This window comes from Serinus canaria, chromosome 2, assembly GCF_022539315.1.
Source record: "Serinus canaria isolate serCan28SL12 chromosome 2, serCan2020, whole genome shotgun sequence".
Classification (NCBI taxonomy): domain Eukaryota; kingdom Metazoa; phylum Chordata; class Aves; order Passeriformes; family Fringillidae; genus Serinus; species Serinus canaria.
The window spans coordinates 31,483,028-31,624,031 of NC_066315.1; the positions used below are offsets into that span (position 1 = coordinate 31,483,028).

Here is a 141,004-nt window from a genome sequence, read left to right on the forward strand (position 1 = left end):
AACCTTCCCTGGTGCAACTTGATGCCTTTTCTTCATGTCCTGTCTCAGATAAGTTGGGAAAAGAGGCAGAACTCCACCTGGCTACAGCCTCCTCTCAGGCAGCTGTAGAGAGCAGTAAGGTTCCTCCTGAGCCTCGCTTTCTCCAGGATAAACAACCACAGCTCCCAAACAGGACACGCACTCCAGACCCTTCCCCAGCTCCATTGCCCTTCTTGGACACTCTCCAGCACCCCCGTGTCTTTCTTGTAGTGAGGGGCCCAAAACTGAACACAGGGTTCCAGGTGTGGCCTCACCAGTGCCAAGTACAAGGGGACAATCACTGCCCTGGTCCTGCTGGCCACAGCACAACCTGAACCAAGGACCACCAAGAAACAAACACTTTATGCAGGCCCCTCCCTGGACTGTCCTAGCAGGGACCCAGTGTCCACGTGGAAAAGACATCATGACAAGGTGCTGCAAGAAAGCAACTCTCTAGATCCCCTTACAGATCAAGCAAAGGTGCTGCCTAGGAGTGGGATACATCATTCCATACAGGAGAAAAGCATTGTCAAGTTATGCAGGATTTACTACATAATGTTTAGGGGAGGATCCAGAGGCAGGAAAAGGGAGAGGTTTAGGTGATTTGGGGAGGAGCAAGAGTGGAAAAATTGAGGGGTAAGGGGATAAACACGGCCAGTTGTGTGTAAATACAGTATATTTCAATATTTCTATGTCTTACTACCTCTATTCTTCTTTTGTTCATGTTTTAATTATTTTTGCCACTGACTTATTTCAAAGAAGCAATTTGGCAACCAGTAATTTACTATAATGTAGTTCAGATAGAGAAAATTAGTAAGTATCTAACTAACTTCTTCTAATAAGCTTTAGCAATATTAGATAAGTCTCTTAAAGCTACAAAGAATTAATAAAGTAGTTATACCACTTTCATTCTGAAAAGTTATTTTATTTTCTGTCTTGCAAATTTTGTCTTTTTAAGTGTTTAAATAATTTTTCCCTTTTGAAGCAAGTGTCAAATATTAATATCGAGATCAGAGACACAATTTTTATGTTCACACTGTATCTAAATATTTAGTTCAGATATTTTCTGTGAAGTGGTCCTAGAATTAAAACATTTATAACACTGCATTGCCATCACTGCTTTCAAGAATTCTTGAACAACAGGTAGCCTGAATAGGGGAGAATAAAATATCATCTTCAGAAAGGAAAAATCAGCAGTCAACATCATTTCAACATCAAGAACAATAATATAATAAATTATTAAATTGACACTTTTTAAGCACCTGGAGGGTCAGTGAAAAACAAACAGGCAGGAAAGATTTGTTGCAAAAAAAATGTTTGATAAATTGCTGTGTTTTCTTCTTTTAACAGATTATCTGCCTCATAGCAAAAAAGGCAGTAGAAGAGATGTGTATTGACTTATGGGAATCTTTGGGCACTACCTTACTTGACATTCTCATTAACAGGGTACAAAACATTTTGTTCTGGGCTAACTTGCTGCGCACAATATGTGCATAATTGCTTGCAGAAGATACTCCTAGACTTATTCATATTTTTTTTTTTTTCAAATAGAAAGGATATATAATATAGAATTCTGCTAGGGTCTGGCCAAAATCTGATCCAACACAAAATTTTCACTTAAGACCTGGTTGACGGAATGGAGAGCACACTCAAATATTGCCAAAGAAAAGGGGTGCAAGGAAGCCAAAAGATTGGAATTCAAAACAACTTTGAAAAATGGGAGAAGTGGTCTGTAATCAATAAGATGAAACACAATAATTACAAGGTACTATACTGAAGCTAGAAGAAAATCAAATGCATAAATACAAAATTGAGAATACTAACAGCTCTGTAGAAAGAGACCTGGCTGTTACAATAAACCACATATTGCATAGAATCAATGTTACCACATTGATGGAAAAATAGAAAAACTCATCCTGGGACATTCTAATAGATATGTCATATGTAAGGCAGAATTAGTAATTGTTTTTCTTAACTCACCTTTCAGAAGACTCTGTTCGGAGTAGTCTAATACAATAGTACATAAAGAAGAGTACTTTAAAAATGGTTTAAAATATGGGAAGTTATTGAAAAAGGGAGAGGTAATATTTGCTCTAGAAAATAAAGGCTGATGGCAGGTATGGAGGTGATATCTCCACATTCCAATATCTAGAAAATTCTGAAAATCAGGGATCCCTCTTCATGGTTGTGCTTCATGACACTGAAGGCATGGCAGAACCTTGCTGGCTTTAATCACAGCTGGAAAGGTTTAGGATAAAGCAGGAAGACCTTCTGACTCTATGGATAGCTGCAGACAGAAATAGGTCACCAAAAAGCTGAGGTATAATCTCCACCATTCAACTTTCTAAGAAGAGGTTAGAAAAATACTACTCATAGTTTCTCCATTCTTTTGAGGAAGAGGCAAACAAGTGGATCCTGCTGGATTTTCATTCTTGCTACTTTTATTACAGTCTCAAACAGAAAGTTGTAACTTAAATTAGCAATTTTTTTTAGTACTAAATATTTTCATGACAGTTCTGCCAGTGACTTGCCTTTCAGAAATTCATGCCCTGGTGGTCTGCTAGTTTTAAATGGCAACATCTGCAGAGGTTAGATCTCTTGCTGACTTAGATTCAGTCTCTCAAGACAGCTTAATGCATCTCTTGATGCCTGCAGGTCTTTGATTCCAAATATTTATCCTCTTTCTGATCACTTGAATTTTACATTTCCTCACAGAACTTCTCTGACACATCTATCAGCTACAGAATTAAGATGACACTGTTCTTGATGCTTCGCCCTGACATCATGGGGGCTGCTTTTAACTCTTTATACGCTTATTTATTACTTAAATAAACTATATAATGCAGTATGTTTGTTCTTTCAATCATTATGCTATAGTGTAGTTAAATATTTACCAGGTTGATTTTAAGGATTTTATTTTCTAAAATACTTTGCCTTTGATTTCATGGTTTTATGCCTGTGGACACCCATTTTACAGTCAAGATTACTACACTAATCTTCACTATCTTGCAGCTACTGTGACAGATAGAGTCTGCTATAATTACTTCTTAAATCAGATCTCATTTGTTACTTAGGACTAAATCTCTTGCACACCAGCAAAGCCACCTACTGCTTAAAGCAGTCCCCTGTGGTAACAAGAATTTGCTACTCTTCGCTATATCCTTCAGTAGTATTTGAGCCATTAATCCTGGGTACTTGAAATTATCTATTAATACAAGTTTACTTCTGTCTGTACCCTTGTCAGTGCAATTCTTTTGCAAGGTTTATTCTTCTACAGGGTTATTGCAAGGGTTATTCTTCTAAAATGCACTGAGACTTGGAGCTAAGCAAAAAATTGAGTCTATGGTTTATGTTCTCCATTCCCTCTCCTCAGAAATTTCATGAAAATAAAACTGTATCCTATTGAAGAGTCAAGGTTAGAAAATATATTTAAGACTATGGAATGTGCTTGTTTCATCTGTATTCTTTTTTATTAGAATTCAATGAGGAAAAAATCTTCCATTTCCCCCTCCATCTGCTGTACCTGCAGACTTGAAATTCCAGGTACGTTCATTGATTTTTTCAAACAAGAACCGACACATGCCCCTCATGCAGCTTTCATCTACATTTATTAGTACAAGACCTGTGCAGAACTGGGTCACAGGTACCCCATTCAAAATTTGGATTAAAAACTGCAAATAACACAGAACATAGGATATCCTGTTTATGTTTACATTTATTACAGGCATGTTAACTAGTATCCTGGTTGAACTTCAGCCCACTTTCCCATCCTCTGGTATTTTGTAAACTGCCAGCCTGGTTTCACTGCTAGAAATAGGTAAGAGAGGTCATGAGTCCATGAGTTGGACTCAATGACCCTGATGGGTCCCTTCTAATGCAGCATATTCTGTGATTCTGTCTTTGAACTGTTTAAGCTGAACAACTTTAAACAACTAATATAAAATGCCCTGGACGTATCACCACACCTGCCATCACAGTGTCTCCATTTTTGGAAGATGAACTGAGCAAAAAACATGTATGTGGGCAGAGCAGCAGCGCTTTCGGTGGCAGCACAGATGCAGGCAGACTTCCTGAGCCAGAAGAGTTTCCTGCACACAATGGGCCACATAAAATGAGACTGCAAAGTTGGTTACATCAGACACAACTTTCTCTGTTGTCATATATTGTCAATGATGACAAAGACAGGATCCTTTTGAGCAGCACATCTGGCTCTATGAGAAGAGTTTTGCAAATGCAAGAGGGTAAATCAGCAGCAAAAAGAGATTTCTAGAATGAGAAGTACAATATTAATGAAAATAAGTTCAACCCTTTTTTGGCGAGAAGACTAGTGTGTAAGCATGTTGTTGAGCAAGTAGAGGAAATAACTAGTCATGAAGAGACCCAAAGTAGAGTTCCCCCATCTCAGTGGCAGCATTTTGGGACTGGAAAAGGAAATTAAAACAACCATTTTGATAGGAAGTGGTAGTAGACTTGGATACATCCTCAGCTGCATCTGATGGGGTCACTGATGGGGAAAACGTTCTCTCTGCTATCCTGGCTGCTGCTGAGATTTTATTTTTTCCTCGTAGGTGGTACAATACTGTAGGGTTTGCATTTAGTACAAGAATAATGTTGATAACACATTGATGTTTTAAGTGCTGCTGAGGAATAATTACTCTAAATCAAGGACTTTCCAGTTTCCCAAGCTTTGCTAGTGAACAGGTACACAAGCAGCCAGAAAGGATCATAGCCAGGACAGCTGACCCAAACTAGACACAGCTATATTCCATACCACAGAATACCATGCCCAGTACATAAATGGGTGGAGTTGACAGGAGGAGGCAATTGCTGCTCAGGCTTAAACTGGATGTTGGTCAACAGGTGATGAGCAATTGCATTGTGCATCATTTATCTTTCTTGGGTTTATTTTCATTTCTCTCTCTCTTTGTGGCCAATCTTTTTATTATTACTATTACTATTATTTTATGTTTGATGTTTAGTGTTTTATTTTACTTATTAAACTGTTTTTATCTAAACCCAGATGTTTCTCCTCCCCATCCCACCAGAGCCGGGAGGCAGTGAGAGAGTTGCTGCGTGTTACTTGCTGGCTGGGGTTAAACCACCACATCCAAGAAGTCAGATCTCCAGGCTCTAGATCAAAAGGAAGGAGTCACTGTGTTGCAAGCTTTTGTAACAACCATGGAAGACAACGCTAGGGTTAGGTGATACATGGAGGTGTGTGGTATCTGCACCTCCCGTGGCTCTCTCCTGCCCACGCTGACACAAGAGGACTATGATCCCTCAAGCTCCCAGCACACTGAGATCAACAGACTGACCCATCAAGGCCACCGGGGAATGTGCCTGCACCCTGGCAGTCAAGCTCATGAGCTCATCCATTGGTAATCTTCACTAAAGCCTTTTCAGTCACTGATTTAATACTTTCAAGTGGACACTGGCTATGTGTACTTGTCTATCTCAAAGAAAATTCTTGATTTTCTGTCAGACTTTATTCTACACGTAGCTTTCCCACATTTTATTTTTTTTACATATTTAAGAGTATCTATCTCCTCATCAGAAGGAACTACATCTCAAGGTTTTTCTTTCCCTACTTAATCTAGGATTGATGGTGGTAAGGTATGTCATACGCTTAGCCAACAGGGGCTCTCTGGCTTGAGAGAAAGGAGAAGGCAAGATGTCTGCAGAGACTTACACTAGACAGAAGCTTGGGACAGGAGGAGAGAAGCCAAAAATACTTCATAGCAATGACAAGTAGAATCAAGTAACTCCCTGAGTTCAAACATACTTCAAGCAAGACTTGATTTTAGTTTTCAAACTTGTGATAGGTTGGGCATAGAAAAGAATACAGAAGACAATTATCACTCCCTTAAGGTATACAGATAATCTCTGTGCTGGATGACATGATCCTGGGTGTTGGAAAAACACATTTTTGACCTGGTAGGGGAAGATTCTCAGTGAATGTCCTGAAGTCAATTTCCACACTGGGTCCTTGGATATGCTGAAGTCCTGGATTGCAGCTGTCACCTGTTACTGTGACAAGAAACAAAGTCTGATGTCTTGAGTAATGTCAGATAGATTTCACTTTCCCTTTCTAAGCTAAAAGCTCACTTTAGCAGTGTCTGATACAATGTCATCCAATAGTCAGAGCTGATACAGTAGCAGGGTGCAGAGCGCATGGGCCCTGTCTAGAACCACATAAATCCTGTCCAGAATAAGTGTTTGATTCAGTGCCTGAGACATACCTGCTTTCTCACAGAAACTGCAACACAGTAAAGACATCAGAAAATCTTAGGAGTACATCAGGTGAGTAAGAAGCAGATACAATTGAATGCAGTACAAGGAAGGGAAGCTTTGTGTTTCAGACCTGGAGGAGTTACGGCCATGGCATTCAGAACTGAAGCATAAATTTTTGCTACTTGTCCTCCTGAAGGCAGGATTCCTAATCCAGTCCTTTGCTGTCTAAGGTTCCCCAGGTTGATGCATTTGCAATGAGAGGATGCTACAAAAGAAATCATTGCTCAAGTTCCCCTGGTGTTGTCAATAAATATTTTCCACAGAATCCAAGTAGGTCAAATACCTCTTGCTTGGTTCACTTGGGATCACGTGGAACAATGCCGAAGGGGCTTGCTTGCCAAGTACACGATTTCCACTGTGGCACTGGTCCAGGCTCTGTCTGATCAGGAATGCTACGCCATCACCAAATTCTTCAAAGATGCTGTTGATGGAGTTGAGACAGTTTACAACAAAACCACCAGAAGCATAAGAGTAAATAGGCACTCAAACCTGCATATATTTCTTGGGAAACATTTGAGTTCCATGGCAAAGCAGCACCAAGAGCACAAAGGGAACATGAAAGAACTGGCAAAAGAGCCTTTGGGCTGGCAAATAAGCTTCACTCAGAAATATGGTTATCTGATAGTTGGTCTCACACAATCCTGGCAGACAAAAATTACTCCTTCATATGTTTATATTCATATTCTCACCACCACCCCCAGCTTCAGTCAAACAGTATGGTCTTATAGTAGTTCAGCACCTTGTGTCTAAGGGCTACAGCATTTTAATACAAGCTCCCCTGCAACTGGACTTGAAGTTTTGTGAAGCCACCATGTCATTACTGTCTCTGCTGTTTGCAGCTGCCAGCCTCTCATGTCTCTCTCTCCAAACACAACCTATGTAAGGGCTGGCAGAGAATAGAGAGGGGAACCAATGAAACTGGAGCACGCAGACAGCTGTCTTTCCCTCCCCCTTCACGCCCCCTCTTTTTTTTTTCCCCTTTGTAAAGATATTTGATGTTGTTCTGTTCAGTATTACAAGCCCCACCGTGCTCTAGAGAGTCATGCCTAAATAGGTTCAAAAATATCAGTCAGTGTGTTGGATGAAAAATCAATGAATGCTAAAGTCAGCCTAAACAGCAATCCAGAAGTGATAAAGAAGAGAGTTTGAGAGTTTAAAAAGAGGGGGGGGGGGGGGAAGAAAAAAAAAAAGAATGCAACATACAGGTGGGGATTTGGGGTGAGAGAATATTTTTGAGGTGGAGAAATGGGTGGCTATTAGAACAAGGAAAGAAAGTAGCAAAAAATAATGGGAAAAGCAAGACACAGAATTTAATTCACACAGGAAAAAAAAAGTTGGAGAAAATAAAGAAAATGAAAATATTAAGTAAAAACACAGAAGAACTGACAATCAAGAGAGACAGAAAACTGCACATATGGATAGAGGGAAAGGATAATTAAAGTATCAAAACCAAGGAGCTAAGCTCTTTGTAGTTAAAATATATACACACTGTGAGAAACACAAAGCAATAAAGATTCAGCATTAAGTGGATTTTCTTTGTTTGGGCTGTTGTGCAAACCAGCCACCCTCATGTGATACTATGCCTGAGCTACATCTTGCCAGGAACCTCATATTTCAGTGGGTCTCTGCTCACCCACACATTTCCATGTTATGCTCTTTTCCTGGGTGACAACACACTTCTAAAGTTCTGAGCCTGAAAGAAAGCAGTAATGAAAGTCTTTTGCTTAATTTTTTTCCTGTTTCTGATGTTTTAATTTCAGAGATCCCCATTAGCAGTTGGAAATCCTGTGCCAACAGATATACATCCTCAGACCTGATCTTTCTTTCATATAACTCAACAGGTGACTACTGCTGACTTCAATCAAAGCCCACAGAGAACAAACATGTCAGGGTGCAAAGGGAAGGTGCTGGTTCATGTGGGAACAATGCTGAATGGGGCAGACTCAGAAAGCTTAAGCTGGCAGAAAGAATTTGAGCAAGAGTGACATTTGGAATTTGGGAAAGAGTAGGTGGTATAGGAGTAACTATGGAAGGTAAAAATAAAAAATGAAAATCGTGGTGCCCCTACTGAAACCACCTACACCACCACCACCACCACCATCTTTTATCTGTCACTTCAATCACTTGCTGAGTTGAGAGAGATTTTACTCTTTGCACCCTAGAGCAATTTTTTCAAAAGCACTGTACCTACAGTTTCAGATGGAAATCCAGTGAAAGTTTAGTAGATTACATAGGACTTAAAACCTCCCTTTCTCACAAAAAAAAAAAAAAAAAAGAGTGACCTTGATAGCACATTTGCCTGTTCTTCATATATCCCTTCCTTCAGGAGGTGCCCCATACTCTGCTTCCTAGAGCTGAGTGCACGGGAAAGCTCTGATGCTCTGAACAGCCTGACCATAAATTCCCACACACTGTCCAGGGGCTGGAGCTCTCAGGGAGCTCAGCCCTGGCCCTGTGCTGGAGGTGGCCCAGTCTCCTGCTCCTCTGATGACCACTGGATCACCAGCAGGTCCTGTCACTACCTCAAAGCTGCTTGGATGTGAAGGGTGGTGCCCTGACCAGGAGGTACTGCCCTGCCTTGGCAGTGGACTCTTTAAGGAGGAAGCCCTAGTCTTGCTGCTCCCTGGTACTGACTAGGAGGCACTGGGATTTGGCTGAGCTGTAAACTGTGATCTACTACCACTTGCTTGTCTGAACACAAATAATTCAGCATTTGTAGGGTCATGATCCCTTCCCAACTTTTGTTACTGTGAAACAAAAAGAAAAATTGTCACGAAGATAGAGCAGGAATTAAAGCAGTTTTGGGAAATTTATAGATGAAAGAAGAAAGTTTTAATTATGTTCTTTGAAAGCACAATAGTGGGATGTCCTTAGAATCCCAGTTCACAATAACTGGGCTGGACAGTTTGGGGGAGCGAGAAGTGAAAATACATTTTCACTGTAGAAAATTTTCTGAGCTCCAGAAGAAGCAATCTTAACTAGTTATATGTCATACCTTTGTGGTGCACTTTTCTTTGGTACATTGTTAGGAAATGGGTCAATTTCAGGAACATAGCTTTTAATTTTCACTACTACAGTGGGTAAGCCTTTCAAAAGTATGGAGCAATGCTCTGGGGATAAAACCACACCACAGTGACTGACATGCAAGAAAATTGTCTCTTTAGAAAATAGAAACCTATGGGGTTCGGCTGTCCATCTCTGCTCCCACACACGCGTAGGATCTTTGCACACTGGGCTTCAAAGGACAAGTCTGGACTCCAGCTTTTTGGTTCTTCAGAATTGTTTATTGTTTCTTATCTACAAAGTTCCTTCTCTGCCCGACCGGGATCCAACCAGCAAGGCAGCCAAAGGCACTCTGACCGCCCACGAGGCGGTCGTGTCTTTTTATAGTAAAAACTACGAACATCATATTTACCTTTCCTTCCCAATACCTATCACCCTTATTACCAAGTGCACCTTCACCACAGACCAATCCACAAGTGCCAACATCACCACAGAAGATGGATGACAAGAAGAAGAAAGAACCTTGTGAAACGCCCTGATTCCTCCATCTTGTCTCCATAACCCCCCTGTACCAAAACCCCAAAATCTGTGCTTCATGCTATAATTATGTCTTCCCTTCACCATTCACACCCGAGTGATTCTCACAGGTTTCATCTCCTCATACACCAGTGGCACATCCCTAGATGGATCAAAATCAAGCCACCAAGTGTTCTGGTAACATTCCAAGACCTCCGAGCCCCCTCAAGGGTTCTCTCGGTAGCTCTGGACATCAGGAGTGATGTGCTGAGTTCCCACAGAAACCTTTAGAACTACAGAATTGTGATGGAGTTCAGAAAATTACTCTGTCTAGCCCTGCACTGAGGTGGAATCAAATACTCCCAGAGCAGCCTGGTATATGCACATCCTAGCTTCCCACAAACTGCCTGTGAAGGAAGTTCCTTTGGCCCAATAGTTGGTCTATTCTGGTGTCTCACTACTACAATACAACCTAACAGAGCAGAGATTCAGAGCATAGCTATGTTATGTTCATATTAGGGACAAACTTCATTCATTCACTGCTATGACAATGTAACACTTGAGTTGGATTTGATGATCCTTGTGGGTCCCTCCAACCCAGACTATTCTGTCCTGTGATCTTCTACTTTTGATCTGTTTTTTCTGTCTGTACAATGTCTGGAGACAGCCTGTATCATGCTTATGTCTATCACTTTCTTACTCTAAAATGGTAATTCTACATTTCCTCTCTTCCAAAGGGTTTTTTGGAGGCCTGGAGTAGGGATTGAATGGAGGGTGACCTCTTCCCTTTGAAGGATGAAATTGTTGAACAGCTGGTACTGCTTTGGTACCTTCATCTTTGACTTATCCTAGAATCATAGAATGGCCTGCATAGGGAGGGAACTTAAAGATCATCTAGTTCCAACCCTTCTGCCATGTGAGACTCATTCCACTAGGCCAAGTTGCTCAGAACTCCATCCAGCCTAGCCTTGAACACTTCCAGGGATGGAGCATCCACAACTCCTCTGGGAAACTGGTTGCAGTGTCCCACACGCTCCATAGTAAAGAATTTTTTCCTGGTATCTAATCTAAACCTACTCTCAGACTGAAACCATAACCTGTTGTCCTACAAATAGTTCTTGCAAATAGTCTCTCTGCATCTTTCTTGTAGCCTGTCTTTAGGTACTGGAAGGTTGCAAAAATGTTAACCCTTAAGCCTCTTCCTTTCCAGGCTGAAAAAACCCAAATCTCTCAGCTTTCCCCTGTAGGAGAGGTGCTCCATGCCACTAATCATTATGGAGGTTGGTGATTTTGCACTTGCCAAACAACTTGGGCATATAGTACAGAAAATTTTAACGGACAAAATTTGCACCGGTGCAAATTCTTTCCAAATCTGAGTAAGGCTAACAGGCTTTACCATGGAGATGGTTATTGTAGATCTACCATAGCTGCTACGACCAGCTTCGGCTTGCCCAGCTGTGACTCCAAATCAGCCAGGCTGAGGGGGGCCGAAGCAGCAGGGAACAGCGGCACAAGCATCGGGGGAAAACAACAGCACCACGGTAATTCATCTGGTTTTAATCCAGCAACAACCAGCCTAGTCCAGCACAGCGCGCCAGGGAGTGCCTCCCGCTTTGTGAATCCGCAGCGAGGCTGAGCACTGACGCCTCAGGGCTGACCCGCCCCGAGCCGCGCCTGAGGCACCTGCCGCCCACCGCCGCCACGCATGCGCGCTCGTCGCTGCCGCCAGCCCAGAACTACATATCCCGGCGTTCCGCGTGAGCCCACCGCTGCGGCCGAACCAATGGCGAGGGAGAAAGCAGTTCCCGCCTCCACACAGCAGGTGTGGACGCAACCCCCGAGCCGCCCTTCCCCCGCCCGCAGGCAGAGGGCTGGCGCGGGAGGCTGTTACAAAGGAGCACAGAGGCGGCCGAGCGAACAGGCCCTGGCTGCCGTGTGGAAGCCGCAGGGGCGTCTCCTCCCCGCTCCCTGCGCAGCCGGAGAAGTGGGCGCGGGGGCCGCGCCTCAGGGCAAGCGGCGGCTCGGGGGCTTCCCGCGCGCTGTCAGTTACAAGAGGGCCAGGAGGGCGGGCGCCACCGGGTTGGCCGGCGGCCGCGCGCGGCCCCGCCCGCCCCGTCGCCGGATTCGCTGGCGACCGGGGCGCGCGCCCCGTCCATCATCGGCCCGAGCCGCGGCGGGACCCGGGGCTGAGGACTCGGCCGGGACCCGCCCCGCCCCGCCCGAGGCTCCGCCCCCTGCCCGCCCCTCCGCCCGGCGCTGTCAAGCGAGCGGCGCGAGCGCGGAAGCCGGGGCCTCCCGCACGCCCCCGCGGAGCGCGCGCGCCTCAGCGGCCACGCCCCCTCCGCGCCGCGCGGACGGGCAGAGGGCCGGGAGGAGGCGGAGGCCGAGGGCCCTGGGCCGTGGCCCGCCTCCGGCCCGCCCCCTGTGCCTGCGGCGTGGGGAGCCGGGCTGAGGCGGAGCGGGGCGACCAAGGGGCCGGCGGCTGGGCTCGGTTTCCTGCTCAGTGGGCGTCGTTGGGGCCCGGGCGGGCCCCGCCCCCGCGCCTCCCACCCCGGGCCCCAGCTGTCACTCAAGGCGGCGGGCTGAGGCCGGCGGCAGCGGCGGGCGGAGAGAGAGGCAGCTACGCCACAGCCCAGCGGCGGCCATTCGTGGAAAAATAGGCCGTCCCGCTCCTCCCAGCTCCGGCTGCGACCGGCCTTCTCCCCGCTACCCCCACCCCACCCTCCGCCTCCTCCTCCTCCTTCTCCTCCCCCCTAGAGCGGCGCCTCAGCGGGGCATTAATGCGGGATGAGCGGTATGTAACCCCCTCCCTCTCTCCCTCCTGTGCACACCCCTCCCTCCCACTGCTCCTCCCTCCACCCTTCATCCCCCCTCTATCCCGCCCTCCCGGGTTCCCCCTTTTCTTCCCTCTGTTCTCCCCCTTCTTACCCCGGTCTTCTCTCGCTGCCCCTCCGCCCATCCGTGCTGCTTCCTCTTATGCCCCCTTTCTTCTCCTCCTCTCCTGCCTGCCCCTCCGGCTTGCCTCCTCCGTACCTCCCTCCTCCATTCCCCCTTTCTTCGCTAACCCTCCCTCCTGTGCACATCCTTCCCTCCTTCATTCCTCTTTTCCTCCCTCTTTCCCTCCCATGCACAACCCTCCTCCTGCCCCCTAAAGCATCGGCGGCCACTCAGTGGCCGTCGATGCTTTAGGGGGCAGGAGGAGGAGGAGGGTTGTGGGTGGTTTTTTTCCTGCTGTCTCTGGGAGAGGAAACCAAACCTCCCCTTTCTGGGTGTTAACTCTCCAGCCCCCATGGGTTGGGTTTCAAACCACGTTTCTTAGGACTCGTTCTTTTGTAATAATGATTTGTACTGTTGTTTTTATGAAGAGGCAAAAGCGGCAAGCTGGGAACCGAAAAGGATATGCTCGTAGGTTTTGTTATTGTATAAGTGAAGGTGAATAATTAACCTGTTACACTTGATATTTTTGCAGATCAAAAGAAGGAGGAAACTATGCCCACAGAGGGAGAGAAATCTCCCGAGGCTGAGAATAACAACAATAATAATAAAAAAGGGAAAACTGGAGGCTCACAGGTAAAGAACACACACCCAAATAGGGAAGTGCCCAAACTATTAGCATTTAAAATGAAATGTTCAGCTAACAGCATTTCCTGCTCAGGGCATCTTTCTTTGGGTTGGATGAAGCAAACTTGGTTGGGTGCAGTGTTTTTACTGCCTGGACATGTTTGTTTGGTTGCTTTTTGCAGTGATCAGCTTGTTTCCATGTAATATAAGTATTTTTAATTTTTTTTCATTATTTTGAGGGGGGGAAAAAGACTGAATTGATGATGCAGTTGAGGTCTTGGCTGTCACACAATCGTTGATAATTAAAGACTTTTAAGAGCACTATGTTTAAAGATTATTTACAGCAATTCATACTTCCTTATTCAGAGCTGTATCATTGGTCTCTGTGCAGAAGCACCTTGTTGGTTTTTTTTTTTTGGCTTCCTGTGCAAACCTTAATGCTGACTTTTGATGCTTCACTTTCACTCTTGTCCTGAATCTCCTTTCTGTTTTCTCTTTTTATGGATAGGATTCTCAGCCTTCGCCTCTTGCTTTGCTAGCAGCCACTTGCAGCAAAATAGGAACTCCTGGTGAGAATCAAGGAACTGGACAGCAGCAGATTATTATAGACCCAAATCAAGGTTTGGTGCAGCTTCAGAATCAGCCACAGCAGTTGGAATTGGTAACAACTCAGCTAGCTGGAAATGCTTGGCAGCTTGTTGCCGCTGCTCCTTCTGCTTCAAAAGAAAATAATGTTGCTCAGCAAGGATCTTCTGTTGCCTCAAGTGCAGCGAGTCCCTCCAGCAGTAACAATGGAAGTACATCTCCTTCAAAAACCAAATCAGGCAATTCTTCTACAACGACCCCTGGACAATTCCAAGTCATTCAAGTACAGAATCCAAGCGGTAGTGTCCAGTACCAAGTGATTCCACAGATTCAGACAACAGAAGGTCAAATCAATCCATCCAACACTACTGGTCTACAAGACATACAGGGTCAAATTCAGCTTATTCCTGCAGGAAATAATCAAGCTATCCTCACAACTGCAAACAGGACAGCTTCAGGAAATGTTATTGCTCAAAACCTAGCAAATCAGACCGTTCCAGTCCAAATTAGGCCCGGTGTTTCCATACCACTGCAACTGCAAACTATTCCTGGTACTCAGGCACAAGTTGTAACAACGCTGCCTATAAACATTGGTGGGGTAACTCTGGCTTTGCCTGTGATTAACAACGTTGCCACTGGAGGAAGTTCGGGCCAAGTTGGCCAGTCTACTGAGAGTGGAGTTTCCAATGGAAATCAGCTGGCGTCTACCCCTGTCACTTCTGCCTCTGGTAGTACCATGCCAGAGTCTCCTTCCTCATCTTCCACTGCTACAACCACTGCCTCAACATCTCTGACTAGCAGTGACACACTGGTAAGCTCTGCAGAAACAGGCCAATATACAAGCACAGCTGGCAGCAGTTCAGAGCAGGCGACTGAAGAACCTCAAACAACTGCTACAGACTCCGAAGCCCAGAGCTCCAGTCAGCTTCAGTCCAATGGACTACAGAACGTCCAGGATCAGTCAGGTTCCCTTCAACAGGTCCAGATTGTAGGTCAGCCTATTCTGCAGCAAATACAGATCCAGCAGCCTCAACAGCAGATTATTCAGGCCATTCCTCCACAGTCATTTCAGCTCCAGTCAGGGCAGACTATACAGACCATCCAGCAGCAGCCTTTGCAGAATGTTCAGCTGCAGGCAGTGAGCCCAACTCAGGTGCTCATCAGGGCTCCAACTTTAACACCATCAGGACAGATCAGCTGGCAAACTGTGCAGGTTCAGAATCTGCAAAGCCTTTCAAATCTGCAAGTTCAAAACGCTGGGTTACCCCAACAACTAACCATTACTCCTGTGTCTTCAAGTGGTGGCACCACCATTGCCCAGATTGCTCCGGTGGCTGTTGCTGGTACCCCCATCACTCTGAATGCTGCCCAGCTTGCTTCAGTACCTAATCTTCAAACAGTAAGTGTTGCCAACCTGAGTGCTGCAGGTGTTCAAGTTCAAGGAGTTCCTGTTACCATTACCAGCGTTGCGGGTGAGTGGTCTGACAAAGTTTTGGAGTTTTGCTTGTTTGTATGATTGTTTTGTTTTGTTTGTGGTGGTTGTTTGTGACTTTGATTTGTTGTTTTTTTGGGTTTTTTTTTACTATTACAAGAATACTAGATGATTTTAGATACGCACTCTTTCTTCAGAATTTTCTGTAATGAACACTAAATCCTTAACTGTGAGGAAATATCTCACACTTATCACTAAAATTCAGATTTAAAATAGCTGACATTTTTGCTAAACATTGAATTAATATTAACAGTAATGTCAGTTGAAATGGAACTGTTTGTATTTGATAAACTATACTTAAATATTTCTGTCCGCTGTCTTACTAAAGACTTGTGGGCTCCAGAAGTGAACATGAGACTTTACTGATAGAGCTTTGGTATGTTTAAAAGCCAGCACAAAAAAGCTTTTTCCAACCAGGTAGTATTCCTAATCTTCTTTTGGGGATGTAGAATGAGAAGTGACAATATGTGAGCTGGGATACCTTGTGTCCTGGCATGCATTCAGATGGAACTACTCCTTGCATTCTGCACTAGCTCATAAAGTTGTTCCCTAAAAGTTTGAGTTCTGCAAAGAGATTAAGTGGAATATGGTGTGCTTGCACATAGTTTCTGTGGCTTGCTTTAAAATCAAAAGATAAAGCAAGCTGATGACTGTAGTTCAGTACTTGCTGTTGAACTTTTGATATGTGCTATGAAATGTCTGTTTGGTTATGCTGGTCTAATAGCTGGAAAAGGAGCTATTAAGGTTCTAGGCTGGATAACTGAACTTAGTTTTACAGTAAACTCTGTGCAATGTCTCTGCAGTGTCCTCCAAGGACACCTCTTTATGTAAAATTTGCTGATTTTTAATGTTTTAGATAAAACTTGATTTAGGCAGGAGTTATCTTTGTCAGCTTGATAACTACTTATCTAAACTTGGGTTTATGTCATAGAAGTAAAAGTCTTCTATTGTAGTAGTTACAATAAACTCTTCCCAACAACAGCCTGACTATAGCCACAGTTTTTACTATAAAATTGTTAGAAAAAACACATCATGTTTAACTGCTGTCAAGTCTGCATAAGCAAATATTAGTATCATATTGACTCTTAAATGGTTTTTTTTTTCTAATCATATGCTAAGATGAAAAAGTGTTTAACTGGGCAAAAAATTGTTCTTTTTGATTGAAATGTTTTTGAGGAGACATAACTACTAACATAGTTTAGTAGTAAGAAATTTGCTGTTGGGAGAATTTTGTCTGCTATGGTGCTTCTCAGCATGGAATGGCATGTTGAAGTACTAAGAGCTGAGTTAGATGGCACTAAACCTGGCTTGTTTAAGGAGTGTCACACAATCATTATTCTGGGTAATTAGAATTAAAATCTTGACCTTGTGTTTAGCTCTAATGGTTCAAAGAGAAGTTTGGTTAGCTGCAGCTGAGCACCTGCAGTCCTATTTACCTTGGAACACTTTTTTCTTGATAGGAAGGTGCTGGTTGATGGTTTTCTTAGACAGAAGTCTCTACTTTGGTAGGGGACTCCATAGGAAGCCTGCTTTGGGAACAGCCTAGATTTGGGGGTGCTGGAAAAACCTTTCTGCATGTAGGTTTTTTCTCTGCTTACTAATGGTGTACTACTATTCAGTACACACTAGCAGGTATTAGAGCAAGAGATTCTGAATATCATCTTTGTTGGTTATATTGACCCTACCTATGCTTGCATATGAAGTCTTTTGGAAAGTAAAGGGATTGAGATTGGTAATTTGAGGATGGAAAAAGGGCAATGAATCACAAGTACGGTCCTGGACAAGCCAAGCTTTAGTCATACAGCGTTTGTATGCTAACTAGACTGCATTTTGTGACCATTGAATTCCTCTTCAGTGTGCCCACTCTCTCACGCCCTGCTCCCAGTAGGTCTTACATCTGTTTCCATAATTTTTTGGCTGCAGTGAATCATGGTAACATAGAATAGTTTGGATTGAAAGGGACCTTTAAAGGTCATGTAGTTCAATCCCTCTGCAATGATCAGGGACATCTTCAACTAGATCAGGTTGCTCAGAGCTCCATCAAACTTGGCTTTGAATGTTTCCAGGGATGTGGCATCTACCACCTCCCTAAGCAATCTGTTCCAGTATTTTGCCACCCTCACTGTAAAGAAACTCTTTTTCTTATGTCCAATCTACACTTAGCTTCTTTCATATTAAGGCCATTCCCCATTGTCCTGTCACTACCTGCCCTTGTAGAAAGTTCCTCTTCAAGTCTCTAGCCCCTTTAGGTATTGGAAGGTGCTGTAAGGTCTCCCCAGAGCCTTCTTTTCTTCAGACTGAACAACCCCATTTCTGTCAGCCTTTCTATAGAAAATGTGCTCCACCCCTATAAGTATTCTGACATTTTTTCCTTTCCTTTGACAATAAGGTACTATTTCTCCCCCAGGACTTGATGTTATGAAGGAAGAACAAGGTTTTTGAATGCAAGAGATTAGTTGTAATTTCCTTCTCTTGCTTATCTCTGCTTCTGACCTATGAAACTTCCTGATTCTACACTCTGGGAATGGGAGACATAGTAAAATGGAAAGGGAAGGGAAGAACATGATGTGCAGTCCTTAATGCTAATCTATTAAGATTCCAAGGAAGGAATGGTTATGAAATAGAAAATTACAAACATGCCAAGATCTAAAGTTTGCTTGCTGCCTAAATAGAATAAGCTGACTTGATCAGAGCTGTTAACTTCCTTGGGTTTGCTGATTTTTATTTGAAATGTTGTTGTTTTGTTTTTTTGTTGTTTTTCTTTTTTTTTTGTTATTCCCAGGCATCATTACAGGAAACCTTTTGAAAAACAAACAGCTCAGCTACCTCAATATCTGCAGACTGCTATTTCTTTTCTGCAGTACCTGAGCTTGCCAGTGTGAAGTGTCTTGAAAATAAGCTGAACTCTCCACAAGTAGTTCATTTGTCACAAATGAGTGGTAGAAGTAGGTGTTAGAAATGAGCTGTGTGGAGGATGTCCAGAAAATTTTAAGGAGAAGGCTGAGTGAAGAACTCATCCCATGCATTGATTCAGGTGCTCTGACTCGGTTAGGGAAAAGAAGTTACATTGTCCTTCAATCAAACACCTTCAATCAAGCCAGTTGAGTTTCTAGGAAAAAACCTTTTAAAATCACAATAAAAAAATCACAATAAATAACTGCTTTTGTATTTGTGTCATATTTCTGTTCCATGAACAGTGTTTTCCTAGTTATTTCCACAGTGAGATATTTAAGCACTTTTTTCTTTAGTATTTCAGTAGTAAATGAAATAATAAAGCAGGAAAATACCTAACTTAAAATTATAACAGAATTGTCGATTTATAGAAAATTATGAGAAATGGGGGAAGTTGTGTCTTTTGTGGGGGTTTTTTGGGGTTTTTTTTTTCTGTTGTTGTTGTTTTGTCAAATAGATTCTAAATTCCAAAAGAGAAAAATTCCAAAAGAGAAAAATTTCACATTGGAAGAAAAACCTTAAGATCTTCTGGTAAATACTATATTTTGGTCTACCTTTCATAATTTTGTTACTGAAAATCTACAGTAAACCTAGCAAGATGTATAAGTGTGTTTGGGATTTCTTGTTGTGTTTTTTCAGTTGAAAGTTCAAAAACTGATCCTGGTAAGTACCATACTTAGGGTTATTTGTTGCATGTGTTCAAAAACTCAGGGGAAAGCAGAGAAGTTCTCACAGTCTTTCGCTTTCTGGCCTGAGAAAAAACTTCAATGTCAGTGATGAAATTATTTTTTTTTACTGTGAGAGCTGCTGAGTACTGACACAGGTTGCTCAGAGAAGTTGCAGACTTTCCATCTTCAGAGATATTCAGAAACTGTCTCTACATGGTCCTGGACAGCTTTCTGTAGGTGGCCCTGCCTGAGCAGGGTGATGGAACCAGATGCTCTCCAGAGGTCCCTCAAAGTCTGCGCCAATCTGTGATTCCATAAAATTTTATTAAGGTGTACAAAGTGTCAGTCAAAGGCATAATTAAATGTACAGATAAGTTTTATTCTCATCCAGTTAAGTTTCTGAGTGTTAAAACCAGATCTTTAATCAGTTGTTAAGGAGGAAGACAACAGGCTATGTAAAAAACATTGTGGTTGCTTGAACATTCAGGGATCTACTAATACCTGCCTTGCTGTGAGATCAGTACCTGTCTTAGCCTTTTACCAAACTACTTCTGCACTAAGAATTTCTTCTCTGCTGTCAGTTGTTGTTTTGCACGTGGTTCCCTGTGGAGGGGAATAGCCTGAAGTGTTATAGGTGGCAGCATCCTAAATTTAGCCCCTACAGTCTTGGGGGAAAGTAGATACTGCAGAATACCCTTGCCTTTTTTCAAGACTTCTGCTGTGAGAGTTGCAGATGCAAGTTCAAAGGATTCCTGCCCCCAGCCGCTATTTAAATTAAGGTAGATTTGTCTGGATAAGTTGATTGACAGTGTAAGATTAGACTATGTGAAAGGCACTGCTTTTAGTACTAAGATTCTAAGGAAAAGATACAATTTGTAAAATAGTTTCCTTGTGGTAGGCGGAGTTATTTTGTTTGGTTGGTTCATTTTGATGTTTCTCTCTTGCTCTTGGAGGGGTTTTTTGGTGTTTTTTTTGTGGGGTTTTCTGGTTGGGGTTTTTGGTTTTTTCTTGTCCTTCAGAAAAATTCCCTCTTTCTTTTTAAGAAAAAAAAGTAATAGATCAAACTTATATCAACCGTAATGGTACTTCTTAAGAGTACTTTTGTTACATGATGGTGGAGGTGTTTGCCTCGTACAAAAGTGAATTAGATGATTTTGTTTTAAAATAGTGAAAAATATTACTTGTATTTTATGTATACTTGTTCCAAAATAATTTTTTTTTAAGCAAAAGTAATCAGATTCCATCACCTTACAACACAAGTTCAAGCCTTTTTCTTGAACATGAGTGGTGACATGGTCTGAATTATGGGGAATTTGGAGTTCATCCACCCAAAATAACCTGGGGCGATGACTTCTGTTCAGTGGAACAGGCTGTTGCCTGGCAATAATAAAGCTGGAGAGTTTTAAGTCTTTTGTAGAGGTGTGCGATGGGCTCCAAAATAGTTCTTAATGACAATGAAATCCAATGTCAAGTGTTCTTGTTAGGATACTTAAAAATATATAGTGACCCTTGCCATTCTGTTTCATACTCTGTAGTAATGTGAGCTACTAAGGCATTTCTCTCTTTGCCCAGATACTTTCACATCACTGTGACTAGTAGTTATGCAATTTGTCAGTACCTTGAGGTCTCCTGATTTCTTTTGCTGTCTGCATCCAGCTTCAGCATTTCTTCAAGGCTTTCTCTTCCCTTTCCCTCTTTATTAAGTCGTCTTGTGTGACAGTCATTAGTTTTAGGACTTGCAGTTCAAAGACTCACTATATTGTTTAGACGTGACTGTCATTCTGGGTCAAAGTTTGATGAGGACTTTGAAGCACTCTACCCAATTCTTTAAACAGGAAAAAAATGATAGATTAACTGTATGTCACTCAGTGACTGGAAAGAGGGAAATATCACACCAATTTTTAAAAAGGTAATAATTAGGCCCCTGAGAACTACTAGGCAGTCAACCTAATCTCTGTGTCTGGTACAATCATGGAACACACCTGCTGTCAGCTATGTCCAGGCATATAGGTACAGAGGTGGTTAGAGACAGCCAACATTTTGTCCCAAATGTACTCTAAACATGGCTTTGCAGAGGGTAAATCATGCCTGACTAATCCAGTGGCCTTCTGTGCTGGACTGACTGTATCAGTAGGTAAAGGAAGAGTTGCTGACAATATCTGTTTCATCTGCTGTGACTTTTTGTAAGGGTTTTTGACATAGTCCCTCGCAGTAACCTTGGAGAGATACAGATTTTATGGACGATAGGGAAGTGGCTGGATGGCTGCATTCAGAGTTGCCATCAATGATTCAATCTCCAAATGTAGGTCAGTAATCAATGATGTCCCTCACAGGTCTGTGCTGGGACTAGTACTGTCAGTATCTTCACTAATGATGTTGTGGGATTCTGCGCACCCTTGGCAAATTCGCAGATGGCGCCAAAATGAGCGGTGCAGTTGATGCGCTTGAGGGAAAGGATGGCATCTAAAGGGGTCTTTGCAGGCTGGAGAAGTGGGCCAATGTGAACCTCACTGTACTTCAGCAAGGCCAAATGAAATGTCCCCCACCTGTGATGATGGAGAAATCCCAGTAAGTAATGGATTGAGAGCAGCTCTGTGGAGAAAGACTTGGGGATATTAGCAGATGAAAAATGGGATATGCACTGGCAATGTACACTTGCAGGAAGCCTATGGTATCCTGGGCTACATAAAAACAAACAAGGCAAGCAGTTCAAGAGATGTGATTCTCTCTCTTTTCCACTGTTGTGAGACCTCATACACAGTAGTGTTCTGGGATCCCACTAGAAGACAGACATGGATCTGTTAAAGCTGGTCCAGAGGAGAGCCATGAAGATGATCAGAGAGCTGAAAGACATCTTGTATGAAGATGGGCTGCAAGAGTTGGGGTTATTCAAACTGGTGAAGAGAAAGCTCTGGGAGCCTTCCAGATATACAACAGGATCTTGTCAGAAAGACTTTATATCAAGACTTGACAGCAGTAACAGTGCAAGGGGCAGCAGTTTTAAGCTGAAAAAGGGTAGGTTTAGATGGGACATGAGGAAGAAATGCTTTACTCTGAGTGTGGTGAGACACTGGAACAGGTTTTCCAGAGAGGTTGTAGAAGCTCCATTCCTGGAAGCGTTCAAGGTGAGGTTGGGTAGGTCTTTGAGCAATGTGATCTAGCTGACGCTGCTCATCGCAGGGGGATCAGAGCTATGTGGTCCTTAAAGGTGCCTTGTGACCCAAAACATTGTATGATTCTGTGAATATAAGATTCAGAAGTGTTTCTGACCCTGTCTCATGCTGACTGCGGGTGATGCATACAAAGACCAGTGCTCAGATTCTCTTCTCTCATTCCTGCATATTCCTGAGCCAAAAGTGGGATTTTTTTTTTAAACAAGTTTAATAGTTCTCAATGGATTTTTTTTCTCTGAATTTGTCTTTTCTGAGTCTGCTTTTTTTTTATGCATTCAATATTTGTCTGCAATATATTGTGTTTTAATTGTTGCATAAGACATGTTTTTATTTAAAGTTCTTAAGTTCCTCTATTATGAAAACTTAAAATACCTGATTCATCTTCATACTATTCACAGTCTTCTATTACTCTCTATTACATATGCTAGATTTTGAGCGAGGGGAAGGTGTTTAGTCTGAAGTCCTAGAATATTACCCTTACATTGTTGAACAAATGAAAATGCATTTTTGTGACAGCATATCCTGTGGGGGTCCTCTCATGTTAATGTAATAGTATGTCTAGAAACAGAACTCAGTGAGTGGTATAGCTAAGCAAGAAGGGATTCCTGTAGATGGTTAGAAGTTGAAAGGGGTTTAAAATAGCCACATTACACACAAGAAAACTGGCAAGTATAAACACCAAAGGTGGAAGTCAAAGGAGCTGAAGGATAGGAATTTTTTTTTTTAAGTAACATGCAGTGTTTTCCTGGATGTTCATTGACAAGCAAGATGCAGCAAATATCTTGAAAGAAACAAGCTGCAAGCTGTGGAATCTGTAGTAAAAAGATAAGTACAAAGCATTGAGCTGTATTAAAAAAACCCAAGCAAGTTAAAAAAGGAGTCTGTCTTGGTGTTTTACTTCATAGTATGTGACTTGGCATTCTGAGAGTGTAGATGGGAGGAGTATAGAAATGTAGCATACTTTTTCCAAAGTCATGAAAGGTCACAACTGTTCTCAGGCTGCCTTGAGCTGAGAATTGTTGCAGAACCACAGTGTTCTAAATATTATAGCGCTGTCATCCTTTTCAAATATTTCAAAGTAATTACAGGAGAAGTATTTATTCTCCTAATGACAAAATTGCTTTGGTTATGGGATTTTCTTAAACTGAAATTCAATACAGTGGCAGAAACAGTTTGACAACAAACTGCAGTTGAAAACAAACATTAGCCATGGTGATGTTAGCATAAAAGTGTCAATATAGTGGTTCTGAACTTGATGCCTAAGAAATGTGCAATCTGCCTGTTCAGATAAATTGCCAGTGGAGAATAACCTGGTAAATATGCCTCAGTAAAACTAGTCTTTTCTGCCTGACCTAGGAGTAGCAAGGCATGAATTCATCATTACTTCTAAAATAAAGTGGGAAGGGGAAGCATTTCAAGTACCAACTTTGCTCATAATTGCAATGAGCAATTTTTATGCTATAAACTTCAAGAACAAAATGTAAGCCCTGTCTTGAGAGTATTGGGTTTTGCTATCCCCTCTCTCAATCCCTGCTGTCAGAAATTGGAGCATATAGAACAGGAAAAGAATTGGCTGGCTTTCTTGTTCATAAAATGCCAAGCAAGTGAATTGAGTAATAAGGCACATCTTCAACAGCTTTTTAGTATTTTTTTCTTCATTAAAGCATACTTAGATCTGCACTAAGCCAACCTTCTTGTTCTTCCATTACCACCTGGTGCGAGGGAAAGACAAGAAGCATATTCAAAATTTCATTTCAACAGCTTCCTCACTGTAACTTAAATTTTGAAGTTCTAAGTCTCATATGATTTTGGAGCTGGTAGATGAAATAAATAATTTCTTACTGTTTTTATATATTTAAAAATATTTTGATAGCGGTGGTGATTATTGAAAAAAGCTAACTGTATATGGAATGGGATGTTGTATTCTAAGAGTATTAATTTCAAGTGAAACAATGTTATTATTGGGGGTTGCCCTGTGAAGAGCCAGGAGTTGGACTTGATGATGCTTGTGGGTCCCTCCCAACTCAAGATGTTCTATGATTATTGAAAAACAACTCATTTTTTTTAGTGGTCAATGATTTTTAATGGATAATTTATTTAATAAAAGTATCTTGATTTATATGCTATAGCATAGTAGCTTCGGAAGTAGTCAGGACTGCATAATGATGTGTAATTTTTTAAATTAATATTTTACTCTGGTTATGACACATACCAAAACAGTAGTTCTGGACATCTGTAGTCTCTTGAGAAGTGTAGTATCAGAGCACATGCTTAGTTTAGTTTGGGGTATGGTTATGCAGTTATATTGATCTCTGTATGCATCTGTACCTAAGAGTGGAGTCTCCAGTGGTGTTTAATGCTGCTGAGGTTGATAACAGTCATACACCTTGATCAGTTGGTCATTGGAAAAACTGTATCACCCCAACATGCATATATAATCTTCATAGACTGGAAGTCTAGTATTATTTTGTTGTAAAGAGAGAATTATCAGTTAATATCTTCCTGCAGAAAAAACCCTTGGGATACGCGTTAAGTACAAGCCTGAGTTTCCTTAATTATAGTTTCAAGTGATGATGTGACCGCTTTTCCCTGGAGAAAAATACTGAAGTTTAAGAAAAATGGGCCTTGATTTTCTTGTTTCTCCGATCATCAGAAAGAACAGACAAAAGCAATGAAGTCTTCAGTTTGTTCCAATCCAAAAAACCAAGGCTAGGTAAACAGTTTTGTAGGGTTAACAGTGTTACAGAAAATGTCAGGACTTTCATGGGTTTGGATCTTACTTATGTGGCCCTTCTTTGGTAATTCTATAATATGTTGTTTTGTTGGTCCTTGCCTGATAAAGCATACAACAAAGTTTCAGGTTTTGCATCTTTAATAAACAAGTTAGTTTTAATATTGGTCAGCCTATTCATCCGTAGGCTGTTAATAAAACCAAAGCTTGATGCTCATGTTTAGTTTTGCTGTAGAAGATCTTTTAAAATGTTTTATGAATCTTGGGGTTTTTTTTCCTGATAATGTCCTTTAAATTCCTTTTACTTTCTTTGCCTTTTTTTTTTCTGCATATTTACTTTTAACTTGATCAACATAATATTTCATACAGCCAAATATTTACTTCAAGGAAATTCATGAGCCTTCTAGTCAAGTGCAAAATAGGTAAGCCAGCTAAAGCATAGTCAAAATCCCATAATACCCACACAGAAAAGCTCCCAGCCTACCTCCCAAAATCCAAATAGAGTACTGGAACCTTAGCTTATATATTTTCATATTAGCCTACTTCTGTTCTTTCAAGATTCAGTTATTACTACTTCATGGCAATACCCATAAATTGAATGGAGATGCAGAAAATGACACTTCCTCAGTGTGTGTTTTTGTTACCATATGGCAGAGGTGTGTAAGATAGCATTTAATTTTTGGTTTGATTTGGGATTTTTGGCTTTTTGGAGATTGTCAGTTATTGACCTCCTCTAGTCAGACTGCGGAGACAGACAGTCCACAGGCTTCTTTCTAGTCCTACCCCTGTTTAAGAGTTAGGGGGAAGAGTTGAAGGAAAGAACTGGGCCACATGCATCTGTGGCTATAAGCTGTAGAATAATCTGAGAATTGGGGCAGGGGGATGGGGGAGAGTGAGATGTTCCATAAAAGTAAATCTAAGAATCTCAATTTCTTGCATCTGCTGCTAGTTTCTGTGCAATGTGTCTGGTATTTTGCAACACAGCTGGTGCTTGGGTTTTCAGCTGTTGCTCTAAGTTTCAGCATGCAGGAAACTACTTGTGTTCATCTGCAGAGATTCTTGGACACTCACTCTAAATATACTTTTTGACTATTTATTCAATAATTATGAAAATCAATTTTTTTTGAAGGCTCTCTATTCATTAGTATAACAAGTTACTTTTCTGATTCCATTTTCTTCTTTAGAATACTTAATAAATTGATATTTTCTTTTCATTTGAAGTCACAGTATCCAAAACAACCAGAAACATTGCCTTGCTTTAACTGAAACCCCCAATTGGTTGTTCAAGACTAAATTTTAAAATTGTATCTCTCTGTTGATTTTTATATTGGTTTTGTATGTGTCTTTCTGTGTTGTATTTGTGGTAGCTCTTTCCTATGTTTAATAAAGTAATAAAAAGTAAACTTGCTTTCAGTTTAATGAAAGGTCTTACCAGCTGGGAAAACTTACTTTCTGGCTCAAAGTACTGAAGTGCCCTCAGGTTGTCCTGAAGCACTTGGGTAAAGCCTTACATTTTTAAAAATCAATAAAGTAACTTGGTGAAACTTTTGGGTTTGATTTTGTTTTGGTTACCAATATGATTCTTACACAAAAGTAAAAAAACTCCATCTTTTTAAAGATACTTAAACCCCTCTAACTTTATTGCCTTAAACTTCACTCTTGAAGTGGAACTTTCAGTAGAAGTTAAGTGTAGTTATTATACGGTTCAGTAATTTTCCAACACCCTGAGACTTAAAAATCTCTTGAAAAAGAGTATAGCAAGTTCTTACAAATCCTGACAAAGTTAGCCATGGACAAGAGATGGAAACTTGCTGCAGTGCCCCTGAAGGAGGTAGAAAAGACAGATGTCTATTTGATGCTACAGTTTGCACTGGAAACTTTCTGCTTCTAGTAGCATCTGGACACAATGCTGTGATTTGTGATGACCCTTGTAGTAGCTGGGTGAATCCAGTTCCCCTTCTTACTTCAAACTGATCTCTACAGAATGTGCGGGTCCCTTGTATCAGTGCTTGCGATATCTGTTCTGGGAATTCTCTTTTGTTACTTATTGTTTCTTCATCAATCTTTATTAACCACTGCTTAGAAAAGAGAGCAGAATTGTCAGCACACTGTATCATCATCTTTGCAAATATTTAAATTCAGTGTTGTCTTTAAATATATGTAATTTTAAAATGTGATTTGTGCTTCTTTTTTCAGCATGAAACCTCCTTCATAGTAGATTTTTTTTTCAATTGAGGATCTCTAACTATATTGACACATAAACAATATTTAAAACTTGGCTCTACCTTAATCAAAGCATTATGCCAAATAGACATGGTATTATAAGTATATTGCATTATAAATAAATATATAAAGTATATAGATATTATCTTAGTGTAAATTATCTTTATGTCTTTGTGGAAAAAGAATATTAAAGGATATTTTCAAGCTTACAGTATCTGGTGTATGCAGGGCAAGAGAAGATGAGAAATTTTTCCCATTGCTTTCTATCAGTGAGTTGTTAATGGGTGAGTTGCTGCATCAGCTCTGATGCCTGTAGAGTTTTCGAACTTTGCAGGCTGTCTTGTAGTAATATGCATTAAATTTTGGATTCTAACTGCAGCCTTTTCTTTGATTTTTAGAATATACAGTTGAACAAATTTTCTTCTTTGCAGCATTAGCCACTGTAGCTCTAGGTAGACTTTGCCAAGTTTTTTTTTCAGATTTTGCTGTAAGGTGCACCCTACTGACATAACTCTGTCATTGATGCTCTCATCTTTTGGCTGCTAAATGTTGCCTGCACAGTATCAACAGGAAATATATACATTTCTTTTCTGATGAACTATGTACCAGAACTTAGAAGAATCCTTTTCTTAGTCTTAAATTTCTCTTCTTTCCAAGATCCAGTTTTCTAATGCTTTACTCTCGTGATTTCTGTAGATCAATAAAGTTAAGTCCTTTTCTTTCCCTTCTGCTCTATTTGCCTCAGAGAGTCATCTGAGTTTTGTGCCTGCTACTTCAGGTGAACAAGATTACAAAAGCAGGTGTAGCGTGTGGTAAAAGAAAGCTTGGTTTGACTCATAATGGATGGTCAAGCCTAATAACCAGTGATCAATTACTCTAGGAGCAACTTAGGTACCATGCATCAGCTTTCTTAAATCATTCAAGTGCTGTTGTGGTTTTATGAATTAAATTCTAACTGAAAATGTGATTGGTGTGTGTGTGTGTATTATTTGGTTTCGTAGTAATTACTTATAGTTGTTAAATTTTCTTGCATGAATGTGTTACAAACTCATGTATAAGAAAGTATATGTGAGTTTTACCTGCTAAGATGCAATTTTACTGCAGAATTGGAAAGCTGAGCAAGTGATGCTGAAGAATAAAGGATGTGCAATCATTTATCTTGATAATCCTGTACCTCATGTTAATAAATAATGCAGTAACTTAATGGCTTAAATGAGAAAGATTAGTGACTAAACCCCATGATAAAAGATCATGCAGGTTCTTTTGTTTGAGAAGCTTAAAAAATTTTATTCAGTCATTCATAATCAAATTTGTAATATTGCAATAAGTGAGACGTCTGTTGCACTTGATTTGTAACTAAATACTATAACAGGTTTCCTTACTGTAGTCATTTTGTCTTAAGGTCAAATAAACAGTTACTATTCAATAGCAAGAGAGAAGGTAGGCCTAAAAGGAAATGAAATACAGTTTAGTATCAATGTTATTTTGGTATCAATGTTATTTTGTAGCATTTGGTTGTAACTTACCTTTCTATCCTGACAGTATGTACAATAAAGCTCAGACGTATGCACGTTCAGCAATAATTTTTTTAATCAAGATATTTCACAATTTCAGAAAGCATTATTAAAGAAATCATGGGAACTTGAAAAGACTTTCTCTATTCCAAAAGCAGGTGTGAGTGTGCAATGACTGCTTTCACAGCTCATACAGAGTAACATACAGGAACTGAAGTGTAACTTTCCCTCACATAGTGACTTGTTTATGACTCTTTCTGAAATGTGTGCTGAAACATGAGAGCTGTTACTGGAGAGTTTGATTATGAATGGTGAAGTGTAGTGATATCAGGTCTTGTGGTTTGGAGTATGTCAGGAAGAAGCAATTTCAAGTGATCTCCTGATTGTAGCAGCATTTCTGGAAGGCTTTAAATAGCATTTAATCATTCTAGTAGGACTTTGAAAGGAATATTTTTAATAAGCCTTCTTTTCTCCATCTAGATAGTGTCAAGAGATCATTCTCTTCCTGTGTGGATAACATTATCTCAACCACCTGTTTTTAGAGTAAGCAGGTTTGTTTGTTGGGTTTGTTGGTTTTTTTTTTTTCTCCAAATAAGAAGCCAGTTTAGACCTAGATCCTCTCAACTGAAAAATCCTCTCTGTTTTGAACTTCTAGAAGTTGTCCTCATTTAATTTAGTAAGCTGCTGACAAACTCATATCAACATTAAGTTTTCTCAGTATCTTTTCTTTGGCAGAGGTGATTTAAGAAATAATTAAATTCTCTTGTCTTCCCTTTATGTTCCCTTTGTTTTTCTTCCTCTTTAATAAGTGCTAGTGATGTTAAAGCTCCTAGTGATCCACAGAATTCTAGTACATAGTTAACAAAAAAATCCCATACAACTCAAGACCATAGCAGACTCACTTTGAGATTTTGGGCATGTTCTGTCAGTGTTTTGTGAAAAATTTCTGATTTTTCTTCAGGAGAAAAGATATTTCAACTGGTCTAAAATACACTCCTGTTATTCTCAAAGAACAAAGATTTTTATGTTTAACAGCTTTAAAATGAGAATAGATACATTTCTACTCTGTGCATTACTAGTGTGCTAGCTTGTTGGGGTGCTCTCTCGGGAGTTCAAAACAAAAATTAAGTCCAGTAATTACATAACTGAACTTCCCTCTGTTTTTTCATAGCTGTGTGAAGCTCTTACAAAGAATATTTATAGTGTATGCTTTCTTCATTTACTCTTTTACCTCAAAAAACTAGATTTGCTTATTGAATATTGTGGCTTGGTTCTTCAAATAAGCCAATTTGCATGATATTTTGAGAGCTTCAGAACCTTCTGTTCTGAATTTAGTAAGTGGAATTCAAGGGAAGGGAGTTTAAAATAGTGACTCCATGAGATTATTTTAAAGAAGAAAAATCAATATGCATATTAGAAAATGTTGTAACTAGTTAATGTTAGCTAAAGAGCAGTCAACTTATTACTGCTTAATTAAAACCATGTGGGGAGTGTAATTGTGTGCCTGAGCAACCTTACTTGGCATTGTCCCCTTTGTATTTTTATTGTCATTTTTCTGGTTATTGTGAATAATTTCTACTCAAATATGTCACTGTATTATGTTTAATAAATAGATTAAGGTTGTAGCTCAGCAATGTGTATCCTGTATTCCAAGATATGTTCTTACATGAGAGAAGGAAAGTTCAGAAAGGTAAAGTGTGTGTCAACAGAGGTATTTGATATTCTGAAGAAGTGTCAGAATACCCTTGTGTAGTTGGTCGTCTCATTACTTGGACAGTGAAAGTTGATTCATATGGAATCAGCAAAATATATTGGATTTTTAGAAATGCTGAACAGGCTTCTCTATAAATGTCGATTTGTCATATCCTAGAATTATATCTTGAATATTAACCAGTAATTGTGGGATGAGAAAAGGAGTCATCCTCCTCAGGGTTCAAGTGTCTCAATTCGCATCTTACTTGAAAAGCCTTGCTTTGGTAGCTGTCTTGGTTTAGGGTAAATTTAGGGAGGAAACTTTTGAAGGGGTCTCTTTAGAAAGCAGATTTAAGCGATCCCTCCCCCAACCAGTTTGGGAGGTAAATTTTCATTGAGAGAAGTAGAAAAAACTGTTTATTTAATGAGCAAAATACTCACAAACGTAAAAAAAAGGATAATATTAAACAATAAAATTTCTCTGTGCGCTGAAGAGATGGTAGATTTAGAGATTCAGAGTCTAAATTTTTTTTGTAGGCATGGCTTTTTTCAGGTTAGGAGATGGCAAGGCAGCGCCCAAGGTGGGGATGATGTGGCAGTGTTGGTCTTCTGGACAGGAGCAGCAGAGTTGAGCAGCTCCTCTAAAGAAGCCACAGTCTAGAGAAAAACCTTTTGTCTGGGCTAATGAACTGGAAGCTAGTTTAAAAATAAAAAAAGACCCTCCATTTTCTCTTTCCAGCTACATGACTGTGAACTCCAAGAGCACTCTGAGAGCTTTACCTTTCTCTTGCTGTCTGTGCTAAACAGTGCAGTCAGTAAGAAAAGGAATTTCAGGGGAGTAAGAATGAAGTTTGTGAAGATAAATGGTGCACATCTTCTCCCTCTCCTTTGTTCCCTCTGTCTCTCTGGGCCTAGTTTTGAGCTACAGGGCCCATTTCTGAGCAAAAATAGACTATGAGGATACCACATCATAAAGTCACCTCAGGACAGCACAGAGAAAGGTTGCATCAAAACTTTAATATCAATTCAAGAAAATCAGAGAGAAAGAGATAAATATCCTCTTCAGCTGAGTTCTGACCACAGACTGATTAGGTCTCAGGACTTAGTTACTCCAGTAGGACTTTTTGGCATAAATGGAGTCATCCTTCTAACAGACCGTAATAAAACAGTGTAATTCTTAACATGCTCAAAAATGTCACTGATAATGAAAATAGAATAGGAGGCTGCAATAGGTCACAATATCTGTTATATCTTTAACTTTTATAGTGACCATTCACAGATGCTTCATTTGTAGTGGTGCTCTGTGGACTGCACATTGAGCAAATTCTTCCTTTTCATTTACCTTTGGCTCACCAGAAAGTTAAACTGGCTTTTTATCACAAGCAATTGCATTATCATATTAATATTGTCATATTAAGATAAGCATTAGATATTAAAAAAAATTTAGCCTTTTTTTACTCTGGCTGTTTATAGCACTCAGTGTTCCAACAGCTTATCAGTCTGACAAGGAGTTGCCCCAGGACTAGCACTTTCTTTAGAAGCTCTAGTATCCTCTTCAACCACTGTTAGACCAAAGTACTTGATATTACTATTTGCATTAATATTATGATGTTCTTCTTACCCTATCATATTCTCCCTCAAGGATTATCATGAGTGCTTTTCTTTCCTGTTAAAGTATGGGAAATAAATATGTTTCCAGTACATTGCTATTCTGAAAATAAGGACTTGCTTCTAATCTAAACATATGGGGGCTGTACATTCAAGGTTAAGCCTGTAATTATTTTTCCTTTGCTGCTGATACCAGAATCCTAGATTTGTTTGTTTGTTTGTTTGTTTTATCTGTCCAATAGCAAGTGGGGTTCAAACACTATCTCTTATGGGCTTGTCCTTGTTCTTTTCAGAGAACTGAAAACACTCAGTGTCTGTCAGTATTTGTGGCCTTCTTAAGAAGACAAGGAATTCATGTTTTTTCATATCTAGGCAGATCAGATGCGACTTCCAGTCATAAACTAAGGGAAGTAACTGGGAAGATTTGATCAGTGCTGCAGGTGAAAATAACCTGCTACTGACCTAGTCAGAAACCAGATTTATTCCATTTCCTGTAGTCAGCAGTGGCCTGTAGATGACAAATCAAGTCACTTTGGGAGGTTCTCTGTATGTCATGTTCTTCAGTACTAACCTATATGCTTCTATGTGGTCGTGTTAGGTGGTGTGTGTTAGATTTCATCTCTGGCTGTTACACAAGATAGTCTGTGCAAGCATCTGATGCCCCTCAGCAACCACATGAATGAAACAGTCATTGTCCCATGCTGGGCTGTGTGTCAGCTCACTCAGTAGCTAGTCAGTTTAGGCTTCAGAGAGAGTGTTCTTCTTATCCTCTTTGGTAGTGCCTGTTATGGATGCTACAGAAGTCATTAAAACCCATTCCTGAATCATGTTAGTCCTGAGGAATTGCTACATTTTAAATGGATGTTTCAATTCTGAGGACTTTCATGTCTTAAATATTGTATTTTGCTCTAAAGAATTCCAGTTGCCCTTTTACATTCTCTAAATAAGGAGATAGTATTTCCTTTAATTTCACAGTTGTATGAAAGCAGTGAATTTTTGAAAAGAGCAGTATCTAATTATATTTTGTCCCATTCCTGTTACTAAGAGGGCTGGCATTCAGTCATATTGTCATATTGTGCTTGGAAGTCATCTCTGTGTCAGATTTAGTTTATTATATTTTCTAAGTCTGTATGGTACTAACTTTTGAAACAAACATAATATTACTTTGTTGTTCAAGAAACTACACTTCTTACCTATATTGGAATAGTTTTTGTTTTTTTTTTGCTTTAGTATCAAGCCAGTAATCCAGATTTCCTTAGATCAAGAAAGCCAATGAGATAATAGACTTACGCAATGAAGCTGAATTCTTTGTTCATTGAGTCAGTCTTGGAATTATATTTGATCCCTTCCTTGGGGAGGCTGTTCTGGTGATTGACCACCCTCTCAGTGAAGAGTGTTTTTCTTAATGTCCCACCTGAACTTTCCCTGGTGCAGATTCATGCCATTCCCTCATGTCCTGTCACCAGAAAGAGAAGAGAAGAGATCAGCACCTCTCCCTCCACTGCCTCCCTTGAGGAAGGTGTAGACTTTGTGGAGGCCACCCCTCAGCCTTCTCTTGTCCCAGCTGAACAAACCAAGTGACCTCAGCCGCTCCTTGTAAATCTTGCCCTTTCATCATCTTGGTCCCCTCCTCTGGACACAGTCTAACAGTTTGATGTGCTTCTTCCACTAAGGCACCCAAACCAGCTCAGAGTGCTCGAGGTGAGGCTGCACCAGTGCAGAGCAGAGCAGGACAGTCACTTCCCAGTAACTTACCTCACTTGGCTCTGCTGGATGCACCCCAGGGTATAGCTGGCCCTTTGGCTGCCAGGGCACACTGTTGACTCATCTTCAGCTTGCCATCAACCCAAACACCAGATCTCTTTCCCCTGGGCTGCTCTTGCTTCTTTTCCCCACATTTATACATCTAACCAGGGTTACCCCATCCTGAGTAGAGAATCCTGCAAAGCAACAGTCTCAAAACAGCATTGGTTTGTTACCTTGTTCAAGTCTAGTCCTAAGTTTCTTTTTCATTCAGATGTTCCTTTCTGGCTTGATGTTGATTCAAGACAGATTGTAAGAGAAGTAACAATTCTTTAAGTGCTATAAAGCAACTTCTTAATTAGCTAATTGTAGTTTTCTGAATGCAGGTATAGTTCAAAGGTTATTAGGTAGACATTAATTGGCAATTGACTGAACTATATTTCTGTGTAAGATTTTGCCTATCTCAGCTTTTAAGAAAAAAATACATTTGTTAAACTAGCTAATTTTTTCTTAGTATCAGTAATTTGCAGTCTTGTGCTGTTTTAATAACAAATTACTTTAAACTAGCAGGTAGGTAATACTTCAGGAAAATGGCTGGATTTAATATTTTGTTTGTTGCTTCTCTTAACATTAGGTGTATTTTTGTCCACCTAATGTACATGTGTAAAGTTTATTTGTGCATTTCACTTATTGGAGTGACTAATAAAAGGTACAAACAATTTTTGTTTTACAGGTCAACAGCAAGGACAGGATGGAGTAAAAGTACAGCAAGCCACAATAGCTCCTGTAACTGTAGCAGTAGGTGGCATTGCTAATGCAGCAATTGGCGCTGTTAGTCCCGATCAGATAACACAAGTGCAGCTTCAACAAGCTCAACAAGCTTCTGACCAGGAAGTGCAGCCTGGCAAGAGACTGAGAAGAGTTGCCTGCTCATGTCCTAATTGCAGAGAGGGAGAAGGAAGGTAGTGTAACTTTTATCAGTATCTATTTAAGCATCTTATCACAGCTTGCCTCATTTGGGAATGAGAATGTTCTATATTGCCTAGATTTTGAATGCTTTTTATTAGAAAGTACATTTGTGTGGGCTTTTTTAGACAGGCATTAAAATTGCCTCTCTTAGCATGAAATGTTTCTCCTAATAGCTAGTAATGTTTTAGAATATAACTCCTTAGCTGTTTAAATATGATCTTTTTAGAGGCAGCAATGAGCCAGGAAAAAAGAAACAGCATATCTGCCATATTGAAGGTTGTGGAAAAGTTTATGGCAAGACATCTCATCTTCGGGCACATCTGCGCTGGCATACCGGTGAAAGACCGTTTGTGTGCAACTGGATTTTTTGTGGCAAGCGATTCACAAGGAGTGATGAGTTACAAAGGCATAGAAGAACCCACACAGGTTGGTCATCCCTCTCTGTAGCCATAGTACAGCAAGTCTGAATTACAGTGGCCATAGTTAAACAATGGTATCAAGGTTCTCACTTACTAAGTTAGCTGAAAATTACCCTTAAATGTGAGTAAAGTAACTTTAAAATAAGGAAGTGGTAGATTCCAGCTTTCATTAATTTAGGCTGACTTTGAAATCATATAAATAAAAAGGGGTCTATTCCAACTGTTCTTTTATATGTAGGCTAGAAAGAGATGACCATTTCATCTTAGATAGTTCATGTACATTAGCTAGTGCCTGATATAAATGTAACAAATTTACGTCAGGCACGTAGGATTGGCCATGGACCAGGGTTATTGTTTCCTCAGTTGGATTAGCTCAGTCCTTAAGAAATTTATTAACCTAGTCCATACATTAGATTTGGTCTTCTTGGGAAATTTCTAGTTTCAAGTGGGAACTGATAAAGCAAAGTCTCTTAACAGTTCAGAATGGAAGAGTTGGTCTTTTAAAAGCTGAAAAAATTTATCACCCTTCATATTTTTAGCCCCAGGAGAGTACCTCCCCCTCCCTGTCCATTCTCCCCCAACTTAGAGCACTGATGTCTAAGCACTAATTACATCTGAACAGTAACAGGATCTTTTGGTAAATTGAATTTGTCTCTCTTGCTGTAGATTTCATACATCTTCATGGAGCACTGGAATTCATGTTTCTGAATTTATTTCCCATAACTGTAATCTAAATTTAAAAAGCATTCTTAAATAATGCTACCAAGTTGTTCTTTGCGTGCTTTTACCTCCCTCGCTCTGGTAGGTTTATGGAAGTTTATGAAAATTCTCTGCTGTCCTAAAATTCAAACTTCTCGTCAGATGATCACAACATAGCAAATACTTGTTGAGAGCATTTTGGTAGTGAAGAGTAGGTAACCAAAAGCATGCGACTGAACAGAACACACCTGGAAATGAGACAGATGGAAAAGGTGTCCTTTTAAAGACACTTTGAGTGTTGAATAGGCTAGGATAGATTCAGATGATCAAGCAGTGTTCAGTGCTCTCTTTCAGTAACATTTTGGTTTTCTTCTTCTTTTTAAAAAGGTGAAAAGAGATTTGAATGCCCGGAATGTTCTAAAAGGTTTATGCGAAGTGACCATCTCTCGAAACATGTCAAAACTCATCAAAACAAGAAGGGAGGTGGAACAGCCCTTGCTATTGTTACCTCAGGAGAACTGGACTCTTCAGTTACTGAGGTTCTTGGTTCTCCAAGAATTGTCACTGTTGCTGCCATTTCTCAAGATTCAAACCCAGCAACCCCTAACGTTTCAACAAACATGGAAGAATTCTGAAAGGATCATTTATATGGACACCTAGTGCTGCACTTAAGTTTACATACCTTTCAGGATATGGAAGTGGGCTGGTAAAGTGGATTACAGAGCAGGAAATCTTTTTTTCAGTCATGACTTCTCTAAGTGTTCCAGGTTGGAGGGTCAGCATGGGAAGTGTACACCGGTGCAACAAGACAAAAATTTCAAAAATACAAACAGCGCAAATTGATGACTGGATAAACAGATAGAGGAATAATATTTCCATACTGTACTTTTTTAGTTATATATCTGTATATTCTGTAATGATTTTAAGTGAACTTTACCCCCTCCTATTTTAGCACTGTATGTTAATGTGTTTATGAAATTTGATAGTATCAATGTAAAACCGGGTGGACCTTGACTAGGATTAATACCATTTGATGAAGGCACTTTGTTTTTAACATAAATTTGTAATATTTTAATGAGAGAATCCTTTTCCCATAAGGCGCAGCAAAACAGAACACAGGATGAACAAGAGTGGACATATTTTGGGGTTTTGCTCAGTCCATACAACACATCAGTTAATTTTGGCCATCTTTTCTCAAATTTTGGAATTACTCAAATAGCAGCTGGATGATGTATGCTGCAAAATGGTTCTGAGGTGGGCCTCAGATTAATTTTGACTACTACATTATGGTAGTGTGTATAAATGACAATCAGTGAGTTCTAATTCCTCTCTTCGTGTGGAGAGCTAGGCTATGTAGAATTAGTGTAAACAGTAGGAAAGATAAAACCATAGAAAGATATTAACATACGATTTACAAAAGTTATGGTGTCTTTATGTAGAATGAAAAAAAAATTGTGTCAATTTTTGGTAATTCATTTTATTTTGTATTTCCCCGCCCATGGCAAGGAGGTTGGAACTAGCTGATCTTTAAGGTCCGTTCCAACCCAAACCGTTCTGTAGTTCTGTGATTCTGTATTTTAAAACATCTTTGGCCCATTTCTAACTCATAGATAACTTGAATCTTAAAAACTCGACCTTAGGTGTTTGATCATTTTAATTTTGTTAGAATTCATGGAAATCAATCTGACAACTGAGTGTTGCCCAGTATCTCCTCTCTGTAAATACTAGTTTATTATGTTGTGGTTAATGTGCCGAGTTCTTTGTGCTTTGACTTAATAGCCAAAGAAAAGAAAAATATCCCATTTTAATAAGGAATGAAGTAAGTAAACATTTGCTCTTTCCCCTTAAATATTACCATCTCTTTTCTCTTCAAGGATTATATGTAGGCTGGTAATAAATGTCTGTTACCTATCAAGTCTTATTGACCCTCTAACCAGAAAACAAACTGGGAAAAGAGAAATATTATCATTATTCATTTTAGGACATGACTTTGGGTTTCAAAGGTTTGGTTAAATTTTCAGATGTGACAGTGAATATAGAGGAAATGTAAAAAGAAAAAAAAAAGGAAAAAAGAAAAAACAACAACAAAAATTGCATTTTCTATGTGAAAATTAGAAGTAGGTACGAGGAGGAAAGATGGCCAAATATTTCATACTCAGGATTTTTAATTACTTCCCCTAGGCATAAATACAACATTTTACATCTACAGTCACTTGTTAATAAATTCCCATGACCAGTTTTTAAGGAGATTTATACACTGAAATATTTTAATGTAATTGACGGAAGTACAGTGCAAGAAGAATAAGATTTTTTCTTTCCCCTACAAATCATGAAAGGAAGAATGTGTGTGGTAGCTGTTGGTTTGCAAGACGTAACAGGTACCCTGTGCATTCCCTAAAGATCATATACTTCTCATCTGAACAATTTATCAATCTTGTGGTGTTTTCTGTATTTTTGAAGCAAAAGAAATGCCATTGTTTACACTGTGTACACTTTAGGCCAGCCCTTTGTAGCAAAATACTAAGCTGAGGGTATTTTATACTTTCAGTTAACATAAAAAGCTTTGAGATTAAAGAAAAACAATTTTACACTGTGGTTATAAATTTCAAGTTTCTTAAAGCTTTTTTAGACTTGTAACAGAGTCTTTAAATTTTAGTTGGGTTTTGTACATTATTTTGTATATTTTATTTAAAGTACTCTTAACTGATGTATCTGGATTTAAAATGTCAGAAACAATTAGGTGTTACATTTAATACAGATGAACATTAGGTAGTATTAACGGTTAATTTTATTATAAAGGAAATGAAACGTCAAAGATATATTTTATCATTATGCTTCACAATCAGTGCTCTACATTACTTTATGCAAAGAAGAACTTTCCTAATGTTAATATCATATTTCCTAAAAGTTAACAGTTTTGTAAACTGAAGTTACAAGCATTCTGCACAACCATTTCATATGTAATTTTTTCATGCATACTTATGTATGCAGATAGGAAACTGAAGTAATTTTTAATCTGCAATGAATCCCTATTATAAATGTATCCAAATCTAAATCTGGTTGGCTTCATAGCATCTCAAGTACATTAACTTGTGTTAGCAGGTGCACATTTTACCGCTGGAATTAGAAACATTCTGCCAGTCTGTTCTGCATACCATTCTGAATCCACTTTTCTGTCTTAAAAGGATCGTAAATTTCAATGTCCTTTATTTGACTCAGTGGGATATAGCTGTTGTAAGTAATAGGGCACAGATGTGCAGTAGTATCTTGTTTAATGGCATTTCACTGTTCATTCCCTTTGCCACCATTAAAAATTTTGCTTTATTGTAATTATCAGTGCAAAGTGTATTTACCATGGTAGAACTCCAGTGTTAGAATAGTTTTTTTCTTACAATATACTTTCTTTGGTTAGGTTTGTGTATGTGTTGCCGATTACATTAGCAATTGGTGTTAAGTCATTATTTATCACATTCTTTCACGAGAGCAGTAATAAAAGTGTGTAATCTAGGAGAAAAAGTTAATTTGTCAAAGTTAAGTAAGCATGATGTTTAGGTCCTATTTTTCAATTTTATAACTGTTTTATTGCAACAATATTTGTATTTAAGTCTTCATTTTAATGCCTTGTGGTGTTTTTTTATGCATGTCACTGAATTGTCATCCCGCAAGAATTGATGTGCAGCATAGGGTATTAAATCTACATAATGATTTTGAAACAGAAAAATAGTTGATGGTAAAAATGTAAATGTTTTGCAAAAATTCCTTATAAAAAAAAAGTTTTGTAGTAATATTTCACTTGTAAATTTTTCTAAAAAAAAAAAAAGGAAAAGGAAAAAAATGAGAGTACCGTTTCCCCACATCTAGAATTTAGAAATTAATTCTGCCAGCAAAGCCTGTAAGGCATTAATCTGACACTTTTACAATGCTGATTTGTATAATTTTTTGGTGGGTTTGGAACTAAAATCATGTACAAGTTGTTGCCTGCAATAACATTTTGCAAGTAACCTATTAAAATTCCCTTGAGTTTAAAAGGTTTCTTCATTTAATTGCTTACAATATAAAGCAGCAATAAATAATGTTTGTATGATAATCTGTTCATCAAGAAGAACACTAGAAAACAAATGCTTCTCAATGGGGAAAGGTTGGCAGCAGCTTCTGGATTTGTGTAATTAAGACCTGTACTTGCTGGTCAGCGTTTCCCAACTGGCAGACTCCCAGCAGGGAATTAAACCAGCAGATTCTAGCTCAGCATGAATTCTGTGGGGTTTGTTCAGCTCTTGCGAATGGAAGCTACGGTTGTTCCTGAACACACCAAAGGAATAACCAAAGGGAAAAAATGTCTAAGGTAAGGAATATGTGCATACACACACACACAGAGATAAAATACAAATTTAGAAAATGGAAGATAATTCAGTTTGATAGAGATAAATAATTGAAGTGTCACTGTGTTGCACACAGGGAATGAATATAACAAATAGATGGAAACCTGAAAATACTGACGTAGAAAATATATTAAGCTTTTCTTAGTGAAATGTCGACAGGCTCCTGCATTGTGTTATACTAAAATAACTTTCACAGTATGCCAAATGATAATGATAATATTATACTAATTTTTTTTAATGCTAAAAATTTTTATGGTAGACTTTACTTCTGCAGTGAATAAGTAATGCTGTTTCACAAAGGAAGAAATACATAGAGAATCACGGGATCATTTAGGTTGGAAAAGACCTTTAACATCGTTGAGCTCACTGAAAAGCTAACACTGCAAATCCCACCACTAAAACATGTCCCTAACCACCACATACACACAAAAGAAGGACACTTCCTTCCCTTTTCCAAAAGATGAATTTATAATTTGAGACTTCTAGCCTTGTACTGCAAAACAAAATCATCCTTCCTAACTGAGATATAAAATATATTATCTTTATAATATGTTTGATTAAATACCTGTTAAAGTCTCAGTAATCTCTATTTGAATGTCAAACTTCTGAAGTCTATGTTGTAATTCAAAGTAAATGGACATCTGACCAACTAATATGTCTTTATTGACCAATTTTTTAATATGGTGGCAGCTGTATGTTTTAATGCAAATTCTACATTACTGGTGAGAGACTAGTCCTCTGCTTACACCATTTCAAATATACAATATCAGAAAATAACAAATTCTTACATAAGGACACAAGGATGAATGTGCATGTTACATTTTACCCTTTTAGTCCTTCAAATGTGATCATTCTGCTCTGGGAATCACGAAGTGTGACACCAAACAGTATTTCTGTCCACAACTGTAAATTCAGTACCATTGCTAAAATTATCTAAAGTTCCTTTTTATATTTATTTCATTAGCTTTATTTTCTGTCTGGCTAGGTAGCGAATATCAGGATTAATTCATATTGAACTTCCTAATGCCTTCCATACCCCTGTTTCCTATTCCTTTTCCTTTCCCCAAAGCTACTTGCATCATTTCCTGATATCCTGAGATTTGACAATGAAAATGGAAGTGCTGTGGGGACCTAGAGCTGGCATGTGCTATCTTTGCTTGCTAGAATACCTTCCATGGAGAGAGCAGTGAGATACCTTTTCTAGAACAGCCTCACCAAAAATGACCAGAGATTATCCCAAGCAGGTGGATTGGTGCTTTGCCCAACTACTGTTGATATAGTGATGGGCGTTTTTCTGTTCAGTTTAATGTGGTTTGTTGGATGGATTTCATAGCAAGTACCAAAAATTGCCTACTTCTAAATTGCCAGGTTGAGGAACATAGGCATTTCTGTGACTTACTGAGCAGCAATGTGCAATATAAGATTCATAATCTGCACATTCAAAATTATATCTATAATTTCTACTTCTGTGTATGGAAAATGCCTAGCCTTGATCATTTAATAATTTCTTGTAACAATATTTTAGCACAACCCTTTAAAAAATAAAAAAATGTTTCAACCTGTATAGTTTGTCCTAGTAAGGAGAAACTTCTTAACTGAAGTGTGTTGGAGACCGAATAAATATTCAGAGATTTCTTTACCAGGTACATGTTTTACAGCATTTCTGGATTTTTCACTTTCTCTCTTGCATCTGTTCCCTCATGCATCTGTGCTGTATTCTAGCCTAGGTTGCCATTAAGACCTCACATATTGCATTTTCAAATGCTATAGATTTTATTTGAATAATCTTTTGCTTCTTGCTAAACACATTGCAGAAACACATAGACTAGGCAAAAGAAGTACTCTCTCCTAAATATTTGTATTGGAAAACTCCTTTGGAAATTATTTCAGTTGAATGAGATCTCTGTTCCATCCCGACGTATTATGGAAGCTTAGTCCAAGCTACAGTTTAAAATAAGTTTGCAGGGCAGAATGTTTTATCAAAACATGTTTGTGCTGCTGATCTAAAATTCTGTCAAGCATTTATTTTTATGTTGTTTTTAGCTGAATGCATAGCTTTGTGTCACTTGTATGTATTTTAAAGGAAAGTCTTGGATCAAATTCGAGGAAGAACCCAATCTCAAAGCTGGCTGACCTTTTGGTGTTGACACATTTGTCAAAGTTCTGAAAGATTCTTAAAACTACTGAAAGCAAGTAGCAAGAGAAGGATTCTCTGCATAGACCTAGACACATCCAGATTTTTTTTAAAAGTAAGTGAATTAACAAGGTATTGATTTACTTTCACAGCTCAGTTTCTTATCTGAAATTGATGCTGGTATGTGTGTCTGCTAAGTGGACATTTACCTCTTTCAGGACTTAAAGGTTCTTAAGTTTGTACATCAACAAGTATATAAAACACTATCCACTTGCTATCTCCTTTTTGTCAGCTCTACTTCAATCTTGCAAATATAGACTGTCTGTTTGCAGTTTTAAAAATCTAAGGGATTATTATGCAAAATTAAACAGGTGAGTGGAAAAAAGCCAAGAAAGTGAAAGCCAAACCTAGTGAAGTAATTTTTTCCAGTCACACATTTTACTTTTGTACAGCAAATTATTTTGCAATTTTTGCTTGGGTATGCCATTTTTTTCATCATTTTATGTCAATTCCTTCCATAACTAGATGTGGAAGAAGTGTTTACTTAAAGGAGAAAAAAGGTAGCTAGAGCATAAGCAGGATGCTGGTTTGGTGTACCTTTTCCCCCTAAAGTCTTCCGTTTTTATTGACAGCAGCCCCTAAAGTTTATTGTTGCTCATAAAGGGAAAAGAAGTCAAGATAATTGAGGCAGGCAAGCATTACCTGACAGTGGGATGAGAAGGGTGATAAAATACTTAATTAGGGAAAAAAAAAAGAGTACATGACAAAATAGGAGACCGAAGTACTGAAAGAAACCTGAATGGAGTCTAAAATGATTGTACATGAACAGGAAAAGCAGCAGTTACCATTAGCAGTTACCATGTGGAGCTAGAAGGAGGTGGAGAATAGGTAGGATATTCCTTTTGTAAATATACTTTAACTTATATACTTGCAAATATTAAAAAAATATAATGCAAATATACTTGCAAATACACAAAATTATTTTTTTTATGCTTTTGACTTTTGGCACAACACTGGTCTTGCACATGGTGCTGGCAGCTTGTTTCTATCTTGAGCAGGATTCACAGTGTACTCAGTAGACTCACTATTGAAAGGTCTTTGAAAGTGGAAATTCTTGATAGTGTTGATTTTTCTAACTGCTGGACTTGCAGACAGAGTAGAATATGGTTAAAAGTAGATTCCTCTGGGACCTGTGCATGGACATGGTAAATGTCAATCATCCTGGATGTTACCATCTGTTTACATTAAGAGAAGCAATCAATTTTACAGATTGTCATAAACCAGAGAGATTTTTCTACTTACATAGAAAAAAATTTTTTCTATGTAAGTAGAAAAATCTCTTCTGGTTTTTTTTTTCAGCTTTTTTTCTCTACCTCTTTTATAGCAGCATAAAACTACACAGAAATAAAGTTGGTAACCTTAATGGAATAAAAGTACTCTGGTTTAAGTGGTAAGAGCTTAAGATGTGAAATAATCATACATTTAAGCTCCTGCTCTTATATATGAACAGAACAAATTTCACTGGCATCCAACATCAATTTACTGGAAACATTCAAGCGTAATTCAAATGTGTTGTAGTAAATGTGACTTTTGCATTAAACACAATCCACACTTCTACACTGGCATCTCTAAGTTTCACTTTTGTTGAAATAAGAGCCTGAAGACTTATCTGAAACTAAGATTGAAACCTTTGGGTAGTCTTCTATTTTTGCACTTGTAGATTTCAAAATTAGTTTGGCATTGAGGATCACCTTGCTGCTTATTATTGCTCTTTAGCCAATAATAATTAGTGATTGCACCCTTGTTCCTCCTTTAGTTGTGACTCTTCAATGGCTTCTAGGTTCTGCTTGTTTTAGCACAGTAGTCTGTTACCATGCTGTCAGAATAAAATTTCTCGCTCTTAAGAGCTCTAGTCTATATTAGATTGTTATCTAATTAATTGGTGGTAGCTGACATGGTAATATGCATGTGAAGAGAGAGAACAATGGAGTATGTAACAAGCCAATACGTAAAGAGGCATTACCCACAAAAATGATAAATTTAATCCTGTCTCTATTTGATCTCTTCCATTCTTTCAAGTTCTGCTCGTGCCCTGCAGAAAAAAAAAAAAAGAAAATCTTCATCTGTGGTCTTGAGGAGATATCTAGCAAACACACAGGAACACATGCAGTGAAAAGAGACAAATATTTATTGTAACAAACCCCTACCAGCTGTGCAGTAATGACACATGGAGGAAAGTCAAAAGCGGAAGTTATTGTGGAAGACGATAGCAGATTTCAAACTTATCACAGATTCAGAAAAAGAATTTGGAGAATACCTTCTTGTCATATTGAAGAAATAAAAATACATGTACCACAATAATCTGTATATGCCCATTCATTTGAATGACTTGACAGACTGTACCATGTGATCCCTCAACTGAACTAAACAAAGTTTTCCACAAAAATTCTATAGGCAGTTTTTAATAAGGATCAGAAAATTACTTTCTGAGGGTGACAACCTTTTTCATTTCAGAGAACAAAAGCATCTATTATACTACTTAGCTGAGATCTTAGAGATCAATTATCTTTTTCACTTATATCTAGTCAACTGTCACCTTATATCCCTCAAAATGTATTATTCTGATCTCAAATTACTGTTGAATTTGTCTGTTAACAATCTGTTAATTGTCCATCTGACTGGCCAACTAAGAAATTCAAATATCTACTCTTTATATTGGGTTGAATATATGTATTCATTGTGCTAAAGCAGCAGTAGCTAACTAGAAAATTTGCATCAAAGCTTTTACCCATACTCTTGCTGAAGTGCACTCCTAGAAGATTTTCTGTGGAATATTTGAGATAAGATATAAAGAAACAAAAGGATGATCAGAAAAGAATAAGGCAAGTAAATCTTGAGGACAAATTATGAACACAGTGACTGAGGTTACAGAAGTCAGGAAGAGACTTTGGGTCAACTTTTAGGATTTTTTCGTCCTTGTTCAATTAGAGATCTTTTAAATTTTCTTTAAAGCATGTTTTATTTTATTTTATCACAGGAAATGGGGAAATTACTTGCCATCGATAGATAGACAGACATAGATAGATAGATAGATAGATAGATAGATAGATAGATAGATAGATAGATAGATAGATAGATAGATAGATAGATAAAATTTTTTCATCCGTGCCCATTTAAGTTTGTAGACTCCTCTGGCTGTGACCTAAGAGGCAGGTTCGTCTGGGGAAGCCTGGAAAAACCCCTGCACTTACAACAAGAAAGGTGTTTTCTCTGCCACTCTGTGATTCCAGAAAAGAGATGCAGCTCAAATTTAGCTGTGAGGAGTATTATCACACGGATCGATGTCTCCAAAGAGCAAGAGAAGTCAAAAAAAAAAAAAAAATCTCTTTCTGTTTCCTTGAGAAAGGTGGAAAGTGCTCTGAAAGTTGGTTACATGCTGAATGTTGACCAAGTGAAGCATGAAAAGCAAATGGATGGCACTGGTGAGAGAGCCAGGCTCCAAGCCCTAGCAACACTGCTGAATTCTGGCTGACCCCTGCAGAGGGGAAAGTAATCGCCTTCTCTTAGAACATAAGAACAAAGGTACTCACAGAAAAGAAACCAGGGGAAGAAATGTAATGTCCTGTGTGCTGCAAAATAAGGAGAGTAAAATTCAACAAGCAGCACTACTAGTTCTCTGCACAAAGGAAGCAAGCCAGCTCCAGAGGTCTGTGGGGCAGCAGCCTGGCACAAGGTGGGTTGCTGGGCATTGCCTCACTATTAGTGCTCAGCTCCTGAGAGAGCTCCCATGCAGCAGCCCAGGGCTCTGTGCACTCAACAGTACCAGGCTCTAAGGTACATTCGTAGTAGACTCAACTCACAATTCCATCCCAGATGTTTTCTTGAAAACAACACCATGATCACAGAGGTCTCTAGATGGCCATGCCAAGAGCAGGCACATATTTTAAAAGGGTGTTTTTGCATTAGTCACATGAGAGAAATCAACTTTTTCTGGGATGAGTGGCTGTCTACAGAGATGCTTTACAGCTTGGCAGACCACCAAGAGCTGGTAGAGACATGAGCAGCCTCTAAGTGCCAAACCAAAAAAACCTCAGAGGGAAACTTGTCACACACCAAGTGAAGCTGGCTTTCCTTGCAGCTGACATAATAGGTGTTTTTCTCAGACATCCACAGATGTTTTGCTTTCACTGGGTTGAAAACACGTATTATGAAAATATCTGTGTTTTGTTTGTGCTTAGTCAGATACAGTTAGGCAGCTTTAGCAGCTGTGAAGGCAAACACTAAGGACCTGGGGTTTTTTTCTGCAAAAAGCAAGCTGAAGAGCACTTTTAAATCCCGGTAGGAAATGTTTGTTGCACAGTGAGTGTAACTTCAGAAAGCAGCGGTCCTCTCACCTCCGTGGAAGAGGCGGTTGCTACTCTCATGGCCTAAAGTTTAACTAAGAGCTGCCCAAAAAAAGCCGCTGTCAGCGCATCGCTTCTTCCTGAGCCCCTTGTCCTTGTGTCCCCGCAGCAGCGGGAGCGGGATCAGTGGGGACCTGTCCCAGTGGTTGTTCTGGATTCTCGAGTGGGAGCCGGACATTTGTGGTCCGGTTTGTGTCTAACAACTTCCACCGGACGCGCTGTCCTGACATCCCCACGGCGCGCCGGGGAGCAGGTACGGGCCGGCAACAAACAGTTAAATTTTGTCACTTTTCTAGACATTTGCGGAGAGAGATGCTGAGACGGGGATTCGTACTTCACACGTTCCCGGCTGCGCGGGGGAGGATACACCAGCGCTGCTCCGTAGGGAATCGACGCTGCGAAGGGTCCAGAATTCCCTCAAACCCCGCAGCTCTGCCGTGCCCTCCGCCCCGGCCCCTCCCGCACGGGCTCCGCCGCCCGCCCCGGGGCCGTCCAGACGGAGAGACCGGGCCGCCTCCGCTCCGCCGGCCGAGGGAGCAGCGCCGTGCCCCGGCTGCGGCAGCGGGAAGGGCCCGGGGAAGCCATCCCCAGGGAGACGGGAACGCGGTGAGCCGGGGGACGGGATGGGGCGGCGAGGGGTGTGTGCGTAGGCCAGTAAATGTTTGAGCCGGCGGCAGCGGAGCCGCGTCCCGTACCCCCAGCGCGGCTCCCGAGGCGGCCCGGGCAGCGGCAGGTGAGCGGGGCCGGCCCCGAGCCCCCTTTTCCCGGCCCATCCCCCTTTTCCCGGCCGAGCCCCCTTTCCCCTGCCGAGCCCCCTTTCCCTAGTCGAGCCCCCTTTTCCCGGCCGAGCCCCCTTCTGTCCCTGAAAGAGGCCGAGCCCCCTTTCCCTGCGCCGCGGTCCCGCCGGAGACAGCGGCCGGGCAGCGCCGGCGGCCGCCGCGGGTGCCTCCTGCCGGCCCATCGGGGGCTTTTCGCAGGGGATTTCAGAGGGTGTTCTTCCCCCCACCCCTCCCCGGGTGGGTAGTGGGGAAATGCAGCGGGTTTGTGCTTCCTATTTTCAGTTCCGAAGGGCTTGTTATTTTGAAAACCTGAAGAGCGACCAGCAACCAAGGTAATGAGAGAGTCGTCTCTCGATGTAATTTCGTGTGAGTCTGAAACAAAAAAGTTGATTGATTTTTTTTTAGGGAACGAGGGTTGGACAAAACCTCAAACTGATTCCACAGTCTTGGTTTTACCAGCAGAGCAGGTTCAAAAATTAATTCTTGGTGAATCTTTTCTTTGCATCACCGTGAGGCTCCACTTATATTTCTTATCCAGTAAGCTGGATAAGCATTTTAAGAAGAGTTTAACTCTGATAGAACCCAGGAGGCAGAAATATTGATGCTTTACAGTGTCAGTCTTCTTCCTGACCTCTTCTCCCTTGACTGTGAAGGGTTTTGAAGATCTTCTGTGCCATTTACTCTGACAAAGGTCATTGATTTCTCTGCTGTACTAGGTCTGTGACATCTTTGTTGAGAACTAGAACTACAAGAACTGTATAAAACTTGGTCCCAGTTAAAATATTTGTAGCAAATGAGTTGTTTTCATGACTGCAGTGTCCAACAGGAAAGTCTGTGAACACTCCAGCAGTGCAAAGCACAGCTCCCTTTCTCCCTCCCATCCTTCTACCGATGGAGTCATACTTATGCTATGGCAGGCATTCCTGCTCTTTCTTACCTACAGTTGCTGACCTATGCCACAAGTAGGCTGACCTTCTCTAAGGGATTCCTCCTCTGCTGGGGAGCTGTCTCTGTCCCTCTTAGCCCTCTGCCCCACACCATTCAGTGGGCTACCACCTCATTTTATGAGTCACTTAATGCTGTATATGCTTGTTGATGTCACAGAATTAACCAATTTCTTGTTGGTATCATCCCAGGCAGCACTCAGTTTAGCCTGTACTCAGTAATGGCTGTTAACTCTTTCAGGTATGCTAAATTAATTTTGATTCAATGGAAATTTCAGTTCTGTATTTCTGGGCGAGCAGAGAAATTCACAATAACTTGCAGAGCTGCCAACCCATGAAATACAGAACCCTGGCAAAGAAGATTCTGAAGAGTTAGTTTATTTTTGGTCGTGAAGACACAATTTATGATCAAAATTATGCCGCCAGAAATATTTTTCTAGCTCCCACTAACTTAAGAAATCAAGTATATACAGTTGAACAGCATTAGGTCTGTGAGAATCTTGTCTCATCTCCTAAATGTAACTTGCTGGTATCTGGAAGGAGGACCCTGATTCTATATCTGTTACCTACCAATATGGCTCTCTGGAATATACGGATTTATGGATTTTTGGCAGGGCAGAGATAACTAAATTCAATTATGTATTTTAAAATGTGGCACTGATGAAAGGTGTTATGGCATATCTAGGGATGGTTTTCAAAAGATGGTGGTTCATATTTCCAAGCCCAGAGGCTTTGGAAAGGTCAGTGAATACCCATAGGGAAGCTGGAAAAGCAGGTTTAGGAGGAAGGACAAGGAATATGTATGTTTGTGTAGTATAGGTGTTCTGGAAAACATTTTCTGGATTTGAAACTTTCCTATTTACATATCATGTTTTCTTCACTCTGTCCAAAAAAACGTGCTGAGGTTCTGGCTTCTATTGTGCATCAGTTGTTGGAGAGCTCTGATGGGCAGCTTAAACCCTTTTCATATTTTGTCTGTCTGAGGAGAAATGTGGCAGTGGTGTTGCAAATAACCTGCCTCTCACTTGATTCGGGTGCCACATGAGGTGGTGCAGAAAGCTGTCTGTGCTATGAGGAACACCACAGAGTGCCTTAGGGTGGAGAACAGCAGAAAAGACCTTCAGTTTGGGGAGCTGGCTCAAACACTTCTCCAGCACACAGTGGCTTTCATAGAAGAGGTTTTTATATCTGAATATTTGTGATAAAGTAGAAAAAAAAAAAAAAAAAAAAGAGAATGATATTTTAACTGGCACCAGAGAAAATTGATGCAAAATAGCTCTAACAAAAGTGCCTCTTTTAAAAAAGTAGCTATCCCACTTCTAATATAATCATCAGAAGTGACTTGTTGCTGGAGGCTTAGTTCTGTGTAGCATGTCACTCTTCCTTTCTGTTGCCTTTTGTTTAATGGATGTGACTGCTGTCATCTGAATTGTTTACTGCATGAAAGATATATTCTTCCTTGTGCTCAAGTCTCCAGAGCCATCCCCAGCAGAGTGCAAGGTGAGGTACTTCATGTCCAGTGCATGTCATGGTGTGAGATGAGGCATGAGTCACTTCCCTGGTGGGCAGTGATGACTAATTGCCTCTCCTGCGTGTGGAGCTGCCACACCAGAGCTGGGCACACAAGGAATCATCACCTCCAATCAGCTCTCTGATGACGACATGATGTAAAAGCAGTTTATTAAGCTGCAAGATGAAAGACTTTTACAGCTCATAAAGGAGGAAAGCTCAAAAGAAGGTAATAAGAGAAGGAATGTTTAATTTTGCATGAGTCTTCCTAGAATTGTGCTTCTTCTGAAGTGTAAATCGGGAGAGATTTGTATACAAGATTCCACAATGTGTCATGTAGGAGTTATTAGGATTAAACTATAAAAACAAATACTTGGATAAGATTTTCTTAAAGAAAAGCACCTTCTTTTCGTGTACATGTCATAAAGCTCTTTAGAAATCTCTTGCTTTTCTAACATTATGTAGAAGACACTTAAAATTAGGACTAGGTAAAAAAATGTTCAAGGTTTTTTTTGTGTTGTAAATGTTCTGGGACTAACATGAAGTATTTAGTTTTCAACTTTTCAACTGAGTCTATATGAACACTTTGAAGAAAAAGATGAGAGAGACACTGCAAACCAGACCAGACTCCTACCTTTGCAATAAAATTTCACTTAAAATGGCTTTGGAAACTCTGCCTTATAGCAACAGTGGATTTACCCTCAGTACAAAAAGGCAACATCATGGATTAAAGGTTCTGTAATGTTCTTTCTTGCCCCCTAGTCATGCCTCTGGTCCTGATCTTGATATTTTGGGATTCTTTTCCAACATTTTGAGAAGGTTTGGCTCATCAAAATAACATGCTTTTAAATGTAAATACTCCAGCCCTGTGGAAAATTTTCTGATGTACAGATGCAGGTCCAAATTTTGGCTGGAGGGAGAAGAGTGTAGTGATTCGTGTCCATAGCTCAGACTTGGAGAAACCCAAATTTAAGATCAGGGAAGCCAAGCAGTTTTCACAGAACAGTTCTTAAATTATTACTCCTGCATTTTTATGGAAGAAAATGAAGTTTCAAAGAGGGAATAAATGTGTGCCATTTATGCTGCAGTATTACAGATATTTTGTATAAGTACCAATGGCAATGAAAGGAAGATGAAAAATATTCTCTTTGTCCGCTAGCACTTTGTTAGCAGTGTTCAGATTTCAGGCTGGTCATTATCTTTTCAGTTTGATCTTGAGAGGCAGCAGTTATGAATAGGGGCAAGGACAGAACCACAACTCCCCCGCCGTGACGGAAATCTCCTCCCGACTGAAGCCCATGACAAAACTCCCATCAACATCAAAGCAGAAAGATTCCAAGCACAGCAACCTGAATGCATCTGAAATCCACTGTTGGGCAGCTTGGAAAGGTCAAGGTTTTTTCCAAAGATTAGCAGGGAAAAGAAAAAGACCCAGAGCAAATAATGACAAGCATGCAGAGACGAGGAAGTTGACGTCTAAGTTCACAGTTCATTGCTAAATCTGTGTTTATTAATGGAGGTAATTTTTGTGAAAACTGATACAGGCATTCAGCTGGCTTAGGTGTTTCTGCTTCAAATGAGAATGGGATTACTTTTTTCCTTGGTTTGATGTTAGGGAAACGAATATACAAGATTTGGGTGCCACAAGTGGTATCCGTAGCACTATTGTGGCTGTTTACTTTAACATACTCTGCAAAGGGAATACAGAATTTCCCAGATTACCTGCTAAAGTTTCTATCTAATGTATCTTGTGACTTTCAATTTCCATGTGTTTGTGTTACTTAAAAAAACAAACCAAAACAACAAGATATTTGTAATCACAAAGTGCTTAAAATTTTATTTGAAAATATTTTACAACCTTTTGCAAAGGAGAAACTGAAAGAGAAGTAAAAGGTTTTGACATGAATTTACTGCTCGCTCAGTATATACAAAAGGAGTTTAATTCATAACTTTGGTATTTAAATCCAGTAGTTACATGTCATAACATGGCTTTAGTGTTCAAAAACAGAAAAACAACGCCTCCCAATGACATTTTTGCTCCTTTTTTCCATACTGGAGCAAATCCAAACTCTATCAGATTTATGAAGGCCGTGAAGGTTAAGGAGTTTATTGTGTTAAGGAAGCATAAATTACTTCATAAAGCCACAAACGAACTCATTAAATTAATGTCTGCCTTATGAGTCTCCAGGGAGCACACAAGCAGGGTAAGGCATGCCCTCCTCAGGGATGAGATGGGAACTGACCAGCGTGACAGATGTCAGAAGGTTTTAGGAGGGGAGGATGGGCTCTGGGAGAGCAGACTTCTGCTGCCCTGGAGCAGCTGCTGGTGCTCAGGGGCAGGCTAGGATGGAGCCTGAGCTTCAAGGTGCTGGAGAAGCTGCTTGTTATGGTATTAGGCGCTAATAAATTAGATTTTGGGAGAAGGATGATGGTTAAAACAGACAATTAGAAGTGCTGTGGTTTTCATCCTAGCTTCTCCAGGTTTTTTACCAACTTGCTTTGCAATTGTTACTCATTTATGCTGAAGTTGCTCTTGTGCTGTTCATGTCTTCACTGTCAAAACAAGCTAAACTGCACCATGAGTTTGTAACTATTTGTGCAAAAGCAGACATGCACCACTATTTTCCTTATTGTTTCCTTTTGTGTTATTTTCCAGTTTCTTCTTTGTAAGCCACTGTCGCAGAAAGGAATCAGTGGGACTATGGATGTAGCATCCATAATCCACATCTTTAGCTGCACAGGGCCCTAAAGCTGAGCTCATAGCAAGAGTTCATTGCCCTGAGTTCTGTGACTCAAAGGTTGCTTATCAATTTCGATGTTTGGCACTGAAAAATGTTTTAAATGTTTTTGCTGCAATTAGTGTTTTTTAAAGTGTAATTATTTTGTCATATTGAAATATGAATTTTCAGGAATTTATGTTTTGGGATTATTAATTTTAAAGGTAACACTTAAGCATTCTGTAGAGTCACCTGAATTTGGAATCAGTTGAAGCTACTCTTCCAAGGTACAAAATAGGGTTATTCTCTTGAATTACCTTTTAAATGTGTTTTCCATAGATTGCCCTTCTCTGTTGCCTTCAACATTTAATGTGAACTAAACTCATATCATAAAAGGCATCTTATTGTTTTTTATGAGACTAACACTAATATCAAAGGATGGCATCAAAAAGGAGAGTGTCACTAATTATTCAGATGTGCCTCTCTTACCTGTAGAGACAGCAATAATACGAGCTGTGTTCCAGAGAGCTCACAGCTTAAACAAAACTAAGTCTTGATTTCAGTTTGGGAGTGACTGTGCACAGAGATGATTGATAATAAGTTGTTGGATAAATGAGTTTTATAATCCTGTCACAGTAGAAAATGATCTGAAGGCTTTGGCCAGGGTCAGCTTCCTGCTCTATGTCATGGCAGTGAAGCAGGTGTGCCAGGCACAGGAGTGTAAGTACTAAAAACTCAGGTAAAACTGAGGCAGAACTGATGAACTGGCTTAAGTGAAAGGGATAAAAGTAATGTGTGGAACAGAATGTAAGCTTTAATGCTCCATAAATATTTTATTAAAATGCTTTGCTGTGTATTATTAGTTTATTTGTAAACACTCTAAAAGGGTAATAAAATATAGTAAATAAGATCAATTTAATATTTTATGTTTATGTTAACTCTCATGTTTATTCTGAAAAACAAATTACCACATAACATTAAGAAATTAAATAGTAAAATGCAGGTTTTTTCACTTCTGGAGTAACTGCAAGGAATCATTCAAAGGATCTTCAGCCAATAATTTTTGAGAGGGTGTTTGGGCATGATGTTGTTTAATAAATACAGCTGAAATATGATCTGTGTCTTTATAAACACACTTTTATCTCTGTCTTCAGGAGTTTTTTTTAATCTTATTCTAATCAGAACTAAATTCTGAATTTCAGTGGTGTTCATCCTTAGAGTGTATGTAGGAATGGGGGGGTGAAGGGCTCTGTACTGTCATAAGGTGGTATTTGCTTTGAAATTCAGGGGCTGTTTTTGTATTTTGCAGACAAGGTTCTAATTCCAGGACACTGCTGCATGCAGTTGAATCAATGGTGGTCACAGCAGATTCCTGACACCGTGGGAAGGGATTCTGCTCTTCTTCTTCTTCTTCTGCATGGTCGTCACACAGACCTCCAAACTGAGCTGAACTTCTGGAAAGCAAGAAAATACAACAGTTTATTTAAAAATAAACAAGTAAGAGATTTCAGGTATTTCTGCAAACATCAAGGAGAGCTTTCTTTTGGATTGCCTTTCTCGATGCATTTTGAAAAATGAGGCACCAAAACAACTTTATGTTGTTTTGTTTTTGCAAATAGTTTATAGTGGTTTCTCAACGTAATCTGGGTTTGCATAAATTACAAAAGAAAAATTGAGTTAAATATAAGAGGAAGTTAATGTTAAGAGGTTAAATAGCTGTAAGGGATTCTGTTGTTCTTGTCCATCTCTTATAAATTTCTTCCCATGACATTTCTCACACTCTGGAGAAAATGAGCTTGAGAACAAAGTTTATATTCAGGAAATTATTGCCAAATTTGGCCATGAATCAGGCAATGTTGATTAATGATGACAGTCATAGGATGTTACAAGCAAAATAGCTATTTTTAATTGAAATATATGGGCAAGGTTACTTACTTTCCAAATTGTTGGGAGCTGTGTTTAATCCTCTTCTTTTTCCATGCTTGTTATTCACAGTGTTTTGGTGCCATGATGCCAGGTGAGTGAGAATTGTGAAGAATCCAGTTCATTCCCCACTTTTTTGACCTTTCTAAGGATTTCAGCCAGCATTTATCAGTCTTTATTTGCAAGTAGGCTTGGGACATATTTATTAATCAATTCTCTGAGTGTACTTGTAAGCTGCATATTTTTGACAGGCAACCATGATCTTCAACTGTTTTCTTTCTCATTTGTAAAATTATAGTTTCAGTGTTGTCTGGATTAAAAAAAAAATTGTTAATATCTTAAAAGCCAAAGAAAGCAGCTATTACCCAGCTTTTCAGGATGTTCTCAAGGAAATATAAGATGGTAAGGGCTGAGTGAGTGAGATGTATACTTTGTGTTTATGTGTGTCGTAAGTCACAACCTACTTGTTGCTCAGGTAGCTTCAAGTAAGGGTTGTAAACCACCTAAGTACCTAATAAATAAATGTTACTTGGTACACAGGACACTATTTAAAAAGACATGGGCTTAATCTGTCTTTTAGCTGCATAATGAACACTAAAATTACGTTACAGGTACTTTCAACTGGTTTTAGATTATTAAATTTGAAGATGAGATGAATAAATAGTTGTCAGAGAGTCATCAGACATACAGGCACTGTGTACTTAAGAACAAAATATGCTTCCTGTCTAGAAACAAGTTCTCTAGAAGCCATATAACTTTTCCAGGATAGGTTGCTGCTCCTTACCCTCCTTTGTTGGTATAAGTTTGCTGCCTCTTTTCTTACCACATATCTTAGTAGGTATTTGTGTTTGTGAATTTCAAAATGCTGGTAAGAGCTACACAAGCCAAGAAAATATGGGCTCTGCAAACAAGCTGTGAGCGACCTGCCTTGAGGCATTTTTTTGGTCAATAATCTTTCCCCATGCTTCCACTGAAACCAAGCAGATTTCTGGGGGCATGAGCACTTTTAAATGTTGGCAAGCAAAGACATTCTGTAGAGTTCACTGTTCTGGAGTATTTTCTTGGTCAGGAAGTAGGAAAGTTACACATTACATATGCATGCGTGCTAGGTTTGATTCTGGGGTTGGGGAAACCCTCTTCTGCAAGTTTACTAAGTGATAAAATCTTAGAGAACTCATATTGCCATTTCTGTATTTGTTGGCACAATACAGGAGAATTAGTACCCAAAAGCTATGGCAGTGTTATGTCAAGCAGGTGAATAAATTTTCAATATCACTTTTACTGAGAGGAAGGAACCCCTTTTACTGTGTTATTGTCTTAATATTCACTGTACAGAAGGTGACACCTATGAGTAGGTCTAGCAGGTTGAGGATGCTCTGAGAGCACCTCAAAAGTGAGCATTGCATTATGAGATAATTATAAAACTAGAATCATTAGAGATAAAAATTGAAAAGTAGCTTTATGACTGATGTCATGACTACATTTTGAAAATTAACTTTTAATTTTTTTTTTCCTGTGGTTCATTTATTTACATTCTAGTCTAGATTGCATCTTTCACCAAAAATCTTTTCAAAGAAGAAACCGAAGATGCATTAGAGCATGTGAAAACAGCTAAAACTACCTTAAAAAGATTTAGGGATTTATTCTTTAATCACAGAAACATGTTGGAGAGTTACTTTGCCTGTGCCAAGGAATTTAAACCATGGGATTTCACATCTGAAGTGTTGTTTTCCAGATTTGATATCTTCCTTAAAAGTTCACTGAAGATTGAGGTATTGCTAATTATCTATGCTGTTGGGTAAATCCAGTGTCTGAGAAATATGGGTTATTCTCAGTCATGCAGACAGCAAGGCTCAGGTTTCTAATACCAGAACACAAAATCACAGTGCACAGAGGAGAGTTAAGAGTGTTGAACAGGATGAGAATGTCACATGCTGTGCAAGGAGCAGACTAGTAATAGCATTATGAGGAATTTCAAGGGTGATTCCTAAATCCACTGCTTCTTAGGGTTTTGGAAGCTGTTTTAGTAAAGTGCTGGTGTCCTGCCTCTAAGCATGACACCTGCCTCTAAGAACTAAGGACTCATCTATTTATAGCTATAAAAAATGTAGTGTTCTAGGCTAGTCCTTGGATGAGACAGAACCCCCTTCATCTTCCTTTTTAAATCTCTGCCTTTAAGTAAGGGAAAATGAAAAATCTGAGGTCAGGAAAGAAGTGCAGAATATTTGTCTATTATTGTGGTTAGTCAGCTGTGTAGGATGGGAGCAGCCATAGTTTTTGGTTCCTGCTCCTGGGACTTTTTTATTGTTCTTTACTGAAACTGGAAGCAGTTATAGTAGGAGACAGGACTGGCAGCTGATTAGAATTACAGAATCATAGAATAGTTTGAGTTTGAATGGAACCTTGAAGGTCACCTAGTCCAATTCTCCCGTGATGAGCAGGGACATCTTCAACTAGAACAGGTTGCTCAGAGCCCCATGCAACCTGGCCTTGAGTGTTTCCAGGGATGGGGCATCCCCAACTTCTTTGGGCAATCTGTTACAGTGTCTTACCACCCTTATACTAAAAAAACCTTCTTCCTAATACTCAGTCCAAGTCTACTCTCTTTTAGTGTAAAACTATTATCCCTTGTCCTGTAGCAACAAGCCCTGCTAAAAAGTTTGTTCACTCTTTCTTGTAAGTCCCCATTAAGTACTGAAAAGCTCTGATAATGTGTCCTCAGAGCCTTCTCTTCTCCAGCCTGAACAGTCCCAATTCTCACAACTCTTCTCAGAGGAGAGGTGCTCTATCCCTCTAGGCATCTTTGTGGCCCTCCTCTGGACCCATGCCTTTCCAGGAAATGGGAGGCTCATGTTTGGGATCTGAGCTGGAAAATTATGTACTTCAGCTCTGCAATTATTGAGACAGTGTGCTACTCCATCCCACCCCTTAGAATATATCCGAGAGCAAGAAATCCAATCTTACAGTGTCTGACAGTGCTCACCAGCAGGATCTGTGAAAGGGATTTGGGGTGAATGTGTTGGATCTTGGCTGACTGTCATGAGAAAGACAGGTTGAGGTGCTTTGATGGAGGGGGGGAGCTGTGGATGCTTGGGAAGAGCATCCTGTGCCAGCAGTTTTACAAGGGTGGCAGCTTGTGCCCATCAGAGACATCGTGCACAGCCATTGCACGTGAAGGAGCTCTTGCTGGCAGCCTTGGTTCCTCACAGTCTGGTGGGTCACAGAGAGCCCTGCCCTGTGCCAGGGGTGAGGGGAGTCTATAGATGAGAGTGGTGAGACAAGGGGTCTGCAGCAACCTGGGGTCTGCCTGGGGAACCTATGACTGGTTTGCTCCTAGGGAGAATAGCTACTCTGATTTCTAAACATACAAGGGAAAAATTATTTTCATCCCTTTGGGGCATAAAACAATTACTTCATTCGAGTGAAATCAGAGACCATAGAAATTAATTTGGCACACGTTACTAAAGAGGCTAAAGTGTGTTCAGTTTTATTCCTCTGGGAAAGATTTAAGTTTAATTTTCATAGCAACACTTTCTGTTACTATAATAAACCATGTGTTTATACATGAAAGTACGTGTTTAGGAGTGCTTGCTCTTTTGCATCTAGGTCTTTTTTAACTCAATCTGCTGAATTTGAAATGAAGTTAAATGTGTATGCTCCATGGGAAAATTCATTTCCACTTGTGTTTTAATCCTGGAAGTGAATTAACCAGGATGAAGCTGGAAATATCTGTTGCTCCATCACCTTTTCCTTCATAGAAATTATTTAAGATAGCACAGGCTTAACTGCTCATTCTGCCAAAGCAGAAGGGAAAGGATCAAATTGCAAAGACTATCTCAAGCATATGTTTGTTACTGACTTTTTTGTAGAGGTTAAATAATTTTTGTTAATTTGATTGAGGAAATTTCCATCATTATGTTGCAATTTCAAAAGGTGAAAAAACTGGTTTTTGGTGGACTCAAGGGGAATAGTTAAAGTGAGCAGAATTACTGAATAGTTTCTGGAAAGCTCTTCAGAAAGAGAATATACAATCCTTTAGCTTTTGGTAGTATGTTAACATTGTTAATGCTGCAAGGAAATAATATTAACCTGTACATAGGGTATTATTATTTCCTTTTTTATTCAAAAGTATCTGTAAACTTGGAGTTGTGACTCGGGGAATGTTGTAGTGCTGAATTGAACTAGAGAGGCATGAGGAAGGCTTCCAACACAGCTGGGTACAATGTCTACCATTTGGATAACGTGAAACAAAATACCCCAGCAACATTGCCCAAAATTAAAAAAAAAAAAAAGAAAAGAAAAAAGGTCAATTTTTTACATATAATATTCAGAACTGTCAGTTCTGTAAGCTTTTTTTCCTGAGTGTTATGATGCAATTTACATGCAGTTCTGGTACAGATACAAAATCAGTCGATTCTGCTCAAAAAGATGGAGAATGTTTATAAAATGTTGGTTTACAGAAGAATCTTGCTAAAATAATTTCAATTAAATAAATTATTTTAGCTAAAAAGCTATAATAATTCCTAACACCAGCAGTCTTGGCATGTCTTTAAAATAAAACAGAATATTTATTAGTGTACTTTTTTAGATACCTTTTCTTGTAATTTTCAAAATTCTAATGTTAGTTCATTGTTATAAATGTCCATGAACTTGTAAAATTAGGTTTTTGGAAGGATTTAATCCCCTTCTAACATAAATTCAAATAAAGAAGAACACTCTCATATTATGTAGTTGGCTTTACTGCCTGCTGGCTAGAGCACTTAGCTGGCAGGAGGGCAGCCAAATTCTGTCTCCTTCATTTTTACCCTGCAGCTTTGTGGAGCAGGGAGATATTGATTAAATTCCCCTTGAAGTGGGGGAGCTGGTGAAGCCCAGGTGTGTCCAGCTCCAGGTGCAGATGTAATTGGTGCCCTGGGATGGTTCTCTTCTTCACTAGCCTGATCCAGAAGGGGATTCTCCTGGCTGTGTCCCTGCCATTTCCCTGTGCTCCTGGCACCTTGTACCCACAAGGCTGCTGGGTTTGCCCAGATGCAGACCATTAGAAGGTGGGCTGTGAGCTTTGCTGGTCTCCAGGAGCTTGGATCTGCTGTGTGGCAATTTTGGCAGTGTGTTAAGGAGAGAGATTGCTGCATGTGTGAGGAATACATTTTTGTGGTAAGGTATTATTTAAACAGGCAAAATTTGGGAGCAGACACAAATACTAAAGTTGTTAAAATGATAAATAGCAAATAAAAATTTGATAAAATATATAATAATGATACTTATAAATAAATAATTAGCAGAATATGGAGATTTACTTTTCCATTAAATGGGGTAGGAAGTATGTTCTCTGTGTGCATACACTGATTTTTCTTGCAAGTATATATCACAATCTAGGTTATAAAAACCCAGAGGAATGGTTATAAACCAGATCTAAACTAAATGAATGGCACTTAGTTCATGCAGAAGCCTTGTAAAGTTCTTAATGCCTTTGGACAAAAAATCCTGAAACTGCTTTCAAATCCATGGCAAAGCTTTCCATGTCTCAGGGTCAGGACTCGCTCTACTGTACTTCTGAATTTCATTGCTCCTGATAAAATCCCTTATGGTTCACAGTAAATTCCTGCTGATCCCTGCACAAAGCTGCCTCAGAAAGGAGAAGTGAATGGCAGCAGTGACCTCCTGCTGCCTTTTTTCTTCCCTCTGAAGCACCAGGAAGCTCTGAACCAGCCTTGTCTGTGGCAAATGTGGATTCAAGGCTCCCCTTCTGAGGTCTGTGTGTAACTTACCCAGTCTTGCCTTTACCTCTGGAGGATTCCCTGCATGCTCACTATATAAACATAAATTTGGTGACATGCTTGAAAATCAGTTTAAAGCTATTAGGTAGAGTACAGCAATCTGGCTAGATGTAGACTGCAAGAAGTTTTGAATTTGATCAATTTTTGAGGTGATGAGTGCTTCCTAAGTGACTTGACTTACTCAGGACAAAAGCAGCCTTGTAGCACAGTTCTGAATGAGCATTCTGCATTGTAAATTTGCTGACTGTCCAGATTATTGCCAGGTAAAGCACAGTCAATGAATATTAGTTTTCAAGTTTGAGCCATTCTTTCCTCATGCATGCAGTCTTAGTGTTGACAGAAGAGGTACAGGTGAAATACCAAGCACCAATTACTGCACTGGTTTTACTGTCACCACTAAAATATTTATTTTCCAGGTTCTTCAGAAACTATTTGCCTTTGGGTTTTACAATCCTAATCCAGATCTTTATCAGACAATAGCTGTCATCTTACAGTTAATTTATTTGTCAGAAACTTCAAGGTTCATGCTGTTAAGTGTATGATATATGAATAGTGTCCACATATTTCCAGGAACAAGCCTTACATGCTTCTGGATAGGCAGGAATGTATTCAGCTAAAATGTGAATGGAAGTGCCTGAAAACCTGAACAGAGGAATGATCTGGTTTGTGGTGTGACTGGGGTGGGTCTGATCCCAAAGAGGATCAAAGGATGCTTAGGTTTCAGGGCACAAATGTGATCTTCTCAGACTTTCTCTCTTAGATGGATTTTTGGTGAGTTAAATATGTGTATCCTTAAAAGAGAATATATACTAATTTAACCACAGAACTATTTCTAAATTCCTTTATTTGCCTTGGAGAAGTGCAGTAGTTCATCCTGTCATGGGATTTGTGTATATACGAGTGGGCTTGTATTGTGTATTTAAAAAAAACCCCTCAAATCAACAAAATCTAGGTTAGTTGAGGGATGGATAGAGTTAGAAAGGAAGAAGATTCTTAAGTAAACAAGTTAATTTGATATGCCTATTTAAAGGTGCTGGGTTTTTATTTAAATGTTCACCTTGGCTACTGATACTTCTATTTGTTTAATTTATTTTTCAAGTGGCTTGCAACAGAAAAGAGATGCAGACAAGCTGCAAAGAAAAAAAATTCTCAGAGATTATTAATGTTTAACATATTTAGCAAAGTAACAAGTGTAGCTTTACATGTACATGTTGCATGTTGCTGTTTGTGTTTGTTGCTAATAAAAAAAGAAGAGAAGGTGCTGGAGCTCTCCCTTTAGAGCCAACATGAGCTTGCATTAAAATGCACCTCTGTTTTCTGCCCTGCTATTATTTTTCCAAAAGTCCTTATCTGTGAACATGGTTAATTACCCTGAGTATTACTAGAGTACATCTGTGCTGTAGAAAATGACTTGTTCTGTTGCCTGATACATGTGGCAGCCATGGATTAAGATTCCCTAATTAAATGTAACAATGATTCAGAGTCAAAGGATGCTGTTTACTTAGTGAGTTGACTTCAAGTATTTGAGTAGCTGAAGTCTGATGTGCACAATAACCTTCTTAATCATACTACATAGGCATAATTTGGTCTCGTAAAAACCTGCTGAGAAGATCTTTATTTAACAGGAGGGTTAAAAGGGTGAAACAGTATAAAAGTAAGGGGCAATATAGATGGCTATCCCTATTACTATGCTTCCTAAGCAAAGGTGTCCCTAGTACACACATGCATTGATTTTGCAGTGGTACACTTGCATTATATCTTAAACTGTTATTCAAAATCACTCTGTATTTCTCAGAAAATGCTTCAGTTGCTAACTCAGTTTCTGTTAAAAAAAAAAAAAAACAACTAACACTGTTAATAGTATCAATCATTGCTTGCTGGTTAAAACAGCACTGAAAAATCTCAAAGTGTGTTCAGTGGCAGAGGTGAGCTATGTGCTTAACACTACCATATGCCATCCATCAGATTTTTCTGCCATTGAAAAAACATGCATTTCATACTTTTTTTTCTCCTTTTTTTTAACATTAAAGGAGTTTGAAGCTGATTATACTGATTTTAAAGCCAAAACATTGGATCTTGACAGATGTGTTGCCTCAGTTTTGTGCAGGATTTCATGACTGTTCTGGTTTAGAATCTGTGTTAAAAGCCAGTACCCATATACATGAAACTGTTTTTTTAATATTAGGAAGATAGTTTTGTGCATTGCTTAAATTACAGCTTTAGTTAAGCTATTTGTGATTTGAATGCCTTGAAATACTGACATATATATTGCAGCTGGGAATCAAACTGTGTTCTATGGTTCTGTTCTTGCCTTAGTGATGTTCTGACTGCAGGTTCCTTCCAGAAGTTAACCCATCACTAAAGCCAGATTTAAAATGCAATTCAAAGAAACAGAGAGATGTTCAGCTCACTAACATACAGTATTTTGCATTTGTCTGCATGAGGCCCAGGGAATCCATGGATGGCAGGTGTGTCCAGGCTCTCCATCCAGTGTAGCACATAGGTAACCTGGGCTGTTGGAGCATGTGTTCTTCATACACAGGAATAATGAAAACATAAGACAGGAAAGAATTGATTAGAAACAGTTCTTTAATATGATTTAGGCATTGTTGTATGTTGAACATGAGTAAGTGAAGTCATGTTATTAAGAAAGTGGTAAGTATGTAAATGTTCAAATGAGTGATTGTCCTGAAAGACACAAGGATGTGAAATCTCACATTTCAATCAGCATCTTCGAAAAAAGAGATACTCCACTAGAGGCTTTGATGAAGCCTTTAGTGGAGTATTGTATCAGGCATTACACTTCAGGGAAAAGGATCTGTTGATAGTCATTGAGGCTGAAGAAGAAGAGAGAGAACAGGCATAAATCTTCAAACACAGTAGAGATTTCTGCATACAGGAAGGAAATAGTCTATTCTCTACACCCAGAACACACTGAACTTAATTTAAAGTGTATAAGGTTCAAGTATGATGACTGAGAAAACCACTTTATGCCAAGCATAATGAATTGCTAGAACAGATTGCCAGAGGAGGTGACAGCCTCTTCATTACTGAAAAATCTTCCAGGGAGAGCTAGAAAAACCTTTTTGCAAATTGCATAGGTATAGCAGACCTCTTCTTGGAGCATGAACATGGTCTAATTCCTCTTGAAGTCACTTTTAGATGTACATTTCTATGTAATACATTTGTATTACACTCAAACTGTGGCAGAGTATTGAAAATTAGTTGTGGGTATAAGGCAGTAATAATGAATATTTAGCTACTAATTTTGAATAAATGAATTTTCCCTAGGTAAGCACTTCTGGCATTGTTAGCAATTAAATGAGTGTTTTGCATTTAATGTTTACCCAGTTTCTTTCCAAACTTGTTTTCTTACTGATTTCAGATAATGCATACATTGTTACATCTACTCTTTCAAAAGGCTGATAACTTGTCTTAACTTTACACATACCCATGAGAATGGGAGGCCACTTAAAGCAATCACTTCTGCTTGCCACTTGTTTGGTAAGCTTTTACAAGAGTAGGCTTTTTTTTTTTTTCTCTAGAAAATATTAGCTTACATGTAAGATTTGGAATTTTTATGAGACTCAGGAGGAAGAGCCTAGTGACTTATGCGAGAGAATATATCTGAGGGAAAATAAGGGGAGAAAACAAGTGAGAAAAGTACAGGATAGAATTTCACTTAGGAGGTGGACTTGATCCTTGTGTCCCTTTTAACTCAGAATATTCTGTGATTTAGAAGTATCAAGAGTGTGGGGTATATGTCAAGATCTGGAAAACCTAGCTCCATACTTTTAAGGATCTGAGCTAATCTGTAATTCTTTAGCATTCTAGAATTCATCTGTTGGGGACAATTTAAGAGTATATTTAGAAATATGTGTTTTGTTGGTAAGCACAGGACACATACCAACAGTATAGCTTGGTTCAGTGCCAGTCTCTGCACTTTAGAAATATTTTGAATGAGATTTCATGTTGAGATTATAACAGAAAGAGAACTCTACTGCCTTATCTGCTGTTTGGGTTTTTTCTCTTTTTATTTTCATGTCAAGCTTTCAACCATGTTGGAAGCTTTCTAAAAAAACCCATGTCTGAGGAGATAATTATCCCAAATTGCAATATTTCATTGCAATTGTTTAGTGAAGAACTACATAACTGCAAACGAACATGATGAACACATTAAAAAGGTATTGAACAATGCAAAAATAAAACTGCATTTTCCTGCTGGTTCATAATAACTTAATTTATATTCTAATAAGTGGGGGGATGAAGAGGAGGTTATAATTAAATCATTAACAAAAATATGCTGGTTACTTTGGGAAAGCTTTAATGTTCTAAAGAACTGAAGGAACAAGTACAGACATTTTTGTCCTACTTGTCATTGGAGTCCATAAAGAGTTTTATTCTTGTATGGGGACAAGACTTTCAAAGGTACTTATGGGGGACATGGACATCCAAGTTATTTGAAAATTGTGCTCTGCTCCTTCCTCTTGTCCTTATCCTAAGCAAACATGCTTTCAGGCAGGAGCAGAGAGGATGGAAGCTCCTGTGAGAGCTTTAGATGCACATGACTTAAATTATTGTGTAATACCAAGTCCAACATTGGAAACTGACATAGCTAACAGCATGCAAGGAGGGGGAAATGAAAACTTTCCACCAGCATTTGTTCATGAGGTACTATCAGTAAAAGGAAAAAAACCTGATTAGGTGTGGGTTTTTGTCTTGCAGATTCTTAAAAAGCCCAGAAAATACTTTTATTTCTCAGAAATATATGGAGAAGTTGAAATCTCTTGAGCAGTATGCAAATCAGATCTACAGTAAGTGGAATGTTCAGGTGGATTAAATTTGTCAGTTTAATTTAAACCAAACTAATTAGGTGTAATCCTCAAAACTGACTCCTGATGGTGAATTTTGATCCAAAGTGGTGTTCCTAGAACTGTAACTAAATATGTTACTGATGTTTGTCTTTGATTTCATAGTCAAAAAAATGACAGTAATCTTCCAGTGTATGAATGAATCTTAGAATCTTAAGCCTCACATATTTTTATAGAACAATGCAATCATTCAGGTTGAAAAAGACCCCTAACATCATCAAATACAACCTTAAACCCAGATCTTCCAAGTCCACCACTAACTTCCACATCTACATGCCTTTTAAATATTCCAGGGATGGTGACTCTACCACTTCCCTGGACAGCCTGTTCTGATGCTTGACAGCCCTTTCAGTGAAGAAATTTTTTCCTAATATCCTTCCTTGACTTTCATACCATAGGCAGCAGTAGTTTGGGACTGTTCAAATATGCTTTCAAAAGGTAGAATTTGATGGCTTTTAGGTGGTGCTGTCTTGCAGACAACCTCAGCCACCTTTTCCTCTATATATTCTGCTCCATACCCCTCCCAGTTATAATTTTTGTGAGTGGAAAGTGGAATTTTTCTGAATTTAAAAAATCTGGTGAGAGGAATAGATGGGAAAACACTGCAGCTGTAGTGTTTCCTACTGACACTAAAAGAAGAACTTATTAATCCATTGTTTTAAGAGCAGCATCCTCATATGAGAAATAAGAAACCTTTATCTGGTCTGTTTTGGGATATGCACTGCCAGTCCATGGTGACATTTCTATTTCTGTGCCCATCTGGTCTAATATTTTTGGCAGGATTTTTGGCGTGTACCTTTAGCTGGTTTTCTACTTACTCTGAAATGATTCAGATTCGACCTTCCCTTATTTCCTACTTTTGATACAGACAAAAACCACATGTCAAGGTATTTTTTTTAACCTGATGGAATTTTTTTCACATGATTTGCTGAATGTTTTTTTTGGGGGGGAGATCTGTGGAATGAGAAAGCTACTTCCAGGCCATCTTTGCATATTTGAAAGTGGGCATAGCAACAGGAGTAGAACTCTCTGCTTTATTGTGTGGAAGATTTCCAGCATAATTAAAATGAAGCTTTATGTGTTTATACATAAAATAACTGAGTTTATTAAGTTCAAATAGTTTGTAATTACCAGTGATCCATAAAATGAATTCTAAAACATTGTAGTAAAAGCTATGACATAGGGTATAGTTTTGGTTCAATAATTCATCCACTGTAATTTCTTATTTATGAGTTGATGCAGGAATATTCCCACTGTTAATATACTGAGCTTACCGGTGTATTTCTACCAAGTGTGATTTTTTTTTTTGCTTAAAGAAAATGTTACTCTGTTAAATAGGAATTGCCCAAAGAATAGAATGCCATTAAGAATAGAGCTCTGTCAGTATAGCACAAAGTGATTCCTCTTCAGGCATCTGACATTGCAGTTAATCAGATGAAAATGCACTTTACTTGACATATGTTGAATTCTGGGATCAGCCCTTTTTGTCTCTGTTTTTCTTAATAAGAATGAGCACAATCAGTCACAAATGTCACTACCTGTTCTTCGTGGGTAAGCAGATGGGATTCAGAGAAAGATTTAAAATGGAAGCTCCCTTTCCATTTGGCGTAGAAAATCCATATGTTCATCTCAATAAGATGATGAAGATTCTCAGAAAAACAGATTTGCTTGTAATATTTCAGTACAAAAGTTAATGATATTTCAATGTACACATTAAAATATTTGTGAGTTGGAACATTTGGGTTTTTGTTTGGAGGTTTTTTTGAGGGGTTGTTTTGGAGGGTTTTTTGTTTTAATGGTGTTTTGGGAAGTTTTGATTGTTGGTTTGGGGATATTTTCTTTTGAAGATGCTGTTACAATTCTAGTGCCACCAAATTCAAGTTTCTTGTTTCCCTTCCAGCGTTGCATATGCTTACAAAAAAAAAAAAAATTAAAAATTCTGAATACTTCCTCATGTTCCTTTACACAGCATAACATGCTCTTGAGTAGAATAGCCTAAAGACCATTAAGTGGCTCTTTTTTAAAACACCATAAGGGGACTTTGTTAACATTATACAACTTTAAGAAGTGGTTTAATAAGTCAAAGTAAGAATATAAATTAACTTCTTTATATGCAGCTTTTCTTGTGTGGTTTCAGTGCAGAATTATTTATATGCTTTTGGGTGCTTTCAGAAGCAATGCAAATGCACCTTTGTAGCCTCCTTGCCATAATTCTCTCAGCTTTTCTTGTCTTGAATCATATATGCAGGATCCATAGATTTCACTGACAGGTTAAGTAAGCTCAGTATACCCTACTACTGTACTTTGAGTGCTCCTTCCCTCTTCCAGCGAATCAAGAGCTTGAGATGCTGGAAAAAGAAATTTTTCTAATTTAAAATTAAATCTATCTACAGAACTATTTGAAGGATCTATCTACAGAACTATTTGAAGGATCTATTCCAGGCTACAAGCACATGAAACAATGTTGAAAAGTGCAATTGCTCAAGAAAGTGTGGGATATTCATGTTTATATTGATGTGAGATTTTTCTTTAAATTACTTTCTAATTACTCATAAATTTAGACTATATTTGAATGTTATATTTTTAATTTGATCTTAGAATTGCTATAGTTTTGATTTTAAAAAGTTAAATACATGAGATTTTACTATTCTTTTTGCTTTTGAAATAATAGTTGCTATGTTTTAGGATACCCAGAGCAAAAATATCTCTGTTCCCAAGTCAACCAATTTCAAGATAATCCCAAAGCAAAACAAACTTTGTAGTTTCCTTTAGGGCTTTCTTAATACCCAGAACTTGCTTGATTAGTTTAAGTAACTGACTAAAAATTAAGAAATCCATAAAATCCAATTCAGAACTCAGAACTGTACATTAGAAAGCTTTACAAATCTAGAAGCAAGAGTCCAGAAAAGTCAGTGTACAAATCTGTGTGGAGAATCAGTCTTGCAAAGTTCTGTTTCCCTCAAGATGCTGCCTTTGACAGGCAAGGTTAAAAATCCATGTACTAGATCCTCTTTCTGTAATTTTGTTGGTAGCACCCCCAGGAGGAGTTGCAGGGCATCTTCCCAGAATCTCCCAGGTGCACTTGTATGTTACCTGTGTGTATAGGTGTGTGCCTGATAGCACAAGAAAGTTGTGCAGGTATGTTTTTATCAGATACTGAAACATGAAACTGTTAAAATGCTTTCTTTGAGTTGAATTTATAGAAGATGGAGTATTATGTGTGCTAGAAAAGTAATGGTGGTGTAGGAAAAAATTTAGGCCTATGAAGTCTTGTTGTAGGATGGGCTTTCCCCTGCATCCACTTATCTGGTTTGTGGCAGAAGCTTGTCTTCACCAAATGCTGTTGATGCTTTTATCTGTGCTTTCTGTTTCAGGGCAGCATTGATGATTGGACTAAAACCCAGTGGAGAGAGATTAATGTGGAACAGATGGATGTGAAGCTCAGAAGGTTTGCCAAGGCAGGTTCCACAGCCATCTATTTCTGCAATTTATCTGTCTCAGTGCCACCCCTTCCTCACTCTTCCCACCCACTTGGATGTTTCGGTGGGTTTATTACTCATGTCCAAACTGAATGTTCTGGAACATGCTTTGTTCTGGGGGCTTTCCTTTAAAACTTTATTTTTCTGAACGGGTTTGCAGCCCCTGTGGAGTTATATGTAAAATCATGCTGCCACTTCTCTCAGTTGAGACAGTATGGGGAATAAAAAAAGAGGGAGGGGATTTATGGCAGAGCCTCCAGACAACAATCCATTTTACAGGTGGAATTTGCAGAGCTTCATCTGCTCTGCTCATAGGCTAGCTCCAGAGGGTTGGGAGCTGCAGGAAAGGTACTAATTTTTAAAGGGAGGGCACTTCCTTTGCTTGAAGTATTTCAATATTTTGTTCACAGTAGCTATGCAGAAGAAAATTTCTATGGGGACAAGAGAAGTATGAAGTAAAAATAACAACAAAGACCCCCCAGACTATTTGCAGGACACTACAGACACTCACAGACAGCACAATGGTTGAATACAAAGTCTTGAACCTAGCAGGTATAAAGTTTCTTCTTGTTTCATATTTGTTTCATTCAGAAAGAAATTATCTCCATTGCATGCCCATTTATTAGTCTTTTAAGAGAAAAATCAGATTTCATTGTAGATGTCTTCTCCTAAATTGTTTCAAAAGTGTGAACTCCACCTATCCAGTTCTGATGCTCTTTTTTTTATCAAAAGAAATCTCAGTGGATTTGGTTCATAGGCTAAAACATGGAGAAGCTGTTGGTTTTCAAAATTTTAATAAAATTCTTTTGAACCATTTTGAAAAAAAAAAAATTGTAGACCAATTTCTGTTTTGTTTTTTATTTTTAAAATTAAAAAACTGTGAATCTGAAAGTGTAGCAGAGTGTAACAGATGTTTTCTGTTTTTCCTCAGTATACCAATGATTAATCACATGCAGTTTTAATAAAAGCACATTTAAGCTTCTTTTTAATGCAGGGAGCTCCTAACAGTATTATCACAAAATTGTGATTTATTTTAACAAAAAGAAAATGAAAAAATAATTGACTGTCATATTTTCAAATAATTGATTAAAAATTTAAGTTTTTTAAATTGAATTTCAATGATCCTACCAAGTAGCAACAAAAGGCTGCAAATATCTGCATCACTCCCCAGGGTTTCTAGTCTCAGATACTGAGTCTGTATCTTACATCAGCTTCAGTGGCAGCTGTGCAAATAAACTTACCTTCACTGTTATGAAGTACAAAACACCAGAGCACAATACAAAACAAAGTAAAAGAAAAAACCAAAAAAACAAATCAAGAAATATTTCTTCTAGGCTGATTAAGTCCACACTTTGGTGGCAAATCTGAAAGTGTATCTGGTACCTTGAGTGCATATAACTTATTTAATTGTAGTTTTTTATTTATATTCCATTTGAACACTTTGTAATATGCTTATGTTGGACTTTTTCATTGACTTAATTTGCTCCCTGCTGTCTCTTTTATTTACAGGTCAGGCTTTCAGTAGCAGAAGACCTTCTCAGGTCTTCAGGGACTCCAGTTACATAAAGGTAGAAGATGAAGTCCAAAGTGTAGTTGTCAATGCTGTGCATGAGTTGAGTACTGAAAAGGTGAGAAATGGACTTTTTCTTCCCTTCTGTTTTTGCAGAATTGTATGTAACATACTGTTTGTTTAGGTCTTGTTTCAAGAAATTAATCACAGAACTGAATATTTTCATGTGACTTACCTAGGTATCAAAATTCACAGCCTAGCAAAATGAACTTCTTGTCTGTGGTATAGTTTACCATCACTGTGAATTACATATAATTTAATTAAATTCCTCAATTCCAAATATGAAATGTGACAAATGTATAGACAAATGTTGTTATTGCTCTTATTATTCCCAAACTTTGGAAGAAATCAGCCAAACATGGACTGCCATGGAATTTTCTTACCAAAACCATAAAAGAGTAGAAATTCCTTTAATAAAGCCCAATGAACAGCTGCCTATAACTTTAGATAATAATCAAATAAGAAATTAATTATTAGAAATATTATTATTGTATCAATATAATTCACTTGATATACTTGGCAAGTTAAAATTTTTTCTTCCTGAATCTTTATTGCAGATTTATATTTTCTCCAGATGTTAGTACTGGGAATTTACATTTATGCTGTGTAACTATACATTTCTAAAACATTCCTGTCTCCATGTAGGACTTTAAAAAAATAACAACTTTCTAAGCTTGTAATTCCTTTAATTTTTTAAAAATCCTTTAATAATATGCTGTCCATTTTCAATGTTTAAAGATGTCTTCTCTTATGATATACAGTAATAACAATTACAGGAGAATTTGTTAAGCTCTTGTCAGCTTTAGTTCCTCTGATAAATAATTTTTATTAGTGCCATTTTTTACTGGGGTTTTTTGTTTTGTTTTGTTTGTTTGTTTTTCTAATTTCAGATGCAAGCAATTCTGAAGAGTAAATATGTGGTATATTTCATTGCACATTGAAAGGCTGACAAAGTAAATTAAACATGGCAGATTCTGCCATTTCCATTTGGATGGAATTTCAATGAATGTGGTATCTTCATCAGAGTAATTATCTGCGTTGTTTTCCTTTCACATGGACTGGAAGCTGCTGGTGTCACAATTTGAGACCAAGATCTGTAGGTCATTCCTTCACATGTCTTTAATATCTTCTTTTATTTTTGTTAGCTTTTTAACCTCCTGGAGGCTCATTGGGATATGATACTGCTGAGGTGCAGAAATCTCTTCTGCCAAGTCCCTACATTTAGGAAAGTGATGGCAGAAATACAAGTTTAAGGTCTGTTATTTATTAATGGCTAAAGGTAACTACAACAATCAACATAAACTCTTGAACTCACACAAAGCATTATGCCGTAATTGTTCATTCTGACCCAAAAAAGTCACTGAACTCTTGCATAGTAAAGATGATAATTTTGTGTTGCCAATATACCTGTAATCCAATCCACAGATCTAAGGAAAATCCTCATCATGTACAACTCTGAAAATCTAGTATAGGATAATATTCTATAGGAAGCTTCTGTGCTTGAAATTTCAAATATATTTCTAATTGTTTAAATCTGCAATTTAGAAACATTGACAGCAACATGTTTCATTGTATGCTAAAAAAGTATAATTTTTGTACAAGTTGAGAACCCTGTTAAGAGCAGTGAAATTATTTGTGGTGTTTAACATGCATAAGTTTCTTCATGGTACATATTGAGCATTGAGCTTGCATGAGCAGAAATACTCTAAGTTAATAATTCTGCTAAAATCTGTCCTTTTTATCTTGTTGAAGAGTGTTAAGGTATCATCAGTGCTCTTGCAGTTCTCTCTATTCATTTTGCTTTTCCTTCCTACTCAGTCTAAACACTGTCAAAATAGGTGTTTCTGGCTTTAATAATTTTTCTTTTTCCATCTAAGAAACTGAACTTAAAACAAGCTGATTAGGCGTATTCTTCCAGCTCTATTTCCCATGTTTTTCTTTTCCCAGTTTAGTAAACTATATGAAGTAGAAAAATAAATTTGAGAGTTGAAATAGCTCCCTTCATTTCTGTACAGCAGTTGGTGACTGACATAACAAATAAAGAAAATGTCATGGAAGCTTTGAGAAAGCCAAAGGTGTATGAAAGCTCTGCAGCAGAGGTAAGATTTCCAGTGTGATTACAAACTGTTCCAAGGTGTAGTTCTGCAACAAGCAGGAAATGAGAGCTGTCAGATTGTTTCCTTTTTGTGCAGGTGTGAGACATTCCAATGATTTTTTTTGTCCTTTATTCCTGACGTACTGGATTTCTACTGCTTTTTCCATGACCAGCTCAACTTGAGGCATTGGCTCGTTATTTAGGGATGGCATGATGTCAAAATTGTCAAATGTCTTAAAAGTATGTTCTGTTTGGATCAAATTCACTTCCTCCCTATCCATACTCTGGGAGTCCTTCTTTGACACCTGCAGCAGGAGGTGGTGCATTTGTGCGGCCAAAATCCTCCTTCCACACACTTGCAGGAATGCCTTGAACTTCCCAGCTGCATTCACTCATCCTGGCTTTAGAGGCAGCCATGTTTAGAGTCACAGTCTGTTTCATCTTGCAGGAAAATGTTGCAATAGGAAGTTTAAAAAAAAAACCAACACAAACCTGTTTCTTGAGATGTCACTTTTGTTCTGAGAGATACCAAGCAAATAGCTGGAGTGCATCAGTCAAACATAAATAATTTAATCTTTTGATCCTTAATAGTTATTGTGTCAATACCAACATGTGGTTTCATGTTTTTAACTCTTTGTACATCAAAAATAATACATCTATCTTTTTTAAAAGTGGTTTCTTTGCTCCTCCACTTAACTGATTCTTATCTACTTTGTTATTTGTTGCTTTGGTGTTTTGTTTTTTGGGTTTTATAATTTATCTGTACATTACTGCCCTGTTGAGTTAGAAATTTTTTTCTCATCCTTTACTTGCTATCGCTGGAGTCTTTGGAATGTTGAAGAGGTGTTTCCCCTGCCCAAACTTACCTTTTGGGGTGACTTTTCTGGCACAGTTCCATTCCCCTGGTTTCCTTAGTCTGAATTAAATATGTTCCCTCTCGTTTTCTTGAAAGGAAATGCAAAAGGCTTGCCGTCTTCTATCTTTCTTACAGCTGTGTTCATTGTTACTATTTCAAATCAGTAGTGGATTATATTGTTCCATTCTAATGTTTGGTCTGACTTTTGCCTTAACTGGGAGGGAATTCCTGGCTTTAAGGTGATCATTAAAATCTCTGTCTCTTTTTCAGCTCTCTTTTTGTGAATAAGCTTTGGCTGTATACTTCGAAAGCAAGCACATCCTTTTCCTTTCTTCTATTTTGGTTTTTCAGCAGACTTGCTAGACAGCCTTTAAAGAAGAACACAGCCAAAACAGCTGAGCCTCTTTGTGTATTAATGTGCTTCATTTTCTCTACTGAAAGGGAAGTTTTCCAGCTAACTTTGTGAGCTGATAATATTATTGAACAGCACCTTTGTTCTGAGCAAATTTCTAATTTACTTTGAAAATAGGAACATTTTGCCTAAGAAAGGTAGCGTACATTTTTTTTCTTCCAGCTAAGACTACTATAAGGTGTTCAGAAAGAAGAGATGAGGGTCTTATTACTAATCCTGATTTGTCTTTGCTGGAAATTTAGCCACATGGAAGATGCATTTATTTGGATTTTTGGGTTGTAGGTTTGCAGGAATTAGAGATGGAAAAAGGTCAATGAGATCATCAAATCAATTCTTCTTCTTCTTCTAGCATGGATTGATCAAATTTCAGGCAAGCAATGCATAGTGATGATGAGTAAGACTGGAAGTTCTATGGTGTCTGTAGGCTGTTACTGACTGAGCTGCTGCCCCTTGCACAAGGAGTGTTTTGTAGCTCTCCTTCTCAGTTCCTCCCTTGAAGAATGATCTCCTAGGCTTTGTGCCACCCCTCTGTATAAAAGCACAGGCACTTTGATGTATTTCAGAAGCTTCATGCTATGTTATCTACATGCCAGATGATACTCCTGGCCTCAGTTACTATCCAGCCACAGCCATCAATTCTCTAAGTGCTACAGCTTTGAGTGTGCCTCGGGCAAAACCTTTTCTTTGAAGGGCTGTGAGTTGTAACTCAGAAAAACTGATGCTTTCAGAGGTGATGAAGGCTTGAACATGGAGCCTTTTCAAACATGATGGTAGGCCCTCATAGATTCTCCACATAACTAAATCTCAGTGATTTGTTCCATCCACACATAAGGCAAGCAAACAAGTCTCTGTTTTAGGTGTCAGGCATAGAGCATGCTGGTGTGTAGACAGTGATTTTCGAATTCCATGGTCTTTGGAGAGACATGAAGCTACAAAAGGCATTTTGACCTTAATAAGGCAATTTGTCAAATAAGCATTAGCCATAAATAATAACAATTTCAAGACTTCTCAGTTTTATATTGAGCTTCATCCTTCAAACTCTTCTGACAACTGACAGAAGTGTAATTAACTCCATTCACTGATTTATCATTTTGGCCCAGCTTTTCCCCATAAAAACCTTGTGTGTAATAATTATGCCATAGTCAGAGAGTCATCCACTTTAACAGAGGCATGCATTAGTGTGATTGACACAAATCTAATGTAAGCGGTTTCCTTATATATCTGGTATTTTTGGATGCAAATAGCCCATCATCTTACCAAACTTTTTGACAATGTTGCTGATCTTAAATTTCAAGACAATACAGGGGAATATATAAATATTTCCCTTGGCAAATACAGCACAGAAAAGGAGCATGTTCTGTTCCATAACAAATGTAGATCTAATGATCAGATATGTTGAGTTATGTGAGATCACCTTCATGAATTCTGCCCTCTTTGGGATGTAGATTAAATAGACACTTTCAATTGCATGAAATGTTACTTTGTTCTGAGCAAATTTCTAATTTCTTTAGTTACATAAGCTTGGAAAAAATAATAAATAATAATAAAGCCAGAACATTTTGTTACACAATATTGTATAATTTACTGTAATTTAATAAATTTTCTATCTTTCTCTTGTACATAAAATGTTTTTTAAAAAGTGTAGACATTTTACTGTTTGGAAGTATTGAAAATCAAAAAACGAGTACTAAAAGTCACAGAACTAATCAAGACTATGGTTGAATATTGCATTTCTCATACTTTCTCTTTCCTGTTGCTCTTTTTACTTCGTTTTTTGTTATGGTTTCACATCCCCTCCTGTCTTATCCTTTGGCACACACCTCTCCAAACCTCCAGTGCTCTCACACATCTCCTATCAGCTGAACCTTCCAGCTGGTTCTCAGGCTCACATTTGCCAACAGGCCAGCCAGCATGTGTGCTGACTGGGTAGTGGTAGGTCAGGGAGAACAGATCAGCAACTTCTGAGACAATAACTTATTGTTCTCAGAACAGTGCTGAATGCATAAGCATTCACATTGCATAAAATCAATGTTGCCTGTGCTTCTAAGATTGATTGTCACAGCAGGGAGGCCCCAGACTGAGTGGACAAGTATATGCAGCTTGCTTCTTGGAGGTAGCTTCTCCAATATACAGCTATGTTTGAGCACATGGAGACAGAAAATACTGTATTGTCTGTGCCTACTCTGGGGCTGTGAGCACAAAAACTCCAGACTTTCTTATTTGGAGCTTTAAGACAGTATGTCTGTGTTCAAATCAAGTGGATATGTGAAAAAAAACCCCAGTATCTGGTGTCTCATCTAAATCCTACTGAAGGTACAGTGACAGAGAAAATGGATGGAAAATCCACTCTTATTTCAAGTTTGTAAAAAGTGCTGCTGTAACAAAAATCCTTTGTGGAGATTAATGAGATGAACTTCCTTTATTTTTAGTACAAAATATACCATTTATGTTATGTGCATAAATTTATGCTTGCTTGGGTGTTTTTTTCTTCCAAAGGTGGAGTCTTGGTTGCTACACCTTGAGGTAACTGTATACAGTGCAGTACATCTCTGCTCCATGGAGGCCACACTGGCCTATGAAGAGAGGCAGAGAGAACAGTGAGTTTCTGACTATCCAGCCCAGGCTGAGCTTAATACTTCACAAACCTGATGAGTTTTAGATGTAGAAATGACATCTGGTAGGCTGAAAGAGAGCTTGGCAACAGCCCTGAAGGACTTTCACAAGAATCAGGTTTGAACACCTCCTTTTTGTTTAATTCACAGAAAGCAAATATAGCATGAAAATAGTCATATTCGTATAGTTTACATATTAAATGTTAAGCATATGAATGTACTACTATAACATATTAAACAATACATCACCTACTGAAAAAAGAAACATGGCTTTTTCTTCAATTTCTGCTACCTTTTGGGCATCACATCTTTATTACTGGGGTTTTGTAGGATTATTCTGAACTGAGACAAAAGCTAAAAGTGAACATATTGCCAAAATGGTGTGCTAAGAACAGAGTACACATTCAGTATGTATACATACAATTCAATATATATGTACCCATATATTTGTGTAAGGAAGCCAAAACTATTTGGTTTGTTTATGTCTAACCAAGGAGTTTACCACTGTGTTTAGTTTTTAGTCCCATTTCAGAAGGATACCTTGTGCCATTTGATTTTTTACTTTACCCTTTTCTACCTCAGACTTCTCCTGAATGTTTTTCTCCTGCTGTGAGTATTCTTTCTCTTTGTGAAAACTTTCAGTAGTTTTGGTTTTGTTTTTCAACATAGAATATCTGCTAAAGGGAAATACAAAGTAGGAAAGAGACTTTAAAGGGGTCATGAATATATGACAGAACTGTCTAAATTTTCCCTGCAATAGAAAATGCATTATATCTATCTCTTGATATTTCCATGCATTTTTACATTTGCCTCCTTAGAATTGCTTGCAATAGCTGACATTGAGGTTTTTCCCCCTATTAATATGAAACCTGAATAATTCCATAGTCATTTTGTATTACATAACTCTGTATAGTCATTTATATCATATTTTGTATTCATCCCCTTATTGCTTTGTCTATTTTTAAAATGTCTCTGATCTTTCCTAAGGACTATTTTTAGTTTGCCAATAAATGTTCTTGTACAATTAGTACAATTTCAGAAAGTCTGGTACATATCTCTATGGAGATTATAACCACAGAATTTTCAATTCCATTTCATGTACAACTTCTTACCCATCCATTCCTCCTACCCTGCCTAGCTGACCATCTGCAGCATTTGTACTCACCTGGATTGTTGTTTTGGAGATGGTTCAAATTTCTGTTTGAACCAGGATTTCTTCTGGCATCTCATGCTGAATATCAGAAAATTTGTACATACAAGCCAGTTTTTATGGTGAATTAGTTCATGATGTAGGAAGAACTAATTTCTAGTAGTAATAATGGTAGACAGTCCTGGAAGCCATCTGGTTTTAGAGGGTTACCTAAATCTTTTCAGGTTGCTGAGCTAAATGCTCTTTATTACCTTGGTGCTTGGAGAACTTTCCTCGGGTGATCATGAAAAAATCTTGGCCATTTGTACCAGAGATGCTCATGGCAGAGAGGTATCAGCAAGCCTTCAAGCCCAGAGGGTGCATGTTGGAATCTGCTGTATTTTGCATTCACAGTTTGTTCTGCCTTCAGTAATTCACTGTGTGTTTTGCTCTCCTTTCAGAGGCACGTGCATCTCCAGAGCATCCCCTCTTCCTGTGGTGACTTTTAATAGGTGCAGACAACTGAAATATTGCACATTTATATAACCCAAAGCATTCACTCTTTGCATAACTTTAGTCCAGGTGAAACTAATGCTGTTGGTTTGAATGAACAAAATGTTTCACTGGATTGGAATTGAAAGAGGAAAGAATTCTTATTTTCCCCCTGAGCCTCAGAAATAAAACGGCTTTTAAGGTGGCATTCAGATAAGAGGAAACAAGGCTTGAGGGGTAAAATGAAACTCACTGTGGTCAAAGAAATCTCAGCTCCCTTGAAAAGACTGCATTGTTTGTATGGAGAGCCCTTGTGTTGTGCTGTAATAGCTCTATTAAAATTATCTTCTATTACACTTGCATCTATATAAAAGCACAAATGCCTCGAGGTGCATCTAATCCTTTATAATAGATTGTGATAGTTCTTAGTCATAAGTGGCTAGGAATGAGGTGTGAGACCTGCTGGTGACAGCTGCAGCTTTGTGATGGGTGGCATTTGTACCACCTGAGTAGCTCCTACGTGGCATCGTGACTCCTTGGTGGCTCTTCCAGAGCTTTTGCTTTCTGTCACAGGTATGCCACAGATGGGATGATGTCCAGAAACAGTTTTGTCAACATTTGTGATGCTCAGTTTCAGTACTTTTATGAGTACTTTGGAAATACCCCTTGGCAAGTTATTACACCTTTGACTGACAGGTAATGACTGCTATAAATAACAATGCCTGCTTTATCTGTTTCAGGAATGAAAAGTTTAGTGTTTCTTAGAAGTTTAGAGTTCTTTCCTGCCTCATAGATATATTAGGAGGTTATCAAGACACAATATATTTCAGAATCTACGTGCCTGTAAGTGCACGTACTTAAGAAATGGTATGATTTTAATGGCCACTACATTTGTAAAAACTGAAATATTTTTTAATAACTTAAACTATATATTCATTGTCTAGTTTGAAGGGGAATATGAGCAGATATTTGCCAAGGTTAATCAGGAGTTTTCAGCAATTTTTTTTTCATTTGTGAAAGTCCAAACTACTATTTTTTTATATACCACATACAGTGAAACTTTTTCTTCTGGGCATGTCTTGGCTCCAGTATGGAATTTCTTGTTAAAATAAGTGATCAAAAAAGATACACTCAGGCATCCTGGCTAGCTTAATGCTTTCAACCCTCAGCTAGGGTGCCAAATTCTGGGGTTCTTTGAAATAAGCAAAGCAGCAGCTACGGCCTCCTGTTTCCTGTCCTATGTGATCACTGATAGGATCTTCCTCCTTGATAAAAAATATTGATGTAGTCAGTTTTCTTCTCTAAAATAAGCACTTTCCAAGTAGTACCACGCCATGATCTTACATGAATATGGAAGAGATACATTTGTGGTTTAGGGCAATAAATTATAATGAGAAAGTGGACTTGGAATAAATCATCCATGAAACATAAGAGTTATAAAAAAGCTCCTGATATTGTAGAAGTTCATTGCAATCCAAAAAAAATCCCTTTTCTTATGTTAAGGTGTTCTATTACTCCAACTCAGGCTCTCCACCTAGCAGTGAGTGGTGTTCCTGCAGGACCAGCTGGCGCAGAGAAGACAGAGACCATGGAAGATTTGGGCTCTGCCCTTGGTATGATGGTGGAAATTTTCAACTTTTCAGAATACATGGATTCAAGGTGAGATGTTCTGTTAAGCAGTATGGAGGTTGCTTAGCTTCTTTTTCATGTGAATTACACTGGAAGCTGCTGCTTTCAAGAAAAATATGTTAAATATTTTCATTTTAGTCTGTAGGGAATATCTGTAAATGTTGGGTCCATTCAGGAGCTTTGAGGAATTCAGTCATCAAGAATTTGAGGAATTCAGTCACCACTTCATGGTGGAAGTCTAATCAGTAGTTGCAGTACAGTTAAAGCCTATCCACAATAAAATTGGGAAGAAAAAGAAGTGAACGTGCTAGGAGTGTTTCTTTGTCCTTTGCAGACTATAAATTCTGAACCAGTAATATCTTCCTCCAAGGTTCCTCTGAAACTATTTGTAAATGAAAGACTAGATGGTAACACAATATCTGTGTAATGTACTACCCAAAAATTACTTTCTCTTCATACTGAAGGAATAAATGTGAGTAAACCCTGGTCCTACCAGATTACAGTTAAAGTTTTGCTATTGAAACTGGTTCAAGTCCTACTATGTGAGACCATGGCTCTCTATGGGTGAGAAGTTTGGAGGGATTCAACTTTTTCAAGAAGTCTCAGTGGTTCCAGGACTTTCCAGTGCTTTTGAGCACTACCTTGCTTCTCCACTTGCTTCTCCATGTTCACCCTTCTTCATTTTGGGTTTTTTTACTCAATATTGTCTCCTGGTCTTTTCAAACCCTCTGCATCCCTACTAGTCTCCTTTATTCTGTGTTTCCAAAGGTGATTCTTCCTATAGACATGCTTCTTCAGCCATATGCACTCTCTGTGGCTCTAATACTCCAGTGTTTTCCTTCTGAATTCAATGCCAGACAGATTACTAAAAGATGATGCTTACCAGTGAAATACCTCTGCTTGCTAAGGTCTAGTATGTTTTCTTCTTTTAACACTTCTTTGTGTTATCTTTTTTTTTAACAGATTTGTATTTCTTTGTGAAAAGATGACACTGAAATCCAGAGTAGAATATTTATTACTATGATCCCTGGATGTGCAGGTCAGACAGAGCTACATGAGAACCTCAGGTTCCCCATTCATACATATGACAATATGACAAAATTGAAACTGGTCATTTAGTTAAACAGTATATTTCTGGATGGGGAAAAATAAGAAATATTTGAGTTTTTTCAGTAGTAAGAAAGAGCTCTGAGGTACAAATGTGCTGGTTTGTAGCTGGCTTGAACACAAAATTGAAGATCTCCTTTTTGCTAGTATGTAAATTAAGTAAAGATTTTTAATGAGGAAATTGTGAAATTGTTTGGCAATAACATTATTACTTCATGCTCATTTTAAAATGAGATTTAATGAGATATTTTCATTTGTGTCATTAAAATTTCTGGGTGTTTGTTCTAAAAGTTTGAGTAGTTATATTTAGAAAAGAAACAGTGAAACCTCTAAAGGCAACCAAGCCTTCATACAAAAGCACTAAAGCTCTCAAAAAAATTGAAGACCTTTAAAAAAAGATGACATTTTTTAGCAATGGTTGTGTTGCACTTGGCTTCCAGACCCTGTACAGCTGCTGGCTGTGCCCCCAGTGACCAGTGGCAAGTGCCACCACTGCAGCCTGTGCCTGCTCTGAGTTTGGGCAGTACCTGTCTGTGTTTCTCAGATGCCTCTTTTGTGCAGCAATGTTATGGAATATTAACAATCACCAGTGCCTAATTAGCTCATTTTTCTTTGAACTAGGGCCCTTGTCAGCTTTGATTGACACTCTTAATTGTGACTCTCTTGAGCTCTGTTTTTAAAAATGTTTGCACACATCAGACATTTGATTTAGCTGGCTTCTTCTCGCCGTGTTTAAATACTGATCTGTGCATCTGGATTATGGGGTGTTTTTCCTTCCCTAGAACCTGTGCCATGGCTGTCCCTGACATTGAACTGGTCTCTGAAATGATGTTGGCTGCTGAAGGGTTTATTTATGCCTGTCTGTTAGCCAGAATGTTCATCACCTTCTACCCTCTCTGCAGGGAGCTGCTCCCTGAACAGGTGAGGGTTCTTTGGGTTTCTGGATTTAATACACATCCATTAGCACACACTGTACCAGTGCAGCTGAATATTGCACAAGAGGAGGGATTTATGCAAATTCTCTTATCTTGTATTTTAAAGACACTCTAAATCCCATGTCTATCCTTAAGAAATTGTCAGACATGAATTTGGAAAAAAGTGTCCTTTCTTCTTACCTTTGGATGTTTGTAATGTGTTCATTTTGCATTAAACAATTTATATCACCCCTTCATACCTGGGATGACTGACTACTTTGTGCTGCTGTGTAACACCCATGTAAATAACTATCTTTTGGAGAAGAGAGTAACAGAGTATAAATTATTTTGAAAAACTCATAGCCTATTGTAATTGAATGAACATGTCTTTAAACCTTCCACCGTAAAAGCAATGGAAAAAATCTGTTTGAAAAAAAGGGGATTGAAAAGGATTTCTAAATAATTTAATTATTGTACTAGAAAGAATTCCTATTCAGAATTATCTTAAAAATGTAAACCCTAGAAACCATATGATCACTTTCCTGAATGTATGCTGTTTTAATAATCTCCAGCTGTATAATTTTTTTTGCAAAATGTTCCTAATATTCAATTTTATCAATTGAACTTGAAGAACCCTTCAAACTTAAACCATAAACTGAAATAGCAGGCAGGGCCTTCATGAAATAAAAAGCAACTTTTTTCATGCCTGCATAATTTTGAAATTATGTCTAAATATCCTGAATATTTCCTGACACATTCTTGCAATTTTCTAGAGATAATGAAATTAAACTGTGCATATCTAAAAATAATTAATATTGTTTGCTTCACTAGAACAAGGATTCCTTGAGTCTAATGATTCCTTTGTCCTGGAGGCATGTTCTGAATTGAGAAAAGCAATTTATACCACTGTTTGCCACTTCAGTATTAATCATAGTTAAAATAATAATATTAACATTAATGTTTAAAACAAAATCTAGAATGTTCTTTATTTACTTTTTAAGTCTCATTTGGTTTACTTTTAATGGAAACTGGAGAAATCAAATAACTCTGAGAAAAAATTCTGGGCTTCTGCATAAAATATACACCACTTCAGAGAGTTCTAAGGTATAGGGACTTTTAGACCTTTAAATATACCTTTGGGGCACTAGGATCCTAGCCCATGGAAAGGATCCTCAGCCTGCTGCAGAACAGGGTCATCAGGCAGGGCTTTCAGGGTTTATGTTGTAAAGGGGCTTCTGGTCCTGTGATACCATGGCAAATGAAGTCCTTGTACACTGGACAAGCCACACACCAGGCTCCTCTTGAGATGCACATCCTGAAAACAAACAAACAAACAAACAAACATCTCAAAACCAAAACAACAACAGGAAAAAAAAAAGTCAAAACACACCAAAAAAACCCTTGCCTAAATCTAACAAAAATCTTATTAAGCACAGTCCATTCCTAAATTTCCTGCTTTCATTATCAATTCCGTTTTAATTTCTTTGACCAGATGTACCATTCCTAAAATGTGGAGACTCCTTTTCAATGCAGATAATAGATAAATAATCATTTACCTCAGAAGTTTTTTTTCTTACTGATCACGAACTGTCCTGAATTTGGAAATTACTCATTTTTTTCATTATTTTTTGTGCTGTATTTACAACATTGGATTTACACTTAGAGTTACCACTGTCATGGAAGAGGATAGAGGCATGGCATCTGTCAACTTGACATGATGTATTTTCAAGTTGGGAATTTGCTTCCAGTTTTGTTGTTGTTTTGGGTTTGGTTTTTTTTTGGGGGGGGGAGGGTGGAGGGAATTGATAGTATTAATAGGCTGTATTTATATTGAATTCCTAGCTGTGGCTGCAGAATATATTTTCAACTTTACTCAGCTGATAGCCAGTTAAGAATAGGGAATCAAATGGCGCAATACTGAAAATTAAATAGATATACAGATGTATATATTTCAGCCTTTTATATTTTTTAGTCTAATACTGACCAAAAGCCACTGAAAGACTACAAGTGAACAAAAATGTCTTGTTTTACTCTGTGTGTAAAATGATTGTTTTCTTCATGAACATTACCACTTAGTTTTATTTCATATGCTAACATGATTAGTTAAAATGTCTTTGTAGGGCTGTTATGACTGGGGACTTCATGCTATCAAGTCAGTTTTGGTAATTTCTGAAACAAGGAGATAAGAACAGACCTGAGGATTTGGTAAAATATGTTTCTGATGTTTTGCCTTTGAATAAAAACAGACTCCTAAAAAAAAAATTAATGCTCTTGTGATACATTGTTTACCCTCTTTTTCCATGTGCTTATTTGCATCTTAAGAGACTTCAATTTGCATAAAATAGTGACAGATGATATCCCAATTTTCACAGGCATGATCAGTGACCTGTTTCTGTCTCTGGATGTTCTGAGGATGGGGAACCTACAGTCTGAGCAGATGGTTAAACAATCTACCCTGGAGCTGTACTTGCAGCCAGAAGAGAACTTTATTCTCAAAGTAAACAAATTCGTTGTCTTTAATCACTCCCCTAAAGATTTTTTATCAAGATAATTGCCAATGGGTTGGTTGTATCAGACACAAAGATAATTTTTGAATATGTTAAAGCATTGATAAAGTGTCTCTCAATGACTCAGTATTTCAAAGGCATTTCATCATGGCAATAATGTTCCTCAGTATGATAAATATGTCCATAAGGAAACATGTGTCCTGTTTGGAAAAGCTGTGTACAGTGACAATCTAGAGTGACAAAAATGTTTGTTTTGCACAGTAAGAAGAATTTATATTTAGTAGCAAATTCATTGTTTGTCAGATATTTACAGTGAGGCAAGAAGAGTAAGGGAACAAAAACATATGAATAAGAATGTGTGGATTTGGAATGTGCATGGTTACATGTCACTTTTGTGTGCTCTGGCTTTTATGTATAGTATAGTGCATGTTGTACTATGCACATTAAATGCAGGCATGCATTAGTTGCCCATAAGCTAAATTTAAGCACTAATTTGTTTTAATTACAGACAGAGTGAAAAAGTGAAACATAGAAGCATTGGTTATTACACAGAACAAATAAATAGTGCATTTATTCCCACCTTTCTTCAAGGAACATCCACATCTGCTGTATGTGGCAGCACATCCTTACCTTTATTGGGGTATATTGGAAAAAAACAGGCTGGTTGAATGTGAAGAAGAATGATAAAGGATTTTGTGCTCTTTGCTCTTGTTCCATTATCCTGACAGAAGGGTGAAAAACAGTAAGGTATGCCTTGAAGTATTATGAACTTCACAATCATCCTTCTACAGAGTATTTTGTTTCCTGCTAACTGGGGATCATGAACTTGTTCATGTTAGGCTTTGGAAAATCAAAAGGAATACTTTTAACTAAAACAGAAATCCACAAGCAGCCAAGCTATTTCTATTTTGTGACTCATGCTACTATTTCTTTGGAAGCAATGTATTACATTTTGACTTTGTATTTTTCTGAATTCCAGCTGTACAACTGATTGCAGAATCCACTCTGCCAAAGCAGTGGCAAAATTGTGGTAACTGTTCTGTATCCTTGGGTTTCCACAGTCCTGCTGGACTGTATGGCTGTCTGTCAGAATAGGATTTGTTCTCACTTGCTGAGGTAAGGGCTTTAATTCCTTTGCACTAACTCTTATCATTTTCTGAGAGACTGTGTTGCTTGATGCAACATCAGCTTTGCTGAGGCAAATCTGCCAAGGAAGTGCAAACTTATTTTTTTCCTATTAAAGGGAATAAGAATGCAGAGGGGGAAAAAATCTTGTGAATAATTCTGTCTCTGTGATAAGAACCACAACAGGGGAGGAGAGGTGCTCCCTGTGTTTCCCTTCTGTGTGGTAGGATGTTCAGCTGGAGGAGCAACCATCAGTGTGTCACTCTGTGTTTGTGGGTGGAATTGCAGGGAGTGGGAAGGGCAAGGTACCTGCCTGCCTATGCAGCATGTTTTCCATCTCACCTTGAAAAGAAACTGCCACGGCTCTTGCATAAAAAATTCTTCCTGTTGCCTTTGCCTGAGGCTGCAGGGTAATGCCATTACCTGCTGCTGCAGGGTAATACCAATACCAAGCTGCTGAAGCTGCTTGGCCAGCCACATGCTGAGCAATAGGAAGCTCAAATGTTGCAAGCAAATTCTACATTTTATGTGCTGTTTGCATGTCCCAAAGGACAGTTAATCATGGCATGAAATAATGAACATTCAATTTGACAGATAGACTAAGTAATACTTTGTTCTGGAAGGAGAAGCAGGATGTTTTAATTAGGCTTCTAGAAAGACATCATGGAATGTCCTGCCAAAACACTAGACAAATAATTCTAATACATAATGCTTGTTTATTTATGCTACTAAATGTTGGCAGCTGCATAGATTTTCTTCTCCATTTAACACTTTCTAGTAGAATTGAGTGCAGAATATGGCTATTTTAGTCTGGGAATCTCCTTTCCTATCCTTAAGCTTAATGGAAATTTGGGGCTAAACCAGCACAGAGACAAGAATAAATTAATGTAAACAGTTGGTTGAGTACAGGGATTCAGTCCAAGATCCACTACAGGAAAAAGTGAAAAATTCCTACTATATGAAAGTGGTGTCACTAACATTACCCTGCTCCTTCCCTTCAGGTTCTGCAAATTCTTCATCACATGTATGTGAACACAAAAGAAATGCCCCTTTGGAATTAACTTAATGCAGAAGTTCTGACAGCTGATGAACTGTGGGGTTTTATACACCAGGAAACCTGAGAGTGGAAAGATGGCAAGAAGCCCATGTGTTCTTGCTAGGATGTCATTCTCCATCCAAAGTGGACGATACCAGAATTCAGAGAACATGTAAGAGATAGAGTTCTTCCATTTTCCTGAGGTTTTGATGCAACTTGATGTGGGTGCAGAGCACTGGTGGTTATGGAAAGGCTGGAGGGCAGGGCAGGATGCTGATAGACAGAAAGTATTAGCCTCCACAATTCTGATCCAGCTGCCTTGAAGGGAATGCTATTTTCTCCCCAGACCCACAGCACCTCCCTTATATCTCCCATATCATGAAGACTAATGACCAATTCTCCTGTAATCAAAACAGAAATAGGTCATTATTACACAAAATGCTCATTTTGCTGTATTGAGTGTTCACTGATATTTTTTGTTATTTTAAACAACTACCCAATAAAAAAGCAAAGGAAGAAGACATGAGTTTGATGTCACAAAAGCTTCTAGTTTCAGTGATGTGTCATCTTCTGAAGTTTTAATTGCAGTACAATGTTGTTGTTTAAGCACTTAAATGATAAGATTCTATTGAAATATAATTTGCAGTTCTCCTGTCATCTTCTCTGAGAGGACAAGCCAGTATTACCCATGAGGGGCAAAAAAGGTTTGTTTTAAATAGGGATATAGATCCTGTGTAGACTGAGTCCCTCAGCACTGTTATGGATGCTAACAAGGTGAGCCATTGAGACACAATTATAGTGGCTTTCCCTTTACCTGTTTTCCCATTTGCTTCTTCCTCTATATTTCTGGAGACAGTTTTGCAGTGTGCATTCCTTTTTCGTTTATTATAATTTCTTTAGTTTTCACCATTGCTAAGTGATATTTAATATCTAATTTACACTTTACATCTTGCCTATCTGGCACAGAAAAGAGCCTTAAATTAGACTATTAATACTGTAATGCTGATTGTGCCTCCTAGATGTGAGCTGATGCAACTAGAAATATCAATGATGAGATTATTGAAACTGGTATTTGGAGAGTTTCTCAGTAAAATATCTAAGATTCCATTATTGAAGTCCTTGCATCACTGAACTATGGTGATGCCTTAAGTTTCAGCTTTTATATTTTTCAGATTCTGTGCTGCTTTAGTGTGTGGTCCTGAGCTCCCAATTAAGGGATGGTAAGCTCTCTTCACAGAGTAGCTAGACTAAACAATTCCTTTCCTAGCTTGGGACCAAGGACAATCAATACAAATTTCAGGCCCAAGAGCGCAAACAATGATGTAATGAAGAGAGAAAAACAAGAAGGATGGGACTTCATAACCTAAAGTTATAACTGGACAATTAACACCAATATGCAAATGGTCCAAAACCTATAGAAGTGTGACACTTTGTGACTGATCATCTGTTTTGTGATCATTTTGGGTCCACCTTGAGTGTAGCCCTGGCTGGGCTCTTGTACTGCCCAAGTTGTGTCCACTGAGGCCTTTTAATAAATACCTGCTTTATTCTTTAACTCTGTCTGGTGTCTGTTCTAGGTCAGCCTTCTCAAGGCATCGATGGAAGGCGAGTGTAGGAAATCTAAATCAGTCAGTCTAAGCACAGGAGAATACAGACTTATTTCCTTATTAATTATACAGCTAAACTAATTTTGTGGGCTCTCTGAAATTCTGGAATGTAATGAAATCCAAATCTAAGATCTGAATGTAATCTTTGGAAGTGATTGGAGTTTTATGCTTTCCTGTCTTAGAAACTTAAACCATAGTAATCCTCTGGTTACTCAGCAAGGTTCCTGGTGGGGTGAGCCATATAATCTAACTTTATCTGAGAAACAGGAAGTGGCTTTTTTGAGAAACATTTTGGAGCACCTAAATTTAGACTCCTGCTCTGAATCATCTTTTGATTATATCCATTGACCTTGAGGGAGATTTTGCCCTCCTCTGATTTTATCTGCTTTCAGGAGAACTCACATTGGCAAAGCAGGCCAGTCACCTTTTAAATTAATTAAACTCTAACAGACTCATGCAAGATCAAGTAAAACCTTTTGAACTTTCACCCTCTGTGATTCTGGTAAAAAACCCTAAGGCATGTTCAAACAGTTTGTTTAGCTTGTTCAGGGAACACAATGCATTGTGTTGCAGATGTTTATTACAAGGCTAATAAACATGGTTGCCTTGATCATGTTCTTGTTAAACAGCAGATCTTAACTTTCTTTCCCTGAAAAGTTTACTGATGATTTCTAGGTTGTGACCCTGACAGAGTCACAGGCACTGCTTGTAAATGTGGCTGCTGATTGAGGTACTCCTTTAAGAGCTGCTGCTCCAAATACAATATCCAGAACTAGTATTCACCTCCTGAAACCCCAGCACCTGGAGTAGAACCTGTGAGTATTTTGATGATATTAGTTGGCATTTTTAACATCCAGTTTGAAGATTAATTGGATCAAACTCCTTTATTTATATTAAGTCTTCCTTCTAATATTCATTATATTAATTTATTATTTATTTGGTGGCCACATATATCCTCAAATTGCCATTTCAGAGAATTTTATCATCAGTTAGGTGGAGTTTTTTATCTCTCTTATTTGCACTGCTTAATCAGAGCAGAAGTGTGGAGGGCTGACCCTCCAAACTACTGACCCTAAATGCCAGAAGCCCACCAAGCCACTATTACTCTCCCTCATCAGCTGGACAGTGGAGAAAAAAATATGATGGAAGACTCTTGGGTCAAGATAAAGACAGGGGAATCAAATACTCAGCACACTGCCATAGGCACAACAGACACAACTTAGGGAAATTAGTTTTTATTTATTACCAATCAGGTCAGAGTAGGGTAGTGTCAAAAAAACCCCCAAAATCTTAAAAACACCTTCCTTCCACTCCTCCCTTCTTCCCAGTTCAACTTCACTCCCAATTTTCTCTCCCTCTTGACCCCATTAGCACAGGGGGATGGGAAATGGGGTTCAGTCAGCTCATCATTGCCTCTGCTCCTCCTTCCCTCTCAGGGGAAATGCTCCTCACACTCTTCCCCTGCTCCATCACAGGGTACCTCCCATGGCAGACAGGCCTCCATGAACTTCTCCAGCTTGAGTCCTTTCCTCAGGCTGCAGTTCTTCACAAACTGCTCCAGTGTGGGTCCCCCATGGGGCTACAAGTTGTGCCAGCAATCCTGCTCCAGCAAGGGCTCCTCTCTATGCAGGTTCACAGGTCCTCCCAGAAACCTGCCCTAGCCCAGGCTTCCAGCACAGGGCTCCAGCCTTTTTGGGCCATCTACCAACTTCTGTGTGGGGCACCTTTTATCCATAGACAGAGAAATTCAGGCTCCAAACTCATTTAAATAATTGAAAGTAGCACCCACAACAACTGTAAATCGCAAATTGAAGCCTTAACATTTACCTCTGGCCATGTTTATGCACAGATAATTTTTTTCGCCAGCTAAATTAACTTCACACAAACAAAGTGTATGAGATCTAGAGGAATCAAGTCACTTCATCACCTTTCCACAAGGCTTTTGAACAATTTATAGAGTTCTATTTGTAGAAGACAAATTGTGGAAGGTTAGTATGATGTATACCTGTCAGCAGAGGATTAGGAAGCACGAGCTGTTAGCTGTATTCCCCTCAGTTTGAAGGTATGGTTATTTTTGCAGTTTTTTCTGTGTGTTCTGCGTAGGATATTCCCCAGTCATTCTTGGTGTTTTGATTGCATTAACTTGTATTGTGCAACATTTTAATGCTTAGATGAGTAGGAATTTTCCTGGGGAGGTTAGAAGTCTATGGACATAGAAACATGGATTTGATCATCAAAAGGCATAATCCATTATCAACTCTGCTGTTGTCTTTGAGGGTTAATATTTGATAAGAAAATAGAGAGCTTGGAAAAAAAATATTTATCAGACAGCTGAAGAGCTTGAAAAAGAAAGATTTATCAGGCAGGGAAGCTTTTAGGTGCTCACAGTAAGGGAAGCTGTTTATTGCCAACTCTTTGTCCAAATGGTTTTAGGTAAGTTGAAAGCCAGGCCAAAAATTAATTGTAATAATTGAGAAATTAAACCACCTACATCTTTCACCAGTCTTTGCTTCCCTAACAGTTATAGGGAGACTGGTGTGCTGTAAAGCCTGAGGTGGAATGAATGCACTTCAGATACAACCAGACTTCAAAAGCTTCCTATTAGAAGAAGTTGAATAAAAATTTTCAAGTAAAAACACTGTGTAAAAAAAAAAAAAAAATTATTTTAGCAATTCTTTGAGAATAAAAGAGTGGTGTATTCTGCTTCATCACTTTTTAGAATTTAGTCCTAGCCAGAGAGAAAGTCAGAAATTAGAGTTTGCTTTTAAAAGTAAACTCTGATGTGCAAATATTTAATGGGGGTTCTTCTTTTTAGTCAGTCTTTGTTTACACATTTTAGGCTGTAGATCTCCAGTACTTCATTGATTTACTTGTAATAAAAAGCAAAGCTGTCTTGCTTGTTGGAAATGCTGGAGTAGGAAAAACAGTGTTTATAGGTAATAGGCTTGGTGCTGTCTCTGAAAACAAGCTCCAGACCATCAGTTCATTCAACTACCACACAACACCAGCAGTGCTCCAGAGTAAGTTCCATACAGATGTGAGAAATTTATCTTCCCTCAACAGCAATGATAAAACATATTCCAGAGTTATTAAAGTGCTATCACAACCATTGGCTACTGCCTGTCTGGGCCTTGGCAAAGTTCATTGCTTTGCAAACTGGAAAACTTTGAAAGTTGTGGCAGGCAAGGGGAAAGGAAGAGGATGAAACTGCTTAGTGCAAACTGGAACTGACACTGTGCTCCCACAAGCTGCTGTCTGATTGCAGATGAGAAAATTTGGCTTAACCTCTGTTCACAAGAAGCCTTGAGCCAGCTTTGTCCTAGCCTGGGTGTCTCAGCATGGTGCCTGTAGGTGTTCCAAAATGGACAGTCAGAAGTTGAGATTACTTTTGCCAGGTACCACAAAACATCCAAGGAGGGTCAGTCCCTGTCTGGTGTAGTTTGGAGTCTCTGTAGATGAGATGGATGCAGATCAAAGGAAATGTTAATATAACACCGAAATGGAGAGGGCTGGATGTTGGCCAAAACTGTTATACTGGTGGTAGATTTTGCAACAAGAGGAGTCAGACAGTCAAAGCAAAATAGGGTCATAAAAGCTGTCTGTTTTGCTCTTCATGAAGAACACGATCAAGGGAGAGCCCAGCTGTCAGTGGATATGCCCTCTTTGCCATCCCTTTTTTTATCCTTCCTGTAACTTGAACAGGAAACAACTACACAGGAAAAAAATTGTGGCTTCTTTTTTCATGCTATGAAAAGCACTATAAGTTAATACACTGGCTTGTCCTTTTAAATGTCTGGGAAAAGATAGCAAGAAAGATTTTTCAGTTTTAAAAACTTTCTAAGACTTTAGAAGTATTGAGATAAAATCTTCAGAAGCATTTAAGTGTGTTTGATGTGTAATTTAACAGCTTTTGCAATCAGATGTCTGATTTTTCAGCCAATCTACATTGCTGCTAATGGATTACATTTTCACCAGGTTTAAAAAAGTAGGCACAAATCTTATTTGAATAAGCTTTTACCCTGTTTTCTCTCTCATGTCTTGTGTTAGTTTCTTCTGTATTCACATCAGATAAGCAAAGACCATTTTGTCTTCTTTATACCTTAGTTCATTCTTTGAAGTGTTTCCAAATTCATGTTAACATAGAACCCTGCATTAACAGGACTTAATGGCCCTTTTGCCCATCAGAATGAATGGAAAGATTAGGAGAAAAGAAATTTGCTGTGCGTCAGAGTGAGCTCACGAGCTGCTGTAAACTGTCATAGCTCCTTTAATGGGGAATCAGCCTTAAAAGGCTTTCAGAAATTCCTCTGATCAGGGAGGGATTTTTCAGCTAATGACTGCCATTCCAGTAGGAACCACGGCCTTGGCTCTAGAGTACAAAAGCATAACACTTTCCATTGCAAAGAGAAGCTGATGAAAGGAGCTCCTGGGCAGCAAAGGCTGTGTATTCTTCTTGCAGGAAACTTGTTAAATAAACCAAGGATGTGAAGTCAACATCACAGGGGCTTGTTTTCCGAGCATGTTACACCCACCAACAGTCTCGTGGCATAAAATTTGAGAGTTTATAAACCTTTAAGGATTTGCTGTGAAATTTTAGTAGTATTCCTTCACATTTTAAGTCAGTGCTGTAAGCCATCCACTGCTCCTTCTAAGAAAAATTAAGGCATGTACAAAGCAGTGGACTCGTCTCATTGTCTGTAGCTCTTCCTTCTGTCCACTGCTCTTGAGCCAAGTTCCTCTTGTTAAATGCTCTTCTACCAAGTCCCTCCACTAATCCCAGCAGGTGAACTGCATGGCAATCCAGAAACAAGTAAATTGTGCTCCCTTTCCATTGCATTTACAGCATTGTCTCAGTGAGCTGTGATGGAATGGTTTTGTACTGTCACGTGTAGATCAAATGATGGCCTCTTACATTATTTTTGTGTTTGTGTGTACCAATATTTCCTCCTGGTAAATGCATTCAAGTGGTACACTGAAGTGCCTTCATGTGTCTTAAGCCATCACTCCACGCAATTATCTGAAACAGTCAAATTGTGGATTGTTTTCATAATGGAAAGAATCATTCACAGCAAATTGCACAAATGAGCAATTTAAATTAAATCTTGGTTCATAAAAAAGAGCTTAAGAGGTGAACTTGTTAAAGCACAGTGATTCACTACTGTTCATTGCAATGTTCTTTCTATAGTTCAGAGATTAAGATATTTTTCTTACAGATGATATCACTTTTAATCTGCAGTATTTTCTGTCAGTTCTCATCTTATCTGTAGCCACATAACATTTTTTGAGGTATCTGCTAGAGTGGGTGAGATTAGCATGTAGTGTAGGGTTTTATTTAGCCTTCCCCAAGGCATATGACTCACCCGCTCTGCCTCTAGAACAGCAGAAAATTGGAGAATGTTGCTTGATGGAGGCACGTTCTGATGCAAACTAATATTGGTACAATAGTTTTGGGGATCTCAATAATACTTAAGTCTGGAACGCTGCCACAGAGAACAAAAATGTGCAAGTGTTTATAACTTGGACATCATTTAAAATTTGGATCAAGAAAATTGTGGTTTAAAATTAGAGATACACATTGAGCTAAAAGAACAAAATTGTCTTTTATGTAATTAAGAGACTTTAGGCCTTTCATATGCACATAGTTTCTGCAAGAAGTTTTTTCCTTCTGTGGTAGGAAAGCAGGGTAAGTGCAGCCACAACTTTTGCCCCCAGAATTTATAATCATCCAGTTACAAATATGTTGGGGTTCTCCATTTCTGTCCTGCCTTCCAGCACACCTTCACTCTTTATCTTCTTGTTTTACTTCTCCAGTCAATAACCATCCTTTCAGCTGACTGTGACTAGACAGAAATGGCCTTGGAAGCATTTGTTGCCTTCGCTGAGCTCACCAGTCAAAGTCACCGCTGAGGTTTGCAGATGATTCATGTCACTGAAAAAATCTATGACAATACTTCCACAGTCCTACTGGAAACTGCTCGCAGTGACGTATTTGCTTATCCTGCTTTGCCCAAGGCACTCCTAAGTCTGCTGTGAGTCAGGACTGTGGCAGTGCTGTGAAGTCCAGCCTTCAGCTGTCCCCCTGCAAGTGCAGTTTCCATCTCCTACAGGCTCTCACGGACATGTTCCTCAGTTTTTAAATAAGCAAGACAAGTTCAAAACCATATACTTATGTTTCATTCTTTTATTTTAATACACTAGGCAATAGAAAAAAAATAAATCTGTAGTCTACACTTTTTCCTCTTCTACTTATAATACATGAAGCTCATAATTATTTTTTCTTTTTTTTTTTAAATACATATAGGCATTTCTTATTGACAGATATTAAAGTCTTATTAAATTCTGGCTTTCATCATCTCAAAATCAATAGCAGGTGTATCTCAAATGCATTACATTATTGACAGGACCAAAAAAAATCTGGTTTAGATGTACAAAACTTTTGAGAAATCGTTTTCCTCTTGCCAAACAGTATTGAGTTTGCATTAAATGCTCTGCAGTGCTGTAAGGATTTTAACTGCTGTATTCCCTAAATGTTTCATAACACCCTTTGGTTCAAATCCCAGCTCTGAGACAGAGAGAATTTAGGTTGCTTGTTGAAGGTGATAGCCTCAGTCACTGTGGCAATACTGTAGATTTCCTTGAAGTCCACCTATTGCTGTGGTTTATTTTGTGCAGAATACTTTCTGTGATAACTTGAACAACAAAAATATATGACCTAGGAAGGAAGATTGTTAGTTTTCCAGTCCTGCTTTAATAAATTCCTGGTAATTTCTAGAGGTTTTTGAAAGAGTGCTATTAGAAATAAGACTTCTGTGGATGATGAATCCTGTCATATGTGGAATTAATTCCTGTGGAATACTTCACTAAGTGTCAAAATTGAGGATCACATCGTACCAGAGTTCAGCATCATAATAATGCTTAACAAATATTGTTTTATTCTGTGTTTTCAACATAACACAGCAGCTTTTTGTAGCTTTTTTTCCCTTACACATCTAAGGAAAGCAGTGCAGTTGGACAAAAATGGCATAAACTCAAAGTTTATGTCTCAATAATTTGCAGTTCTGATGAACACATAAGGGTCTTTGAGTTAATTTGTTCACTGTTGTAGTAAATTTATAACCTGATGGTCTGCACTGACCATCAGGTAAGCACCTCATTTTGGTTAATAGGCTGAACTTTAGTACAATCTCCTTAATATTTCTTTGTCTGGGAGATGATATTGCATTAGATATATGATTAAATGTCCTGATTAAATGAGATCTATCCTTCATATTTTTGCACTTTACATATTTTGGTAAAGATCTTATTTAATCCTTCCCAGGAGAAGGAGAAAATAATCTACTCACTGATTAATTTCCTGAGTGTCAGGCTACCTGGGGATTTCACATTGAAAGCATTTCAGTTTCAAAGGATGCAGATGGATATGCTGTGAAACTTTCAAAAGCTGTGAAGTAGTCAATCAAGTCAATCAGCAAGACTTTTCTGGAATTCAGAATCCCAAGGTGAAATATCCTCAAAGACTATCTGTGAGTTTCAGTGACTGCTAAGGACAATAGTTAAAAAACCCCAACCTTGTACACGGTGAAAGGTTCCAGAAATTTTAGCCAGCATGATTTTGAATTCTTGATTTTGTTTCATTTCAGTGTTGCTTCATATGGTAATAATTTTTATGCCTTTGTGTTACATTTCAGGGATATTTGGAAAAAACCTGAAGAAGGTAGTCTAACCTATGCTCCAGCAAAAGAATGAGAAACTTTTCTATTTTATTAGTGATTTGAATGTGCCTGAAGTGGATAGATATGAAATTGTTCAGCCTCATGATTTTGCAGCATATTGCTTATGGACACTGGTGAGCATTTGCTTCTTACCTAATGTTAAGATATTTTTTTGCTGTGGTCCATGATGGCAACCATAAACCACAGAAAAAACCCAAAAAGCTTCAAAATTAATTGGTTAAAGAGAAAAGCATATGTTCCTGGGAGGTTATAAACTGTTTTAGAAAAGAGAGGCAGAAAGTGAAGGGGCTGTGGAGTCTTGGAAGGAAAGTATCCTTCTGCTGCTTTTGATGAAGCTGCTGGATATTGGCCCCACTGATTGACTGTAGAGATCAGGGATGGCTGAGATATAGAAGCTGATTCCCTAAATTGCAGGTGTTTAGCCTCTAACCCTCTGTGTTTTCTTCACCTGTAAAGACAATTTCTTCCCCTGTAAAGACATCAGACAAAATCCATAGAAACTTTATGATACTGGTTCAAATGAACAGTCCTTTTCTGCCATGAGAATAAAAGCATAGATGGCCACTGAAAGAAATTCAGTTGATTTGGGAAATTAGGTAATTACAGAATCTCAGAACTGTTGGGGTTGGAAGGGACCTCTGGAGATCATCTAGTCCAAGATGTCAAGGCAGTGCCACCTAGGTTAGGTGACAACCTTCTTACTTTCCAAATGACAATTTAACTTTTTTGACAATTAAAACATATTGTATTCCTTCAGCAGAACCTGTGTAAATATAAAGCTTCCAGTCCAAAATCAACAGATTAGTGTTTTAGTTGATTTTGTTACAGGAAGACCAATATTCTGTGTAAATGCTTCACTGTTATCGTAAACACATATTAGATTCATGTTCAGATGTCATGTCTTCATGTCATCTTGTATGACATGAAGAAAATACGTGATTTACAAAGAAAACATTTTGAATGATCTGTACTGTTCTTGCATCTGTTAATGGAGATCAATTGTATAAATTTTTTCACTAGGTCATACTTCATCCCAAGAAGAAATAACACCAGGCATCAGCTGAATATCTTGTTAAGGAAGAAGATGTTAAGAGAAAAAAAAAAAGGAAGTGATTCCTCAAATCTGAAACCTCTCTGGCTTGGAGAAATCAGTCAGGTCTAACTTGGTAACACGCAAAGCTAATGTCTCAATACTTTCCTGTTTTCTTCCCAAAACTATATTCTTTTTGAGACAGGAAACCTTTTATTCTTTCACAATGATCTCAGAGTTAAGATCTCAAAATCCCTAGTCCTTAAAAGGGTTGTCACTTCTTTCTTTTGAATGGTTTTGAATTCTTTTAAAACAAAATCGAACCAAAAATTAAAAATTTCCTTTTTTTACAAAACAGATCAAATCAAGAAAAGTACTGACCATGAAAATCAGGAATTTAATGTAACTACTTAAGAATTCTGAAAAAGAGTAAAATTCATTGCAAATACAAGGAAAGAAAGAAAATGCATTATTTTATTAAGTTCTGGGAAGGAAGGATTTGCTCATTTGAGCAGGGAATAACTGCATTATTCATGAGTTTTCCTTTTACAGTATTTCTTTTACAGACCTGCTTGCCCTAGTTGACATGTGCACTAATATCTAAAGAAACAGGATTCTCTTCCCATTTGGACAAAAAGAATGTAAATTTCCAGCAACTCATAGCCCTTTAATTTTTTAAAATTTATTATTTTTTAATTTTTTTATTTTTATTTAATTTTATTTTAATTTCATTTAATTTTAATTTTATTTAATTTTAATCGCTATCCACTTTTTATGTGGCCTCCTTTTAATTCACCTGGAGCTGTCACCTGGAGAGCCAGAAAGAGTATTGGATAATACAGCAAATAGAGGAGCATGCCCCCTCATACTCCATGATGATCTTTGTTGGTTTTTTTCTTACTGAGATCAGCTAATTTTCCTCTAATCGGTGATGAGTGGTGGTTGTGTGCATTCTCAAAATGATTTGTACTTCTTTTGACCATGCTTTGCTCATCTCCAAGTGTGTTTGGAGCCAGTTTCATTACAAAAAATACTTTATCATCAGAAACTTTGTAGAAATGTGGTGTCTTAATTGCAACAGAATTTTTGAACAAAATATTATATGATAGAAAATGTGGGATTTTTTTTTAATTTTAAAATGTCAATCTCTATTCTATACTTCCATGGACATTTGTATTCCAGATTTTCTGTAGGACAGATCTGTTGATTCTTCACCTGAGGTTAAGCCTGGAAATGTACAGTGCTTCAGTGTTTTGTCACTAATATTAATCAAGTTACATTTTCTTTCTCAGTTATGATAGGCAGAAGGTAACTATTAAAGAAATTCATAATTTTCAGTACGTTACCTTTATGAATCCAGCTGCTTCATTATCAAGCCTAAGCTCCAGCTAGGGTCTGAAGTATCATATTATAGCAATCCTGTATTTAATACATGAAATAATTACTATTTAGCTTTCCACTACAATAGGTAGCAGATGAAAGGGAATAGGAGATAATATAGTGTTTGAAATTTAGTGCTGGTTGAAAATCTTGCTGCTCTTATAGCTAAATAGAAAGAGACACACTAGATTTATGATGACATTGAGAGTTCCCTGAATTGCAGTCTCATGTGGTCATCCACCTGTCAGATGTGCCCTTGGGGCTCATAACCAGACGTGCAACTGCTGTGGGACTGCATCAAGGATGAGGCTAGAAATGAAGTATTTTCTGTGACACACAAGTAGATGTATGCTCACCAGGCTGTCTTGTCATTTAACACTTCACTGACTCTTATCTGCTGAGAATCTTCATCTCTTTTTCCCTTTTTATTTTCAGCGACATTTTGCAGTATTTGCCTCCAACTTCCTTTCTTCAGGTTCCCTGATTACCATCTAGAGAAAAACAGCTGGCTTCCACTTCCAGCAACAAGCTTTGCTCCACCAGTAATCAAGAATATTTGAGCCATAGTACTAGCAGATATATATCTTCACCAGGCAAAGATTCAAAACTTCCCAGCAATTGATATGAGGTTCCACTGCACCCTAAATATGAGAGACCTCTCCAATGGCTTTCAGGTCTGTGTCATATCTGTATCATGTACCTGACAACACTCTGTTATTGCTGATCTTTACAATCTAATGATGGACGTTGGATTGTGGACTGGTGAAGAACAGATGCTTTTTGTTCAAAGTAGAAGATATTCCCTTCCCTAAAGTGACCTAAAGATCAGATGGGTTGGAAGCTGAGACAGAAAATGTATTTAGTGGAAATAGAGCAATGGTTTGCAAAGTTTGCTGTGCTTACTTTTTCAGTTGGTTGGTTGTTGAGAAGAGGTCAACATTTCAAGGGTGAAACAACTTTTGGAAGACCAGGTAGAACAAAACAGAGATTGAAGAAGCTCTGAAACAATAACCATAAAATCACAAATCATTTAGGTAGCAAAAGACCTCTAAGATGAACAAGACCATTAGTCTAGCACAGCCATGTCCACCCTTAAACCATGTACCTAAGTGCCACATCTACACATCTTTTAAATACCTCCAGGGATGGAGACTCAACCACGTCCTTGGGTATCCTGTTCCGGTGCTTGACAACCCTTTCCATGAATCAGGGTTTTCAAAGGGTAGCTGAACACCAAAGCAGAGATTCAAGACAGAGGGAAGGACAGAATAGGGTTAGCAATCCTGCCCTCGCTTGTAAAAACAGGTGAGTCTGGTCCTGGTTTGGTTTTATCTGCTTTCCTGTTCCTTGGAATGCAGCTCTGTTCTTTTACAGAATATTTTTTTTGTCTGCCCACCTCATGGATCACTGTGAAGGCAAGGAGGCAAGGGCTTGTCAGGTCCCCTTGTACACCACACACCTTGTTTTGGTGGGGTTGCGCTGGCCCATCCCACATGTTTGCACCCCTCCTGGCGTGGAAGCTGGCAAAGAAGGAAGTTTGAGGTGATGGTTGAGAAAGTGCTAATTTTGTCGTGATGACCTCTGTCCTGCTTTCTTGAGCAGTATTGAAAAACAGGGCTAGTGACATGGAAGGTCCTGGCAGTGCTGGTGTTTCCGTGTGTCCTGTACTGCCCTGGAGCCTCAAGCCATAATGGCCCACCTCAGTGTGCCAGTCAGTGGAGAGCAGACATTTGTTTTAACTACATTTTGCATATTCACCTGGCTGGAGAACCTGCAAATTTTAGGGACATCCTGGTTCATGTTCAAGAATATATAGATTCAAGCACAATGTCTACTGGATATTTACTAAGGATAACGAATGTATTTGCAGAACATATCAGTTAGTCTTCCTTAAGACATCCTATTTTGATGCCAGATGACATCATTACAAAAAAAATTTATTTTTTTTATCTTTAGGGCATTTTTTTTTTGCTAACCAAGTGCTTACAGCAACCAAATGATATTCATTATCTCTGGTCGTGAGTCAGCACGTGTCTAGGGGGATAAACTAGTGGAAAGCAAAGACTGTAATTTCTGTTATGAAATGGTGATGGACACTACAGACAAGTATTTTGAGGTATGTTGGTAGCTGGAAAATATCTTGCCTTGTGCCAGCAAGTTAAAAACTGAGTGGTGACAGGTTTTATTTATTGGAGCTGTGCATAGCTGTGGGGAGCTACTTGAGGAGTTCCCAGGGAGCTACATTGACATGCCTGCCTCAGTGAGCCCAGCCTTGTCTGAGGGTGCCATGCAGTGGGTGTAACTGGAATATCTACAAAGGGAACATGCAATCCATCATGATGCTGTGCTTGCATGAAGTCATTGCTTTCTGCTGCTCAGGGGCTTGTTGCAGTGCACACTTGTAACACTCTTGATGGAAGGTTTATGCAGGGCACCGTGCAGCAACAGAGCTGATAAATGGACTTTGTTGGTGCCCTCATGGAAGAGCAGGTTGTGGCTCAGTGTTAAAAATAACCCCCATTTTGTTTGTTTGAACAGAGATTCACCAGGGTTATTTGCACTCCACAGAAATTAACACCACTTATTTTCTGAGGCTGGAGAGATAATCTATAATGCTGTAGATAGTTTGCTTTATCTTTTAATTAGTTAATGATGTAGCAGGCCTTTATAAGAAAAGCAATAGTTGTCTTTTGCTTCCAAGAAAGGGAAAATGCTTTTAAAATTAGATTAGTTCAAAGCAAGGACAATACCTTAAGCATACAGTAAATAATGCCACTGCATAGCAGACCTGGAGTTGCTTTGCTGCCCAGCTGCTGTACATTTTAAATCTAAACAAGCCAGAACTTCTAAGTGTTGTCATATATTTATTTTATTTACCCATAACTTTTTTTTCATACATATGCTTACCTCAGTTCAATGTAATTTGTTTTTTTCATGTCAGGCAATATCTTGGTACCCGTCATGGCTCCAAATCTCAACTTCTGTTTCTAAAATCTGATTTACTGCATTTGCTTTGTTTTCCTGCCCAGAAGAAAACCAGACAGTTTTCAGAAGATGAGGATTTTGCTGAGTAAGTGAGGGACAGACTTCATTGTTACTCCTTGTCATTATTTGTAATCTTTCTTCAACAGATGCAATCACTGTGGTCATGTGTAATATCAGTGATTTCCAGAAAGTGACAGAGGCCCCTGCTGGCAGAGAATAGCTGTGTTGAAGCAGTTTGTATTATTTGCAGTGTCAAATGGTTTAATACACAAACTTTTCTTCTCAGTGAGCTGTACTAGGATTTCAGTGTCATTGGCTTTCACTTTGCACATAATCAGACAAGAGCTATACAAGAGAAGGCACTCTTGACAAAGCAATCTATTGTAGGAGTTTCACTCCAAGAGGATTAAAGAAATGCTTAAATTTCAAAGATAATCATGGGGACCTTTCATAGAGACTGTAGATTTTTTTTAGGCTGATTTAGAGGTTGATGTGATAATCATCAGACCTGCAGAAAGAAGCCTTCTCAGGTATCACCAGTTTTGCATGGAAATGTTGGTAAGCCATTATCTTCTCTCTAAAGTCTGGTGACCCAGAGTGGTATCTCAGTTTGGCAAACAAAGTGGCAGGGCATTTTAGGCTTACAGTTTGGCAGTCCTGGAAAAGTGGTTGTGAAATTAAATCCTGTAAGTTTTTTCTTCACCTTTTATGGGGTCTTTTGATGCATCCATTGTGAAATGTTGAATAAGGCTGACAAAGTTCTACAGTGAAGTCAAAGAGTATTTGCTTCCAGTAATGTTTTGTTGGACAGTTTTTTAGTTCTTTTTTTAGATGCAACCAGATTAGACACATTATACCTTTATTTAAGAAGGTTCTCCTCAATGTATTTTTCAAAGCTTTTTTCCAATAATTTTTTTTTCAGTGGTATGAGACATAAAGAGAATGAAGGGTATATTTCATTGATAAATGTAGGAAAAATTAAGCAAAAAGTCCAACCTGCTGTCTCTAAGTTCTGGTCTTTCATCCCTTAGAATCTGCATCTGATTTTAAAAAATGAAAATTTGAAAATAATTTTAGGTGCTTATATAAATTATTAGAATATGAACTACAAGCAACTTCTTTCAATGTCTCAAACATAGTTTTCTGTGGGAGGAACTACCTCAATACACACATTTCAAAATTTTAGCAATTGGATCTGATCTTATTTTAGACCAAGTCCTCATCTGTCCTCGTGCCTCATATAGTATTCTATGATCAGCAAATAACAGTATGTTTTAATTAGTCTAGGACAGATATCCCAGGAGTTAATTAAAGTTTGATGCAAATTTGTCATTAAGTGTTTTATTGTCCTTTGGCCTTTCTGGTGCAAACTGCCAGATGTGAAATTCTCATGTGCTCCTTCAGCCCAGCCAAACTCCCTTCAAGTTCACTGGGCCTCTCTTCTGGGTTCAGTCAGGACCCATCAGATTCCTGGTAGGATGCTTTGGAGCAACACAATGTAAAGAATGTGTAACCAGACAGCTCTGGTCCTGGGCAAACCTTCAATATTTAATAAAGGAAAAGAATGCTTCTTTCCACTTGCTTAACAATAGCAAATGCTGAGGTGAAAATAATGTACATTTAGGTGTCAGGAGAACATTATCTCAAAAACAGACAGAAAAGGGAAAGAGGGGAGGGGGAGAAGGCTTGGTGCAATTAAAAGGAATTAAGTAACTTGGCTGAGAAGGATGTTGAAGTTACTTTATGTTACTGTTACTTTATTGATGTTTTGTCATCAGGCCCTGAATCAGTCCTGTCTTATAAGCTTCTAGGGGTTATGAACCTCTGATTGGAGTAGGTGGTAAACAGAGCTTGTCTGGACTGGCAGGATACATCTGTTCCCTGGAGGTTTTCCAAATTACACAGAAGAAACCAGGGCCTCAGGGTAAACTAATAGATATTATTTTAGTCTGTTGAGTTCACCCCTTCAAGAATGTGTTTTGTTGTTGCACAAGCTTGATAAAATCACAGGCAAAACAGTGGAATTTACACTAACAACTCCTATGGTTCCTGTGGTTTCCAGCTGTATCTCTTTTCTTTATTTTTGAAAACTGGGTGGTCAAAATATATTTTAGTGTCTGTCCTCTTATATGCTTCACAGAATTAGAGTAGTTTCTCCGCTTTTTCCAAGGCAGCTGCTTCACATGTTTCAAAGATGTGGTTGGGGTTCTGGTGTTTATAGTTAGTGATTGAGTATAAATTTTTGGGTGTCATGGCACATGTATTGGTTTGGGGGTGTAAAGCTGATGTGGATGAACACAGGAAAAATTTTTTGTCCTTGTTGCATGTGAGTCCTTTAGTCACCTAAACGGTCCATATGCAAAGAATATGGACAGTTGAATACTGATTGATATGCTTTTATCTGGTTTACAGATCTTGCAAGGCTGAGCCCTGTGTGAGCAAACAGAAAAGGAGGGAACATTTTCTTTTTCGCTCTGTGTGGACAAGCAACATTTCTGAATCTCAGATGTGGCTGAAGGAGGATCTGATTGTGGCCAAATTTGGTGGATGCCAGACCCCAAAAAGCCCTTCTGTTTCCTTGGTCTAGGGCCAAACTACCACTGTGTGTGTAGCTCAAGGCTTTCTCAGTCTCTGGCTTTCAAGGGGAGGTAGATGCTGTTCTGCTTTGAAAAAGGCAGCGTGCTCTTCAGTGTGTTCATGGTGTCCAACTTCTCATGCCCTCCTTCCCTGGTCAAATGAGGTGCAGTGTAAGATGTGGGCTTAAGTGGTCATTTCCTCCCTGCTGTTTCCAAGCAGGAAAATTTCTAAGCCTCTGTTAATGAGCCTGAAGATTTGCTTTGCTAGGTTTTGTGACAGCTTGGTCATAACAGCCAGCATTGACTTTATTCTGTATTTCAAATGTGGTCACACTCGAATGCAACTGATGATGTGAGTTGGTTTCTTTCTGGAAACCCAAGCCAAAAAGCATTCCATGTTTATACCACATGTCTCCCTCAGGGCAGCAGTGCACTCCTCAGTTTTGTTGGGGTTTTTGCAGATAAGAAAGCTTTCCTAAATAAATTCACCACCACCAACAACAACAAAAAGGTCTTTCAGAAAAAACAGAATTTAAAATGGATCTGATTCTTCAATGCCATTCCCACACATTTCTTGTTATGGTAATGGCTTTTCTTGATGGGAGCTTTCATGGCTGCAATATCCCTTTTTAGTATATTCATGGGGAGATTTCTTCAGTCTTTACCACTAGATAATCTCAAAACTTCAGTGTTTGATATAGGGGAAAAAATGGCAAACTGCATTTCACTTTGGATGTTATTCAGCAAATTAGTGATATGTAAATAAACTGAAAAAAAATTAAAGAAAAGTCAGCAATGTGTTGCCACCACAAACATGTATTTCACACTTTTCCTGTATCAACATTTTAACAGAACATGAGTGATTGCCTCCTTTCCTTACAGGTAGATCTTGCCAGTTTGTACATCAAGATGGGTGCCAAGAACATGCCCACGGTGTTTTTGCTGACAGATGCCCAAGTTCCAGATGAATGCTTTCTTGTGCTGATTAATGACTTGTTGGCATCAGGTGATTCAACCAACAAATTTCTTGAAAGATCCTTTCCAATGACAAATTATCTGTGTTTTCACTGAACTTTAAAGAGATTCTCTTTCAGGTATTTGTAGGGGGAGATTTTAGAGAGGCCATGTCAAGCCATCCAACCTGAGCATTGAGTCAAACTTGGTTAAGGAAGCGTGGCCTGTTGAGGCTTACCATGCAAAAGTGTATTGATTTGGGGGGAAATGAGAATATTCCTTTGACTTAATGTGATTTTGCTTTGGTGTGTTTTCACTAACTTCAAGCAATGTTACCATGACTGTACCAAAGTGTAGCATGTAGCAATGAAGCTTCACCCATGTTTTGAAGATAAGAGAATCTGGACTCTGAATGTGGGGGTGTGGGGATAAGACGGAAGAAAAAAATGCACCTCTGGACAGCTGGAATGCATCTTGAAAGAGTTTTTGTAAAGTTATATTTACTTTTGCAACCAGATTAGTAAACAATTTAAACAGCCTGTGAAAAAAAGAATCACCACTCTGAGGGGAACGTAATTTAGAAGTGAACTTCCTATCAGGGCAAATGCAAAACAGAGCTGTTTCCTATCCCTTAAAAAAAAAAAAAAAAAAAAGAAAAAAAAAAAGAAAAAAAAAAGGACATAGGGAGAAGAAGGAGACTGTTTTGTTACTAGATATATGTAACATCATACTGTAGCTCTATTGGCTAAATACCATGTAGAAGATTATTTGTCACATGTCACCTACCCCATTGTCTTTTTACAGGAGAGGCTCCAGATCTGTTCAGGGATGAAGACATGAAGGTCATAACTGCAGCAGCTAGAAAAGATGTCTGAGCCCTGGGCCTGGTGGACATCAGCAAACACTCCTGGAGGTGATTCCTGAGGCTGTGTCTGCAATAGAAAGTAAGGCATATTTCAGGGGCAAGAAACAGTGATGAGCTGATCAAAATAGCAGCATATTTCAGTTATCTCATAACCCAGCATATGTTGGCATACTTCTCTTGCAAGCTTACTTGCTGACGTGTGGCACCGAATTTGCCTCTCCTGTGTTACCCCTGTAATAACCTGCCCGTGTGGAGGCTGGTGTACACCAAGTTTTGCTCCTAGATCTGGCTCTTGACTTCCTGCCTGCTCATAGGAAAGTCACACAGCTGCTCTGTGTCTTAGTTTCATGTCTTGGACATAATGAGGCACTTGAGAGAGAAGGTGCTCATGAGGAGTCTGTGGTGGTAATTTAATGGTAAATACTCTTCCTGCTTTTACATGTAGTAATTTTGTACGTGTACTCAACTCTCAAACTTTTACACAAATGATTGCAATTTCACAGAAAATGTTAATTCTTTCTACTTTTCTTATGTCCTATGAAACTGGAAAAATTGAAGTACATCTGTAGGTGTTTTCAGATTTAAAACTGTTTGGAAATACACATAATATGATACCATAATTGCACCAAGTGTCTCACCTAAACTCTGTTTTAGAGACACTGTTTTGGAGGAAAACTGTAGTTCTTTCCTGAGAGCTGGAAAGTAGCTGGGAAAACTGGTTTTGCAGTGGCATCTTCAGGAACTTTCAGGCTGTGTAGGCTTCAATCCACTCATCATCTAAAACATCTGTTGCTGATAAGAAAATGAGAAGTCTGAAAAACATTAACCCTTAAGAATGAGAATGGTTTGAGAGGAATATATGCCTCATACTTTTTGTATTAAAATTATATGTTTGACTTGGGGTTAGAAGAGCCTTCCTACAGCAGATTATTCCACAATAATGATCTTCTCTGTGGGCTCTGTTTCTCAATTTTCTAAGGTGCTTAACCACCACTGTTCTAAAGAGCATTCTGATTTGACTATGAGTTTTTAACAAGTTCTTATACTTAATAACATACCACTTTCACTTTTTCCCCCTTCCTCTTCTCTTTTTCCAATCCTGCTTAAGTTTTGCTGAAGTTCCCTCCTAACTCTAATTTTGTTACCATTACATCTTAATTACACAATTTTATTTTTGCAGCTTAAAGGCCAATGGAGGCTTGTATACAATCTAGTGTGATATACTCTGTATAATTTTCTATTTTAGAGACTTCAGTGACATGTTCAGTAGTGGTGCTTACCTTCTGCATTTTGCTTTTTGACAGTGCTATTTGTCTCTGTTTCATTACTATTGCATTTATTTTTTTAAGAAAGGAGGGGAAAATATTATTCCTATCTCTGTTCATTTTCTCCTTTCACATTTTTACCCTTTATGTTTTCCTTATTCCCGCAGTAATTTCTTATTTTCCTTTCTCCTCTTTCCTTTTTTTTTTTTTTCTTTTCTTTTTAGGGGCTTTTTGAAAGCCAGCTTTCAAACTCTTTTACCTTGCAACAATTTCATCAGTCCCCTACTGTGCAAATTAGCACTTCTAGAGGCAAGAGCAGGAGATACCTATTCATGTTGCAGGGGAGCAAAGTAGTGGCATTATAGCAGCGAAGGAGACATAAATTTCATGAGTTAACACACTGCTAGATATCCATATGAAATTTTAGTTAGTGCAGGGGGACCTATCACCTCCTCATTTCCCTAGATTTGACAAATAAAAGACTAATATAATGAGAAAGAGAACAAAAGGGTGAACTCAGACAGTTTCATAATGTTAAAGCTCAGTGAAGTGATATAGTCTCATTTTTCCATTTCATTTTAGAAAAATCAACATCCTACATTAAGCCACATTTTCCCTTGAGCTCAGTTACAATCTTACATCCTGCAGTTCTGTTTATGCTGAGGAATCAGTAGCTCAGGAACCAAAACTACACAGTGCTGTTCTTTGAACCTCCTTGGTTTTGTGTTGGTTTTGTTTGGCTTGTTTTCAGTCTGGACATTGCAATCAATTCTGCTGTCAATGTACTGAGAACACACCCTGTAGGTGCAAATTTGAGTTGAAGGTATATCAGGTAGAGACAATGGGTGGCACCATTATAAAATATGGGTCCAAAACTGAAGGGGGTCTGAAGAGAGATAAGCACCTAAGAATTTCAAAAACTTTCATAAAGAATGATGAAATAAATTATAGAGGAGGAATGATGCTCAAGCAAACAAAGTTGATGAACACTGAGGATGTTAATGTGCTGATGGGTCTAAGGCACACACAAGATGAGGCATTTCTGAAGCTCAGTGATTTACTTGGGTACCAGAATTTTTTCAATATCCCAAATCCCCCAATAATCACTCCTAAACACTCTGCACATCACCAAAATTTCTTGGAAAAGTAAAGGCCAGAAGAAGCATTTCTCAAAAGCATGAATATGATGAGATCAGTCAGTCTTGCTGTCTCTGGAGCTGCATTTGATTTTACTTTTCTTTACATTACTTTATTAATCATGGGAACCCTTCAGCTTTTCCCCAAAGATGTGAACACCATGCCCTACACAAGCAAACACCTAAATGAACTCTTTACAGTGAGTATATTCTTTGCAACATTTCATCTTTGCATGTTCTCCAGCTTCTCACTTCAGTCTCCTCAGGGCTCTTGAACATTACTGTGTATTCCAAAGTCAGACATGTAAAGTGATTTTTCTTTGGAATCTAATCTCTGTTATTCAGTCCATGTGCAGCCAGTTTTCCTCATAAGCTGCTGATGGGTACTTCAAATCCTTGCTCCTCCATCCCTGAGCAAGTTCCTTCATAGTATATTTTCCTCATGTAAAGTTTACAGTCCCTCAGTGGTTGTTGTGAAGTCCCAGCATTAAGAACTAAATTTTCTAGTTTTAGAGGAATGTCATTTCTCCAATTTCCTTCCAGCTTGGCATGACTACTTTAGTCATCACATCCTTATAATGATCTCCTCTTCTGTTGTCCTGTCAGGATTTAGCTGGCTCCCATTTTCTATGGAATTTAGTAGTACAGTATTTTCAAGCTTCAACCAGAGTTAAAGTCAAACATAGGCAGAGTGGGTGTCCTCCATTGCCACAGGCAATCTTGTCCATATTTTTATTTTTCTTTTAAACTATTGTCTTTCATTTCCAAATCCTCTTTCATTAGGACATATTAGCCTTTTCCTTGTGGTTTGTCTTGCTACTGACAGAACATCTATTTTTATCTGTGAATCTGAGAGGAACTTGTGAAGCCCCATCAGAGCTCAGTTTTGGCCAGCTGTCATGGTTTTTCCTTGGAGGGCATAAATACATGTCTATCTGCTCAAGTGCTTAAATCTCAGCCAAAAAGAACTGTGATTTTAGGGTTTATGGTTCTATGTTAAACTAATACTGACCCCAGATTTGTTTTGTTTTGGGTGTATTTTTGTTGTTTATTTTGTTTGATTCAGTAGGGAGTAGCTATCTAGGATTTCTGAGTTCTGTAGCACAGAAAACATCTGTTTCTTCTGTTGGCAGGCTCTTACAGAGTTCCTGTTTCTGTATGAATAGCTCCAGGCTTTTTTGATTTGGATGTCAGCCATCTCTTCTTGAGCACTCAGAGAGCTGACTTTTAAGGATACATCTGTATTAATAAAATTATGAAGGGCATTTTGTGGTCCTGAGGACTAGTAGCATGAAAAGGCTGGTACCCATACAGCTTAGCTTCTCCCATGTTACCATGTTTGGTAGTCACCAAATGGTGGGGGTGGCATAGAGCTGGTCAGGACTAATTCCTGGTCTGTGCAGCTCCTGATTCCTGCCACAGCACTGCTTAGTTTCATATGGAACAGTTAAATAGGATGGGCCCCATCAGACCAGTGGCCAAGTGTGTGCCAAGGTGCTGTTTGGTTTTCTGTCTTGCTCTGTTTGAAGCACTTAGTGAACCTAGAGGGCCTGAATATTTGAGATGAGCAGGAGGAGGCTGAGCCAAAAAAATGAAATGTAAGGTGCACATCTGTAGTGAGAGTGACATGTCTGAGGCTCAAATGGACACTTGAGAAAACAGGGGGGTTGTGTTCTAAGGAGCAGTGAATGCTACGCAGAGTTGATACTGCTTTCACAAGATAATGGTGCTTTTTTCCTAAATGATCATCTTCATTACTCCATTGTGTGTTTAAATCTCAAAAATCATCAAAGGAAAGGATGTGCCTTTGAAAACTTACTACATCTTTCCATTTCTAGATGAAATATCTTCATTGCAAAATTTATATCGTGGTTGTCTTGCAAGACATTCTCCATTTTTTACATGGAGAATTTGCTATTCCTTGGGTTTTTTCCCTCTATCAAATTAAACTGTAAGGCATGGCTTGGACAAAAGATAAATGTTTTCAAAATAAGACATTCTTGCTTATGCAAAGATTGTACAAAATGTAGTCAGTAATAATTACTCAATTTTCCTCACAGCTCTCTTGCTAGCAGATCACATGGCGTCTTCATTATTCTGTGTGCAAAGCAAGCAGTGCACAAGGTCCTTTGTAGTATAGGGAATTCACTGGGGAGAATGCAAATGAACCCTGAAAACATGCCATATCAAATCTATGCCTGGTGTGAATTTACTAAACTTCACCAAAGCTAAAGGAGAAAGAAGGGTTATGCTGTGGTCCGGGTCTGGTTACATTCTTTTTATGACTACGTTTTCAAGTATATGCTGTATCCTATGTTTTTGTTCACAAAAAATAATTAACAAATAGGTAGTTATCTAATCAGGGTATTATATTATATCCAGGGCTGTTCTGGAATTTCCTGCCTAACAATACAGTATAGTAAAAATCTCTTAGCTATGTGTTTTACGGGAAAAAAAAGGAAATTTTGAATAGTATGTCACTGTTTGAGCTCTAGGGCCAGATATTCCAAGAAGTAATTTATTAAATGATTTCTTAATCATTTAATTGTTCTTCTACACTTCATCCTGTCACAATAAACTACAAAGTTTTTCTGTAAGTAATTCATTTTACCTATTACTACTTTTTTTTTTTGGATTTGATAATTTCTCTTCATTTCCTGTAAGGTTTCTAGGATCCAGTTTTGCAGAATTCCTCTGCTTTCTCTCTTCTTAGCCTTTGTAACAGTTTAATTCAACTGTTACCTACTACTTTGTAAACGTGTACTTGTAAAATTGTATTTATGCATTTGAATGCATCTGCCAAGGGCAAGGAGAGAACAGAGGAGTTCTGGGTATCACTTAGTAAATTTAGAATTTAGATGCTAGAGTAAGTTTTAAAGTAAACAACCCTAAAAGCCAAGTATTGCCTTTTCAGGGGTCTGCAGTTCATATAAACTAATGCAGCTCCTTATATATTTAGGTAATTCTTCTAAATCACTCCTAACAAATTACATCGGATAGGGAAAGCATCCTCTCCCCTAGAGTTCAGTGTAAGATTGAATAAACAGTAATCATTCCATGCAAACAATTTTTCAATATTTAGGGAGATTAAAATATTGCTTAGGATATAAAACTAAAGAAAACCCTGAATTCTGTTGCTTGGGGGGTTTTTTTGGCAAACAGCCCAAGATTTTGATTTGAACTCTTCTGGCAGTCCAGTGCTTAGGGAGTTAAGTCCAAATATGAGCAGTGTGAGGAGCGTAGGAGGGTGTAGCAGATGAAACTTCAAGCAAGTCTGTGTATGGTTTGCAGCTTTGGAGGTGTGATAGATTCAGTTTGGCACCACTGCTACAGCAAGGGCACATGGAGCAGCACATCAAAGCAGGGACAGATCTCTCCAGGCTCTCCACTGCTGCTGCTGCCACAGCAGGGATGGTGTGCAGGTCTGAGAAGGTGGCCTCTAGAGGAATGAAGAAGAGAAAATTGGTTTCCCCGGGCTTCAACACTGCTCACCGTGAGTCTTGGTATTACAGCTGAGCAAAGAATTTTTTCAGAAAATGAGGTGGCACGGGGAAGAAACATCTAACTGAAGGATACATAGTGTAACCAAGAACCAAATTCAGAAAACTCAACAATGTTCAAGAGTTGTGAAACAGATCTAGCAGAGTCTTCCCCTACATTTCCTCTTCTTCTCTGATTCAGAGTTTTGATTTTTTTCTCCTGTGTGTGGCTATCTTTATCATCAGCAGTAAATTCCAAGATCTTTCTATGTCTTTGTACAGTTTCAGTATAATTTTCACCCCTTGATTGGAATTCTACCAGGGCATTTCTGCCATTTGCCTCTTCAAACAGTCAAAGTAGATGATTTCTTCTGTACCTTAAGCCCATCTTTGTAACATTCCTGGACAACCTGGGTATATTTTGTTTGACTTGGTTCTACTATCTATGTTATTTGCATAAATTCCTGTCTTGTGTTTTCTAGTGCAGAGATATATATGTATATGTTTTCTAGTGCAGATATGTATATGTATATGTTTTATAAACTATGAGATAGTGGCAATTCTTTTCCATCTGCCATTTTATCTTCTTTCCAAGGAGATACCATTGAACCATTTTCCCCTGTTACTATCTCCACATCACTTTATCTCTTCTGACTGCTTTAAAACTCAGTGAAGTGTTGAGCCAGGTCAACCTCTTCTTTTCATTGCTTCCTTTTTTACTTATTTTCTTTCAATTCTCTGCCCTTCCTTTTTTATCCAGTTTTCTCTTATAGGAATGTCAGTTCCCAATTAGCCTAAAGGAAGAATAAACTTGTCGCTTCTCTGGCATGCCTGATGGCTCTCCTGGCTCTTGTGGCTGTTGAACAAATTATAAACTCTTCTGAAACCTTTTGGTTGTTTTCTATTGGAATTAACAACATCAATGACATGTGGTTTGAGAGTTCCTGTGCAATAAAAGTGACTCTTTTAGTAAGAAGCATAGAGGAGAGACTCCATTCCTGTCTTAACAACCTGATGTCTGTCATTTTACCAATTAACCAAGAGCATATACAACGGCCAAAGAATGTTCTAACTGCAATAAGCAGGTTCACAGAATCAGCTGAGGACTGGAATAAACCTTCCTTCTCAAATGAGAGCTGCTTTTTGTAGACCTGGTGCTATCAAGACCCAGTCACAGTTTTATTTTCCCTTGAATATTTTGGCCTACCCTTTTTGTACATCTCTTTCCACTTTTATTAAGAACGATCCCTTAAAATTCCCATGCAAGCTAAGATCCAAATCTCCTTTTCTTCCTGTTTTTTTAGAGGGGTTGCACTGCACATAAAGGGGATTGAATAGATTTAGAAACTCAATAAGTCAATAGCAGGGTTTCTGTCACCATGGCCAGCTGAATGTGCACCTTCTGGCTCTCTGCATGCCAGCCAGTCCCTGTGCCTGCCTTGTCATCTATAGCTATCAAACTGGGAAACTGATACCAACATGGAGAGAGCTGAAGGAAGCTGCAAAGTGCCATGTTTGTACACAGGAAAAGGAGCAAAACCCATTTGCCCAAGGTTGCTGACAAAGTTTATCAGCTGCCAGATTTGGCTTGGAGCCTCAGCTGTGTACTGTCTAGTGCTGGACCATGGTTCATTGCACGCCTCTCTTTGATGGCCACAACTTGCCCTGTGATTCTTTTCTCTCCCTGTTCCCTCCCTCCTCTCTGTAGATTGTCCTGTGTTTCTGTCCTGTCACTGCCATGCTGTGAGCATGAGCTGGGAACTTCCCAGCCCTAGCTAACTGCCCTGCTATTGACTGGCTTCCTGAGTGGCCATGGGAAACCCTTCCCTTCAGCAGCAGGAGGCTCATTGAGGAAGCTCAGGGGGTTGAGGTACAGTTTCAAGCTCAGTTTCCTAAGAAAGCAATGGAGATCACTGAAAGATTGATAACTGAATAAGCTGGGGAAAAACAGCACTCTTTTTACTTCTTGCTGCACACTTATTGCCTTTGGTGTTCAAGTTCATCCCTGCTAAAAGTTGAATTTTAATGGGATGTCACTGACTGATTCCTTCAGGAGATTTCAGGGAGCTGTCTAGCACAGGCAGAGAAGTGAGGGAAAGAGAAGCACATAATTCATAACAGTGTCTTTGCAGAATCCTTCCATTCAAGACTTTTTAGGGTCTTATAGACAGAGTTCATTTAACCCTTTCCAATGCAGTTAAATATATTCACTAGAGCTGTAGCAAGTAAGGCTGAAATATTGCTGTGAACAGTCCAGGTGAACCAAAGACTTCTGTCTCTATTCAGCAATTAGACAGGTAGAAGTTACCCCTGGAAATGCAATCCATGGCACCACATGGCAAATGCATTTGTCACCTTAATATCTGGGCAATTATTCTCTTCTTGTTGCTGATTGATGCAGAGTGTAACACGTTTGTTTTCAGAAAAAAACCAAACAAACCACATGCATAGTGAAGGGGAAAGGAATATTCCTTTCAGGGGAAATGAACCTTCTCAGATTCTTCTAAGAGTTGTAGCAAGCTGCCTCTGATGTCCTTCCCGGCATGGGAAAACATGCAGCAACTTCCATGCTGGCAGCAAGACTGCTGCAGTTATTCAAGTAGACCTGGAAAATGCTTTCTTTCCTTCAGAGATTGCCATTGCAGAAGTTTCACTCTGGAGTGCTGTTATATTTGAGACCATTTATTTGTATTGGGGGGTTTAAATCAGGTAAGACTGAGGATTTCAGGAATTCCCAAGGAAATGCCGTCGGGTTTTAGTTGAGTGTGGCACCAGGCAGCTCTGCATTTGCAGTGTTTACCCTCCTTTCAGACCCATCCAAAATGCAGCATAGCCGTGAAACGAAGATGAAGGAGAGGCCAAGGGGTGTCTGCTGCTGCTTCCAGGGAACCGGCGGGCGCTGTCCCTCCCTGGGGCCGTGCGGGGAGCGGGGCTGCGGGAAGCGCCGCTCCAGCTCCCGGGCTGCCGCTCCCGCGGCGCTCCGGCGGCACACGGGTGCCTCCTGTAGGACTGCGCGGGAGGGAGAGATGCTTGCAAATAAACCCGGCATTTGTATGTTCCATCAGCTGCTCCTGTTATTTTAACAGACTTCTAGTGCCATCAGGATAGTTATTGGTTGTCTGGTGAGCTGGGAGGGATATCCAAGTGCATTTATTTTTGATGTGATACCAACTTCCTTATTTGAAAGAAACAGATATGACTGCATGGAGAAAAGATGTTGGTTTTTTGTTTTGCTTTTTTTTTTTTTTTTTTTTTAATTTAAGCATTATGTTCCTCAATACTTCTTTTCATTTTAGACAATTAATAAAGATTTCTCTGATCTTAGCAACTGTTGATGAGTTTCTTCTTTCACATTGGTGTTAACTGCTCCTGGTAAGTATCTTTCTTGTTTGATTCCCAGCAAGTGAAATAAATGTCAACTAACAGGATAACAGGACACTTTATTGACAGGGAATTAAGGGGTTTGTGTCATCAGTGTACGTAAAGCAGTACTGGGTGCATGAGTCATGTGCAGCCGATGGGAAGACCAAAAAACAAAGAGCAGAATGCAAAAAATAATAGGACCAGTCAGGGTAAAGGTTTTAAAGAGATGAGGAAAGGGTACTCAGAGCCCCTTGAGATAACAGAGAAGGCGTGTCATTGTTATGGGTGGGGAGAGAAGGGGAGACGGAACCGAGCCAGAATGGCGGGATAGGTGTAAAGCAAAGGGTCTGAGGAGGAGCGAAAGGAAAGTCAAGGGAGAATAGCCAAGTTAGTAAAGGGAGGGGCAAGTGGAAAATTGCAGAGATGTATTAGGGTATCAAAAGAATGAGAGGGGCTGGGTAGAAAAGACCACCCTGAAAAAGAGGGACTCTTAGAGTGTGCCATCTCCCTCCACTGAAGATTTATAGGAGGTGATGTCTCCTCCTTCTCTCTAGTGCTGGTGTGTTAATGTGTCATTTTGCTTGCTCCATTTTAGATACTTCAGGAAAGTCCTTTGTTCTTGGCACAGAAGTCTTGTTAGCCAGTGCTCACCTGTGCCTGGATTGTGCTGTTTCTTATCACTGATCAGCAGTGTGAGATCTGCTACTGAGTGATTATTTTGGCATAATTGACACTTAGTTCCTAATTGTCTTTTTCACACTTTCAAAAAAACTGAGCAATAGTAATGCTACAGATTAATTTTAGTTAGGGTAGCTTGAAATTAAGCTAATGGGTTTTTTCTCTTTAAAGTTCAATACAAATATGACATCATATTTATATTGCTTTAATAAAGAATGGACAATTTCTCAGTTTAAACGGTGAAGGAAAACCATAAAAAATTCCCAGTGATTATGGGAACTGAGAAGGAAGTTTTGGGGGGTTTAGCTTAGTTTTTGGGGTTTTTTCCTCTATCTCTTTGTTTTCAAAAATAATTGCCCTTCTGGAAAATACAGTTTATCCAGGGAAAGTAGTGGGTTAGGCTGAGCTCAGCAGGGAGATGGTGAGCTGCACAGTCAGTATGTTCTATGAAGGGTGCTGCTGTGAATTTCCTTTTTACCCAGTGTGAAAGTGTCTGAACAGAAAGAACAGTGATCCCCTCTAATCATGGTGTCTGTTGGAAGCAGGCATTGCAAGACCCTTTTCACCTGGAAGGACATGGGCCAATGTGTAGGTTAAGGACAAGAAAGAGTGAGTTCAGAGGTATTTGAAGGGAAATGGAAAGTATGAGAAATTTAATCAATTCTGATGTCTTTGATTTCTTGGGGGAGAGGAGAGGAAAAGAGCCCTCTTCTGTTTCAGTACTGAAATTGCTAAGCTTCATTTTAAAAGAGCACAAGAAAAGAACAGGGTGTAGCAGTTCTGAAATCCATGTACTGAGCTTCATGGACTTACAAAGGTGCTTTTAGACCTCATTTGATATAAGATATGGTCTACAGTATTTTAAAATAATCTGTGTCCAAATTCAGCATGACAGGCGCCCCTCCTTTCTTACTTTCATCCGGTGTCACATATCGCTGAGCGCAGAATAAAAGGCTCAGGATTCTTTAATTCCCCTCTTTGAAAATAACAACCGTGTACATCTCTATGATCTTTGAGTATTTTATTGTTGCTGTCTTTTATGCTGCTTTTCTGCTGCTTAGCACCCACTGTTAAGCATACCAAGGATAAATTCATTATGCTCTCAGTTCATCATACTCCAAAGTACTTTACAATGTTCAGTGTGGCAAAGAAGCCACCTGGAGTAATATTTTGCTTTCTCTCCTTGCCTCTAAAACTCCCCCCTGTCCACCCACTCATGCTTCCCTGTTACCTTTTCCTTCTAGCAAACATTGACTTGGCTTTTTTCCTCAGTTTTGATAATTGCCTGCATCATGTGTTAATTTTCAGTGATATCGGTCTTTTTTGTTCTTTACTTGGCATGTTTCAGCTAGCTCAACCCAACTGCAAAGAGTTAAGATTTTTATATTTGATAGTAATGACTATTTTACATCCTGAGAAAAGGTAGAGGGAGGAGGCAGGCAAAATTCCTGTATAAACTACTCATAACTTGCCTTGAGGGTTTTTTTTATGTTTAAAGTCAGTCAGCCAAGGCCTAGAGTAGAGAGATTGTAGAAGAATGAACCTATTTCAGCCTCATATTTTCTTTCAAAATGTATGTAGGTTTAATGCTCAGTTGTCTTTAGCACTAATGAATGGTTTTGATTTGTACCAGCCTAATCTTCACTTTTGGCTTCAAGCTACTTTATGTTTTCTAGTGAACTGCTGTTAAATCAGATTCTGTTACTGTATCAACTCTTTTTTGTTTGGTTTTGGGTTTTCTTTCCCCTGTTAAGAAGGCTAAATTAGCAATAATAATTTCCTTTGCCTACAACTCTGAATGGGCATATATTGAAAAGTACAATGTAGTATTAAAAAAAAAATCCTGGAGATAAATGAATGGCAGAATAAATAATTTATGCTAATGAAATTACTGCAATTAGTAGTTCCACAATGACCCTTTTAAAAGCCACAGCTGTTAATGTCAGGAAGTGCTGTCACCGCTGACCTTATCATAAGAGAAAGTGACAAATTGAAAATGCAGGGAAGACCAATCCTCAAAGAGGTCTGTTCGGGAACGATTAGTGTTTTCTGAAAACCAGTGTGAATTACAACCAGCTGCTCTCTGGCTCGGCGTGGCTCCCATGCTGTGCCATTTTGTTAAGCTCCATAACAATAGTTATTTTGCCCCATTGAGACGAGTTGTCTCGGGCCACTTCCAGCTCTACCGGAACCCACTCCGTCCCTCGCTGATTTACAAATGAAACTGTTGTTAGAGGGCTTTTCAGGGCTGCTGAGTAGAGACCTCTCATAAGGATCATGTGTGAGGAGGTTGTCTTTCACTGGGAAGAGCTGTACCGCAGGGTGCGTGTGCGTCGCCAACAATGAAAAGAGGAGAAAAGGGCTGAAACGCATTTCAGTTGGAAGCTAAATGCTGCTCAAATCTGCATAAAATGTCTATTCCTGCTGACTGGCCTTGCTTTTACAAACAATGTTTTAAAAGATGAATTTGTGCTACTTTGCTTCCGCTAATGATGCTCTGTTTTTTTCCTATTTGTGAAGCAATTTGCCTCTGCTTTCCCTAAATGCAAATCATTCTTTATTTAGTTCTTGCTTTAATTTCTGTTTTTCTGATCACAGGTGAAATAAGTATTCTTCTAAACTAGCTCTGGAAAGGCACAAGAAAATAATGAGTTTTCTTACTGAGAAAAATGGCAAGCCTTTCTGCATCAACCTGATTGTAATATTAATGATGTAGGCTTAAAACATTTGACTGCATCAACAGCCACTCATGAGCAATTTTCCCAAAGTTCCCTAAGCATTATTGACAATGCTTTGGTAAATTATGTGTGACTTTCCTAAGAGTTGGTGTAGCTCATTTAATTCATATTAATTGATTTTTAGGCTACCCTTGATTAATTGAACTGGGTTCGTCTTGTAGAGAATGCAATAAATAATCATTAAAATGAGGGAGATGTGACTCCACAAATGATAAAGTTTAAGTGTGCTAGAAGTCATAGAGGACAAAATGAAAGTTAGTCACAGTGATGGAGTTAAATGGGTTTTCTTAGTATTTTCCTTTTAATTTTGCATACAGTACTCTTGTTTATACATGCATGTGAATTTATACTATGAGTATATGTATATAGGGTACTTTGAAACAAACAAAAATTACTTCTGGAGATTTCCTATTTCTTGTTTTTCCTGGGAAAGTATACTCTAATTCAAAAGACTGGAGTGATATCCTGTATTTGCTAGTTCAGTTTTCAACAAATTTAGAAAATGGACCTTTGAACTTTGATCCTGAACCCCTCTTCTTGCTGTCAGAGGAGAATAAAGACAGGCATTTTATCTCTTCATTTTCCTCAGAAACACATGACTTAATGACCATCTGGAGCTGTTTTAAATGTGCCTGGCCTGTTTTGATTTTTACATAGTATGTGAAGAGAAATTTCCGGCCTCCAGCTGAATTTTGGTCTCTGTGATGAGAGGGAAACCCCCTGTGGTGCTGTGTGGGAGCCTCCACAGGGCCACAACAGTGCTCTGGGCTCCCTTCTGCAGTGTGCTGAGATTTGCTTGCTGCTGGAGTCATAGCTGGTGGTTTGATGCCTGGCTGGCACATAGGGGAGAGCCTCCCCTGTCACAGCTGGGAGTGAATCTCAACTCCATAAAGTCAGAGCTGCTTTTCTGCTTAATACCCCTTGAAGCTGATAGATGGTAATTTTAGCCCAGAAATGTTGCTGATTTTCTGACATTTTATGGTATCTAGAGGCTCAGCTTTAAGGGGAGAACTCCACAGTGGTCTAAATCCTGCCCTCGTTACAGTTTGTTAATCCATCTGTCAGAAGGACAGATAAGCAGGGGTGGCACAACTTTGGAAATATCAATTGTGGTGTCCACTTCTGTTCAAACTGAAGTGGATGGCAAAAATGCACTTCACTCCAAACAGGAATTTGATGATACATGAAGTGTGTGAGGAGCAGTGTGATTAGAGCAAACACTCTACTGTATTTCTTTAACCTACAGAGGATTTCTCTTCAACAGGAGTTCCAGAGGTGAAGCAGAAAATCCATAGAATATTAACTCTGCATGTAGCAGTACAGTGAACTGGTTTAATCTCTGTTCCTAGTTTTTAGGAGTGTTTATTAAAAAAATAATAAAGTATGTTGAAGCACTGAGCTTCTGTGGTGAAGACTTGATGAATGCCAGAGCAAAATTAATTAATTTATATGCAAAACAGCTGGGGAAGGCTCATTTTGCTTTCATATTTTTTACATGCTGACAGCATTATATTTAGGGTAGATTGAAGGAGAGTTTTATAAATGAGCCATCCTTAGAAACATACATGGACAAGCTTAACTTATATAGATATACTTGATTTTGGAAGTATTTCTTTGTTCTTGTGTTTCCATTTGTTCTTTTTCCTTGGGTATGTGCAGCCACTCATCCAGAACTCCATGGTTTATGGGGATTTTATGGCTTCTGCTCACACCAGTGTGAATGCCCTGAGTGCAAAGCACAAATTACACTACTCCAAATAGTTTTCTGGAGCAAATCATGCTTTATAATGTCCTCCTAGACAAAAAACAAAACAAGAGGCTGTCATGACACATGGAACACTTGGTAAATGGTATGCAGAAGCTTTCTTCAGAAAGAGGGAAGCCAGCAGCTTTCCAGGTAAACTGTGAAAGTCACATCCTTTTCTTTCATTCTTTATAAATAATCTTTGTTGTATTGCAAATCATCATCACCTTTTCATTAGATTGATTATTTGTGGAGTGGCATTTTGTGTTTCATTGACACTACCTGCTTTTTGAAGCTGGGATTTATAAATATATATATGCTTGGGTTTTTTTTAATAGAAGCTCTTTGAACTCTTTAGCTGCCTTTGGAGAGAGGGGACAATCCATTTAAGCAAGGACAAAGCCTGGAGGGAGGGGGAGTGTAGTGGGGCCACTGTAAAATGGTGGGAGGGAAGCAAGTGCCTCAGTAAAAGTTAATCCAGGGAAAGAGAAGAGGCAGCTCCATACATGTGAATTTTGAGGGGTAATGAAAGCAGGAGGAACATGTATGAAGCCTTTCCATGAGGTGCTTGTGAGGCTAGTGCCCCTTAGCCCCAGTCTTTGCTTCTGCCTACAGTTCATTGGTGGCTGACCAGCCCACAAAGACAGGAAGGAGGGGTAACTGCTTAGAAACCCTTACCCCATCCCACCCACACACGTGTTCCCTATTCCCCTTTGCAAATTCTGAAGACAAACCATAATCCAGGGATTTCTTTATTAAAAACTAAAATTCTGTGTGCTTTTATGCAAATGGAATGCTCAGCTGCAGGCTTTGCATAACATTGCTTGGTGCTGCTGCATGTGGTTAATAGTGGGAGCTGGCTGGCTTATTCTCACTTTGTCAGCTGAAGGCCCTCCAAAAAATGGACAACAGAAAAGAGTGGCTGAGATTTTAAAGTCTGTTTTTAATAAAGTAGCCCCTGGTAGTAAATTATTAACGTGTTCTTTTTTTCTCTGATTCCTAATTTGATGAGGACCAAATGGTAATTGGACAATTTCATGTGCTGCATGCTGTGCTGGCTGACAGACCCACAGCTCCAGGCACTATCCCTAGCCAGGCACTTGAACATTGAGCCATTTTTACCCTGTACTCTGGAGCTTTACAGAAGAATATCAAATGAGGCACTGTTTAGTATTTTTCTTAAGGAAAAAAGCATAAAGTCAGCTCAAACAAATGGAAAAATAAATGAGTAGAGAGATTTGGGATCTCTACAGTCATCTGTTAAAACTCAGTATTTCAGCTCTGTCAAATCAAATGGTCAAATTTTGAAAAGGTAAATTGGGGTTTGTTTTGTAAAATTTCAGGAGCCCACCAAATCAGGAGAGTCCTCAATGCCTTCTGTATGATTAAAGTTTAAACCCTCTAATATTTGTCTTCCACTTTCTTTTATCAACCCTATCCTGATCAGATTACCAAGACCCCTCTGGTTAAAATATATTTTGATTAGCTGCCAGACAAAATGATTGTCAGGTTAGCAGAAAAACAAAAAAACCCAATCCATGTCAAACACACAGTTATTTGAAAAAAATTTCTTTATATGTGGTAAGATGTTGTTGCTAGATATTTTTATATGAGTTTCTCAACTGGCAGGCAATGAACTGCTATTTCAGCAGAATAACAGGTAGCTTTTGATCAGCAGTCTCTGAGCAAGCCTCAGCCTTTCAGCAAAGCTCTGCTGGACTGATCTGCTCGGAGGGAATACCAAGCACTTTCCAGGGCATCCTTCTGCCCTTGCGTTGGCGCCTTCGCCGCGTGCAGCGGCTGCGCCTCTTATGCACCGCTGCAAACCTGACTGCAGCCCCAGCCTCGGCAGCAGGACAGGCATCTGAGCATCTCAGCTGAGCTGTGGGCTCTGTGGTGGGTGCACTCAGGCTGCCATTATTAAATTCTGTCAGGTACAAACGGAAAAAAAGATTAAAAAATGAAAAGGCAATGCTGCGTGTTAGAGACCCACAAAAGATGAATTTTGTTTTCAGTTCGGCTTTTGGATCTCAGAACCGTGCCTAATGTTCTGAATAATGCATTACCTTTTGCCCTGTAGGTAGAAGATCTAAAATCCAAACTTGCTACTCCAGAGGCAGAACTGCAACTGAAAAATCAGGATACTGAAGCTTTGGTTGCTAAGATAGGGTTTCAGACTGAGAAACTGAGCCAAGAAAAGGCCATAGGAGATGCAGGGGAACTAAAGGTCAGTCTAATTCTCCTATTTACTGATGTTGAGCTATATTTAACACAAAATAAACCTTTTTAGGTGAACAGTTCTGAACGACTTCCTCTCCAGGGAACATAAAGTCTAAAGAATTAATATACTTACACGTGTAGCAGCATTTCACACCATGATTACCACTTGACCTTTCTTTACATTATGCCTTTTCCTAACCTTTTAGCTTTTTTAATGAGATGAAAGAACAATAAATACTGAGCTCGTTCAAGCATTTAATGGATGTGGATCTTGAGAATCCAACCTATTTGTAATACAGTAAAGGTCAAAGAGTCACATCTTAGCACTTCAGATTTCTAAAGGCTTTGAGGCTCTAGGTAAATTGAACAACTCAATTGATACAGTTCATTCCACCATTTTTGACTCTTCAGATTATAATAGCATTCCTGACAATATATGTCTTCAGTGCTGACTCTCCTCCTTTTTGCTCTCAGTTCAGCCTATTAGCATGAGTTATCAACATCCGTGTTGGAAACACAGAGGCTCACATGCTTTACTCTTCACCACAGAACGAATAGAAATGCATAATTTCATCAGGAGTCTAAAATTGCCATCTACAGTTGCAAGCATGGCTTTTGAAATAAAGCACCAGTAGAATAGAGTGCTGTAAAGTGAAGTTCCTCTGCCTTTAGAGTCTGGAAGGCTCATTCAGGTCTGGGATTTGGCTACAAAATCTCATGTACGTTCTGTCATTGACCAATAGTGCAGAAAGGAGTTCTTAATTGACTTGTAATAGTTGTTAATGCCTGATTTTGAGATATGGAAACTTCAAGTTTCCAAGGATTTTGTAGTTTCCAGATATTGACCAGCAGGGAAGACTGTCCTGTCTAAACATTTAAAACGGCCTCTCATTTTCTTCTATTTGGTTTCTTAGATACTTACCACCATATTTAATGCCTTTCCAAAAGCCTCGTGTCTAATATAATTTTACTGAGAGAAACGTAATTTTTGGTCCTGAGATAAATGAAGACATGATCAGGACCTTTATATTTCTCTGGATTATGCTAACTTCAGACTTCAGCCTTTTGCTGATCCATATCTCACATAGGAATTAAAAATGGCCATGAAGTTTCAAGTCCAAATGGTGCAATTAATTAAACTTGTACAAATGGGATCCAACAGCTCAACATCCTACAAAATACTTTTCATGTGATGCTTTTCCCTTATTGGTTCCATATGCTTCTGATAAATTTGGATGTTCAAAATACACCCTTAACACAATTTTAATTACTTCATTAAGCAGCTAGGTGAAACACATAGAGTGATTATTGTGAGATAATCACATCTTTGGGCCACTTTGTTTCAGGGATGAAGTTCAGCACCTGACACTAATGATTACTGTACTCCACTGTTCATTGCTTTATTGCACTTCTGAAATGTTTTCATTGGAAATGAAAGTGTCATTTTGTGCTACATTAATCTAAAACTGTATCATAAGGCTAACGATAGTTTCTAAACACTAATCTTCTCTCATTTTTTTTGTTCCCAAAAAAAAAAGCCCAGCAAATGAGACTGCATCTTTTGCTAAGTAATTTGTGAAGACTCTTCCTAATTGATTAAAATATGTCACCCTTTAAAAAATTAGTTTTGCTTTCCTGTTCTGTAGATTTTAAATTGGAGCTTATAAGAGCTTTTTGAGTTTTACAACCTTAAATAAATAAATACCTTGGAGGTATTGACTTATAGTGAAGTATTACTTAAGAAAGGATAGGTGAAGAATGGAAATCACTTTAGATCCAACTAATAAGGAAAAGTGAGGTCAGTCTGCATTCCACATAACTGTGGCAGGGCTGCACACCTGTATAGTAATAAAGAAGGGTTTTACCATGAAAATGAAACTGGTAAGGTTTTAAAATAGTGGGCAGTAGCACTGCTGTCATTTTGCTGGCCATTATTGTGCCCTGAATGTTGTCAGCCAGAGCAGCTTACATGTGAAGCTGCATATGCCATTGCCTTTTAAAACAGGACCTACTCCTTTAAAGACAGAAAACATGCTGGTCATGGTGTAGGTGTATGTGTGACAGTGGCACTAGCTGAGGATTAGGAACAACTCATAAAAGATGCTTCACAGGAGATGAGGGACATATTTAACTTGATTAGTAACTTGTAATTTATAATGTAATGCATATTGATTTTTAATATTTGTTATTTCCACAGACAATAGCTGCGTGTGTCCTACCTAATGAATGTGCACATGCAAAATGTCGCCAACAATTGTAGAAACAGGTTTTGTAAGGGTATTAAATTCTTACAGAGTGTTTTTACTGCCAATGTAGAGTGCTTGATCCAAGTATTAACATCTTGATCACTGTAATATCTTCTTTGTCTGTAGTTACACTAGGTTTAAGCAAGACCTGACAGGAAATGAGTCTGTGAGATGAGCATGAGGTACAAGGATAAGGATGAACCAAGTACAACTGACTTCAGCCCCAGGCAATGTATCTTTAAAAGGGTGTATGGTAATCTTCCAAATACACAATTGCTGATGATACAGAATGCCCTCGAGGTTTACTCTCCCTCATAAATTTGCACCAATGAAATCATAATCTGCTTTTAAACAGGTAATTAAATTGTTGCAGAAAGTTGTGGAGGCACTCAGATTTCATGTAAGACTGATGCTAACTGACGTAAAGTTGCTGATCTAAGCCACTGTTAAGCCAAAATAAGTGTCTTGACAAAGCTGCTTGAACTGATGATTATTCAATTTCCAAACCTGAAATTAAGTACAGTGTTTCCATATAGGATATTTCCATTTCTCCCATTCCCTCTCTTGTTGTGACCTATGGTTTCAGACTTGAGGAATAAAAAGAAGGCCAATTTTAAATGTTTCCCTATACCTCAAACCTTGAGTGAATATTTTGCTTTTTAGGGGAAGTTCCAGTGCAACACTGAACCAGTCATTGCCTTCTTGATATTTCCTCTAATTATCTAAAAGAAAACCCTTTGAAGGGAAGAAGGGGCAGTGAGGGAAAAAATTCATGGGTCTCAAAATCTTAGCAAAAAGCCTTCAGTCTCTTGTTTAGCTCCAGCTTTTGCATTTGAACCTGGATCATGAAAGGCTTGCAGCTTATTACTGTACTAGCATAGGCTACTGAGTTCCCCCCTGTGCTCAGTAACTCCTCAGGAGCAACAGACTGCCCCAATATCCCCCAGCATTTTTTTGTACAGATACCCTCTCTCCTGCCCTGCAACACTAGGTAACACCCCATCCCTCAGGCATGGCAGTCACACCACTCACTTTGGTATCATCTGCAAATTTGCTGAGGGTGAACTTGATCCCACTGTCTGTGTCACTGGTTAAGATATGAAATTTTCTGTGTCTCCTCCCAGCCTCACCAGCATGGCAGTAGAAAAGGCAGAAAAGGCCTTGGCTCTGTGTAAGCCCTGCTCAGCAATAACCAAAACTTCTCTGTATTATCCACCCTGTGTTCAGCACACATCCAAAACACATCTCCAAACCAGCCACTCTGAAGAAAAGGAACTCTACCCCAGCCAAAAGCAACATCCTGTCACATTAAGGGAAAGGCCCTAAGGACAGAAGCTGGAAAGCCACAAAACTCTTTATAGGAAAGGTAAATAACAAATGGGCATCAGATAATATCTGAGATGAAAAAAGAAACTAACAGTTAAAAAAGAGAGTCAGAGAAAAAGAAAATAAATCACATCTTCATTTTCTCGCAGCTTGAATTTAGGGGGAGAAGATTTGATCCTGCATTGCTCTTTTCTGTGTATTTTGGTGGCAAACTCAAGCCAGCCTGAGCACCACTGGGATTTATTGAATGCAAAACCAGGAGAATATGGAAGGGAGAACATTTCCTTATATTTATCCAATTTTCCCCTAATTTCCCAAGGAAGACATAAATCACAGATTGTATTTGAGACAGTGAATACTAATGTATTTTTGGAGGAAATATTTTTGCCTTGTACTGAACAACATTTCTAAATTGATTAGCTAGTGCAGGATTCCAGTTTTACCTTTGAGGTGAAAGCTTCTGCTTCTCAAAAAATTGAAAGTTATATACACTGGAACTTCTCACAGGTTGATAACTCTTTGCAAGATTTAATCAACTATAATAAGGAACATATTTCTCAGCATTGTCTGAAGGTTGCCAAGGAACATTATTTGAAGGATCCAGACTTCAACCCAAATTATGTTCATACAGAATCCTTTGCAGCAGCTGGTCTCTGTTCCTGGGCCATCAATACAGTAAAAATCAGTGAGGTATGTATATATCAACTCTTGAACTAGCCCTGATGGGGGAACTTCAGTTAATGATTTTTTATTATTTTATTAAGCTCAGCTTAGTGTTCTGGGGAGCATGTAACAACCCCCAGAGATCAAGTGGGAAGTGTTCAGTACTTGGCAGTATGTATGCACATATTTCCTTTTAGTAGGAAGTGGTAAAATAAGATGTAAAAGATGTAGCTCTCCAGGACTTTTCAACTGTCATTACAATGCAAGAGTTGGAAAATATTCTCCAGATGTACATGTTTCACTTGAAACATCCATCCTGGCTCTGGCTGTCTGGAGTATGAGACAGGGCTTATCACTTGTGATTCCCTGGAGCACCTGGCAGCAGGATTTTTCCATTCATCCCAGCATTATAGCATGCTCATTTAATTACTGAACAGTAAAAAACTTATCAATTGCAGATGAAATCTACTCAAGTGTAATGCCTCTCTGATTTCCACCTGTATTCTAAAATCATGAAAGTGATACTTATAAATTAATTCCAGTTGGAGAGTAGACCCACTAAGGTTGCATTTAGTTCTGCTTAAAATATCCTTCTAAAGATTATCATAAAATCTGCTGTAATGAGAGAAATCTTTGCCTGACTCACTGTTGTGTAGAAAAATGGGTCTAAAGCAAAGATAGGCAATGAAAGACTAGTGGGATTATCCTAAAGTCTTTCATCAGGAGTAGTTTGTAATTTTTGTGATAAAGTGAGACCAAGTTCTTCTCTAATATACCATTGTGGTATGTCTTTTTCAAGGTGTATTGTGAGAGAGAACCAAAATATTGTGCACTGGCTCAGGCTAACACTGAATTAGCAGCAGCTACAGAAAAACTAGAAATCATCAGGAAAAAGCTTATTGTAAGTATGGCTTGATTAATAAACTTCATTCTCTAACACCTTGAGCCCCCTTAATTTCATTAACTTTTATTTATTTATTTATTTTAATGTGTTTTATTTTTATTTCTGTTATTACTACCTTTTATTTATGTTATTACTACCTAAATATTAAAGGCATGCTCTCCTTAGGGATTATCACTATTTTCCCCAGCAATGTACTGAAGACCATTCTGCAGTTTGGGTGGCAGCCCATGAAGCTGTTTACCCAAAATGACTGAATTTCCTCAAAGCCATCTAGGCTCATGATTAGCCTAACCATTAGGCTAACCACTATTAGCCAAACCAACAGGCTAATAGTTGGAATGGTGGTTGATAGAAGTAACTGACTGTGAGTTTTCCAAGGAATATATGCCAAGTTTTTATACCAGTAATGACCTCCTTCAGTATAGCAATAGCATCCAGAAAGGGCTTCAGAAGCTGATGCTCATTTGTGTTAACATTTGTCATTAAACAAACGATAAAAGCAGCATCAAATCCCCTCTGATTTTCTGAAAGACAAGCACGGGTACAAGTGTGTGCTCTCATGCACACAGAAGAGGAAACTTTGTTTAGTCTCTTACTGACAAGTGTCTTGTGAGTTAATGATGTAATTGAAGATCACACTTGTCATCAAGTATCTATTGAACTTTGGAGAGGGATTATTTGTTGTGTAAGTATGCATTTAATGGAGCAACTGCAGCACAAAGCACTCTTGATACAAAGACATGGTGTCTTGGGAGATGGTGGGTGGAAGGAGTTTCTGCTGCAAGCTAATCAACCTTACTAAGCAAAGAAATCTTCAAATGCTTTGAAAGCTGTGACATTAATTAGGTTTAAAAGACTTTGACTTTGCCTCAGAACTTTTTGTTGGTAATATTTAGATCTGTAACCTCACAATTTAAGACATCGAGCAATAAGCAAAGGCTGAACAAATCTGTAATGTGGCATTTATTCTCATTGCTTTCTCTTGAACTGGCATTTTAAAAGAATGACAAACATTCACTTTTATGGAAACTCTTGCAAGCCCGTGAGTTACGGTATTTTAGAATTTAATTCTTTATTTCAGGAATTTTCTGGTTTTCTTCCTGCTATTTTAAAATCCATATTTTTTCTTGTTCTGAAGGAGATCCACTTTTAATGGCTAAGCAAAGATAGATTACAGCATCTGGCTTTATCTTCTGATCCCTCTGACCCCCACCCCAAAAATCCCATCAGCTGTTACAGCAGGTATTTTTCTTCCATGTGAAACAGCCTTAGCCTTGTGACCTTGGGGTTGCCCATTTAGATCCAAATCTCCCCTAATGAAGCCTCTACCTGCACTAAAGGACAGCTTTATGGAAGCGTCATGTTTTTTATTTCACACATCTATACTGATGTATGTCCATTAAGTACAAATACTTTTGGACAAAAATAGCCTTCTAGTGTTGTTTTGGGGAGATTTTATATTTTTGGGGTTTTTTTAATACACAGCACTCACAACTGAAACTCATAGACTCTTCTATTGTTTTATTGTGTTCCTCTGAAAAAACACTTACACATCTCTTTTCCTTGACTGACAGTATCTCAAATAACCTCTTCCTGGTTTAGGTGACCTCGAATTCAATCAGCTTCCAAATCCAAATCATCCTTTTTTTGCATGTTTTTTACTTCCCATTATTTTTACATTTGTTTACTATACCTTTTATATGTTTATTTACTTCCCCTTTCCTCTCCTGGTGCATTTTTCTGGGGGTTGTTAGCAGCAGTATTTCTCTCAGCTTAGTTCCTAATAGGAAGAATTCTGCACTACAGGTGAAGTTGCAATTCCTTTGCATTTGTCGGTTTCCTGTGTTAGGTCAACACTTGTCATACTCTCATTTACTATGAATATTTTTACTGAACACTTTTTAAAATCCATACTGCATATTCAACCAGGATTCCCCTTACATAGTGGGAGGATCCCATTAAACTGTTATTTTTATAACTGATTCATAGGCTTGCTAATCCACCCGAGGAACTTTTCTAAGGAATTGTAGCTTTAATTTTTAATTCTCTAGCAGGTATTACTCATAATGATAATAAGCTCCAGAGCTCGTGGGGTTGTTGAATGGGTAACTCTACAGTTGGACAAATTCATTGTTAACAAATGCAGAATAACATATCTGAACTTTTTATGATTACTTCCTGATTGCTGTTAATTGATTCATAGCTTAGGAAAGAAGACATGGGGGCTGAACATGAAGAATTCAATGACAACTTTGAAGTTATTCCTGTACTGAGTTGAGAGTAGGAGTGGATTACCCCCAAAGATCCTTCTAAACTATATCATTTAATGATTCCAAAAATAAAGTTGAAATTTAGCTCATCCAGTAATATTTTATAAGATTAAATTCAGCAGAAGAATGAATGGGAAATAAATACCTGTCTAGGCAGAGTGTCTCCTATATATGCTAAGATTTTTATCTAACATTTAAGTAAGTGTTATATAGTAAAAATTCCTGCACACATCACTGAGGAAAACTTGGTTTTGACTTGTTTCTCATAACTGACTTGTGATTAGTCCAAAAATTTGAAGATGCCAAGAAGAGATTCAGTTTTATGAAAAACCTTGAAAAATGTACCCTTACATAATTAACGTCTTTCACTACCACTTCTGTACTGTGGATTACTGGCAATTTTTTTTCTTTTTCTTTAAGGCAAATTATTCTTCTTGGGCATTTCTGTATTTGCTTCTTGTTGTCCACATGTTGCATTCATCTTGGGAAGAATGTCCAGTCACAGTTTTCAGGTGCTCTCCTATACAGCCTCCAATCCCTTCACCTCAAAAGCTTCAGCTACAGAGCAATCCTTGCACAGGCCAGTGTAAAATACTGTGCATTCAAATGTCTTGCAAATTCCATATAGGAACAGGATTCTCACCTAATGTGTCATCCTTTCTTCCATTAGTGAGGTGGTGGAAGTTACTGAATTCCACAAACTGCTGAACTATATATATGCTGTAGCAAAACAGCTCCCATACACTTGCACTAGCAATGATTTCTCTATCTATTGTACTCAAACCACATAATTTCTTGTTAATGGAGAGAAAATGTTATTTAAAGAAGATATTTGAAAGTGATTGAAGTAACCTAGTTTTAATTATATGTCTAGTTTTATCTAGTAGCTGTGTGGCAGACTGGAAGTTATCACAATGTCTGCAAGTAGTGCATAACATTAAGACATATATAAATGACATTGATAGCTTCCCAAGGACTGGCAACTAGAAGGAGAAAAAAAAGGAAATTGAGAGTTAGCATGCACCAGAACTTAAAACAATCTATGAAGCTTAGAAGGAATTTTTTTCCCAGAATTATGACAAGTTGGGATTGTGACACCCGCTCTAGAGATTGTTAATTCAAAAAGTTTCACCTATAGGAAATTATATGGCTGAGAGATGTATTTCTTCTGATGGTTAGTGCCTGGTTTCCTTCCTGGAAAATGTTAGAGGATGATGAGAGACTGAGTTCATTAGAAAAGTTCAGCAGATGGAATGAAGTCTGCAGACTGGTGAGGACAGGATCCCTTCCTGTCCTTGCACCTTGCTCTCTGGGCTCATCCTTTTTCTCCATGTAAACATGTACAACATGGTCAACAGTGAATAAATTTCTCTGCATATTTTTATCCCTATTCAATGATCCTGAACTGCACTGTTCAATGTTACACTTAAAATCAGCTCAGCTTCCTCAGCTAGAAACTTGCATTAATCCATATGCTGAAGGACATGGTGTGCATCGTGCTGTTCATGGGGATGCTGTTATGTACAGCAGTGGCATTAACCAGAATTAGCTGATGAAAAGATGCAAATTCAGCATGAAACTTTGACATTTTACTGTCATCCATATTTAGAGTTCAAATAAAATGCTGCAGATACATCAGGCAGTTTTCTTTGTCTTTTCTAGAGAGTTTTACATATAGCAAAGTTTCAACAGTTCCATTTTTCCAGCCATGGTACTTCTTGATCTGCTTGATTTCATTCTTCATTCACTATTATGTAATGTGGACCCCTGGCCTATGCAACCTGTTCCAGCTGGCTCATGTCAGGCTTTTTAAAGGTAAGATTCACTGTGGAAGGAAGTCTGTGAAATTAGTATAAAGGATGGGCAAACTTGTGGTTTTTTCTGGGGGGAAAAAAAATGAAAAATGCAGGCACTTCTTAGCAACAGGTACTTAGATTTTATTTACCTTAGCAGCTGATAAACTTGTCTAGCCCATCAGCCTGTATAAAGCTCTTAGTGCTTGACTGAGTAACTTGAGTAAACAACTCAGAGTTGTGTCCATAAAAACAAGAATTCTTCTAATGGTAAAGGAAGGTCACTCTGTATTTGGACATTTTTATGTGCCTGTCTCTCTGGGCTATTAGTCAGCAGTATCCAGTCAGCAGGATTGCCCCCTATTCTTCAGTCCATTTCTTGCCCTTTTCTCTTTCAGTCATTTATTTGCCTGTCTCTTTTCCATCTTCCTCTATCAATTTCCTGAAGAATAAACTTGAAGGCAGAGCATCAGATTCTAGTGATCTCTGCTTCTGCACTCATGGATATTCTGTGCTCCCTGACTCATAATTCAGCTTCTTTCTGTTGGCAGAGAGAGAGGGGCAAGGAGAGTTGTACGTATTTTTCACATGGAAGTTTTTGTGGCCAGAAATTCTCAGCAATGATAACCAATGCAGCTGTTAGTTATCAACAGCACACCTTCAGTCTAGGCAGCACAGTTACTGACCTCCTTTCACTTTCCACGGGCTCCAGAATACATCTTTAAATGAGAAATGATGAGGGGATGGGCTGCCCCCACAATCAGTTTGCAGACAACACCAAGTTGGGCAGGAATGTTGATCTGCTGGAGAGTAGGGAGGCTCTGCAGAGTCAGCTGGACAGGCTCTCCTCCCAGGCAACAAGGACAAGACAAAAAGGCTTCTGGTTGTGTCAGAGATTGGATTGCATACTAGGAAAAATTTCTTCACCAAAAGGGTTACCCAGTAACCATCTCTGAAGGTGTTTCAAAGATTTGTAGGTGTGGAATTTGGGGACATGGTTTAGTGGTGGGCTTGGAAGGCAGTGCTGGGTTAACAGTTGGACTCAATGATCCTAACGGTAATTGCTGACCAAAATTATTTTATGGTCTATGCGCAACACTGTAATAAATTGTTACAATAATATTTTTTGATGGTGAATATACACAGGCTGGTACTAATAATAGAAATACACTCAAACAGAATACATAATACAGGCTGGTACTAATAATAGAAATACATTCAAACATTTTAAATGTTCTGAAGATGATTAAAAACATTCTGGGGAGGATGATGGCTATGAATTCTTTCTTGTGTGTTAAATTTTTAATATCCCATCAAGTCCAACAATTGCTATACAGTAAATTGATTGCAGTAAATTGAATGAAAAGGTAGTTAGGAAATATAAAAAAGGATGATTTCTTCACAAGCAAAATTTTATAAGTACTTTGAGTGGAAATAAATCAGATTTCCATCCTTCATGGGAGTATTTATCTGCTAAAATATTTGTGAAAATTATCATTTTTACATTCATGTTTATTTCACAATAAGTATGCCTGTACTATGCAAGGAGAAAAAAAGAGGAAGTTTAGTAGTGCTAAGGCTAAAAAGTTGGGCCAAGCTTATCATTTCTGCAGAAGTGGTACAATTTGTATTTATCATTACAATCATTGTTATTATTATAGGAGAGCACTTAAAATATACTCTTTGCCTGACAAGGTTTATCCAAGGGCACAGTCCAGCAGGCTTGCTAAGAGTAATGGCTCTCTGCTGTGATTTGTGGAACAGGGTTTCCTGGCACTAGCTTCCTTGAAAACAAGTGTATTTAAAATACATGTTTTATCTCATAGGGTGTTGAATTTAGCGTGCTGGAGTACAAAATGCAATATGTACTTCTGCTGTTGCTTGGCTTTATTTATGTTGCATTCTATGGAAAGATGACAAAAGGGAATGGTGTGTTTTTTAGTGACAACTTTCCTATTCAGAAATCATAGGATAAGAACTGCTGTGATAAAGGAGACTATTATGTATAAAAAAAAAAAAAGTCAAATCCCATAGATATTGAGGCATTGTCTCACTCTCTCATCTTTACTACCTGAGCCTTTGATGGATGAGTGTACTTGAACCATAGCCAGCTCTGTGTCATAATGAAGGCAAACTTGAGGTGTCTAGAAATAAGTCTCTCCTAAAAAAGAGTAAAGAACTGTTACTGTGCTCCTTCTTCTTGTGCCTTGAATGCTAGATTGATGAAGTGTTACTTACAGCCCATCTCTGTGAGAGGCCCTTACTGAGGGTGAGTCTTCATACTTATTGATTATAAGTCCTCACTAGTCTCTCAATTTAAGCTTCATTGCCATAAAAAGTGTATTGGCTGCCTCATTATCCCTAAAGAAATCAAGTCAACCTTTTTTACTAATCTATAAGATGCATCTTTCCCCCTTTGCCAATAAATTTCTTATTTTAAATTTACAAGTAATTTCTAAATTTCCTGGTTGCACACCACCAATTCAAGCATCAAACCTGACTCAAGAGAGCCAAATCTCTGATCCCATAAAAATGGTAAAAGCAGCTTTTGTGGAGGTGTGCACAACTTGTTCCTGCTGCTGTTCTTTCATTAAACTCCACAGAGGAAAATTTTGCCCTGAAGTGGAACTCACTGTTGTTAGCTCTGTATGTTACTCTAGAGAAACAAATTGGTTTGAGCTAACTTGTTTTGAGGCACATGAAACCCCTGAAAGCAAAGCCAGGGGTGTTGCTGCCTTCTGAGCAGAGTGCAGAGAAGTGTGGTTAAAGATGCAGATCAGCATGCAGATCTGCCCATGAGGAAATTACTGAATGGTTTTGTGTCATATGCAGGCTCATATGCAAAATGAAAATAATAATAATTCTGTCCTTCATTTTTTTAAATTTAAATTGTTGTTAGTTAATGTACATATGGTGGTCCTGGAGCTGCAGGGAAAAAACACAGAATTTAGCAAAACATTTCCTCTGAAGTTTGTGTCCCTCAAAGTTAAAGGTACCACCTAAAATTATTATAATTAAAATTTAGTATTTGAAATCAAAGTAATTATACTTTTAAAAAACAAACAAAACCCCTAAACAGCAAACCTTAGCTACACCATTTACCCATGCCTTTTCTGCATAAGCTCACATCTTCACTTGAGAAAGCAGCTGAATAAACAGTCCTATGTCAAGATGATTAAACAGAATAAACAAAATTACTGGGCTGGCCAACAGGTTAGTTAAGTAACCTGAGGTAAGAAGATTTTGTCTGAATGTTCATCTTAGTGTGAGTTTTTAAATAGTTGAACTTTTCTGTTGAGCAGGAGGTTAAGCCTAAATTTTTGAAGATTGTGTGTGAAAAATAGGTGGGGGAAGTGCAGGGAGGGACAAAGGAGACAAGATGACCATTATTAGAAATCCTATAAATTAAAAAAAAAACCTAACCAAACAACCCCAAACCACAAATAAACCCTTAATAAAATTGTGTGAAGTAAAATGTGCTCCACCACAATTTTATTTCCTAAAAATCAAATATTGCTGAGAAACTGATATTGGCATGATTGCTAAAGAGAAATCTTGATAACGAAGTCACCACATTTATACACAACTGTGAACACATTGTGACAGCCTGGGCAGCCTCTGGTTAATGAGCAGAAAGACTGAATAATCCTCTAGGTCAGGATGGAGCCGCCCTGCATCTGCCCTTGTTGCACTTTAGATTGCAAATAAGTGGAAGGCACCCATCAGATATTTGCTGTTTGCTTTTGGTTCTTTACAGAAACTAATAATTTTTAAATAAGACTGAAATGTATTTATGTTAAAATTATATATATTTCAGTGTGATTATTAGCTTTATTTGCAAACAAACATCATTAAAGCTACTGCATGCTTATTTAGCAGAACCACTGGAGTCAGCCACAGCATTGCTGAGCAATCTCTCTTTGGGCTTTACAGAAATTGTTCTGTCTCAATTCATCATCTAGAATTTTAGCAATTCCTTTTTTTGACAAATACGTGTATGTAACAGGAAATAGAAGGTACAAGGAATATTTACCCTGTGACATGAGCTCCCAAGGCAATCTGAATGAATATTTTAAGATGGATTTCTTAAAATCCCTGTGACCTTGCTTTCTAAGATCATAGTGTGGATACTTTTGTTTCTGCAAATATCTCAGCAGAGGCTAGCAACCGTTATTAAATCAGTTTGCAAAAAAAAAATTGTAAGAGCATAAAACTAATCAAAAAACCCCAGTGCAATTAAAACAGAATATATGGGTTTTTTCTGATTCTGCATTTACCATGCTAGAAATGTAAAATATGTAAAGGTTTCCTTTGGTAGAAAAACAGTAAAGTTGATGCTACTATCTGCATATGAAAACTTTTGTTGGTCCCAAGACACCTGAGATAGTCCCTATTGGCCTGGACTCGCAGCCCTCCAAAGCTTTTGGAAGTTCTGTGCAAGTCAATGGCCTTAGCCCATGGTTCGGCTCCAGGTCTTGAAGATTTACACATAGTTAAAAGAAGTTTATCTCCAAAATTTGAGGTGTTATTAGTGATCTTATTGTGTAAGTTAACATGGAAAATATTGGAAAGGATTAATTGAGAATGTCAAGCCTTTTCCTCAGAGAATAAATTCTTTTTGACTAGAACAGGAGACAGTTAACTTCTGAAAAGCATCAAGACTGATGATTTTGTCTATATAGCATTGACCTGGAAGCTCAGCCATTCAGACTAATAAATCAGGCAATTTATATTTAATCATTAACTAACTCCCGAGCTGAACAGCTGTTCAAAATTAGAAATGGGTCACCCCGGCCAGGATGACATTACAGGCAATCTATAATGCATTAGAATAAAATTATAGTGATTTTTAACTGTCTGGAAATTTATTACACTGCATGTTCCAACTCTTAAACCCTTGTTAGCCAATGTCACTAGTGATTTATGGTGCTTGGCTGGTATGGTAAAATTACTGAAGATTTAAATAGACAATCATTCTATGTTTAGCAAATCTTCAAATTTCAAAGATATTTTGGAGAATGAGGTGGGTATTCTTTATTGTTTATGACTTACCCACCACTGACAACAAGAAGAAAAAATGGATAAATCAAAAAGCCCTCTTGTAAATTAATGGATTTATTGTCTTGCTGCCCTCAGTTAATGATTTAAAGAAAAATCCAATGACTTCTGTAGGCAAAAATGGATGTCTAAAATACTTCAAAGCAAAACTGCTACATTGCAAAGACTGCTGTTAGAACCTTTATCAGGAATGGTCCTTTACTTGCCACTCATTGGGCATCTCTCATGGATGGGACTGGGGTTTAGGAGGCCTTGACACACCAAATTCTTCTTTTCATTCTGTGAAGCACATACATGCTAGCTCTTTAAAGCAGCATACTTTGATCAAAGATACTTTTGTTTTCTTAGTGGACTTTCTATATTCCTCTTTTATAACAAAAGACTTTGAGTCCTCTGGCATCATTGAATTCTGTGTCTTCCCTACACTGAATGTTTAACCATTTCAGTAAGTATTTCTGCTTTTTCTGAAAGCGTAAGTGGAAAATACTTCATGAATATAAAATTTAACAATTATTTTATTACTTTGCTTTTGTACACAGAGAAAATTATATTTTAGATAATAATGGATTGTTATTTGAGATTGATTTTATGATCTGTACAGCTTTCAGAAACAATCACATGTAAAAGTTTTCTTTGTGAAGCAGATGACACCAGCAAAAACCAAGCATTTAGTATCAAATTACATGAAGTATAGAGGATACTTTCCATTCAGAAATTTTCATTTATTTAGATTACCTCATGTAAAGGACTGGAAAAGTATTACTTGATTACTATAATTTCTCTGAAAAACAAATGTCTGTATGGGCAGAGCACAAATGGTTGACCTAATAAGTAGTTCCTGGGTGCTTTCCTTCTTTTATCCTGGCTCTTTCTCTGCTTCAGTCATTGGAGAAGAATTCCCTGAGGTTTCCCTAGTGCAAGTGAAGAAACTATGAGACAACTTTCTTTTATCTGCAGTATTTCAAACAGTACAAACAAGGAAGAAAGGTTATGACAGTATATTCCTATTTTACACCAAGAATTTTATCCAATTGAAGATTGCTCTCATGGGTGGTCAGTTTTTATCTTCCTCTCCATGTCAAAGTTATTTGGGCATGCATTCATGCATAGGTTCATTCCTTTGCTGGGAACTGTACACACAGAACAATCAAAGCATGGTGTGCCAAAACTGCTAGTTTGGGATTCATGTCTTGTCACAAATCCTGAGTGAAACAGAGAGGAGCCATATCTAAAATGTCAATTTTCTTTAAAGAAGATGTTTTCATTTTCTGTAATTCTTTAGTAACCAGCTTAAATTTCAAAGAGATGATGGGCTGCCTTTATCACATAACTGGAATAAAATAAGAGCTTTCCACATAGCTGCTTATAATAAATCATCAAGATCTGAGACCATTCCTGACTATTCATCCTAAATATCCGAGAGTTAGCATGGTTAAAATAAACTCTGCGAAAGAACAAGGGAAACCAGGGCTCTATTATTCTAGAGTTAAACTTTGATAGAGTCATTGCAAGGAGGGAACCTTCTGAGATTTTTTTTTTCCATCCTCACTGATCAAACAGAATTAGTTAGACCAGATTGTCCAGGCCCATGGAAATTCCACAACCTCTCTGGGCAGCCAGTGTGTTTGGCCACCCTCAGATTTTCTCCCATCAAAATTCCAAATCATTGCAGCCTTAGCTGAGGAAGATGTCTGTGGTTAGTGGGTAAAAGAAGAAGGATAAATAAGAACAAAAATCCCTGCAGGTCTTCACAGAATCGTAGAACATTTGAAGTTTGAAACAGCAACTTTGTAACAGCAACTGCTGTAAAAATGATACAGAGAGACCTATTCTGCTTAGCTTCTCAAATCCAGGAAGAGCATGTAGTTATGATAATCTCCATGTTTATGCACATGGAGGAAATGATATTACTCAGTAAATGCATAGAAGTTCCAATCCCTGCAGTTGTCTCTGCAAAGCTTTCTCCCTCCTTACTTTTGTAGCTCTGGACCATTCTTTTCTTCCTTAGTGCAAATTCTCCTCCCCCTTTTTGTACTTGTTTCCTATTTCTAATGTGCATGATATCATTATGAATGTCATTTATTCTCAGAAATCTGTGAAATGGGCAGCACTTACCTCATTTTCAGTCACAGATCTATGACACAACAGGTGAGCTGAGTTATGAGGACCCTCTGGAAATCTAGTTAAATCCAAATTGGAGTTTCCAAGGTCAGCACTTGGAACTGTGGGGACATTTCTTTGTAGACATTTTCTTTGTGCTAGAGTTTAACAGTTGCTAATTTGTCTAGAGCTTTACCTTACCTGGAACCTCTCTCTGTCCTTCTCCACCAAAAATTTGCTTGCAGATGAAAACCTTTCTCAGAAACCTCCTTCAACCTAGCAGCCTAGGCAGAAAAAATTGCTCTGTATATTTTCAATAATAGGACTCCGGAAATTACTGTCATTCTTAACTCTTTCAAGACTTCTGAAATGGATTGAACATTTTTATGAATAAAAATAAACCATACTGTGATGTTTTAGTTTTGAAGATGCTTTCACTGAACAGCAGTAAGATAAAATACTGCATTTCAGTTTTGATTGTTTGCCTGCAAGTGAGGAAGAGTGGAAAATAAGAGACAAATACACTTGAAAAGTTGTGTTAAAATTGATGTTTATTAATAGTCCTCTACAGAAGGAACAGCAAGTAGTTCTACATCATCAGGTATCAGCTTTGTGCAGATATGGTGACAATAGATGTACCTATATATTCAAATATTCTGAATATATAGGTCTGCATTGTGTGAAAATTAATATTAGGAACCCTGATAATACTCCAGTGCTATTGTTTTTCACAAGGAAGTATTTCAGCCCATGAATATTGGTTGTGTTGGTTGTCTTATAGTCCAGAGCTAAAACAGCTTTTTTTTTTTTTTTTTTTTGTATTCAGTCTTTTGATATATTTAGATGAACGTGTTACACATGGGAGATAGATTTATTGCATGCTTGCAGAAGGGAGTCCCTGCTGGGACCTCTGTGCTTGTATTTTCAGCACATTCATCAAAAGTTAGATTTATTTTGGGATCAGAGATTAGAACCAAGAGTTAGACAATTTAAGGTGGTATTTTCTGTAATATTATGGAACTATGACACCGTGCCACAGAAGCTGCACTAGATTTATGGTGCCATCCTCATTACTAATAATTGTGCAAATTAAGCTCAACTTAAATATATGTAATCTTCTTCATTATAAATAACTGTCAGATACACGTAGGGGTTGTTTTTTGTTTCAATGTGCACTTTTAAAAGAAGCTTCAGTCTAAAAGCCAGCAATGGGGACTAGACATTTCCAGGGAGAAAGAACATTTTGATGGAAGACTTTTAAAGATACTTCTGAAGAGGGGGAAGAAGGTAGTTCAGGTTTAATACTGATGATGCAGTGCTTTCCTTTATTTATGGCTTTTGAATTCAATCCAAAAATCACTAATAAGGAAGTCTGGAATAATATCATGAAGGACTTGGTGGGGGTTTGCCCTTTACTTCAGTAAAGAAAAAAATTAACTCCAAGCATCTGGTATAGCTCCTCTGTTCCACTTCCATCAGCCCCTCTTGTTTGTTCCAAACAACTTATTTATTCCCTCTCTCTTATTCTGTTGTGCTGCGTTAGGCATTTCTCTTCCCACCCACACCTGTTTGGTAAGCACTGATTGCAGACATCCCATTTCTATTTAATTTCATCTCCTTGCAAGTGCCTGTGAGGGGCTGGCACCCAGGAGGTGTGGCTGTGAGATGGCTGCTCTGTGGCAGCCCCTCCTTAGTGAAGATGCACTCACACAAGAGCTTTGCTGCAGCTGCTGCCCCACAGGGAGCTCCGTGGCTGCCTCTGCCCCTGGAGGTGGCCCCATTCTCTGCTTTTGAGGGTAGCTGAACTATATTAATAAGATGCCATGGGAATCCTGCTTTAATCATATTTTTTGTGGATAAAGACTGATTTATGTTCCAGAAATAGGTGCTCAGAGCATACAGAAGCATTGAATTTGCAATATCTGAATGCAATGACTTTTATAATATATGATGCCTTTTTAACTTCATTGAACTATAAATATTTTTATGAAGTAAATGTCTTAAGAGAAAACACTTTTCTAAAGTCTGTTATAAATATGATTAACTGCTTCTCGTCATTTTCCTTTCATCTGAAACTCCACAGGGATCCTCCTTACTTTTCTTCCTTACTTTAATTTATATCCCCCCAGTTATCTTGTGCATTGCACTGAGTCATGTCTTGCTGCTTGGTAACCTTACTGGATGATAATATTCCACTGTGATTCTAAGGCTCCTTTTCCTGTGACAGAAGCCCTGGACCGGATTGCCAGGTTGAGGGATGATGCTAGGGCTGTGGCATGGAGTAACAAGGGTGATAGGATGTCCACAGAAAACACCCCTGTTCTAACAAACTGTGAGTGCTGACCTCTGATGAGAAATCCCCAGCAACAGGGAATTCAATGGGTAAAGAATAAATATGGAGCTGACCTTAAAGTCATATGTCTAGGACAGAAAGGATACGTGCATGCTGAAGAATTGGCTTTTGCATTTACTGCCTTCAAGCTCCCCTAATTTTCGTAAGGGATTTTTGTTGAAATGCACTTACTAAAGAATTGATATATTACAACAATTCTGCTTATTTATTCATTTCTGCTCATTTATTGATAGCATCATTTTCCTTCTAAAATTGTGCTTGAAAAGGCACCCTTCTTATGCT

The 141,004-nt window shown here is 38.5% G+C and overlaps 2 protein-coding genes and 2 long non-coding RNA genes across 6 annotated transcripts; all 4 read left to right on the top strand.

Annotated features, from left to right (window-relative positions):
* The first annotated feature begins 12,100 nt into the window (after positions 1-12,100).
* Positions 12,101-39,468, top strand: SP4 (Sp4 transcription factor). Its single transcript, XM_030230505.2, has 6 exons — positions 12,101-12,622; positions 13,298-13,398; positions 13,898-15,446; positions 34,504-34,732; positions 34,966-35,165; positions 36,245-39,468. The coding sequence occupies exons 1-6, from the start codon at positions 12,616-12,618 to the stop codon at positions 36,490-36,492; spliced, it is 2,334 nt and encodes a 777-aa protein (XP_030086365.1). The 5' UTR covers positions 12,101-12,615; the 3' UTR covers positions 36,493-39,468.
* Positions 39,469-47,276: 7,808 nt separating this feature from the next.
* On the top strand, positions 47,277-87,871 carry DNAH11 (dynein axonemal heavy chain 11). Its single transcript, XM_050970997.1, is given in 15 exon segments — positions 47,277-47,379; positions 54,032-54,219; positions 54,718-54,739; positions 68,668-68,836; positions 70,282-70,400; positions 71,233-71,438; positions 72,358-72,441; positions 79,464-79,597; positions 81,457-81,595; positions 83,709-83,755; positions 83,757-83,789; positions 83,887-84,085; positions 85,448-85,525; positions 86,222-86,354; positions 87,834-87,871. Coding segments are annotated over 10 exon segments (975 nt in total). The 5' UTR covers positions 47,277-47,379; positions 54,032-54,219; positions 54,718-54,739; positions 68,668-68,836; positions 70,282-70,400; positions 71,233-71,348.
* A 7,403-nt stretch (positions 87,872-95,274) lies between these two features.
* LOC127059273 (uncharacterized) lies at positions 95,275-98,649 on the top strand. Its single transcript, XR_007776907.1, has 4 exons — positions 95,275-95,362; positions 95,552-95,709; positions 96,617-96,762; positions 98,442-98,649. It is a non-coding gene; the product is annotated as an uncharacterized LOC127059273 (long non-coding RNA).
* A 1,292-nt stretch (positions 98,650-99,941) lies between these two features.
* Positions 99,942-122,010, top strand: LOC108961484 (uncharacterized). 3 transcript variants are annotated; one of them, XR_007776906.1, is made up of 7 exons: positions 99,942-100,122; positions 100,948-101,076; positions 103,404-103,595; positions 104,450-104,573; positions 105,326-105,465; positions 119,845-119,942; positions 121,870-122,010. It is a non-coding gene; the product is annotated as an uncharacterized LOC108961484 (long non-coding RNA). The 3 variants fall into 3 exon arrangements; XR_007776905.1 differs by lacking the exons at positions 119,845-119,942; positions 121,870-122,010 and adding an exon at positions 114,078-114,468; XR_003946067.2 differs by lacking the exons at positions 99,942-100,122; positions 100,948-101,076; positions 119,845-119,942; positions 121,870-122,010 and adding exons at positions 101,331-101,549; positions 114,078-114,468.
* Positions 122,011-141,004: the final 18,994 nt, after the last annotated feature.

Excerpts from the sequence above, each read along its gene's own strand:
- SP4 (XM_030230505.2), top strand. Across the intron at positions 13,399-13,897 it reads GGAAAACTGGAGGCTCACAG|GATTCTCAGCCTTCGCCTCT; the intron begins GTAAAGAACACA and ends TTTTATGGATAG. Across the intron at positions 34,733-34,965 it reads TGCAGAGAGGGAGAAGGAAG|AGGCAGCAATGAGCCAGGAA; the intron begins GTAGTGTAACTT and ends TGATCTTTTTAG.